Here is a 144,179-nt window from a genome sequence, read left to right on the forward strand (position 1 = left end):
GATTATCTTTTGAAACGACGCACGGTGAATAGATGAAGTCGCTTCCATCAGAAAATATCCATCCACTCTCTCACTACAGGGAGGATGAGAGGCAGATAAATAAATATTTCTTAGTTTTACTACTTTCTTTTATGGTTTATTTAACCTTTGAGATGAATGATATCTTCTTGGAGGGAGTCTTGGCCAAGGAGGCTACAACTCCCTCTTGTTGCTCTCTCCACGAATGTCCACCTTTTTTTTGCTTCTGATTGGCCATAATGTCTTTTTACCCTTGGTGGAGACATGCTTCCTGGATATAGCACTGACAGTCTGCTTTTAAAAAAAAATCAATAAAAAAAATATTTTATTCCGGAATGGACAATCTTAACAGCTTAAGAGGTCAGTGCTGGTGCTGAGAGAGGAAACTATCGCTGAGCCATTGAATTAGATCCTTCTTAGTCGTGGACCTGGGTCCAGGATGGCACACAGAGGAAAGTCGTTCAAACTGACACCATTCAACCGGTCAAAGTCCCACACGAAGAGAAAACAAGCAAAAGTTCCCTTAAACATGTGAGCACTGCCCAGCCAGTTGTTGTGGGTCTGAGGCAGTCTGGGCTGCATTTTTTTTCCAGAACCGCCTATGAAGATCCAAAAATCCCCGTCCTTTGTTCAAATAAATTCCCTCAGGCACCAGTGACGGGTGGGTTTGTTAGAGTGTCAAGTGCCGCGGTTTTATTTGCATTTCTCCACAAGTGAATCCGATGGAAATTGGAGCTGGGTGTTCGTATTCTGTGAAAATAAGTTCCACGTGCAAATTGTCAGCTGACCACCCTTCCCATCACAAGCCCGGACTGTGATGTGCATATGTCTTCGCTACCGCTACTCTCTCCTGCATTCCTGTGTACAAAGCCACGATTGGGTCCAAACACAAAACACCTTTTCTTCCTGGAATTCTGCTGCCTTTTGGCAGGTTAATCATTTTTGGTGGGTGAGAGGCCATGGGAACAGCGGGGCTCTCAGAGTGCTACCTGTGGAATCGTCACATGTAAATGGTGAAGGTATAATTGCACAGCGGGTTAAATAAACCTGCAAAAGTGGATCAGGTTGCGCTGCCTGACTTATTAATGCTGTTTTAACAGATACAGGAGACTGTATAAGTGTTTCATAATTACCTGGAGTGGAATGTTTCACACTACTGTTTGACCAAAGTTCTTCCCCGTACAAAAACCTGTCGGCTGAGAAAGACGGAGGGACGAGTGTGCAAGTTGGTGCACTGTGACTGGAGTGTTACTGCCTTTATAGTCTGCCTTACACTGCTGAATAATCAAGGTTGGACTTTGTCATTTTTGAGGGGCCCCTGCCTCTTTTAAAAGTCACTGTTAATGACAGCTGCACCACATTGTTGAATTTTGGAAAGGTGCGTTTCCTCACCTAAATCTACCAAGTGACCAAGTGACCTGAGCCCAAAACATTTTTCTCCAACTAAAGTCATATGAACAAGGGCTCAACCAGCATACATCTTACATCAATGTCAACCAATGTGCTGTCCATTGGTTCACACTCAGACCAGCCAAGCCAAAATAATATAATATGTGGCTGCCATGTGTGACCACAGATTGGTTGTGTTCGTGCGAATCAAATGGGCTGGAGTCTCGGATAAAAGGCTCTCAGTTCTGGTCCAAGTGTGAAAAACACCTGAAGAGCTCACGTGGCAGAGTGAGGCGCTTGTCTCAGCGTACAGCCGTCATTAAAAGAATGCCGCGTGTGCACGCCGTTCAAAAAACAATAAATGTAATGGCCGACTGCTTCGCCTTTTTGAAAGATCTACAGCCGCGCTCAATCACAACAAGATGGCTAATGCATCGGAAGTGCAAAAAGAAATAGGCAAACAGCCGCAAGCAGCGAATAGCAGACACATTAAAGCCTGGAGCGGTTCCAGGAGGGAAAAAATCTTTCAATTACGCAGAGTGAGTGTTCGGCGTGAAGGGCGAGGCGGATACCTCGGAGAGGGAACGCTGTCAAAGAAGTAAACTACACTATAGATTTAATTAAAAGTACAGGGACCTTATATTTGCTTGAGCGGGGGGGCTGCGCAGTAATGGGCAGGTGGATGGCAAATCAATGCTCTCGGCCGTAAGGACGAGACGGTTCATATAAAAGTGCTGAGACGTACGGCGCAGCGAGATGAAGGCGCTACAAGAGACAGAGGAAATGGGCTTTATTGAAAACGGTTCGTTTAAAAAGAAGTGAAGCTGACATTCCATACGCTGCCGTTCCAATGACTCACTCTTGCCCTTTGGAGATTTCTTGGCAACTTCTTCTTCTGTGTTTGATAGCAAACTTTGGCTCCCTGTACTTAAGTAGCCTGGCGCAGACAAACTGGTTCACGGCACAGAAATGGGAATTAAGTCTGGAGCCTTGATGTTTGCCTTTTACTTCAGGGGTCAAAGAGACGGAGAGAGAGAGAAGAAAAACCTCTCTGATTGGATAAACATTTAACCAATCAGAAGAACGAAGGCCCTCTGATTGTCTCTCCCTCTTTCTCTTTTTTAATGAATCGTGGGTTTTGTGGATTAAGCTAATTTTAAAACAGACCCGTCCTCATTTTTTTCCTTTCCTCTTTTGGATTTCATGTAAAATGACTGAGGGCAGAATTCAGACGGGTATTGAAGGGAAAACAGTGTCTTCAGGCCAGCATGGCTCCAGGTGGAAGACGACGGCGACACTCCGTGGCTTCTAAGACAAGGGCTTTGATGTCGTCAAGGTTACTGCTCCACTTAAATTAGCTTGCTTGATATCAGGTTTATTACAAAAAAAAAGAGAAAAAAGAAAGAACCACATCTATCAGCATCTTGAAAGATCCCTCTGAGTGTCCTCGCTCGCCTCTCGGTCAAAGTGAAGGTGTCCCCGCTGCCGTCCGCTCCATCAAAGGCCCCGTCTGTCTGCGGCACTCTTAGCCACTTTATGCCAGACATGTGGTTCTTATTTTCCAGCCAGAGCAGCAGATTAACATAAAAGAGGGTGTGCAACAGTTCCCGCATTCAAACCTCCGCCCGAGGCGAGGAGGAGGCGAGGCCACGTTTGGATTACCTCATTTGGGATGCTTTGCTCCGCTGTTTACCTTGCAAAGTGGGCATCTCAGAGGAGAGGGGCAGCGACCGCACCGGGGTCAGTCAGTCAGTCAGTCAGTCAGTCAGTCGTACAGCTGAGAGGTCCTCAGCAGGTCTCTGCATACCGCTGAAGAACATGGACGGGGAAAACTCAGGGACTGCTCATAATCTTTGGTTTAGAAGTAGGAAAAAAAATGAAGTCTGGACTTGATTTCAACAAGCAGTTTGCTGGATTTGCTGTGCAGTTTGTATTTGCATCTCACACTAGATGGTGGCACTAGATTGAAAAGCAACAGAACAAATGCATGTCTTGCTTTAATCTCAACATCGCTGGGGGAAAATGATGGAGGTTATGAATTTATGAGCTTCAAGGCAGATGTTTCTTAGGACACATTTGGATCACAGCCAGTTCATCTCCTATAACTCTTGAACTTTTGTAAATTGAATGTAAGTGTTTCACGATGAATGGAAGCAAAGTTACAAATAAAGTAAAGATTATTACACATGCATTAAACGTCTCATCAAATTTAGGATAATAAAGTCAAATTCTTGGTTATTTTTAAAATGCGGAATGAATCAAAAGTCAAAGACTCCCCCCTCCACCACTCCAAATGTTTCTGTCTGTGGTCATGGCGCAGCTGCTCCCTCTTCTCCTGGAGGCATGTCTAAACAATTTGTCAGTCAGATTGTCAGGTTAATCCTTCTTTCTTGTACGACTATGTGGTGTTTTTTCTTCTTTTTCTCAAAATAAGTGCTTAGAGCTGCAGAAACTGCGCTGGGAGTAAAAATAAAACATTCTCAGGTGACAACCATTTTCCAGCTATTTCCATGCAGCTGCCCCCCGGTGACCTGTGCGAGGAGCTACTGGCTAGCTTGGTTGCATGCGCCCCTAATTTATGCATGTCTGTACGGATGATTTAAAGTAAAGCAGACGTGCAAGCTCGACTCGTTCGGCACGGCCTGAGAAAATGCAGATCTCCGAGAGGGCGCGGACGGTTTGTCGCTCCGAGATCCGCATCTGCGCGCAAACAGCATCCTGAAACCAGGAGTGGAAGGAGGTGAAAGCGGAGGCTGTTGGACTTTCAGGAGGAGACAGAAAAAGAGCCTCTGTTATAGTGAGCGCTTGGCTTAAGAATAAAGGTTTCTTGGTTTCCTGTTGACGTCAGACTGGAAAGGCCCGAGTCGCCACAAGATGCCACCCTCCTTATTCAACCACTTGTCGGGTGGGTTGGTGCTACGCGGCTAAAAGGGAATGTCAGCGAGGCAGAGACGGCTCAACCCAACCTTTTAAAAGACCGTTTTAATCACAATTTAAAAGCTTTACTGCATTTTTTTTTTTTTTTTGCTAGCATAACCCCACGTCGTCCTCCCAGTGTCGCCCCCTATCTTTCACCGTCACACCCTCTTAAACAGCCTCTCCTCGTCGCGCTACAGAGCCTCGGCTATCGCGACAAGAGTTTCTCTCTGCGCCGCCGCTGACCTCCCGCCAGCTCAAGGGGAAGAGGCCAGATAAGGAGGAGGCCTTTTGTTGGAAGGAAATTAATATCGTTTTGCGCCCTTTGATTAAATCATAAAGCGGAGCGTAATGAATCTCCACCTTCGCTATTTCATTACTCACCGCGGCGCCGCTATCGAGCCCTAAATATAGCCTCATTACGTATTCCATTTTACCAGATTAAAAAAAAAAGGTATTTTCTGAACGTCAGGTGTATATTATGCGATACCAGGGGCTGATGTCTGTCTCCTTTCCCTTTTCCTGTCGCTTTCACTCTGTCTCCTTGACTTATGGGCCACTTCCTCCACCTTCCAACTCCAAATGAGGAAAGGCCTTTTTGCGACTTTGAACTGGAAATAGATAAGCGCGGCTCTTTGATGAAAGGTTCAATTATTTAGATGATCGGTCATTGGGTGGAAATGTCTCTCCATGACCTTTTAGTCCTGGTTGAGGCTCCGTGAAGACTTATTGTAAGATGAAATATCAGTCTCACACAGCTTCTAAAAAAAAGGGAAAAGAAAAATCCATGTGGCGGTGACCAGGCGGTGTCTTTTTCAGTGAATTTCCCTCCAATCTCAATATTTCATTTGGCTCCTTCAACGCGCAATCAGAGCCCATTGTGGAATCAACCAATCGTATCCAATTAAACAGGATAAATCCTGCAATCAGGACGGCGCATAATGAACTTGACCCTCGAGGTGGTGCCAGATGATGTCCTAATCAGAGTCCGTGAGCTAATCTATCCTGACAGAAGGGTCAAAGGTCACAGATAAAGCTGTGATAAGAGCTGGGCCCTAATGAATAACAATGGGTGGATTAGGTGGAAGCCGATCCCTGAATAGCGGATTTGGTCAAAAAAAAGAAAAAGAAAGAAAATGTCCTCCAGACTTTCACGGTGAGAACGGAAGACGTCGTTTTGTCCTACTGAAAAAGGGAAAGTCAGATTTTGATGTGAAATTTTGTCAGTGATGATCGGTCCAAAGCTTTTAGTTCAACCACATTTCAGCAGCTATACGAATGCTTATCATTATTAGTAATTACATGTTATTACTTGTGAGCACTATAATCTTTGAATGTCTACCAGGCTTAGACACTTAAAAAAAGCTACATTTAAAAATAACAATAAAAATTCATGACAAAAGTGAAACAAGCTGTTGAAGCCTCTGCTGCAAACAAAAAATTAAGACGGAATTCCATGTGTCATTACCACCAAGGAGCTGCTTGAGGACTTGAATCTGTGACTTTGTAAGAATGTTAATGCCACAATTTCTCTCTCTAAATCTTTACCATATAAAAGAGGAAATCCTAGTTTGTTAGAGCATTCTTGGCTCCAGCAAGTCGGCTTTTATTTGGTTGTGAGTTATGAGTCTGGTCGTCATTTCACTATAACTGCATCCAACCACATTAAAAAATTAAAGTTAGAAAAAAGCAAAACAAACATCCTCACAGAAAGTTTTCATGCACAAAAGAAGATTCAGCATGTAGCTTGTTCCAAATCACATGACCTAACACCTTCCTAGCTTACTAAATGCTGTGTGCATTTGCTCTGGTGACGGTCCAAACGTTGAGCTCGGTGTGGCAAACACACCCTCAAAGAAAAGCCATATTGAGGACACAGCAGGAGCTACATGGCAAACCAGAGAGCTAATTTTGAGAACCACGGCAGGGGATAATAGCAGCCGGGCGACGGCGAGTGGAAGCCAGAGATGGAAGTCGTACACGTTTTTGCATTCAGAGCCACTGGAATCGTATAGAGAGTCTGGAGAGGGTCTTTATTGTCACTGCACAGTGGGACAGCGCAGCGAGGCTCAGAAGCTCAGTCTTCGAGGTGCCAAACATAATGGAAGCATGCAAATATCCACCGCAAATGATGATGTGGAATTTCAAGTGTTGCCACAAAAAAACTGCCACGGTCAGTGAGGCATGTTGGGTCTGATGTGGCTCGCTGGAGTGAGCATGCTGGCTCACATTAGCACGCGCTAGCTTCAGAGTGACTAGCTAAAACCATTGTCACCTCTGGTGAAACATTTTAGCGCACACTCTGACAGGAGAGTCGTAAGATGAAAAGATAAGTTTGAACAGTTTGGCAATGGATGAATGTGTTTTATGTGTTTGTCTGCATAAATCAATGTAAATACATGCATGCACATAAACGCTTTTTCAAGCGTTTTTTTTTTTTTTTTTTTTTTTTTTCTCTCATGTCAGTACATTTCCAGCGGAGGTTAATCAGGCTGTTCATTTGTGTGGTGTGTCTATTCTGTGTGTGGCTCCATGGGTGGGGTCCTCTGTGCTAACCCCAAAACAAAGGTCACATGGGGAGGGTCTGACCCCTGGGGGTCACAGGAGGCCTGCATGATGGAGATAGCTGGCGAGAATGAGATAATAGAAGAGCAATTTACGTGCTGTGCGCATGTTTCCGTGCGCTTGGCCTGTGCGTGTGCATGAATGCCCCTCCCCCCCTCCTCCCCATTGCCCCCACCCGTTCAGTGGACTCGGCCTGTCTGCAGCTTCCACCGGCCCCCTTATGGGCAGCAGTCAATCCAGCGTCAGAAAGATGAGCAGTTAGCCTCCGGCGGCGGCTGATAAGTGTGTTTGCGCCTCCGTCTACGCACGTTAAAGAGGAAATCCTTGTGCACACCGTCCTAATATTAGGTTGTGTTTACCGGTCGGATTATACACTGCAGATAAATTGGAGATAACATGGGGCTGGTCAGAAGGCCTGTCAGTGTTGCTTTCACCGCGGCTCCATTCCATTATCCATCCCATTTCAAATGTCAACATTTATTTATTTATTTTCACAGTAGAGAAAATATTTTTTTAAACCAGGGATCTAAAATTGAAAGATTAAAAGATTATTTTTTTTCAATACTGTGTCTGACTCAAATCTTAGTGTGTATATATATATATATACATATATATATATACATACATATATGTACATATGTGTGTGTGTATTATTAAGTGGAGACAATATAATAAAAAATAGGAGGGTCGATTTCTTAGGTTCAAGTCCACCCATGAATATGAATTGGTGAATAAATAAAAAGATGGGCGGGGCTGGACAGTTTAATTCACCAAAATGATGATACACTTATTCATTCAAATGATGAGCCTCAGTCCTTTCCACCCAGATACATTCTATTTTGAATCCATGGAGATCCATCATAAAATATCCATATTCAACATATGCATGCAAACTGAACCTGAATTATTCTCTCAGCATCACTGAGGTCAAAGTTCAGGTGTGGGAGTGGATTTTTTTTTTGGCCCCACCCCCACTCAACTGGGACAAAAAAAAAAACCCTGAAAACCTGAGTCCTGAGGCTGCGTGCAGCGAAAATTATACATCGATTGTGCCTCACCTTTACTGCGACATCTTTCCCGGTTGTGTACGACTCCAAAACGCTGGCCGGCATTTTTTTTTCCTCCTCCGGCTTCTCAAAGCGCTGCCGCACCAACGACCTGGCACAAACGCCGTACTAATGTCGCTCTAATTGCAGCGCAGAGAGAAGCTGAATCGCCACTCAGAAAACCTAATCGTGTGGACGGGGCCAGAGTGAACTAATTATCCGCACGCTGTTTTTCCCAGCCAAAGCTGTGTAATTTAGGAGCAATTGACCTCCCGCAGTTTGCCCGGCGAATGAAAACACGACGGCGAGCCGGCTAACGAGGGGCCTCGCCGAGCCCGGGGTCGATCCGGTCCAAGCGCCCTTCGCGTTGGACGCCGACTCTCCCACATCACCTCCAATTTACCAAGCTGACCACCTCCAGGGGGAGCTGTCACCGTCCTGGCAACGTGCGATGACTGACGCTGCAGGAAAGAAAGGACTCGGTGCCAGCGTCGTCTGGAACAAACAGCACTTTGCGTCCGAGGTGGTTAGCGGCCTCAACAACTCCAGCCTGACTCCGTCGGACTCCGACCCCGCTGCGGAATAGCTAAACAGAAATCGCTTTTATGTGCATATTTTGTTTGTATATTGACTCGTACAAATATGGATTAGCTTAGGAATTGTTTTTTTTCCACTTTCGTAGCGTTTAAGTTCCCCGACGAGCCGAGCCTCTGGCAGCGTTTAGAACATCACAACAGAGACACAAGCCCCGGACAGATGTTTCCAGTTTTGCAGGTCAGCAAGTGTACTTTGAAATTCTTTTTGCGTGCACGTCAAAAAAAAAGTTTATGTTTTGGAGTGCAGGAGAACCAAAAAGCCGGACTGCTTGCGAATTTACAATTTTATTTTCTTCCTGGAGTTTTTTTTTTTTTTTTTTTTTCAAATGTAATGCGGAAGATTATGCAACATTCAAATCAATCTTTTTTTTTTTGCCTTCCTCTATTTGCAGCTGTCTGAAACAATTACATCCTGGCAGACGCGCAGTAATGAAGACAAGAAGCTGAACACCCTCGGCGATTCAAGTACGGCATGCTATTCACATTACTGTCTCTTATGTCCGTCAACTTTGAGCACACACACACGCAGATGTGCACAGAGGAGAACGCCTCTGCAAATTACGGCCCTTTCTCACTGCTCCATATTTTTGGAGTTCATCTCTTAAGTCCGTGCATGATGTCACTTCTGGCGTGCTACTGTAATACCTGCAGGAGTGATGCAGGGAACGGCGATTGTATGTCTGCTACGCCGCTGTCAAGGCCTCTGTTTTTGTGACAGAATGCCCAGAAGTAGAACACCAGCTCAACATCCGTCCACAAAGCGTCAGTTATCACTTCAGTTGTCTGTACGTGGTTAAAAAAAAATAAAAATAAATGAAAGAGCACTAATTCATGTAATGATGAGTTATTCAACATTTTCCCCTCAGCTACATAATTTAATAGATCTTGTTCATATATGTGATGTCTTCAGTATGTTTCTACAAGCCGGACGGTATTGATGAAGAAAAAACATTGTGTTAGAAGGTGTGTCTAAACCTTTGACTGGTAGTGTGTGTGTGTGTGTGTGTGTGTGTGTGTGTGCGTTTTGTAGTAGAGCGACTCATTAGGGGCCACCAACACGCTAACAAAAAAGAAAACAAAAAAAGTGAATTTCCTCTTGTGTGGTTGCTTGAGCAAACACTGCTGCTTTATGATGAGTGAGAGAGTGCTTCGCCATGGAGTGCTAATGGGGCTTCCTCTGGCGTGTCTTGCGTGCGGGGTGAGCCGGTTCACCGCAGAGATGTGGCGAGTGCCATAGTTACTGCCATTTTACATTTATATATATATATATATATATTTTTACTGCAAGCCGTTTGTGCTGCCAGTAACCATCGGCGTCAGAAGGCACATCTGCCGTCAACATGTTTGGCTCGCACTGACGACAACAATGAATGGCCTCCGGAACGGAGAACTTGTGCAATTCACCGACTCTGCTTCAGTCAAGAGTCCGAGGCCTCCGTCTTCGCGTGTTCCCAGCCGGAAGAAGGTCACGATTCAAACAATCAATCAAAGTTTATTTGCATAGCACCTTTCATACATAAAAGGCAACCCAAAGAAGAGTGCTGCAACCTGATAAGACTTACCTCAAATAGCACTGCTACTTTTAAATCATCAATAAATCTACATCCGATTTTTAGCTGCTGTGTTGAAACCAGAGGGGGGAAAAAAACCCACATTAAATACTAAAATGTGGATAAAATTAGGTTTGTACTATTAATTGAACATTAAATGCTAACTTGTATGCAGACGATTGATATTTTCACTCAAATTATTATAAAACACAATAAGATACTGTTGCCAACTTACCATGAATTTGAAGCAAGTCAATATAGCACGTCCTTAAAATGCAGATTACATCTTGCATCTCACTAATGTAAATGAAGACATGTTTTCCTTCTTTAATGGGGAAAATAAATAGCTTCATGAATGTGAGGTTGGACGACACGTTTTCACTTTTTGGGAAACAAAAGGGCCTTTGTTTCAACTGGGCACAAACAGTTACCTTTCAACACACTTCACACCCACATCACACCGTTGGCAACAAGTCGGATGCACCATTTTCATGCTGTTTTTTGTGGGAACAGACGGGAGATGAGCGCACGCAGCGCCCACAACCAAAACCGGCACACCGGCATTTCCATGGAAAAGAAAAAAGAAAAACATGGACAACAGCAACACTAACTTGGTGAACTCATCCCGAAAGTGCGCTGAGGCCAACCGTGCATCAACACAATGTCTCATGGAGCTCCCATCCCTGATTCCCCACTTAGCCCTGACTGGTTCCAGTGTGTTCAGGCATCTGGCAGAGCTCCGGCCATCCAGGATCTCCACTGTCGGTCAGCTGGGTCGAGTCCTGTTCACAGTTGGCTTTGGTCTTTTGCAGGTGGCCCCGCTGTAAATCTATAGATGACGACCAGAGAGAAACTGGTGGAGCTTGAGCACTTTGAGATGTGAAGGTGGAACTTTTTGGATGGGAGCTACGTAAGGCTTGGCTCGCGGTTGCAGCAACCTGCCTGCCATCCTGCCTGTCTGTGATGAATCGCCCAACATGTCGCTTTGCCAGTAAATCAGATCAACTAGCTCAAGTCCCGAAGCAGAACTGCCGGTGAGTCTGTGCATGTCGTGCTGAAAGCTTTTAAGTCGAAAAGCAACAAAGCAACATAAATGTTTCAAGAATCATGTGTTATGGGTATTGGATTGAGTGTTATGTCTGGAGTTGATGCACTGACTCCAAAATGTTGAGACCAACGATCAGGAATCCATTGGCGACTTTTGAAAGTGGTTTGAAATTTGACAACCAAATTGACTTTGTGGTTTGGACAACACCAGAAAAACATTTTTTAGCCGTCCCAACATTAAGATAGCCATTCTTTCCTTCAATTGGCCAGAACATGATTACTGTAATGCACTTTTTTGTTGCCATTTCCGAGTCTTCTCTTGAATTATCAACCCTGCACTTCTCACACTTCACTGGCTCCCATTTGGCCAACTTTTGCAGAAAGTTTCGAGACCAAGGTGTAGAATGTTGGAATTATATACAGTAAATGGCTTTTGATACTCCTATCTGGTATGTACATTCTTACCAGATTTTCATGTATGTATTGCACTAAAGGTAGTTCCTAGTTTTTATTGTAAAGTCCCTGTTGGCTTGTCTAAAAGCTCAAAATAAGTAAATGTTGCACTGGCCCTGTGATAACCGGGCAACTTGTCAATGGCATAACCACACCTTCTCTGCAAGACGGCTCAGATTGGATCCAGTAGAGCTGTAACCTGAATGCAGGATATGACAGAAAATAGATGGATGTTACAATGAAAAATTTTCTTCTGCGCGTTTGTTTGTGCAAAGACATGCAAGTAATTACTCACATCACTTGCTCACAGCTGATTGTCCCAGTGTTTGTTTGAGTCGAGTGGATTTGGAGACGGATTGAAAGTCAACCGCTGAGTGGCTGTCGGGCCACATTTCCTGCCTCTACACCAAAATAGTTTTAAAATTTTCTGGATGGTTCGACAATTCTCGCATTTTCCCCCCTCTTTGTTTTAGGAAGGAGTTAAAAGGAATCCATCTTCCAGACCCCTGCTACCTCTGTTTGGCATGAGTGGGACAGAGGGAGGAGGGATGGACGAGCGCTTGGATGCAGCTTCTGGCACAACAAAAGCAGGCAACTGTCCATGAAAAGCCTGCGGGAGGATGAGGTGGAAGACTTGGCGGTGGGGAGAGGGGAAATACTGTGTCAGAGTGAGACGTCTGACATGAGGCTGAGTTCTCTGACCTGGCACGGCCACGCGATGGCTTTGGCTCTCTGAGTTGAGAAAGTGAAAAGAAGGGGGTGGAAAGAATGGAAGCGGAGGTTAGTGAGCAGAGAAAATGAAAGGCGGGCAGGGTTGCCCCCTCTGCCTCCAAACCGCACAGGTCAACTGTGCACTTCCTCCAGTAGGAGCACTCGCCCGTGTGGTTTCACCCTCGACGGGAAGCTGCTACGGACGGAGAGACGGACCAGCGAGGAGGAGGAGAAGGAGAAGGAAAGATGGGAGATGAGAGTGTTGTGAGCGCAGGGTGTCTTGGAAAAGTGAGGAGGTTTTAAGTGGAAGCGGAGTGGCCTGGCAGACACGATGGCACCTCCAAACACACTCAATCAATCCCCTACAGAAAGCCTGAGACAAGGTCAGTACCTCGCCCAGCCATACTCTCACTTTACGTCAACTTCTCTTACCCTGATTGAATCTTTTCTTTCTCGCTTGATTTATTTCCGCCCCCCCCCTCTTCCCCATCCCCTGCGCTCTCTCTTGCGCAACCTGCCGAGCTTTACACCAACTCTATGTGTTTCTGCCACGTTGTCATTTGTGCCAGTTGTTCAAGGTTCTGGCAGAGCCCAGTTGTAGCACACAGGAAAAGGTTTCCAAGAGGCGTTTTTAAGAAAAAAAAAAATCACTCCGTCAAATCACACGTAGACCTCAGCCTGCCAACGGCGTCCAAACCTCTTGCCAAACAACTTATTACGGACTCGCTCCACAAACCACTCAACACAATGCAAACTCTTTGCATGAGTTCTGGCCCCTGCGAACCCCCCAATTGATATCATTACAACGAAAACAGCAGACTGAAAACTTATCCGACCAGGCCGGCCTCACGAAAAAACAAAAAAAAACGCAGAGGAAATCTTTAGCCCATAAATCTTGCGCTGGAAGTGGTTAGGCCTAATTCGTCGAGATGATGGACTCGCGCGATAAAATCTTTTTAAGTCACACTGATAGATGTAGTGTGAAAATAGGTTTAAACTAAACAGTGTACCTCGCTGCATTTGCCCAAAAGTTAGGCTTAGTTGGTTTTTAGCGGGATTCCCTCCCGCTGAAGCATTCAGTGGAAATCTGCAACCAATCTCCTGGTTTACACACATAGTTTTTCATTGCGAACAAATCGTGGGATAGATCTCCCCAGCGGCGTGGTCTGTCCTGGTGAGGGGAGTTGCATATCAGAATATTGTGGTAATTACACAATTATAAGGCGGGCGGGGGGGGGGGGGGGGGGGGGTTGTGTGATCTGAGAAGGAAAAAATTGTGTGGCAACACCCACAAACTTAATTACTCAGACATGATCTGTCAAAAAGATATTTAGCTTCAGACCCGTCAGATCTCTCGTCTTCAGTGGAGTCTTAATGGTTTTGTTTGAGCGCTCGTAAAATGCTTCTTTTTTTAATAAGGAAACTCTGCCTGGTCTCTACATCTTGAGTGCTTGAATCGCTTGGTCCGTGAGACGTGTTTGAATAAAAGCTTTGGGAAATCAGTTTTTTTTTCCCACCCCTGCTGGAAGCAACGATGATGAGCTCTTCCGCTCTGACAGCTGAGCAAAACAGAAACCAAGAGCTTCGTAACGTGCGAACACCATCCTCTACTTCGACACTCCGCTGACCTGTGATAATCACTTGAGAAACACGCTTTTGTCGTCCTGATTGTGAGAGAGGAGGAGCACTCTGGGCTCGAGGCGTGGGGAGCTCCTGTTGGTGGCAACGGAAAAGAAAATCTGCTCACGTCTGCGTTGCAAATCACGTAGCAGCTTAAAGCGTTTTTTTTTGTTTTGTTTTTTACCACGCACAGCAATCATGCGATGGTTAAGGTTGGGTTCACACATTTGAAGGTTGGCGTGATGCTGCATGAGGTGTGTGCGTGCCTGAAACTGTGCCACTGGGCCTCGTCGAAGCCCTTCTGACCGTCAAACAATCACTCGTGAGAGCGGCGGCCGGATTCCCGCACGCAAGCTCGACGGCCTCAGGACTAATGTGTGTGTGTGTGCGTGTGTGTGTGCGGTGCTTACATATGCACAGTGATTATTATTAGAGGGGGTAGTGGGAGATGATGTGTTTTCCCTCTCCGTGTCGGTCTTTGTTAGTGGTGACACAGAATGGACATACATTTAAATGCACGCTAACGCTATGCTAGAATTTGACATATGATTGTATTCTTTAGCAGCGTATTTCCAAAATCAGGGCTCTTTATTTTAAATTCAGCATTTTCTCAGCATTTTCTTTCTTACGGTATGCAGAATGTGGCAGTGTTACTGAATATTGGTTTGTCCGGCTTGTCCGGCATCACTGCTGCCTCCGTTTCCCTCTAGAGTTTATCTTGAATTATTTCATCTCATTAGGTGGACTTTGGAGGAATCTTAATTGTGAACAGTTGTTGTTGTTATTGTTAGACGCAAAAGGCAAATGTCACAGGCGTCTCCACGGGCACGAAGGTCGGTGAAGCCTGTTTGGAAAAAATTTAAAAAGCTTTTCCTTGAATTTTTCCATCGCACGCGCTGTTTTCAGGACACATCAAAATCTGCTCTGCACCGGCATCCAAAAAACCTTTGTGTGGTCTGTGGCAGCATTAACGGAGCTGCTGGCTTCTCATGCAGGGCCACAAACAGAAGGAACAAATGGTTAGAAGAGTGTTCTCATGCAAAAGTTGCAAGAGAGCTGCAAGTAGGGTCCACAACAAAGAGGGCAACTCCACTGGAGAATTACTGAGGTACAAGAGAAAAGCAGCAAATTGCCTGAAGTGCACTGATGTCATTACGTTACCTCCGAGGTGTATATTCTAGTTTTTAAGAGAGCTGTTAAAGGATAACACCTGAAATGCTCCAAGTGGCTGTGCACTGTAAGCACAGACTTTATATGATAAACTGTTTTTGTGTTAATATTTATGCAGCATAAAAAAGCGACACTCCTGGACTGAACCCGTCAGATGTTTCAAATAGCAGCGGCTTTACCTGAACAGGCAGCTAATCAGCCGTAGAGGCACACAGAGCTGTTGCGAGAGGAAAAAAATCCTCTAATTGGGTGCAGTTGCTGTAATCTTTGTTTTTGTTTGCGACTCGCAATTAGGAGCCTTTCAGCTTTGCTGTGTGGTTAAAAGGGGGCGTCTGTGAGGACGGGTGTGTGCTGGGTAATTTAAATCCCGGCGTTGCGCGCTCGTCTGTACGTCGGAGCGCATCAAACAAGCTTCCTGCGTTCATCCCGATGAGCCGCAGACCTCAAAATATCGCCTTCAGAAGAGCTCGCGAGTCTCGCAAGTAGGCAAGTAGGAAAATGTGGAATGTTGCTGTCAGAATGACGCATGTTGATGAATCTTTGTGCTGGGATTAGCAGTCAGCCAGCCGAATCTAGGAATGGTGGGTTTTCCTGTTTGCTGCTCTCGCACTAAAACACCAAAGAGAGAAGTGAAAACAGGCTCAGCGGCGGGAGTCAAGGTGAAGTTCATCGGTGAAATCCCTCCGTGACAGCGACACGGGCGCGAGCCTCGGCCTCGACGCCGTTTTAGTCCGCGGCTATCTTAGCAATTACAGCACTTTCCCACGGGCTCCACCAAAAGGGCCCGTTGGCTAATATGCTAATGAAGACAAATGGCGGTAATCTCTCCTCGGCTTCTTGGGATGAGCCTCACTTACGGGAGGGAAGAGAGTCGCAGTGACAGTGGAAAAAGAAAAAAAAACGAATAGAGAGAGAGAGCTGACATTTAAGGAAGGACGAAGGGAATAAAGGGGAGTTCATCCAAATGTCTCAAACATCAGCACCACATTTACTCCAGTCTGACACACATTAAAAAAAAAAAATCTATATATTTTGCGCCACCCAGCAGAACATGAGTCTGAAACTAGGCGGGAAGGTGGTCAGACGCTCCTCACACGGAACACAGCTGCTCGCGACAACCGACGAGACGCTCCGGGTTCCAGAGCCGCCGCTCTTGGATGTGGTAACGAGTCACATTCGCTGCTGCTGCTGCTGCTCCGTTTTTTCCCCCCTTCTTCTTCCTTTCGTCCGAGGACCGCGTGTGTCATAAAGCGAAACAACATAATTACACAGGGCCCATTACACACAGTATTTAGAGATTAGACTAACACTGCGGTTTCGCGGTAACAGACATTTTCTGATGGCAACCATGTGCGCCGGAGGATATACATCCTCAGTCTGCACGGCAGAGGGACGGCGATAATGGGTGCCAACATACCTGATCCGTGATCAAGTGGCGCTGCCGCCCCTTCACAGGAAGTGATGGGAGTGATGAGTCAACGCCTCGTCCTGAGCTGTGCAGCACTTTTTATTCATTCATAAGCTGTGGTTTGAAAAGCCCCTTTTTTTGCACGTCAAAAGGCAGGAAACTTACAACAAATTAAGACCTGGGTCCCTCACTCCGGCCTGATTTTTATCAAGTCCGCCCACATCTGATGACAACTTAAAAGTTAAATTACATGAAGTTTATGGAGGCCCCTAAACAAAGGAGACATGCAGGACCTCCCTGATTTCTCAGAGCCTGTTTTGAAAATTAAAAAAGGCCCCATGTAGAATGTATACACTTCGGTCAGTCAGAATTATTATGTCATGCCTTTGGGCGTAACATATATGCACATGGTCAAAACCATAACAGTCCTGCCAGAGAGCGGCTCTCTGTCACGGCAGCCCCTCCCGTCTCATCGGGATGCAAAGGAAAAAAAGAAGCCTGAAGGGAAATAAAACATCAGGTTCTGCTCAGGAAAGGACAAGTGGCATTTATGTTTTTTTTCCCCTGCGGACATTGACTCGGCCGGCCTGGATGTCACGCGCTCGGCGCCAGAATTGAAGCTAACCTCACGTCTCTCGGGCCTTTTTTCTTAAAATGTAAACTGCCCTGTCCAGACTGCGATGAAAATACTCGCATACCTCAGTGTATGCAGCGGTGGAATCTATATGTTTATGAAACTCCTTTGTTGCCACGTTGATGTAATTTAAGAAAAAAAAAAAAAAGTTTGTCTCGCAAGATGACAACTAAAGTCACCCACTGTCAACAATGACGTCCCGACAACACACTTTCCCACGGAGTCGCTCCGCTCCAGCTGAGTTTTGTAGCAGACCCGGCGAGAATGGAAATCATGCATAAATTAAAAGGGTCAAAGGTCTCTGACAGAGTACAATTGAAAAACAGCACCTCATATAATATCCTGTGCTCAACTAAAACAAGTCAGGAATAATTATAATCATACAAACTATTTACTGAGAATCATCAATTCTTATATATTTCTCTTCATATATATATGTATATAATAGGTGTGTCTTAGACAAGCATTCACGACATACTCCTAGACTGCAGAGCAGTGGGAACTGCAGCAAAGATTGATGCTGCGTTGATTAGACATTTTTTATGACCCATTTTTATTGGACTTAATATGCAGAGTGTTGCTGAACTAAACCAACTTGGACTTTCAGCAGCTGTTGACTCTCTTAGTGCGGTTGGGCAGGATTGTGTGACATGAGTCCAGCTGAACGTCCCGTCATCATCATGGTGTCATATAAATGTATCGTTACCAACCGATGCAATGGCCTTTTACTCTATGAACGACTGAGCAGAGACACCAGTGGCCGAAAGAAGGAGAACGTGACCGATTATTGATCGGCCGCCAGCAGCTCCAACTTTTCTTCTTCTGTCGTTTTTTTTAACAGACTTCGCTTCACTCTGTGTGGCGCGGCGTCGACATTTAACTGTTTCATAAAGCCTTTTAATGCTCAGTAAACTTCTTGTAAATACACACAATGCCACGTGAATTCAAAGCAGCACCCAGCATGTAAAAACAATATTTATATATACATACATTGGAACCAGAGCCAATAAATGTAACTGCACTGCCGTTACAAGAAGTTCAGTGTTTGCCTTCAGTCGCCATTATAGATTTGATGACGCCGCTTTTAGTCCTCTGAAAAAATACTCTATTGGTGGAAGATTTCCAAGAAATAGAGATATTGCAAGAAAATTTTCTGGACCAAATTTCCGTGTGTGCAGTCATTCCCACAAACAAAAGACGACATTCCAGCGGGGATTTGGGCCAAGGCGCTAAGACGTTTCAACACAGCGTCTCAGCGTCAGTTGCTTTTGGGCTTAAACGAGTAGAAAATGCGCCACACCCATGGGCCCTCGGTGCTCGCCGCGCTTGCCAAATGTTAATACGTCCGCAGGCAGGAGACCTGGAGGGAGAAGCACACTAAAGAAAAATGAAAAAATAGAAGGACAACGAAGGGAGCTTTACAACGGTAGACAGAGAAATAACCATTATTGAGTTTACATTAAAGCCAGTCCTGTTTTGACTGCAAACTCACAGTACGGAGTCTCATAGTAACCTTTGTTTTTCGCGCTTCGTCAACACGGCACATTAATCCTCGCGCTTTGTATCTGTGCTGTTGCGGCTCTGCGCTGAAGCCCCACGCGTATTCCTCGGCAAATAAATCAATTATGCGCGGCGGCGGGAAAAAAAAAGGTTCGGCGTGTAGGCCGAAAGTGCGATTTAATGACAAGGTGTGGAAGAGAACACCGAAAATATGAGATAATTAGTACCCTTGCGCGCAGCTGCTCATTCTCACTCGCTGCTCCGACTGCGACTCGCTTGGAGGCGCTGAACTGTATTTTGCTCAGGTGACCAGACCCGACAGCCGTGATTAATGGAAAAGGAACCTTCCATTTAGTAGCTAGGGCAGGAAGCAGGCAACAGGTTTGTTTGTGTGTGTGAGTGTGCGAACGTGTGTGTGTGTGTGTGTGTACGCACTCGCTTCCTGACTCCACGGTGCCTCTTGTTTTGTCTCGCCTTCCTGTTCCTGCTGCTGCAGGGGCGAACGCACAAGTCTGTCTCAGTTCGGCAGCACACTTCCCTGCGAACGTGCCGCGGCTTGCAAACACCGGTCCGCGTGCTCATGGTGTTTGCGTGCATGCGACTTCCATGTCTGCAAAAAAATAAAATAAATTCAGACTCTGACCCTGTGCACGTCTCCAGGAAAAGTGTAGCAACAGTCAGTCTAGACAAAACAGAGGCGCCCAATGAGAGTGAGAGAGTTGCAAAGCCATGGGCCAATTAGATGCTGTTAGAGAAGCTGTGTGATACTGACACCCTCTCTGTTGCACGCACACTCACACATACACACTAGCGTACACTACCTCAGGGCCCGTCCTCCATCATCTGTATAATTAAGGTGCTTTACTCCTCTGAATATTTTAGAAAACGACTCTGCAACCGTGTGGCAACAGCCCGACTGACGAAAATACAAATCGGCTGCAACAAGCTCAGCCGAGCACGGCAGAGCCCGCAGGTACGTACGTGCACGCACACAAACCTGCATCTGCAGCAGGTGAACTAACACTCACCGGGCCACCTCCAGTACCTTCAATAGGTAAAATGTTCCTCCGCTGGTTAACACAAGCTGCTAATCAGCCCAACCCGTGGCATTTCTACTATGTTGACTTGGTGAAGACGACTCGCTGAAGTTCACAGCACGCATCAGAAGAGGGGGGTAAGGAGGATTTAAGTGACCGTGAACTTGAATCAGAGGCACTTTTTTTTTGCAATTGTTAAATTTGCTCTCTCCATAAATTTTCTAACGCACTACTCATACGCATTAAAAGGCTTCGGTGGAAAGCAGCAAATTCTTACTTACCCCATCTCAAATGTACCCTGCTGTGTGTGTGGAGGCCTTGTCGACTTCAGAACCATCGCAGCGCCGCTCCCTTGTTGTTGTGAAACATATGTGCAGTGCAGCCAGGGTCTTTTTTTTGGCACGCACTGTGCAAAAACCTGAGTGTTGTGTGAATCTAATCCTACAGCAGATGGAGGAGGAACAGTATCCAGGACAATACTGGCAGGGCCGACAGCAGAGGGAGCAAAATGGGGCAGGGTGGTGGGGGTCTCTCAAAGATTGATGAGAGCAGATCCTGTGATGGACGTCTCTGAAAGGAGACGACGTCCTCGTTCACTGCGGACCATTATCTCTGCCAGCACGATGTGCCAGTGATGAGCTGGTGAGATGGTAAACCATGAAATGCAGTCCTCCATTCTGCTGGTATTTAGAAGTAAAGTTTCATTTATTTTTTAACAGCTCCACACATGGTGACAAACCACAAGTGGAAGTGAGAGAACAATTATCACAAGCTTCAAACTTTAAATGGCGCAGACTGTCATATCCGGTATCAAGCAGCGGAAACTATACATAAAAAAAACAGGAAAACACTACCACAGGATTTTTTTCCTCCTAAATCTCTGGCTAAATGTGTCGTCGTGTGTGTTATCGCCCGTCGAAAACCAAATCTTCTGAAACGGGTTCTGTGCTTTCAGACCGTGTGTGACAGACAGAGCCAGAAACCCGGGGGGGGGGGGGCGAAGGGAGGACTGGTTTGCCGTCCTCCGCCGACTCTTTGGCTTCTTTGTCTCTTGTCTCTCTTGCGACGAAACCTCAACGCCATCAAGGAGACCCAATGTTGTTTCCTCTCCCCCTCTAATTACCAGCTGCTACGGTTTAGCCTTGTTTAGCTGTCTTCAAGTAAATAAACCGTCATGTCTGCCTGTTTTGATTCGTGGGGAATTTCTCCACCAACCACCACCGACCGAACCCCCCCCCCCATCCCAGCCATCCTGGCCCTCCCCGGCCCCCCGGCACGCAGGCGGAACGCCGTTGTGTTGCGTTTCTGTTTCAAGGAATAACCAGCAGCATTCACGTCAGGTCGAGCCGCTGCGCCAGTCAAAGCTCTGTGTAAACCTATGAGCAGTTCTCCTGCTCAGGTCAGCCTTTCCCAGGGAGAGAAAGTCTTGTTCGGAAAGTGCGTCTTCCATCTGGATGACTCCGCACTGACTGGTTGCAGTGACTCACATCCGCCACAGACAGACAGAAGGACAGACAAAGAACAAATGCAGCGTCACCGTCACAAGTTCCAGCTACTGTCGGTGTTTCATTTCTTCCCCTTGTTGTGGTCACTGTCATTTGTGAAACAAGGAACACTTTAGCAATTACCCACCAACGCCACAAGATAACGCGATGAAAGCAACGTTTTCTGTAAACAAAACCTTCCGTTTCATGTCTTTGCTGTGCAAAACGCTGTTGGGTCATGTGATCCTGTCAGTTGCTTACCAATGTGGCATTCCTGCAATTTTACTCTCTGTCTTTTTGGTTTCCCGAGCTGCTAAACGTCGCCTTATTATTCCCTTCACTCCACTGTTTTCTGCTAGACAGACAGAAAGAGGTTTTTAAAAAGCAGCGATCCAGCTTTTGTCATAATTCAGTTTTGGCACCACAAGAGTCACATACTTGCTTTGGATTTTGGAATGGATGCGGTTTGGACGCGTTTGGCTGCAGCGCTCTGGTTAAAATGTAACCTACACCTTGGCGAGGCCAGCGCAAGATTCCTAGTGAGCGGAAAAACTTTCCTAACTACTTTGCACACAGCGCTTGCGACGCTGTCTCACACAGTCTCAACATCTTGATCCCCCCTAAATACCCTGAGCACTGGATTCGACTCAGTTTCTGTTCCGACACGTCGCTTCTTCTCTGGGAGAGCAGCACGGCTAACTGCTTAGACGAGTGTCACTCACACGGATGGCGAGTGTGAACAGATTTGACCAATGTTTCTGCCATAACAGAAACAAGCCTGCGAGAAAACAATGTAAACCACAAGTCATGGGAAATGGCGGCGCAACGAAGGGCGCGCTGACGGGGGCGGCGACTTTTATTTTCCAGCTCTTTTCACGGGTTGACAGTTTGGAGGGGGAGCTCTCCTTGACAATGGGCAATAATCCCGGCTGCCTGTTTAGCAAAATGAATCTACTTCTGTCATTCTTACCCCTTGATGGGACATGACTGTGGCTGAAAGTGGAATTAGAGAGTGGGAAAGAGATTTAGTTCTGTCCCGGGGGAGCTGCTCAGGGCAGGATCGTCAGTCCGACCGGAGCTGCCTCGCCGAGGGTGAGAAGGAGAGTTCACCACATTGGCTGTGACCCAGTTAATCATGGGTTAGGAAGCTGAGAAACACTCCTTCTTCTCCTTCTTCAGTTTTTGAGATAAAGCCTCCAAGGACGCATATTTTTGAAATGACATTAAAAAGCTGTGAGTAGGGCACAAGCTTTCAAAGTGAAACTGGATCTGACTTAGTGCAAAGTACAGAAATCGGAATTCTTTCTTCTCTTTACACAAGAATACATGGGAGGAAATTGGAAGTAGATGAGTCTGGATGTGAAGGTACCGCTGACTTGTGTTACTATGGGAGAAGCGTGTCAGTGTTGTTTGTGTCGTGCAGTGAAGCAGTGCGGGGGGGGGACTACAGCCACGATTGGCCCATGTGTTCCCATCATCCTTTGCACTCATATAAATCTAGTGTGGCAGGTGGGGGCTGAGTGGCTACGTGAACTTGCAGAATATTTATCTTTTTTTGTTTAGTTCTTCAATGTGATGACAATAAACACTGCACTGTGGACTGTTTTGACAACGCTGTTGTTGTTAAGTGCTTTTCATTTATTTATTTATTTTTTTCATTTTGTAGTTATGTTCCTTATGTGTAGTAAACGGTACAAAGCACAGGCTGTGTAGGACTGCCTCGTTTAAGTGTATGGTCCCAGGGCAAAATAAAACACACTTTTATTTCCAGAACGTAGCCATAAAACATGTTGCAGACACAATTTTAAACCAGGCACATGAGTACGACAAAGGCGGGGTGAAGGTAAAAAAACAAAAAAAACAACACTTTCTCCACACTTTTAGGAGAACATTAAGTGGGCTGTTGAAATTGTCAACAGATTTAGAGTCCCATGTTGCTCTGCAACAAAACAATAAAAAGGCAGAGGGACTGAGAGTGAGGAGTAGTGGTGGTGGTTCTGGCACGGCCCAGTAAACGTCCCCGGCATGATGTTTGGTGTGCGGGGATTGTGTTACATGCCAGCAGCCTGCTGCTTTCTCGTCCCGCTGCACACAGCGAGCACGGAGGAATGTGCCGTCCGAGCGAGCGAGCGAGGGAGAGAAAGAAAAAGACGACGGTAAAAGCGGCAGGCAAAGCAAAGTCAGGTGACGGCTTTATTTGTTTGTGTGTCAGCGTGTTGCAGGGCCAGGACACTGGCGGCTACACACGATGCTCCCCATTCACATCTGGCCCCTGTGAGTTTGCAGCGCGGTGGCATGCGGGACACATCACGGCTCACAGTTGTGGCTGTGAATCAATATTTTCCTCCATCCCATGCCGGATTGTTCCGCTGGCAGGAGTTCAAGAATGGACAAACGCTCGCTCGATGGGCTGGAGCCGCGGACGGGAGGGACCCGCAGCATTTTTTCCGATCGGCCGCAATCAGAAACAGATTCCCAACAATTAGTCTCCGGGCTTTATTGACCGAAAGCAACAGCGATGGCGATAAAAACTGCGGCAATGACAATGTTGTTGCCTGTGATTGTGTTTGTTTGCGTGATACTCGACGATATCTTTCACTTCAGCACTATCGAGCGCCGAGTCTTTCCTTCACTTGACCGACTTTCATTCACTACAGTATTGAGGGGAGAAAAAAAAAGTTTTTAAAGGCCTAATGTGTAAAATTTAGTGGCATCTAATGGTCAGAGAGCGCACTGCAATCAGTGTTAACCTGTTTTCTGATCTCCCGCTTGATCGCATGCATTTCATGTTTGAGCCGTGATGTTAAGAATCACAATACCAAGAGTCAGTTCACGTTCTGGCAGTACGGCCTTTTGGACTCACTGTTAATGTCAATATAAATGCTGATTACGAGCAAAGGAAAACTAAACAATTATTTCTTTTTGATGACTTTGCCGAACTCAAAACACACAAATGTAATTTTATTTATTGCCTTTTATGTTCATGTTCCGCACCGGGCCTTTAAGTAATATATTATTCAAATAGTGTTCGTAATTTAAAATGCTTTCCTTTGCTTTTACAACATTAAATTTAACTGTTTAAAATTTCCCACATATTAAGCTCTTAAAAATAACAATTAAATTGGAAATAAATGTGGCTGTTTTGCTCACAGGGCTCTCTGCTTAAACCACACCCTTGCATATTTCAACTATGAGCCCGGAACTAGCAGTCATTGAATTGATTGTTAGTCACGGAGTCTCTCATATTAATCTCTCCCACTGTGTAATAAGTGAATTAGTGGGATGTAGAAGATGTATGACGAAGGCTGGCGCGCCTAAACCCTGCTGTAAATCCACATGCCAGCGCCACTTAATAATGTGGACGAATTCCTCTGGGCATCACTCTTTTTGCTGTGGCAATAGACAATATAAATGGTGTAAATCACTAAGAGTCGGAACTCTGTTCTGAGTTGGCGATTGAGTCATTCGCAATAAAGCATTTGCAGTGAAGGGCTTGTAAAAATGCTGCAGCTTGTTTTTGAATAGCATTAAACAAATAGAAAGTGAGAGAATTTACAGGAAACAAGAGGAAGAAAAAGTCACTTGTAATTGTTGCAGTAGGTGAATTGACATCCCACATTTTTCACCTGCTGTGTATCACCAACATTTTTTTAATTCTGCATTTTTTGAATACAAGATAGTTAATTAAGAAGTTAATTAGATTCTTGCAAAGGGGCTGCAACATTATTCTTTTTTATATGTATAAAAATAAGGTGCCACTCAGTGTCTGTTTAGCATCTACTATTCATACATTGGACAGAAAAAAAAAAAAAAATCCAAATTTTCCCACGGAGAAAATTCAGCATCATGTAATAAAGGTGCAATTCATTTAATATTTTTCAGTGACACATTCTGTTACAGTACGTCTGTGTTCAGTTACACTCTCGGAATGTGCACAGGAAAGGATTTTTTTTTTTTTTTTTTTGCAATGTATCTATAAATCTATGGCTGTTGGCTTGTGCCGCGCACCGTGGCCTTTAACTCTTCCCATACGTCTGACCCTTTCCCCGAACACTCGTCTCCCCGACCCTCGACCACAACAGCTGGTGTCTCAGCGAGCTGCCAGCCTTTCAGTGCAGATCAAGCACTGTTGAGCAGGGGGGAGGCAGGGAGGCCCTGCGACCCCCTGCCGTAAAATGCACCGACGGTAGAGCCGGTGGACAAGATCCCTCATAAGAATTTGGAATAAAAAGCTCACCTTTAGAACTCTGTCAAGGGTCTGAGCGACACAGTTGTTTCATCTTGTTTTGATTAAGGTTAATATAACATTACTTGACACAATTGTTTTTTGGACAAAAAATAAATGAATAAAATATTTTGCATTGTCCCTGATCTTTCTTTCTACTTAACTGCCTTCCTTTTCTTTGATTTCATTGTTAGTCTCAAAATAAGATTAAAACATACGTTCGGACTGACCATTCCAAACTCCTCCTTAGAAATGACAGCACCCATAAGTCTCCCAGCTCTTTTGTCGTAAACCAAGAAACTGCTCCAACGATACATCCCTAAATAAAATCTGACTGCCTGCCGCATCCAGAACGCCAGGTCCTCTCGAGGACTTTCCCACAGGCTCCCCAGTATAACAGACTAACACTCTGCCCACAGTGCTGCGTTTGCAATTTAGATCAAAGTGATCTGAGGAAATGTTCTTGATGTCAAGTATATGTGTTTCTCTAATTAACGTTGAATCGACTTGGAGTTTCAAGACAGAAGGAGACCTGAAAAAAAAAATGGATGGATGAATTATTGTGTTATAATTGTGGGTCAAAGGATTTTGTCAACTCTTATGTATCTTTTATTTATTTATTTTCAATGGGGGAAAAAAAAAAAAAATCTCCTCCTTCGACGACGTCTCCCACCACGCCGAGAAGTTGTTACGATCTGACCTGTGGTGAACTTTAGCGTGTCGCCCCTGTCAGACGAAGAGTGGGACTCTGTAGGACCCTGCGGAAAACGGCTCCATCCGGAGAGTGGGGGGGAAGAGGGGAGGGGTAGGGGGAGCGAGAGACGGAGCACTAGGGGGAGAGAGAGAGAGAGGTGGGGGGAAACGCTGAGTGGCGAGGAGACGCTCTCAGATCAGTCAGTGGCTTCATGGAGTTATGTACCTCTGATCCGCCGCCATGGATTGCAATGCGCGATCACTGCGAACACTCATCTCGTCCCGTTTCTTCTTCTTCGTCTTCTTCTTCTTCTTCTTGTTGCTGCTGTCCTGCCTCATTCCCGCCTCCGCCATCGTCTACCCCCCCAATGAAGGTAGGCGAACTCTCTCTCTCTCTCTCTCTCACACACACACACACACACACACACACACACACACACACACACACACACACACACACAGCGGGGGCATGTATTATGTGCGCTTCAGTTCACTGTGTGTGTACGTGCGTGTGCGTGTGCCCGGCGCTGGATGCTCGTCCCGGACTGTCACATTTTCCATTCATGTCATTTTAATTTAAACACGGCGCGCGCCCGTGGCTCGTGGAGCGCCGTTGCCGCCACTGACAAGAGCACGCGCCGTCAAAGTTGAAGGTGCAAGGCGCCCCAGACGGACGAGGCGAGGTGTAGCTCGCGGGGCTAGAAACCTCGCGAACCTCGCGCGGCTGTTAACAGTTGAGTCTAATGATGTAAGTCGCCACGAGCTCCCCCCAAAAACAGCCCGCCGCTGAGTTTGACAGTAAAAGAAGAAGAAGAAGAAGAAGAAGAAGACTGGACTTCATGAGACTCATCCCCGGGAATCCGATTTTATTTAAGGGGGGTGGGGGGGTGTGTAGACGCCCCGGTTTGGCATCACGGTTGCTGCCTGTTCAAAGCGGAGCACAGTAAAGAGAGGATGAGCGCGATGGCGTGGCGTGTCTCCTGTTGTGTGCTCCTGACCTGGTTCCGTCCGCGCCACACAGCTGACTGACTGACTGCAGCCAGCGAGTCGATAGAGGCTCTCTGTGTTCAGCTGACACACGATTCTGACCTTCCACACAGCGCAGGGGAAGAAGGGAAGAAGGGAAGAAGGGAAGGTTGTTTTGTGATGGCCGTACACGCACCGCTCACTTTTTTTTTTGTTTTTTGTTTTAAATCTCCCTCCTCCCTCGTCTTTCTCCCCATCCGAAAACTCATGAAACATGTCTGGCACCCCGCGTCTAATTTCATTATTATTCATTCATTCAACACCCGCAAGAAAGACCCGGAAAGGTGCCACCTCGCCCCCTCGTGCCACTGACGTGTCGCCCGTCTGAGTTGGTTTAGCAGCGGGGGGAGAGAGCGCGAGAGAGAGAGAGAAATAGGCTCTCCGCGCGCTGGAAGAGCTGCGTGAAGGTTAAAACTGCCCACAGGGCTGCTGAAATACATTTGGTGGAGGAGGATCTGGGTCACACTGTCTAACGGGACACGGATCAGCATTAACTGCCCCCCCACCCCCCTCACCCCCCTCCCTCCACCACCTCCACCACCAGCACCAACTCCCTCATCACCGAGCAGTCAGTCACGGTCCGGATGAATAAACTTATGGTTGTCTGACGCTCTTAGTTAGTCAGTGAGTTGGTTAGTTAGTGTATGGGCATCGTGTCAAAGATCGATCGGAGTGGGTTTAAACTTTTAAGCTTCTTGCCATTCAGCTCATTAAAAGGAGGGAGCAGCAGCAGCAGCAGGAGATCCATCTGAGCTTCTGCTGCTGGTGGTACGATGCCCAAAGATGGGCACAATAAAAGTGTGAAAAGTGCGTCTCCCCAGTCCCCCCCAGTCAGTGCTGCGATAAACAGTGGACTGTAGGCCTGCTGGTGTTGGGAAACTGTTGGCTGCGGTGTTATTTAATAGAAACAACCGTCACCCGGAAAGTAGCACCAAATTATCTATCGATCGCCTCGTTTCCGTTTTTAATCCAGATCGACATTTGTGGGGCTGTTGTGTAATCACTCCTTCAACAAGTTTTGTGACTGGACATACGTGTATTTACTTGTATATATATATATTTAGTAACGCTGTAGATTATTTTTTTCTGCGTGTGGAATTGAATGGCGGTTATTTATCTTAGGGTTTTTCTAAAGTTTCGCCTCGTTTTACGCCAGGCAGCTGCTCCCATGTGAGGATTTAACTTGGCCTCGGCTGAGCCGAGTAACATGTTCAGTGTTTTAAAAAAAAAAAAAAAAAATAGAGACAAAAATAATAAATTGAAGTTCACATGAAAATAATTAAAGGGGAAATAAAATATTGTTGACGCCAAGTGAAGAATTGCTGCTATTTCTAGGGGCATGATTGTGATTTTTTGTTTGTTACAAAATAATGACACAGTGCCGTGCAAAACGTGTGTGTGTGTGTGTGTGTGTGTGTGTGTGTGTGTGTGTGTGTGTGTGTGTGTGTTCGTTGAGGGGATGCTACTTGGTGTAAGCGTGTTTGCTTGGTGAGCAAAAGACGAAAGGAGAAGAGAAATGCAAGCGGAAGGAATTTACAGAAATGGCCAAAATTGCAGTTTATTATCAAATAATGTAAACATAAGATAAAAGAGAAAAAAAATGTGGTCAATTAAATCCACTTCCCAGAGACATAAATCTGCCAGAGTGTGTCAGTATCGAGCTGCCTGCGCATGTAAAGAACTCACACACGAGTTCAGGTCGCTGTGGCGCAAAACACGACGGCGAAACTCGTCAAAGCGCACATCTGTGCGTCAAAGCGCACATCCATCCAGTCATCAGTGAAGGGGCTTCAAGTTGAGATCCGGAGAGAATTTGAAATTGTAGACTTTCAACTGATGAGTGGCCGAGCCCTGTTTTCACAATGTGTTATAAAGTGAATATAACAGTGGCAGCTGCAATTTTAGCTGTCCGGGAGAGAGAGAAAAAGAAGAAGAAGAAGAAGAAAAAAAAAAAAAATCAAACAAGAACAGACTCGTAGCTAACGCCACTCCAGACGGTTTTAGCCCCAAACCTGGCCAACCACAAAATTAGACGTAATTTATTCGATTTTCTTTTTTTTTTTTTTTTTAACCCGAGCACCGGGACCTGTTCTGCTCACACTATCCTAGGATAAATATTTATCCCGGCTTTGGTTTTGGGCAGCGTCAGGCTGCAGTTCAGCTCTAGATCCGGTGTTTAAACCCCTTCTAAAATTGCTCGTCGGTAACGTTTAGACCTGGTTGGTGTTGTGCTCCGTCACAGAGCTCACTCACATCGTGGCGTTTGGGAAATGAACGGGAGGCCCCGCTGAAAGTGAGCACTCACGGAGCCTCCTCGGCACGGGCAGGAAAATAAAACCCTGTCGAACTTCGGATGGGACGATGAAAAACTTTAGTGATTTTTTTTGTTTGTTTGTTTGTTTTTGTTTTTGGCCGTTTTATTATTCACACAAATCTCGTATATCGTATTCTTAAACCCAGTCACTAACCCGGAAAAGTGCCGCACTAAATTTATGTATATTTATTTTATATTTATTTTTATAAGTATATGTTAACTTATTTTTTAAAATATATGAAAAAAATAAAATAAAATATGAAGTTGTAAACAGCAACTTGAAAAAAAAGAAATGCTCAAAACTTTCGGGTAAAGTTTTAAAAAAATGTAGATCGGAAAATATAGCCCATATATTAATATCTTATAAGTCGTCGCTTCATTATTTATTTCACTAAAAAGTTGCGACTTTGTTTTCGCGGTGTTATTTTTATATTTTAATTATTTTGTGATTATTTTTTTTTTTTGTTTTGCCCCTTTCGCCCCACGGTGTCATCCCGGTCCGCTGCGAGGCGTCGCGGGGACCTCGGGTATTTTTAGCCGGCTGTTGGGAGCCTTTGGCCCGCAGAGCCCGTCGCGGAAGCCCCGCTGGGACGCAGGGGCGTGTTGTGAGCGATGGCACCTCTCAGAGGCGCTGCTGGAAAAAAGTGCTTACACATGCCCGTCCTCGAAACAACAAAAACCAAGGCTTCCAAACCTGCCCTCACATATACACTGTGGACTGCATATGTATATTTATATGGATATAGAATTGTGTGTTTGTGTGTGTGTGTGTGTTATTGGGCTGACATGGAGCCGAGCAGGCCGGTGGCATCTTCACTCTCTCAGACTATACTGCTGAGGAGTTGCTGCTTGGCTTTACGTGAGAGTGAGTCTGAGGTATACCAACGCCAGGCGTTCGGTGGCACCGAGCGATGAAGAGGGGAGGAAGGGAACGGGAAAGAAATAAAAGGGAAGACAGGAGGAATGGGGGCAGAAAGGGTTGGGCGAGCGGCAGCAGCAGCAGCAGCAGCAGCAGCAGCAGCAACATCAGACAGAGCGACTCTGCGCTTAAATTATTCATAATGGGAGGTGAACACTTCACCCTTTAACACAGACACAAGTCGCCTTACTTTGCCTGCACTGCGGCCTGCCAGCCCCCCTCGCCTTGCACACGAGCCGGGCTGCAGAGTCGGAGCCGCCCGTGCTTCCACAGTTTAGACACTTAACACAGCATGTAGCTGCTGCTGCTGCTGCTCCTCTCTAATATCTTTCAGCTTGGAGACGCTGTGAGTCCGTCCAGCTGGGATGCACTCTGACCCCCTCACCCCCCCACCCCCCCACGTCACCCCCAACATTGAAACAGAGAAAAACTGTTTTCCTCATTCTCGACTCATTTCACATTTTTAATGGAGATCCCAGCACGTCTGCTGAGAATCAGGGTTTCCTTCACCATGTTACTGGAAAGTCGGAGAAGATCGGTAACCTTATGCTTGAATCGTGACAATAAAATACATGCACGTACGCTATGGATTATTATGTTGTGTTCACATTTTATCGCCGCTCATCTCCTGAAGGCGCTAGTTGGGTTTATTGTATAATGATAACAGTCAAATGGGTTGCCTACCCTCCTCTTCACACTTCCCTGAATGGAACAGGAAAAAAAGAAAAAAGCAGCAGCAGCAGCAGCAGCAGCAACGTCTCCTGTTCAGGGCGGCTCCCCGTGTTTGGGTGCTAGCCGGTGGTCTCCTCTCTATGTGTTATATATTGATTCACCTGTTTCCTACCTCTGTGATGTTTTGCTCCCTCCCAGACAGCCTGGCTGTGCTTTGCTATTAATACTCCCAGTTCCCGTTTAGAGGCACTCCCTGATGGGGCAGGAACTATATGCTTGGCTGACGCTAGCTGACTCTGCGTGTGTGTGTGTGTGTGTGTGTGTGTGTGTGTGTGTGTGTGTGTGAGGAAGAAAGACTGTCAGCAAATGTTTTGTATGCCTATTTCATTCCCGCGTGGTGCAGGAATGCATGCGTGTATTTGCACATTGTGCGTCCAAAGACTGGCACTCTTACTTGGATGTGTCTTTCTCTGCATAATTCCTGTGTGCCTTCAAGTTGCATGCATTGCGTGCTTGCATGCACGTGTGAGTGCAGATTTTTATTTTTTTCTCGCCAACTGTGCGACTGGAGGGCTTTCTCTCTCTCTCTCTCTCTCTCTCTCTTTCTCCCCCCCCCCTCCTGCGATATGAGAGCCGTCTAATTTTCTGCTCTCAAATTCCCCGGCTGGGCTCAATTGGAGTGGTGGGCTCGGCTCGTTGAGAAATGTAAATTGGAAGCAATGGCCCTGGATGCTGAGCTGCTATTATCTGACATGAACAGATAGCTTCATTAGACCCTAATAGGAATGTGCCCGCTGCCACTCAACCGGCTGAGTGGCTTTGCGGGGCTGCAAGCTCAGGTGAGCAATTTGCTCTCCTTTTCTGCCTGGAATTTGATAATAAGTCTCCCCCTGTGCCAGTCTTCCCTTTTTCCCCACCTTCATTTTTCGAGAATTTTTTTTTCTCGCTCTTGCCACACGGACTGATAGTCATCTGACGGCGCGCTCCAAGAAAATTATTCTAGTGTGAAACAACAATTAGCTCACGGGGCGACAAAATCAACCCTCTTTTCAAATTCTATTCAGACTCCTGACGAGGGGTAAATTTTGCTTGACTAAAATAGTTTTTTCCCGCAGCGCTTCACTCTGACCCACAGATCCCCTCCACTCCCCCTCCTCCCCTCTTTAACGGTGTTTGGAGCTGTGTGTACATTCTTGCCCTCGCGGAGCTCTGAATGGAGGATACAGGGAGATTGCGTTGCTCATATTTTCGCAGTGAATAGAGTTACAGCTGCAGGGCCTGACTGCACTGCTGCTCTGCTTTGCTCTGGTGTGTCTGCGTGCGCTCGCTTGGCCGAGTGTGCGTGTGTGTGTCTTGAGCTGTGTGCTGATGTGTTCTCAGCAGGATGAGAAGGAGGCTTCACGCTCGAGCTTTACAGGAAGAGACCCTTGGAGCGCCGGGCCTTTATCGCTCTATCAGACGACATTATTTGATCTGTCTTCTGTGAATTTACATTCTGGCCCCTATTTATAATCTGTGCATGCATGTGATGACTCAAGCTATTGAATGCACACATGGTTTCAAGCACTAAAATGTACCTTACAGCAAAGGAACTAGCAAAAAATTGGGCGTAGTTGCGAATTTTTCAGGAGAACGTTTTTTCCATTTTTTCCATCTGATCACAGAAGATTTTTGTCGTTGTGTTGTTGTTCGTTTGGCTGCCGAGGTGCGGTCATCCGCGCAGAATAGGGCAGCCACCGCATTCCACACGCCGTGAGTCACGGCGGCGGGTACTGACAGTTGCATTTGATGACAGTCGGTCGGTCACACTGCGATGCGTAAGTACAAAGGAACTAGTAATGAATGTAGCCATCTCCTTTTTTTAAACGCATGAATCAGTCCGGCCCCCATGCTTGTTTATAGTTAAGCAACCAGCGCCATGAAATGCTTTTGGGGCCCACGTAGAGAAGGGTTTTAGGATTTAAAGTGTTTCAGAAACTCAGATAAGGACAGATTTGGCAGATTTTTGGTCTTAACTTACAAAATACTGCCAATCAAATGCAGCTTCAGAGTCTCGGCAGGCAGGTCTCCTGCTTGCTGTGCGTCCGCCCTCGGTCAGCCTGCGTCCTGATTGGCCATTGTTCCATTGTGCTCTGCCAATTCACGGAACTGTAATCACGTCGCATGTTTACTACTTGCAATTTTTTTCAATTTGGGCTTCCCTCACTGACGGGAGAGGGTGAAATTCATGCCGTGCTCACCTCAGGCAGCATTGAAGTCGGCTGGGATAATCTTCAGAACAATCAGCTGATCAGGACGTTGGCGCCTTGCGGTGGGGGAGGTGAGTCATATCTCTCCAAAATACAAAACTCCTCTGGCCCAGGCAGAGCCTGGTGGCACCTTCACGCCAATGCAGCCCTTTGTCTCGTTTGTCCTTTGTCACGTTTCATCTATGAAACGCCGAGTCTCTCTGGTTCCCCTTTGACGCAAATACATTCATGGCGTGAAACATCCTGATGAAATTGTCTTTCCGGTCCAGATCTTTTTTATTTTATTGTATTATTATTATTAATTCGGCTCCCACTGCGGCCAATCGCAGCCTATAAATCATGCCAGGTGATATGAATTTCAATTCCGCTTCCTGCTGAAGGTTCAATCCCTATGGGATCTGGAAAAAATGAGGGTCAACATGGGGTCAAACCCATTTTACTTTGAAAACAAACATTACTATTCAATGTCGCTTCCACCTTAGTTTAATATCTCAGCCAGCGCCGCCACGCTCGCCCCTCGCAGTCGGGTGGCATCGATATGTGAGCACACGTGTGTGTGTGTGTGTGTGTGTGTGGCAGCTGAGTAAATAGAGTCATGATCATCAGCGCTTGAGGTTAGCCATTCTGCCCCTTCTGGGGATTAGCTGATGGCTAATTGGGGCTAACAAGGACTAGACACTCACATGTCCCCTTTTGTACCCCCCAATCCACCCCCCCCCTTCCCCAACCCCCCTCTCTTTGTCTTCCTCGCCGCAGTCAACCTGTTAGACTCCAAGGCCAGCCAAGGGGAGCTGGGATGGATTTCCTACCCGTCGCACGGGGTGAGTATCCTCTCGCACTCTGTTTACTACGCATCACACTCACAACGGGCGATTTGAGGGTTTGGATTCAGAATCGGGGATTTTCAACACTCCTGCCGTTCTCACTGCGTGACGTCGACCCAATGAGCCAAATGCAGATTAACCCACATTTCTTTTTTTTTTTTTTTTCCTGGACATTCTATTCTATTCCGTTGCTCAGGTTATAGGTCAAGCATTCAGAGCTGGCCATATGGTGGAGATGCTTAAGAGAAAATGTAGTGCGTGTGTGTCCCGGTGTTTACAGGAAGATTAAGGCATTAAACAGGGTTTTGGGTCGGGGGGCCACGAAAGGATCCACACACACACTAATTCTGACAGGCTTAGCCCTTTTCAGTGAGTATCGCGTCAACAAGGGGTGGATGTTTTACCACTGTTGCATGCAAGCATTGTAATTCCATTGTTTGATGGGCTCGCTCATTAATCCATCGCTTGTGGTTCCCGATTGCAAACTATGCATCACCTCATTCAGTCTGCGCCCGCATGCACTCATACAGTGACGCATTTTTTGGGAGTTTTGCAGCACTCTGCGGCTTAGTTCTCATGGACAGACACTTTTTTCAAAGTAAAAATTAAAAAAAAAAAAAATTAGAGAACTGTTCAGCTTTCACCCCAGAAATGTTGTTGAGGCAACACACAAACACACAGAAAATGTCTGAAGCCTCCTCATCCATCAGCATCTATCCCACTGCCACCGAAGCCCCTCCAGTAGGCTCAGGCCAAGTGTTTATTTGTCTGACTAGTTAGGCTACTGTGCCTCAGGGCTGGTCCGCTCTCTCTCTCTCTCTCTCTCTCTCTGTCTCTCTGTCTCTCTCTCTCTCTCTCTCTCACACACACACACACACACACACACACACACACACACACACACACACACTCATAGACACATATGTAGACACACCCACAAGCCTCCTATTTTTTGCCTTTTTATGAAGTGCTGGAGTTGCTCCTTGGCACCGTGGCGAAAGGTGATTCAGTCATTTGTTCCTTGGAGCTGCCAAATCTGGTTTCCCTCCACCATATACTGTACATCGCTGGCACAGCCAGAAGGCCCAGAAGTGAGTTTTTCCTTGAAAGAAAAATACACCAAAAAAATCAACCCAGAGGAAAACATTGCAGTTTTGGCAAGTGAAGGGTTTGAATCATTCAAGAGATGTTGTAGGTACGACAGGCTCTGTTTTGTGGAAACGCACTGAGCATTTGGATACATTAACATCATTAATAGTGACTGCAAATGCATTGACTAGAAATGTGACCGTGCACTTAGCGAAAGCGCTTGAGGAACAGAGGCCAGCGTCACTCTAAAACGAGGCTAACACCAGAGAGCGAGCGAGCCAGACGGAGCTGAGGGAGAGAGAGAGAGAGAGAGAGAGAGAGGAGGGAGGAACACAGGGGAGCGCAGGAGGGCGGCGGGCGAGTGAGAGATGAGGGGATGACGGAGAGATATTGCTGATGATCAAGTCCTCAAGGTGAATCATCTGTAATTACTCACGTCATCCACTGACTGCGCTCCGATAAGCAGCCTGCCCTGGGAGGCTGCCGCTCACAAATGATTTCTCATAATGTGGCAGTGGCACTGAGCCCTGCCTCGCTCTCTCTCTCCCTCTCTCCCCCACCCCACACACACACACACACACACACACACACACACGCACACACACACAAGCACGCACGCACAAACACCAACTCCTTCGCATTGTGGCTATCGGCTCTACAGAGACACAACGTGCTCCGGTCACAACAAATTAAGAGCTTAGGCTCCCCAAGACGTTCACTATAGGAGCCAACAACCACACTGTCAAGTGAGGGAGTGTGTGTGTGTGTGTGTGTGTGTGTGTGTGTGTGTGTGTGTGTGTGTGTGTGTGTGCGCGCGCCTGCCGTTCAGATATACGGCTATCTGTCTAGGAGGCCGGCTGATTGCCCGGCAGTGTCCAGGGGGCTTAGCCCATCACAAGACTAAAGAGTGTTAAAGATTACATTCTCGCACACTTTGAAAGCATTCTTGAACAACAAACCAACACCCCAGATGCTGGCTGCGCCTACAAAACAGAATTAATGGGGACATACTGTACAAAGTGAAGTCACTCGGACCAGCGGGGAGAGCAGCCACCCGCGTGCTTTGGCCAGAAGTGCGCGTGTGGAGTTTGGTCTTTTGGAAAACATTGAAATATTACATTTACTAGACAAATAGAGCCATGAGTTGTTTAGTTCATGATAAAATATTACATCTCTAGCCCCGGTGCCAGGTGGCTTATGGTATTTGAAGACTGATGCCTTGACTGCTGCAGACCCCCGATGGCTCCCAAAGCCTGCAGTGCCCCAACTGCTGCTGCTGACACCCCGTCTGAGAAACCAGCCTGGTCAGCACATAGGAACACACACACACATACACGCACACGCGCATCTTTCTGCTTTCGTGAGGACTTCAGTTCGCTGTATTGATTTCTATTCATTTTTTATTTTTTTGGCAAAGCGTTTAATTGGACCTTTGTGCCGACCTCAACCTGACCTCAATTTATAGCCTGCCTGTAAATTTATGACCTCAACCTTAAAATGTAATGATGAGGTTGTCACTCCTCATTAATGTCCTCACTCTGGCGTTTAAAGACTTGGTCCTGACAATGCTATATTTACAAGAACACACACACACACTTGGACACACACACACACGAGGAAAGGAAAGAAATGTCACTGAAACTCGAGAATTAATGTGGCAACAGGAGAAACCAGGGTAAGGAGAGGAGGGGAGGATGTTTTGTAGTTCTGTCTATTTTGCTGGGGTCAGCTGAAATATTATATCTCCCTAATACAAATAGTAAAACCACTCTATCATACTAATATGTACAATTTCCAAACCAAAAAACCCAGAGTTAAAAAGCCACAAAGAACGTCTCAAATGATACCCTGCCAAACATACAATTTATAACACGCACAGTTTTAAACATACTGTAGCTGTTGTTTGTGTTTTTCTTTTCAAAGTTTCCTTTATTTTCCTGTGGCTTTAGTTTCATTGCTTGTTTTTGAGCCAAAAGTGAAAACAAAAGAACAACAAAAAAACAAAGTCAAGGATTAGCAAGGCGAGGCTTCCAGGGCGGCTGGAAAACAGGAGGCCTGAAGAGGGTGTTGAGGAGGGGAGGGGCCTCCTTTTGGTTCCGAGCGGCTGATGAAATGTCCTCTGACTGATATGCTGCAGTTGTTGTTGTGTGACTCCGGAGAACAAACCCCCCCCCCCGCTCCCCTCGCTCCTAGCAGGCTCCGCACTTGTTGTGGAGGCTGCAGACGCTGCAGCAGACTGACCCTCTCCAGCTGTAGACGCGGCTCAGCCATTTGGAAATGCACTATATATAAACTTTGTCGCACAAGGGCCACTTGAGAATCCTGTTGGTGGAAAAATAATTCAATTTAGTTCACAAATAAATAGAATATAATAAGAAAAGTGTGCAAAAACATAAAACAAAAGTACTTAATATAATAAGTAATTACTGCCATTTTTATATAAAATAATTAGAAAATAAAAGAAAGAAAAAAAAGAAAATTTAATTTAAGTAACACTTCCATTATTTCTATTTTCAACGCTTATTCTTTGAGGTTCCTGACCCGTAATCTCGCCTCCTGAAAAAGACTAAATAAAAGTGCATTGTCACCCTACACTGGCCTATATACCGGTCCGTTAACTCCTGTTGACCTGCGGCCCTTTGAAGTGGTTGAACTGGTGCGCTGACTCGGTGACTCCGACCCTGCGCCTGTTACCGTATAGTTGTAATGTCGCGGGCGGCTCGGGTTACCGCGCTCCATTTTACTGTCCCCCCTCGGCTGCCAGGCCTACCTACAGCACAGATCAGAGGAGCCAGCAGGGGTCGGGATCGCACCCCAGACTGCTGTCCCCCCATCTGTGGCCGTCAGGGGTCGGGGTCAGAGGTCAAGAGGAGTCGTAGTGTTGTTATATATCAATTAGAGGGCAGGGAGAGAAAAGTTAGCGAGCGCCGGGGCCCGAGCTGTATTTATCCGTGCTGCTGACGTGCACTTTCAGACAATAATAGTTACCTTGGATGGCTGAGGAGCCTGCTGTCAGGAAGCAAATGTTTTCAGTAAAAATATTGCCTCCCTAAAAAGTCCAATCAGATTGTTTGATGATAAGTTTTAAACTTGAACAGAAGTGCTTCTTTCTATTGGGTGGCATATATATATATATATATATGTATATATATATTTATATATGTATATATATAATCTATAATCTATAATCTATTAAAAACAATGTAGTCATTGTACCAGTAACAGTACACAAAGGATGGGTACTTTGCATCCGCATATTGAGTCTATATGAATTCATACCGACTGAAATTCCAAGGAATTTAGCACATGAAAGGAGGTTGGAGGAGATCATTCCTGGCCGTGATGTCATGTTTGAGCGCCGGGATAAGGAGCGAGCTAACTCCGTGTAATCGAGGCCATCCTCCAGAGGGAGATCCTCACATCTGCACGGCTCTGGTTTACCCTGACGGGGACTCGATCGGGTCAGGTCACTTTCCCTGGAACAGGATATAGCAAGCAATACATGCGTACATACGGAAAAAAAACCAAAACATATGCACACCTGGGTTTGATTTTAGACTGAGTGCGTGTTTGGTAACATTTAGACCCTTTCCAAAGGGCAAAAAAATCAAAACAGTTGCTTCGGATTTAGTTGGCTTGCATCATATTGGTGGACATAAAAGGAGGCTATTTAATGGGATAAGACATAATGCTTGAAGCTCACACAGACATCAGCTTACATAGTCTGCATACGCAAAAATACGCTCAACCACAAACACATCTGCAAGTGTAACACACATACATACCTATGAGAACACACACGCTTGTGCTCTCCCTCAGGCCTCTTGTTCCATCATCCAGAGTAGTTGTACTGTAGAGAATTTAAATCGCGCACATCCATCTTGAAACGCTTCATTCTGAGGTTGTTTTCAGCCTTTCGTCTGCGTTGCGTAACCACTCGTGAGTCCTGATGGAGTCAGCGAGCAGCAGCAAGGGAGGTTCAGGTGTGATGGGCGAGAAGCAGGCTGCCATTAAACAAACCACAAGAAGAAGACCCATAAGATGAAGCGGCTGCTAGTTTATAAATGATGGCCTCTGCTGAAGAGATTAGCGTGGACGCAGCAGTAGCAGCGGTTCTACCGCAAGTGGATTTTGCACGAAAAGTACAAAGCACGACAGCGAGGGCTCTTCTCGTGGAAAAGATGTTTTTCGCTCTTCTCCAGACTGACTTTGGCAGTTGACTTTGTGAGTAAACACAGTTCGGAAGTCTTGAACTGTTGATAACTTTTTCAACTGGCAGTAAAGAAAAAATAAATCTGATTGGTCGCCTGTAATTTTAGTAGCCAGTTGTCTCTTGTTTGAACGTACCCCCCCTGCTTGATGCTGTCCGTGGATACATATACATCATAATGGTTCCATTTTGTCTTTCAGGTATTACTTTTTCAAAGGTGAGAACAGAAATATAAAGACACGGTGGTGAACGCAGCTCAGGTGCAACTTGAGAAAGTGCATAACAAACACTAGCAGAAGTCCTTTCCTCTAATGCGTCACATTTATTTGCCGAGTGTTAGCATTTCTTTTGCAAGTGTTTTCTCCTACATTGCAGTCTGCTAAGCTTTCTTGGCCACCGGAGGGGGAAAAAAAGCTTTATATGCTGTATAAAATATACTAATAAATGTTGCTGGGGGGGTGGGGGAGTGTTCAGCGCTACCGTACGGGCGCCAGAGGCTAAATTTGCACCCCAAATCCCACCATAAATTAGGTTTTCGACTCGTGAAACACTCTGGGTCGAGGTTAGAAAAACACTGCAACAGAAAAGGGGCAAAATTGAATAAGCCCCTCATCATAGCAACATTAATCTTGTCTGTAGATGAAGTGAGTTGCAGAATGAAAACAGAGACGTATATGAGGGGACTTTTTCTTTCTGAAATAGAAACCCTCCCCGTGCTCCTCCTTGGCAGGGAGTTATCTCTTTCCACGTATTCTTGGATGGATCGCTCTCACCACATATTTTCGCTCCTGCACACTTTTGGCCGGTGATATTTCCAGCGAGCATTTCCAAGGAGCGCCGGCTACGGATTTGCTACGTCTGCGCAGAAACGAATCAGATCTGCACGCATAAACATATAGCGACCGAGCGGATTACTACGCCCTGATGTCTTTGCGCTCAAAGCGCGGCGTCACTCGACTCTTGATCGCAGCGACAGATCGTGTCTCTCCGCTGCGATGGCGTCCAATGTTCGGACGTGTTTGCACGTCATTATTCCATTGTGCATTGGGAGGGTGGTGTGGTAAAACTCTGGAGTGAAATGAGGTGAAGCTGTACAGTAAGCCCTGTTTTTGTTGGACGGCGCTCTGATGAATGAGGTGACGCCAGGGAAGCCATGGCCGCGGGAGAAGGTGACGGGGGAGGGTGGGGGTGGGGGATCCCCTTTTCAATTTTACTCTCACTTAACCCCCCCACTCCCACCCCGGTTGCCTTTCCGACCGCCATTTTTCACTTCTATCACTTCGACTCCCTCTGGTTTTCTTCCGCCGCTGCCGCTTTGCTCTTGTTCTCGCCGTCCCTCTCCGTCTTCCGTCGGTGGGGTGTTTCATTAACTTTGCTCCGGGATGAAAAGCAAGTGGCCATCCTTCAGCCTAAGTGCTCCTCCAAACACCGGAGCTGGCTTTTATTTAAAACTCTCCGAGCACTCACACACACACACACACACACACACACACACACACACACACACACACACACACACACACACACACACACACACACGCACACACACACACAAACATGTAATGGAGAGCCTCGAATTTCTGAGCCCGTCATTAGTTTCTGTGTTCGAGGCTGAAAGCACCTGCTGTGTCCGCACCGCTTCAGGACTTTAAACACTTCACTTGAGACTTATGTGCGCGCGGGTTTATGTTTCCATTAATGTCTGTGCGAAGAGAAGAAGAAGAAAAAAAAGGGCGATAATTCAGTCTCCGCTTGCCCCGGAAAGAGTCTCTCATTTCTCCCTTTTCTCTGAAGTATAAGTGACGCTTTATTCATCCGTACATCCGCCTCTGAGTTTTCACAATAAAAACGAGCGGATGAAATAAAAGAACGGCTAAAAAGCGTCCGTTGACTCATTTAGGCCCCATCCATCCCAGTGACTGTCATTTTAACCACAATGCACCCAGTGTTTTCAGGTGTTTTGTCCATTCATCATCGCTCTGATTCAGTGCTGATTTGCCCGGACAGCGAAGCCAAAGCAAATGATCAATGAGTCTTCCCGCTGTGTTGAATTTCAAAAGCAATGACCCCGGCTTTCTTTTCTCTCCTCTCCTCCTCATTGCTTTCTCCCAGTGGAGGGAAAATGTAAGATAGACACGAACGTTCCTGGTATACTCTTACATCTGTCTTTTACATCGTAGCTTCTCTCTGTTTTTCTTTTTTTTTTGTTCCATAGTGGATTCAGCACGTTTCCTCTAGTAGCCGTAGTAACTGTGATGCAAATAACCAAGACTGCAGCTTGAAAGTCCTCACTTGTAGAATTAAAAAAGAGAATGTTTAGTAGAAGGATGGAAAAGAAAAACACTGCCAGATCTCTGCCTATATTTATTTTGCTTTATAAGCACAAATTCACTGGGATTAGAACTTCAAATTTCTCAGAGATATTTTTCCAGCCCTCCAATCTGGGCGAAGGCGGCAAGTTTGCTTTTAATTAATGCGAGTCATTTACACGAGGATCTGGTTGTGCGATTTTTCACCCTTAAGTGTTTATTAGATGCTTAGTATTCAGCACGAGTGAATCTGAGTCTAAATAATTCATGTGTGAATGCTCACAGGACGGAGATAACGCTGTTTCTTTTCTTCTCCTTGCTGTATTTCCCTCCTCTCCTCCTCTTCCTGTCCTAACTTCCAACTCTACATTTCCTGTCCTTTTCCTCAACCTCAACCAATCTGCTCATTCTCCACGTCTTAACTCCTGCACCTCTCTTCCGTTGCTTCTATCCGTACATTCTCTGCCGCTCTCCTTCTTCCTGTGTTTGCTGATGATTGCTCTTCTTCTCTTCTTCCCCAATCTTTTGGTTCTTCCTCTTGTTTTTTTCCACACATAAAATTTGTCCCTCCATCCCACTGGCATCCACCTTCTTCATCTCTCTCCATCTCTGTCCTCCACCTGCCCCCCCACCCCTCTCTATCTCTCCATCTCTTTCAGTGGGAGGAGATCAGCGGGGTGGATGAGCACTACACCCCCATCAGGACCTTCCAGGTCTGCAATGTGATGGAGTACAGCCAGAACAACTGGCTCCGCACCAACTGGATCCCTCGCCAGTCGGCCCAGAAGGTCTACGTGGAGCTGAAGTTCACCCTGAGGGACTGCAACTCCATCCCGTTGGTGCTGGGCACCTGCAAGGAGACCTTCAACCTGCTCTACCTGGAGACGGACGAGGACCAGGGCAGCCACTTCCGAGAGCACCAGTTCTCAAAGATCGACACCATTGCCGCCGACGAGAGCTTCACCCAGATGGACCTCGGCGACCGCATCCTCAAGCTCAACACTGAGGTGCGCGAGGTGGGTCCCATGACCAAGAAGGGCTTCTACCTGGCGTTCCAGGACGTGGGCGCCTGCGTGGCTTTGGTCTCAGTGAGGGTTTACTTCAAGAAGTGTCCCTACACTGTGAGGAATCTGGCCTCCTTCCCGGACACGGTGCCCATGGACTCCCAGTCGCTGGTGGAGGTCAAAGGCTTGTGTGTCAATCACTCCAAAGAGGAGGAGCCTCCGAGAATGTACTGCAGCACAGAAGGGGAGTGGCTCGTACCAATTGGGAAGTGCCTGTGTAACCCGGGCTACGAGGAAAGAAGCAACACCTGCCAAAGTAAGTGCAGTTATAATTGGAAAAGTCCTTTCTTCCCTCGATGGTGTTTCGATCTAACAATTATGGTTATTTCTTCACCTGTTACACCCTCTGTCAGTTTTTGTTTGTTTTTTTCAAATCCGCCAGTGCGCCTGCTCCAAGCAGTCAGAGTTGATAGTCCCTTGAATTATAATTTAATGTTAACCACAAAAAAAAAAAACATGTTTACTTGGGTTCTTCGGCTCTGTTTTATGTACTTTTCAAACTTAAAGGTCAAATGTTACAGGGGTTGTTCGAAGTCAAACTTTAAGCAGGTGGAAGTGCCACTTTTAAAAGTAGTCATAGTAGAATTGGGCATCTGGCGCTGACGTGTAAATCCTGTGTGTTAAAAGCCACATGACATGATGCCGAGTCTGCCAAGACTGCAGCGTCTGTCGCACTTCATATCAGTCTGCAAAATACCTTTTCATGTCTGTTGCCGAAACCTTTCCGCCTTCATATAGATATATATAGAATAGTTTCACCGCCATGCAGTGGGGCGCGGTGGCGTGTCGGTGGAAAGCTGATGCGGTGTAACTTTCCGGGCCTTGCGTCTGATCCGTTCTGCAGGTCTTTTGAGTGCGGAGGCGAAGTGTGCGCTGGTGCAATAGCTAAACTTATACGCTGCAACACCTCATTAGGCCTGGGAAGACCTTTACCAGAGCAGCGAGGATGGGTCTGATAACGCAAGAAGAAAGGGAATGCTGCTGCAGAGTGGATTGTGAATAATGGAATATTGCGGCGGTGGCTGCGGGTGTCGCTGGAGTCATGAGCGGATAGACACTCGCGTGGCGTCTGGAGCCGCTCAGTCTCAGCCAGCGGCTCTTTTGAAGAGCCCAAACGGATCTGCTGCCTGTCTGAGACTTCAATTTTCAGATGTCGTGGTGGTACTAGTCATGCCAGAACTGATTGAAAGTTGGTATTTCTATTGAATTGGTTGCAAACGGCAAGGATGCTGTTCAGTGAATCACTACAAACAAGCCACAATCGATTTGCAAACAGATGGGACAGCTCTCCCTCTCACACACAGCCTGCTTTATACTTTGTCTCATCCAATTGTGTGAACGTCTTTTCTCACAATGTCATCGAATCTCACTCTGACTCCGAGCCAGTTTGCCCAAAGAAAAGGACACGAGCAGATACAATTATCCCGTCGGTTCGAACACAAACACGCTTGATGTGGTGCAACACAAAGCAAGGTTATGTTCCAAGTTCCTGTTCTTTTTGTGGAAGGAAGTGACTGACGCTGCAAATCTTGACATAAGCAGTTTGACTCTATCAAGCCTGCTGTTGTGATGTGCTCTTACACTCAGTGCACTGTGCACGAGCCAGAAGCAGTATCAAGAAAACTGCCCTGGGGGACATTTTCAGCTTTGCCTTTAGTGTCTCTCTCTCTTTCTCTCTCTCTCTCTCTCTCTCTCTCTCTCTCTCTCTCTTCCTCCCTCACACACACTCTGGCTCTTGGTTTGCCTCGCTCGTCCTGTGCGGTAAACGATCCCATGTTCATCAGGTCTCCCCTCACCAGAGGCGAGCCCGGTGTTAATTAAAGATCAAAGGCTGGTTTCCAGGTTAAGCCCCTGCTGCCGGGCCAGAGGGGAGCTCTTCCTCTCGAGCCCTGCGCTCACCAAGCGGCCCGCCTGACCGTCCAGATGGGAACTTTGCCACAGCTGTTACCAAAAAAAAAGAAAAAAAAAGAAGAGCTAAACAGGAACTAGGGTAGATGTACAACAAGAAATTCATCAGTATGTTTCTGAGTTGAATATGTTCAATTAGATTGACCACACAAATTCTGTGACTTTAAGTGAGATTTTGGTTTCGTTGTCGTAGAAAAAGGTCTGGCATTTGACGCCTGAATGGCAGTTTTTTCAGAAAGACGACGTTGCACTGACAAATTGCAGACCCCCTGTCCTCACCCCCCTGCCCCCACTTCCTGCCTCTCTGAGAGTAGTGCGAATGTTTGGATGTATTCGACAATCTCTTATTGGTTTCCGAGAGCTCTAATGGACTCTAATAAGGTCTTATGTTACCATGGAGTGGGACAGCTGCACCAACAGGGGCCTCGCTCTGGGGGGCCCCTGCCTCCAGGACCCTCGCTGTTAACAGACAGACGAGCGCATGGGCCCGCGGACGGCCAACACACAACATACAAAAACAGACGGTGAGGTGGCAAAGATGGTTTTGTCCTGGTTCAACATGTTGCAGAGCTGCACAGCGACTTGAACCTGGACTCCAAAAGTCCTTTCATTACACCAATCCAGCTTTTGCCAAACTGGTGTGATGCTGAATTTACCCATCTGGTGGTTTGGTAGTCTAGTAGCTGATCTGGTGCGCTGCAGTAGTTGGCCAGATGAAACTTGGAGGCTTGTTGTGTCGAGTGTTGCTGCCTCGCAGTCACACGTGGACCGACTACCTTCGCTGAATATTTCATGCTTTGTTTTACTGCAGCTACTGCCATGAAGCAGCAGCATCGTCGCACAGTTGCTGTTCTGAGGTGGCCTCTGTGTGTGTGTGTGTGTGTGTGTGTGTGTGTGTGTGTGTGAGAATGTGTGAGGGAGGGAGGGGGTGAGGGAGCGAGCAGTTGCCTTTGTTTATACAGACTCCACGGTGTGTTTAGGGGCTTTAATAAAGTACATTGTGGTATTACTGTCATTATCTTTCCGGGCTGTGCGTGTGAGCCGCTGCCTGTTTGTGTGTTTAGCCAGAGATGTTTGTGCAAGCGAGGATGTTGTTTCAGTGGCGCCTCCAAATGAGCGGGCGAAGAAAAAAACCCGTCTGGCCTTGGCCGAGCGGCGCGCGATCCGCCGCCGCTGCTGCAAAGTGCACGTGAATGTCTGCGTGCGTGCGTGCCTGTGTGTGTGTGGTCAATGGCTGCGATGTGTCATGACACATATTTCACGGCACACAAGCACGCGGTGCACGTTACGAGGAGCTTGTTTTGATGTTTCTTCATCCATACGAGAGCAGGAGATGTTATCGGACGACACTGTGTGTGTGTGGGGGGGTGAGGTCTCTGTCGGCTGTACGAGGTGAATGGACGTGTCAGTCATCGTCGGGATTACTGTATGTTCTGCGAGGCAGACTCTGGCCTTGCGACAAAGAATGCGAGGCGAGATTTAATCTGGCTAAGTCGGTCTTTCATCTGTCATTAGAACAGACCGGAGCAGGTGAACGAAAGCCCTATCAACCATCAGTGTGAAATTCCTGCACCCCTAATTTGATCTTAAAACAGCAAATGGGTGTGTGTGTGTGTGTGTGTGTGTGTGTGTGTGAGAGAGAGAGAGAGAGAGAGAGAGTGAGAGAGAGAGAGAGAGAGAGAGAGAGAGAGAGAGAGAGAGAGAGAGAGAGAGTGTGTGTGTGTGCGTTGTGCCGCAAACACGAGCAGCTGTTCGCAGGCCCACATTCTCACTGGATACATCCAGACACACAATACTCAAACTTGCGCCGGCAGCATGATGCTAATTTGTAATTGTACGCATACGGCAAATCCACAGGCATCGCCAGTTTTTGGCTCCGCTCATTTTCCGACATGCTCGTCCGATCCGACATCGCTTGGCTCAAGGGAGCAAAGTCATTAAGCCCTGCAAACATAGTACGTACATACAAAAGACCCAGGACTGGTAACATGAGCGCTGGTACTTTTATTAGTACTAGTAGTCTTTAGCTGTGTTTCCACTACCCCTAGAATTGCGCAAAACCTAAATATTGCAATAATAAACTGGCCATGGAAACACCTAAACTTGGAAAAACCTCTCAAATATCACTCAAGGTTTTGACGCTGTCGCGTGGTGGTTTTTCAGACGCAGCGAAATAGAGGTATATCGCCAAAGTGTCACAGAAACACTTTTTTTCATTTGCACGTCACCAGACGTGACGTACGGGGTAACATGACCAGTTCCCTTCAGTTCACACCCATTAGAATTTTAGCTGCTACTTTAGCCAGTTTGCTGGGCTCTATTTAGCGCAAGAGGCAAGGTCAGCCGCTAGCTAGCTGCAATTCGAAGCTATGTTTATGAGAACTCTTGTCAAATCCAGCGGGGTGTAGAGCAGAAACACGTTGGTCCGTCAGAGCAAAATTCTGTTGCTTCAGCTGTATATCCACACTGGTTTAGCTCGGTAGCTTCTTCCTCCTGGTTCTTCCTCTACGTCATCTTCTCACTTGTCGCTTTGCTCGTAGCTTCACTTCTCTTCTGCATCTTTACACAGAGTAGGTTGATGACTTAATGAAAAAAAAAAAAATGTATGGTTTGGAGGACTTCAGGATGTTTGAACGGGATTTTAGCATTGAAACCTAAGCAATCGATTATTTTAAGAAAAAAAAAAAGTGTTTCTCCAGTGATGTCAGTGTTTCCCTGTTTACCCCAGCTCCTCCTCCTCCTCCTCCTCCTCCTCCTCCCCCTCCTCTCTGCAACCCTCGCCCACCCTGTGGCCGACCGTCTTGGCCGCCCTTTCAAAGCGGGCGCCGCTCCCGTCTCACGTCGAATGTTTCCCATCACTCTCCACTTGCTCGCTTAAGCGACTCGGCCGCTGCCCTCATGCGCTGACACGCTCGAGCAAGACGCACAAGGCTTCATTTGCCGACTGGGTCACGCACAGCGCCGGCGTCGAGCCGGGCCTCGATGAAACAGGAGCGCCAGCTTGTGTGATTCAGCGTCGGGTTTTCTTATTATCCTGGAGGCTGGCGGGCGGTGATGCTCGTCCTGCTGCCTCTCAGTCTCTGTATCCTCTGATTGTTGTGCTTTGTCGGTCTTTGTGGCCGAGACACAATGGTGGCTGCTAAATTTTCAGTTAGTCTGGTACCTGCATGACTGGAGCCAATCCAGAGTTACATAGTTAAAGGGTTTCTTTAATCATGAAAAAAAAAAACAAAAAAAAAAAACAAGTCTAATTGGAGGTTTTGCGTTTCCTTCTTTCTTTCTTTTCCTTCTTTCTTGCATTTGAACGCTCTGCAGTGTCGCGGCCCAGAGACATCAGGCATCAATCTCTCTCTGCTTTCCATTAAAAAAAAGCACAAATGGTAGCCAATTAAACCTTTCATTTTTTGAAAACATTTGCTTTATTTTTATGTTGTTATTATATTTTATGGGATTCGAGAAGGCTTTCAATTAATGTGTGCCATATGCTCTTTGGATTTTCCTTTATTCATCATTTATGGATGCGGGCGTGCTTGCGTGTGAGCTCTCGTTGTCTTTTTACCTCTCTCTCCTCTCCCCCCCCCGCTCTCTCTCTCCTCTCTCTGTCTCTCTCTCTGTCTCTCTCTCTCTCTCTCTCTCTCTCCCCTCTCTCTCTCTCTCTTCCAGACTCTTGAAACTGAGTGCTGTGAATTCGTGGAGCTCTTGGCTCTCGTCTGGTCCCTTGGAAGGACCCTGTGTGTTTGCGTTGGCCATTATATCCCTGCCAGGCTTTCCACTCTCAATCACACACACACACACACACACACACACACACACACACACACACTCTTCTCTTTACACCGAAGCTCATAAATTACAATGACAATATTGTTCTTTATCCGGCTACAATCTAATACATAAATCAAATTCTAACTTTAATATTATAATCAACTCTTTCATGTCCCCTGCTTGTGCCCGGCCTCCGTCGTCGTTGCCTTGGTTTAGTCGTCGGTGCCGTCATTGTGTCTCGTGGCGTTGCTGCCCTGCTATGCACACACTCACACACACACACACACACACACACACACACACACACACACAGTGGAAGTGTCACAGGCTGGGGGGGGCTGGACGGCGAGCTGTAAGCCTGAGGGTCGTCTCCTTGGAGAGCAGGTGTTCCTCACACACTTCAGTCGGCCACTCACGTCCCTCCATCCTGTGTGTGTGTGTGTGTGTGTGTGTGTGTGTGTGTGTGTGTGAGTGCGCTGCTTTGTGTTTGTTTGGGTGAATGTGAAGTGCTACACTGTACTGCGGCGGCTGTGCTCGAGCGCCGCCGTGTTCCATTGCATCAGCCTCCTCCTCTTCTCCTCTTGTCAGTTCAGCTTAGCGCCAAGGCTCTCTCTCTCTCTCTCTCTCTTTCTCTCTCTCTCTCTTTCTCTCTCTCTCTCCCTCTGCTCGCCGCTGCAGCCCTTTTGGCTGTGGCCTGGCTGGCACTCTGCCTCTTCAGTGCGAGGGGAGCGAGGGGAGGAGAGGCCGAAGCGGGGAGCAGGGCTCCGACCCACCGGATCGGGTGTTTCAGCGCGGACGCTCTTTAATCATGTTGTTATCGCCCAACTGTTAAAGTTGTGCTCAATGTGAAAATATATATGTTGCGGACGTCTGTGGCCGAGGCTTATGAATTCAGTTTTTTTTTCTCGGGCACATTTTGAGATGACGGTACATCTGCGTAAAGTTGTTTTGGATCTCACTCCACTTGGCTCTTGATTTTTTTTCTTTCGCTAACTTGTAGCACATTGTGCTGGACCCTGCATCACCGCCGTGGCTGAGCCAGTGTCTCCACACAGACCCACATTTCCTTGTCTTCACTTTAAGAGACCCCCTGTTGTCAATGGCTCTCTTAGTTGTGTGTCAGCGCTGTGTCAGGTCATTTTGGACTAACCCAATGAGACATATACACTACCAGTCAGTTTGGACACAGCCTATGAATTTAATGTCTTTTCTTTCATTCTCATGACTTTTGGCATCGCAGTTTCTTACTGAAGGAACACACATGGAATTATGTGGGAAACAATGAAAGTGTAAAATAACTGAAAACACATTTTATATTTAAATTCTTCAAAATAGCCACCTTTCATAAGAAGCGTCTTGAGAGTTATTTAACATGTTTTTCTTCTGCATAATTACATATATATTGCTCATATATTTCATGTCTTCAGTGTCTATCTGCATTGATTTCTTCTGATTGTCCCCATGTGTATTGGTCGGAATTTCTTTGGCTGTTTGGAAGTGTGTTGTCAGTCTTACTGTTGTTCTTACAATCAATTACATCAACACTGATTTTCCTTCAGGTGCTCTTCCAATTTCCAACAAACTGTTGACTGCCTGCTAGATGCCTGTAGCAGCGTTTTTTTCTTTCCTCTTTGTACCTTCTTACTGGACGTCGTCACCTTTAACTTTCCGTCGACCCGCATTGACGCTGTGTGTGTCTGTGTACTTTGTGCAAGCTTGTGTGTGTGTGTGTGTGTGTGTGTGTGTGTGTGTGTGTGTGTGTGTGTGTGTGCCTTTCTGCTGTTGGCCAAGGAGGAGGCCTGGGCTGAAGATGGAGGAACGTTTCGCTCCTTCAAGCTCTTCAGGGCTGTTTGCTTTTCTCTTTATGAGCCTCCCAGCGCCGACTGGGGGTGACGGGCGAGCTCGTCACCCCCAGTCGGTGCTGGCGCTTCAAAGCAGGTTGGTAACCACAGGCTCAGGAATTCTACTAAACACACACGCACACACACACACACACACACAGTTATACACGCACGCATAAGCAGGCCAGGCTGCCACAGACACACAGGGACTGATAGAAAGATGAGGTGTTTATTTGTTGGAGAGGCTCCTCCCCCGCTGGTTGACATCACGGTGGTCAGTCAGTTTGCAGTTCAGACTGTGTGGGAGACGATTGTTTTTTGTGCAGTATGCTGAGGCATGATATGCACACAGTGTGCTTGATCTTGCACCAAATAATCCATGGAAAGCAAAATAAAGCAGAGTGAACATGGCTTTACTCTGTCAAGCGTTATTCTCTACTGTGTCAGGGAAATGTTCATCCTGATGCATTTCCTCTTCATGTGAAGGACTCTTGATTCGTTGTTCACTGTTAAATTGCAAATGCAAGTTTTTACCCTTAACCTCAGCGTTCGGTTATCTAATTTCTATCAAACTTTAACAGAGAAAAATAGTTCAAACATCATTTTGCAGACATCTGAGCTTGTTTCTGTTTTGGTCGCACTAAAGCATCTTACTGTTGTATAAAATTATCTCGCCTGTCCACAACCGATGTGCGTTCTTCTGAGTTTGGCAAGTATGACAAAAAGACGCCAGTGCCCATTGTTTACAGTCCAATTTGTTTTTTGGAGCAAAGCTTGTAGATGCCCTTATCACCAGTTCCAGCCCTCTAACATATATTCATAATTGAAAAAAAACCCAAACAAAATCAATTTGAATTAGAATGTCAGCATTTCTAAACCTGAGCCTGTGAAAACGCTGACAAGGCAGCATATTTCTTTCCCCTATTTTTAGGATTATTTGCATGTGTGCAGCGTGTCTTTGCAACCTAAGCAGCCGAGCGTCGCTCAAAGGATGAATTAGAATAATTTGCTGGTTTGCACATTCGTGCATGTGCGTGCGTGCATGTGCATGTGCGTGCGTGCGGCATGTGCTTGCGTGCGTGCCTGTGTTTGCGTTGGCAAGGACAAAGTGGTGTCACTCTGCGTCAGGGTCCACTTTGACAGACACTCTGGATGTTTGGCTACACATGTAATGCAAGACGGGGAAGGGAGGGGTGGATGAGGAGGAAGGGAAGGGAAAGGGGCGGGGGGGTGTCACTCCATCACGTGTGATGGATGAGAGGGAGCAGGCTGGAGAGGAAGGAGGGAGAGAGAGAGAGAGAGAGAGAGAGAGAGAGAGAGAGAGAGAGAGAGAGAGAGAGAGAGAGAGAGAGGCTGGCTGTCACCCCTGCTGAGCCCTGAGACTCCGGAGAGGAGCGCTTGTTTTCGTGATTTGTGACATTACAGCTGTCAATTCCTCCTCCACAGAGATCTATCTATCTATCTATCTATCTATCTATCTATCTATCTATCTATCTGTCTGTCTTGCACTTTCTCCACTCCAATGCAGTGGGTTAAAATGGCTTAAAAAGCTGAATTTAAAAGCGTCAACATTGAAAGGCTGTTAAAAAGCATAATTGCACAATAGTGCTTTCCTTTGTACAAAATCAATGCATAAACCGCCACGGCAAGCAAGAGATATTCAATCAAGCAACATCCCATCGTCAGCGTGAGTCTTTGTTATTAAATTGCGGGACCTGTCATCCGTCACGCTTAAAGACGCCCTCGGCTGTAACCCTACAACATCCGGAGGCCTTGGCTGTCATAGGCCTCACACACCGAAGCGGCGGCGAAACTGGCGAGCTGGCGGCTGTCAGCAGCGTCAACCCCGCTCGGCCTTGCGAGTGTCATTCCGCTGAAAAGAAAACGACGCAAAAAAAAAAAAAAAAAGATTCTCCACATAAACGTCCGTCTTTTCCGGCAGCTGTCTCATCTGGCTGCTTCGCAGATGCCGGCGCAAACAGCCTTTTTTTTTTTTTTTTTTGCGTTTCAACAGGCGCGGCGCCGCTCGACTGGCAGCGAGGAGGCCGGGACGTCTGTTTCAACGCTTCCGGGAGGCTCCGGCACAGCGTGAAAACCTGCCGGAGTTTCTGCGGTTGGGCCGGACGCAGGAACTTCTTTTTTTAATCCTAAATAATGTGACACACGTCGCCTCAAAAAGCCATTTTTCTGTGCTGTCGCTTTTGTTTTGAGATTTTTTTTTCACTTCAACGTCAAGACTTGCAAAGACGTTCCCCACTTTTTGAATCCGTTTAGATCCGAAACAGAGCGCGCTTCAGTCCTCGGGAGGCGGAGCTTCTGTTGGAGGGAAAACAGCCCTGTGCAATGTGAATGTGCGGCTGTTATTCTTTACAGTGTGCACTCTAACTTAATGGTCCTCGTGATTGTTTCCGATCAGCCGACTTTTTACTGCAGCAACTCGCCACAAAGCTATGATGCTGCGAGCTGCACAAGCTGACATCACCAGTACTACCAGTAGCTGAGAGGAGACCTGGAGGAGACCTGGAATAATCATGAACACTATCAATACACTCCAGGTCTTCCCTGACTCATAGAAATGAATATAAAGGAGAAAAACAAAACTTTAATAATTCGACTTCATTGATCAGTTTCTTGCTCTTTTTGAATACGTGTGTGTTTCTTCACGCCTGTCGGCCTCGCGTGTGTGTTTTATTTCGCCCTTGTTGCGGTAACCTTGGTTTTTCCATGGCTTTGCGTATTCCATCTTAATCGGGTCTGCAGTCTTCAGAGCTCCCCAGGGGGGACTCGGTGTTTGTGTGCGTGCGCGTAAGTGCGTTTGTGTGCGAGTGAGCGAGCGAGAAGGAAACTGAGAAAAATAAGTGTGCAACTACAACAACAACAAGTGTGTCTGTCGAGAAAAAGAAAAGCAAGGAAGGCAGGTCATTAGTTTAGCAGGCGCGAGTGGCAGCGAGGGAAGAAGACAAAGTGGCCACAGCAGCAGAATCCACCTCTGGCTGACGTGCGCCAGCCTGTGCACGAGCTCAGCGTAGCTGGACGATAGTTCAGTTTTCTGAACTCGTCCTTCGTCAACCAACCGCACGTTTCAAGAGCTTCTCTGTCGCCACGTGTCCATTAAGACATCCGCTCCGTCCCGGGAGGCTGACGGAGACGTTCCTCCTCCTCTTCTTCTGCACCCGGAGCAGGATGTGCATCAAAGGAGCGCGGTCGGGAAGTCAAGACGTGAAATGAAAGGCAGGAGGGAAAATGCTGCGCTGGGGAGTTTTCCGGAGCCGGTTACGGGTCCGAAGGCTGTAAAATGTCCATTGCACCCTATTTTCGCGCTTAATGTTTTTTTCTGGCTGCGCCCGTTCCGATCTGCCCACATGTGACACTGATTGAAATATTCCACAGCTACGACGTGGACGGCGAGGATCTGGATGTAGGAGGTGCAGATGAACGCATGGGGAGCTATTTTAGGGGGAGAGGAGAGACTATTAATTCCCCGGAAAATCATCTGTTACCTTTTTTTTATTATCCACGAGTGGACGTTTAAAAGGTCCCGCATGCAGAATCACATTACCCATGTTTTCTAACAGTCGGTTAGGTTTTTTTAGCCTGAGAGGTCTCTGCTTTTAAAGGGGGAGAGTGTAGAAAATCAGCTCTTCGTGATGTCACAAAGGGCACCTATCACTCCCATTGAAACCCTCCATTGAATCCGCCACACAGCCTTTACTTCCAAACGTGTGGAAGGTCCAGTGAAGCTTCAGTCTCTGGCTGACTGTTTTCACTGTTTTCTGTGGGAGGCTGTCAACAGATGGCTAATCTGGAAAGTTTCCCGGACAGTTGATCATGTGAGGAGGCTTCATTGGAGTCCGGAAAGAAAATGAAAACTGGGACCTTTAACCAGAAGCCAGATTTATCTTCCAGGTGGCTGCATGCGGAGTGGATCTCAGGTGACCTTTGCCTGGCTCGCGACCCCGTGAAAGAGCCGCTAAGATTCCCCAAATCGAACTACGTGCTCGGCCCAGCACGCATCCTTGACTCCGCCCTCGCGGAAGAAGCGTCCGATCTTTCCCCCATCGTCCCGCTCAGAGCAGAGCGCTGACATTTTCCTCTCATCCGCGGCGGTTGACTTGGAAATGGTGTCAGATGGGATGACATGCCCTGTGGTGTGTGTGTGCGTGTGTGTGTGTGTCTGCCTGCCTGCTCGCATGCAGGTTTGTCACCCTGCGTGCATGTGTGTGTGTGTGTGTGTGTGTGTGTGTGTGTGTGTGTCACTTTGCATGCCGCTGATTAAAAGACGGTCAGGCCTCAGCGATCACGCCTCCGGCTCTCCCTGCTCCATGAATGCCAAACACAACTGAGCATGCCCAGAGCAGCCGAGCATGGCGGCAGTAGGAGGAGAGCAGCAGCAAACCCACCTGGAGCTCCACCACTGTCAGTGTGTCAGTAGTGTGTCCCCACCTCCTCCTCGGTCCCTGTGCATAATGTGCCTAATGTTCACGCACTTTTCGAGTTATACTTTCCCACAAGATGTTCAAGTTTATTCTCTTGCTGTGAACTGAAATTATTGAAGTCATTCGTGCGGATCAACAGTGAAAATAAAAATACAAAATGTTTGAAAATCCAGTTATGGAATGTAGGATTTGGTTGGATTAATTGTAAGAGGAAATGTCTATGGCAATGATGGACAACACATTTAGCATTTTTGTCACTCCATAGGCAATATTGTGGAATATTTATTAAGATGCTTGAACTCATGCGATGCGGCATTATACCGGATTGAAAAAAAAAAAAAAAAAAAATCCATATTTGCTGCTATTTCCAATTATTTCTAATAGACATATTTCAGACCCTTTCAGATTTCGTTGTATGACAATTAGCCGTATTCACATTCAGATTCAGACTTGTCTCATGTGTCTGAGTGCTTTAGAGTGTTTTTGACAATGGCTAAGAGTTGTAATAGCGGCATCATTGAGCTCCTGTTGCCGTCGTTGTCTCCTCGGGAGGCTTTGGAGGTTTGCATCACCTGCACCTGAACAATAAGAACCACCAACCTTTAAAGGTTGCCGGGATCCTCCTTCCTCTCTTGCACACAAAGCAGTGTGACGAAGAGCGGCGGAGCGAGGGGAAAAAAAAAAAGTGTCAGACAGTAGTGTCCGACAAGATTACTGTACTCATCATGCACACGCCGCCCACCTCCTCCACCTCCACCACTCCACCTGTTCAGACGGATGGCACCAGGCATTTGTCAAGGTGAAGAGAGAGCTGGCCCGACCGATGCAACCCACCAATTTTTCCATTTCTTCCGCCTGGCTGCTCTCCCTCCTATCAGGTGTTCAATTTGAGCAGCCCGGGGGGGATGACGCCAGAGTGCAAAAAACCTCAGCGGAACGTTTGAGGAATCCTCCTGATTAATGCGAGTTCTCTGCCTCCCAGGCGTGATTGCTTGTTTTTTTGGCCGTCTTTGCTGAAGTTCTGGCCCTGGTGTGCTGGTTCTGGCTGGTGTGTTGCATATTATTGCTTTATTTTTGTATTATTATTATTTTTTTTCGTTAATGGCATACCCAAGGAACCAAACGGTGCTTCATATGGGACCAAAATCAGATTATTATTTTTTAAAATTTCTTTTTAATTTTGAAAATACAGGAACTGATTTGATCTCTATGGAAGAGGATTAGGGCCACAAGAAGAGAAAAAAAAGAGACTTTTTTTTTCAAGTTTCCAATTTGAGAAGAAAGTTGAAATTTCGTGATTAAAGTTGAAATTTAAAAAATAATGTTGACATAAAAAGGACAACGTTTTGTGAATAAAATTGAAATTTTGCAATTTTTCGTAGATCTCACATGTCAGTTTCAAGGGAGCACAGTTAAAATTCTTCAATGGAAAATGTTTGGTGTTTTTTCAAATAGAAATGGTGCAGCTGCAAGAGTCAAACCAATAATAATCACCGATTTATGAAACAAAACATCTCCCCCAGATTGTGCACATTGAAAAACAACAGTTTGCCGATGGCTGTGTGTGTGTGTGTGTGTGTGTGTGTGTGTGTCTGTCATCGCCCCCCAGTGGGTGATGACAGCTCAATACAAGGGCTAATTGAGGTGTGTGGTATTGATGAGACCCCGAACTCTAATGAGCTTTAGCCAATTAATCCATCGATTTACATGTAAATGACTGCTGAAAGGTGACTGGCTGTGACTGCCATCTGCATGCACTTACCATGCTAATGTCATGCTGAGTGACACATACAAGCCCCGACACACACAGGCAGAAAATCCCGGAGTTGAGGAACAGGAAGGCCATTAAATTAAAAAAAGAAGAAAAAAATCCTGAGCTTGCTCACTGACAGATTTCCGCTGCTCCCGCCTCTTTCCTGCTATCAGCAAAATACGACGTGAATTAATGACACTGCTCTCCTCGCTCTTTTTTTTGCACACCTTTTAATTATGAGGCAAAACTCTTTCATCCAGCATGTGGATCTCCTCCCAGCAACCTACCGTTTCTCTTTAAGGTCCCACCTTTGCACTACGGCGGTGAACACAAACTTTTATTTTGAAGTCAAGTCAAGAGGCCATTGAAGTCTGATACAACACCAGCAGGAGAGTTGTCCGTCACTCTTTGGTAAAAAATGAAAAGTAATTTTTTTTTGTTTGCGTGTGCGTCTCTTAGCTGCCGCAGTCAATAGTGGCTTGTTCTGGTTCTGCTGAGAAGTTGAGCCCTGAAAAAGTCTCTCACCACTCAAACAATGGGATAATGTGGAGGCACTGGGCTGCGCTATCAGCCAGCTAACTGACTGGGTTCAGTGTTAATTACCAGTGTGTTCAGCTGAACTGAGATTCGCACTAAATTGTCCCCAGGTGGGGAAAGAATGAGCTAGCTTCATTTCTCATGGCTGCAGTAGAGCTAATTATGGCTGTGTGTGTGTGCGTGTGTGTGTGCGTGTGTGTGTGTGTGTGTGTGTGTGTGTGTGTGTGTGTGTGTGTTGTGCTTAAGATTTTTGATGCATACTTCCCCACCAGCTCTCTTCTCAAGCTTCTATGTTGCATGTTTGTGTGTTTATCTAGGAGTGTGTGTAAGTGTGCATCAATGTGTGTGTGTGTGTGTGTTTGTGTGTGCGTGTGTGTGTGTGTGTGTAAGCGAGAGAGAGCGTTTGAGAATCCCCAGCTTCAAAGAGCCTTGTTAGCTGTGTGTACTCTGTATGTGTGCGTGTGTTTGTACGTTCACGCAAGACCGGAGAAGAATTGGCTGAAACACGGAACTTCCCAAAGCCAACAGCTCTGTTAAGTGAGATGTGCTCCATCCTAATGATCCCATCTATCACTCCCTTCATCTTTCCATCCCTCTATCCCATAACTCCTCCATCACCGTCTCCGCGGGCTCATTAATTTAGCCCCCGGACTATTTATGGGCCTGTAAAAACAATAAGGAAAGAGAAGAAGGGGTTTGTTGGCACGACAGACACTTGCAGCGCCTGGGAAAGACCAGTGGAAGCCTGCTGAGGTGGACGGGGCCGACCACATCACTCTTGGTTAATTATCCAAGATTCTTAACATATGGTTAGCATTGGAAGATATTTTCATAATATGGAGTGCAACCGCGCCGCACACAGATTGAAATTGGGAGCGAGAGCAACAATTTCTCCCCTGATCTACCTGCTGCCAGTGGAGGGTCCAGTCAGAAAGAGAAATGATTCAAATTAGCTTCTTTCTTTCTTTCTTTCTTTCTTTCTTTCTTTCTTTCTTTCTTTCTCTCTTTCGAAAAAGGAAACTCAAAAGACTTTACGAAAAAATTCACTGAAAAGCGTTGTAAAAACTTTATGTTCTCTCGAAGCTAAGCTAACTCAAAGCTATGCCTTTGTTTCAAGTGACTAACATTGAGTACAATGCTTTGATTCATTTTGAGTTTATTTTTATTTAAAAGAAGTGACCCGAGAATTTTACTTTAATTATGTTGAATTTGTTTCCCCAATTGAAAATAAATTAGTATCAGTATATTAGAATGGAGGCATTGTATCCAATTAAAATTATGTTACATTGTGGTATTTAACTCAAAAAGTTTGAGTTGCAACAGAAAAAACAGCAGTGAGATAACTCGGCGGGACGTTCGCTTCCTGGCTGTCGTTAACGACGGCGCGAGTGTCGGCGCGGCCTTGGAAGTCCATCGCACGGCGAACGCGTCAACACGACATGATCTGCCCGGGCACCCAGCTAGGCGCCCTTCAGCAGGAGCCTTTTTTAATGACGGGCTGTTGTAGGTAGCTGTTGCCGGCGAGTGAAATACCATGTGTGCACCCAGCGGGAGGACATTCCTGGCGGCCCCGCTGCTTCCTGAGGTCATCAGCGGAGTCCTCGTCCCCGCCGCTGCTGCTGCTGCTGCTGCTGCTGCTGCTGCTGCTGCTCCGGCGGCGGCGGCGCAGCAGCAGCAGCAGCAGCAGCAGCATCCCAGGGCCTCTGCCTGAAGGGCCTCCCTGACAGCGGGCCCTTCAGCTTCCTGTCAGCCACGCCATGTGTGAGGTGGTGGTGGTGGTGGTGGGGGGTGGAGGGGTCCTGGACCCGGTGGTTCAGTCAGTCAGGCTGCTTGTAACCTTTGCAAGCAGCCGGACGGCTCGGATTTCAAAATGCCCCAAAAAATCCACCATTCATCCGCGTTGCCGGCTGCCGATAGCAGGTGTTTTTAATTGGCCCCGACCCTCTTCGGGCCTATCAGCTTCCTGCGCAGATAAAGAGGTGTGAGGGCAAGGAGTGACTCCTCCAAACTGCTCTGAATAAGCCCGGATTACAGCCGGGAAGTAAAAGCTACGGCCCCCCCGATAAAAAGATTAACGTCGCTGCTGCTGTAGCGGCGCTTTTATCAGAACCCGGTGAACCTGACGTGTTTTTTTTTTTTTCTTTACTCCCATCTCACTTTGTTGGCCAGCGACTTGATAAAGATGTTGCCAATTGCGTACCGGTAGGAAGCCCTTAGCTGCCAGCAAGCAATCTGATTGGTCCGCTCGGATGGGAAAACGTTTCATTCCAGTTTTACATTTTCTACCAGTTGGATTTTTATCAGATGGTTGCGTTTGATAAAGCTGAAAGGATTCTGGAAATGTGCAAGAAAAAAAAAAAAAAATGATGGAAATGCAGGTTTTTGTGCGCTGCACTGCGCCGTCGTCATTATTATCTGATGGAGTTTAATTGACGAGAAAACTCTCACAATACATTCAGGGAGGGGAAGAAAAACAGACTGTAGCGTGGGGCTGTGTTTTCATATCCACGGGTTCTTCTTTTTCTTCTGTAGGACGCCGGCCACACTTTTCACACCTGCGAACGCCGTCAGCAGGTTTCTTTTTTTGGCTGGCGTGGTGAGATGTGCGGCATTGTTCGGCAAAGCGGCAGTCGCCAAAACGAGGCAACCTCCTCCTGCTAGCGCCCGACGAGCTAAATGAGCTAAAAACACGCCGCCTCTTTGTTACTCGATGAAGATTCAGTCGTGAGCTGCTGTGCGTGCCAAGGAGAAGTGGGGGGGAGGAGCGAAGGCATCTGCCTCTACTTATGAATTCAACAGAGTGCAACCTAGAGCATCCCTCCCTCTCTCTCCCTCTCTCTCCCTCTCTCTCTCTCTCTCTCTCTCCCTCTCTCTCTCTCTCTCTCTCTCTCTCTCTCCCTCTTCGTCTTTCCTTTTTCTGCCCACATTCTGTGCATGTAAAAGGCGCTGTTCATCATTATTCAAGGACAGAGCTGATTAAAGGTGATTAAGCTCTGCCCATCCATCACTCTCGCCTTTCAGCCCGTCACCGGCCCCACTAATAAGAGGGACACCAGTGCCTTCACCATGTGTGTGTGTGTGTGAGTTCGCCTGAAAGAAAGAAAGACTGTTGTGTTTCCAACTTTATTTTTCCTTGCCTCTAAATAATCACCATTAAACTAATTGAAAATAATTTCCCGAAGAAGAAAAAAAAGAGAAGACAAACACACTCCCGCACAAACCCTCCCACGGCTGCCGCTTTCATGTTTTTCCGCCGCGCACGAATAACAAAGCAGCCTTCCAACGGCGGCGCGGACCGAAATGGGCCGTGGCGGTTCCCACTCCTCTGCAGAGCTCTCCGGCAGCACCGCCACTGCCGCCGTGATGAACGTCCTCCTCGCGCATGATAAATGGCTGCAGTCACAATATTAACCTACCCTAATGCCGTAATGATGCTAAAACCAAAGGATCATTTCCTTGAATAAGAGTTAATGGATGACTTTGGCTGCCGGCCCGTCCCTCGCTCCTCCGCACATGGACCTGCTGCCCGCACCCCTATTTTTTTTATTTTCTCTGCCGTGGGCACGGACAAGGTTGGAGCGACACGTTTATTATTCATTTTCATAAATCAGTCGTAATTGAAGAGGGGGAAATTTAATGTTTATGCTCAACGTTTACAAAATTATATGTTTGGCAACGGGACACGCCCAGTTGCGTAAAGTGTTCCGCAGGGCAGAGAGCAGTCAATTGATTAATTACCGTGAAAAAAAAGAAGGGAAAATCTCACCAAGTCCAAACTAAAATAAATCTTATGTATTTTCTCGACCAAAGAATGTGTGACTTGTGTCTGCAGCCAAACTTCTGATGCAGAACTAAACCATGTGGCTCCTCTAAAGTTTGAAAGTAAAGCCAGACAAAAAGAAAGTTCAGGTTATCACGAAGATGAAGTGCAGAAGTTTTAATGCTTAAAAAAAAATCCATCACCTCGTCTTTTCCACATCTTCCAAAAATAAAAGTAATAAAAACTCAGTCATAAAACTTTGATCCGGGGCCCAGAACAGCGGCAGGCATCTTCTCAGAGCTCATCTTCGGCCTTGAGATTTCACACAGCCGAGTTTTCTTTTTTTTTTTTTTTTGTATCCCCATTCTGGCTCCTCGCTGGATGGAGAGCTCGTCTGAAACGGCAGCCAGACGATCAGAAGCCACAAAAAAAAAAAAACACCCTCTTTCAACGGGGGTCAAACTGGTTTCACTGCACATTTTACAGAGTGTTGACTTCAGTTTCATGAGCCGCGCTGCTGGAGGAAGCTGGGCGACGACCCGCACTGGCCAGTGTCCGATTCCTATTAAAAAGGCTGGTTTCAGGAGCGGCAGATGAGTCCAGCTCTCTGTCCAAAGAGGCTCGTTTGATTGATAGTCCGTGTCCGACGAGATGTTCCGTGGCTGCTCCGCACCTCGAAACAGTCTCTCTACCGCCGACGGCGACTCCCTGCACCAAAGCTGCTTCGCAGGATCCAAATAATAATAGTCATAATAATAATGATAATAACAACGATAGAACTGATACCGTTGGTGCCGCTTGAGCGCGAACCTGTCATTTCTGGCGCAGTGGATAAACAAGGTTTTGGAGCGGGACGCCTCCAGTACGGTGATTTAATTTTAGTTCTTCCACTTGGCTCTTTGGAATAGCGGCAGGAGAAGCAGCAGCACTCAGCGGGGCGTCACGCTGAAGCCGCCGCTGTTTCCGTCGCCAGCAAACCACACGAGCGAGGAAAGTGAAAACTTAGAAAGTCGTTCCTGAATTAAGACGGTGCAAGTTTCTCTTTCGGTTCACCGTCGTTGGCAAATTCACCTCGTGAAGAGCAAAAATTGCCATCGCGCGGAACGTTTTGGGGAACAAGTCGGCAAAGTTTTAAAATGTTTTTTATAGATTATTTATTTTTCTATGTTGCAGTTTCGTCTTTATAAAAGACTTTTTGCAGTTCCTTCTTCTTTTCAGGGCTGCTGCACCACACTGCTTCTTTGTGTCTCGTCTATGATTAGCACAGGAAGTTTTAACCCAACTGACTCATGTGTTGTTTCACTTATTTATGTATGTGTCATCACCCCACACACACACACACACACACACACACACACGGCCAGCTGGGCCGATCCCTGTATGAGAAGAATGTGCACGTACACATCAATACACACAAGCATAAGGAGTAAAAATGACTAATGGAGCCCGTAAACTCCTGTTTATGCGTTTGCAAGCCTGCGCATATGCGTACGTGTGTGTGTCCGCACCGATTATCGTGCCTGCTCCGGTCCGGGTGGCTGCTGCCGAGCATGATGGGAAGGATGGGTGTGGAGGAGGGGGGAGGGGGGGGGGGGGGTGAGAGGGCCTTGATGTGTCTGGACGTGTCTGTCGCTCATCTGCGCTGCTCTGTCACGCACACTGAAAACACGACATTCAAGAGTCTGAGCGGACACACACACACACACAACACCAAAGGGCGTCACACTGTCACACATGCATGCAGCCGTCTCCTTCTTTGTCTCTCTCGCACACAAAAACACCCAAACACACACAGACACACTCATGCGAGGAGGCGGAACTTGCACCCAGATCACTTCTGATTGGTTTATCGCTTGCTCGTTCTAGTCGCTCTCTCTCGCTCTCACCCACTAACTGCCACCCCGGGGGTCTCCATCCCTCCTGCTCCCTTTCTTCCCCCTCTCAAGCGGTAACACATGGCGGGACGCCCCGTGGTGAGGTGTGTCAGTTGAGCGGTGATTTAGAGCTGCGGTGCCCCGACCACTGCTGAGACACCTGCCCCAGGAATCCACACACACACACACACACACACACACACACGCAAACAAAAACACTTTTTCACACTTGAAGGCGGTCACTCACACACATGACGGCCCAGCGCCACCCGGCAGATCATGTTTTGCCGTTGCAAAGCTTTGAGCGCCGGCCGCTGGTGCAAAGTGTCGTGACTTCCCTGCTGCTGCTGATGGTTTTCACACCGGGAGTCATATATCCGTCATACGCCAAGATCATGGGTCTAACTGGTCCCTGGCAAAGACGCCATCTCTGTATTAATGTATACACTTCAAACCTTCTTTCTGGCAACTATTTTCATGCTGTTTCCATCCTACAAGACCAGTAAAATACCTCAGTGTTGCACTTTTAAAATATATTTGCATTCACTTCACATGTGATGGTCGGATGTGTATTTCTACAAGCTAGTGTTTTTTGTGATTGTTCACTTTTCAGGCGGAATGTTTTTGACTTTCAAACTCCATTTATAAACCACAATGACAGGCTCGCCAAAACTAAGTTCTAATTGTGACTTTCTGCGTCTCACCAGCACAAACGGGTGTCAGGTCAGAGGTTTCCATGTTAGCGGGATATCAAATGAGACGAGGGCCTGATTTAAATTCGCAACGCCGCGGGTCGCCAGCGCCGAGCCGCGGTTGTAATTATTTAGTTATAGAGACCTTGATCAAATTGCCTCTCATTTTACCCGCCCACCCACCCCCGGCATGCAGGAGAATCCTATTATCCACCTCAGGCAAGGGCTGAACACAGGAATTCTCTGACCTTTACAAATAGATTCTGACCTTGCTGTTCCTGTCAGAGATCCAGTAGGGGGGTTTTGAAGGGGGCGATGTTGGCTTTCAAGGTTATAACTAATGAGACGGTCATGAAATACTTAGTCTGGTTTGATGTAATGATGAGCCACCCGATATGATTTTGAAATGTTATTTGTCTTTTTTAAAAGCTAAGGGAACGATCTGTCGGCTTTCTTCTATGAAGAGTGATCATTCCCATCCTGCGTAAATCTACCGTGACCTCCTGATCAGCGCAGCTCCTCGCAGGTCCTGCTGAACCTGACACTTATCGCTAATGTCCTTCACAATTAAAAATAAAAAATAAAAAGGCAAATGGCCTTCCGAAGGAGAAAAGAGAAATAAATATCGATTAGCCGCCTTTCTGAAATCAGTTTGAGCAGCTCCGAGTGGAAACTCAACGCGGTTATGGATCACATCCCTGTTTTTGTAATAGCCGGCCGTTGTTTTCCGTGGCAACGGCTGCAAAACCAGATGTTGGAAATTCAGACGGCAGAACGCAAATGTTTGGGTTTGTGTTTGTTTTAGAACCGAGCCATCAGCGGTCCACAACAGCACGCCTCGTAAAAAAACAGGGCCTCGCCAAATCCGCCAATGTGGAACAATGGAGGCGGAAGAGGACGGTCGTTTATGAATGAATGAGACCTTTTTCTGCAGATCCTCCACCATCCACAAACAGCAGCCCGCAGGCTGCAGGCGGGGAAGCAGACGTCTCTATTTTTCTGGCGGAGTTTTCTTCAGAGAATCCCGCCATCCGCCCGAGTTCAGATCCCAGCGAGAGCGACGCGAACGGTGGAACGTCATGTGTCTGAAGCGGAGAGGAGCCTCGGGCCTCTTTACCATATGGCAGCGGCAGCAGCGGCAGCAGTGGCGAGGCTCGTGTGCAGGCGCCTGTCAGCAGGTTTCACAGCCGTGCGTGCGTCCGCGTCCTTCACGCGTCCCCAGGTGCTCCCGCGGTGAAAGTGGTCTTCCCCCCAGTGGGCTCCTCCGCGCCGCCCGGGCCGGCCGAGCAGCTTCTCCCCCGGCTGCGGATCAATGTCAGCAGCCATATGGGCGTCGACGCCTCGGAATTACAATAAGCGCCGCAGGAATCTATGCTCGGGAGCCACAGCTCCTCTATATTTTTCCTCCGCTCCTCTCGCTCCACTTGCTTCCTCACTTTTCGGTTTTTCTTGCGTGGCATCATATCATTTGGTGATGCTGTTGAAAATGCTGGTAAATTCACAAATGCACATCAACCTCAAGAACAATACTGTGATTTAAGATTTTGACCCTTGGGAATAGCAAGAGAAGACGCTGAAAACCGTTTTTGCGTCTCGCTTTTCTCTCAGCATTTTGGCTTTTTCTCGAGCATTCTTGGGAACACTGAACGCCTCAGTTCTCCGACATCCCGTAGAACGACGTGAAACGAAAGACAAATCAATCTCCACCTTCAGTTTCACTTTGGCACTCGCTCACCTCGCCCAGACGTCTCTCGCTTTGTTGCCGGCCAACATTTGCGATTGCGAGGCAGGAAGTGCAAAAAAATCTTCATCTCTGCGATCAATTCTTTTCACAATCTGAGAGCTGATTTGTGAAATGAACCTATTACTTTGCTCTGAGATCAGATCACTTTTTTCAATCTTAGCACATAAGTGCCCTATTACCCGGCAGAAAGCTTCCATCCATTTTCCCAGGTCCGCGTGGAGACGGTGAGGTTCGTTGCCATCAGTTACCATTGTCGGGTCCCCCCCGAGGGCTTAGCCCCCCACAATGGCCCGTCGGCCTTTAAATCACCGAGCCGACGACGGCCAGCGTGTTTGTGTGACTGGCCGCCGTGTAAATGCCTGGTTATCAGTTTGTATTCAGCGGCCGCACAATGGCGCTGTAAAGGATGAGCGGAGGCAAATGGGGTTTTAAGGCTGTTTGGCTTGTGCGTCACATGTTTCCATGGCTTGTAAGCACGGAATGTACATGCATGTGTATCGTGTGTGTGTGTGTGTGTGTGTGTGTGTGTGTGTGTGTGTGTGTGCGCGTGCGCGCGCCAAGTGAGAGGTCATGAGGAGGTCAGCGTCATCTTCAGGCCAAAACACAAAAGGATGCGTGAACGCCAAGTGTTGGCCACACACACACACACACACACACACACACACACACACACACATGGAGGGACTACTGTAGTGTAAAAACAAAACAGTGCTGCGTTGCGTGACAGATTAGCGCGGATGGGTTTAGCGTTTGTTAGCGCCCAGGATGAGGCCGTGTTGTGTGGTTTATGCTAATTGGTTCCTCTGTGAGAAAACACCACAGAGGAAGGTGGCGACCCCGGTCTGTCTCCCCCTCCCTGAGCTGGGCTGTGCGATGAGTCGATTTTACTCCATTTGAACTCCATCTTTGATGAAGAACCTGCTCATTTTCAAGTGAACTTCTTCTTCTGCACTTCATTCCCAATTGGGAAATTTGTTTGCTCTTTTGATTTAAAAAATAAAATATTTGAAATAATTTATTACATTGGCTTTTATAGTTTTAGCAAAAAAAAAAAACAGTTTTTCAGAGGAAAAAAAATCTGGATTTTATTTCTGTCCAAAATGGCCCAGCCCTACCCTGAGCCCTGCACTCTGTTGCTTTTCCACGGCGTCACTCTGCGTCGGCAGGTCCGGTCAATTTGCGGCGGTTGTCCCGGATTTTCAGGCTGACCTGGCTAACTCCTGGAGTGTTGCAGGAGCAGGAAGCAGTCATTCCACCCTTGACGGAGGCGGCGTGGGGAGCTGATCCGTGGCCAGCTGCATGCGCAGGCGATCCCAGGCTGCCCGCCCCCTCGATTCACCCCACTTTACTGCCCTTCACGCAAGCGCACATGATGTGCGACGAGAACGAGAAACCCGCGTCAAACACTCTGTGTAGAAATGAGATTCAGGTTCCTCCTGGGGAGGGAAAGTCAAGCGTCCTAGCAGCCACGTGCACTGCGACAAGGTGTGCCAAAGATGCAAATAGAAAGAAAATGCAAAATATTAAAGTAACAAAAGGGAGTAAAGGCCTTGTATATACACAGACATGTATTCCAGTCGTGTGCGTAGACATATTTTTTTTTCTCATTTAATAATATTTTCCTAACCTTGAACGTTGACCACACAGTGCAGCGATGCCACATTAATCAGGTTTGCATCATCACTGGACGTGCGTGTTGTTGAGGGTCAAACACTTAGCAGGCTGTTTGTGCACTTTATACTGGACGTGGGGAGATTCATCACCTCATCTCTATCTATATCTACACACACACACACACGTTCACATACACACACAGCGCAGCCCCTTTTGTGTGTTGTTAATGCGGTGCTACTTGTGCAGCTCGCCGTGTTTCTCCCCCCTCGCACAAACACGTTTCCTTCCTTTCCGCCTTTCATGTCGCCGACAATGCGTTTATTGCGGACCTTCCTCACCTTGTCTCCCCCGCTCTCCTTCCCCTGCCGCCCCCCCCTGCTTCCTCCACCTCCTCCCTTCATCCTCCTTTGCTTCCTCTCGCCCTCCTCTTATCCTCCTCCTCATCAGGACGCTTTATTATGCAAATGCGGCGTTGGATCGGATCGCTTAATTAAGCTTTAGTGTGGCGGTTTGTGTGCGCGGGCAGACACACACACACACACACACACACACACACACACACACACACACACACACACACATACAAGAAAAAGAAAAAAAAAAAACACCGACCCGAAACCCACTGCTGCCTGTGTGGCGCCGTGATTAGTATTCAGCGGCGGCGTAGCGCAAACAACACACACAGCGCTGCATCTAAGCAGCAGAAGAGTCTCCTTGAGTGCGGAGGGATAAACAGACTTGAATAGCCGGAGGTCTCTCCAGGCCACGAGCACCAGCAAAACCCTCAATCTGGCCACTTATGTGCTGCCGCTGCCGAGAGCGCGGCCTGCCGGGTCGGCAGATAAAAGGCGCACCTGAAAAGCAAAATAATCAGGGTGAGAAGTGAGTGCGGCAGCCATGGTAACTGATATCACCGACTCAGAATGCGCCAATGGTCTCTTTGGTGAGCTGAAGAAGTGGATGCTGTAGAACAGGGTTATCTTGGGTTTTGCACTGACAAAGTTCTTTGATACGACCATGTCATCAAGTGCATGACTGTCTGTTTCAAATGAAGCTAATTCACAGCAAAAAAAAAGTTGAACTCATATTGTTTTTATGTTTTTTTGTGAGCCACTGTAAAGCAACAGGCGAGGCTGGCAAGAGGACAACTGCGGTTGTCATCAGCCAGTGTGTTCCCAGCATCCTTTGCAGCACTCACGCAAATGTAGTTCTGCGACGATTGCGAGTAATTGCGAGTGGCCGGCAAGTTTCAAAGACGGACGTTTTAACTACGGACGAAATGAATATGCAAATCCACCATGTATCCATCAATGTAGCGTGGTTGTTAACCTTTCTTGTCTAGTCCTCCCAAAACCCAAAACCAATTACTCACTCTCTGCTGTCGCCCTTGTTTGTCTATTCTATAACTCGTGTTGCTGCTGCCCCGGACTGAAGCGACCGTGGTGTAAAACTCACAGCCGTAACGATGTTCAAGAGTGACAGTTTATTTCTGGCCCGTGTCACATCCTGATTATGTTTGTCAGACTTCATCACCGTCAAAAACATAGAGACAAGGGGAATCTCTCTCAGCGAGCGGTTCAGGGGTATTTCCCTGCGTGCCGACGTACAGGCAGACAGACTCACTGCGCTGTCATGTGAACAAACTCCAATCTGATTACCACGGCAAATGACACAATAATTTAGCTTAAGTGAGATGGAACGCACAGCAATTTGGCCCCAGACGCAAGTCGTCCATGTCGATGATTACTCTCATTTGTATGTCTGACAAAGAAAATGACTGCATTTTGTCTCTTCGGCGACATGTTAGCTTTAACAAATCGCAGTTCAACATAATGGATGTCTGTCAGTTGTCTTTTTCTTTTTTCTTTTTTTAATTTGCTGAGCGATAAACTTCAGCCTGTGACGTAATCACTTTTGCACAACGCTATTCGGGTGAAGCACGGTCGCACAGACAGTCATTAGTCAGAGTTTGATATTTTAAAACCATGGCAAAATGACCTTTTTCAGATTCCTGGTGCTTGTTAGTGAGGTTGTGATGGGGTTTGTGGCCAAGAATGCGGTGGAAAGATGTTTATTGTTGCTTTGTTTCCAGTAACGTTACAAGTGGCTCCGGATCAGAACCGCCGGCCAAATGCCTCCGCTGTCAATGTAAATAACTTTTCCATTTCAAAGAGAACTATTTCAATTAGGCCCAACAAAACGGCAGCTAGTAGAAATAAAGGGAAGGGGGGAGGGGTGGGAGGAAGGGAGTGAGGGAGGAAGCCACTGCAAAGAACTGGAGGAGACTATGGCAGGATGGGGGCGGAGCGGCGGGGACGGAGGAGAGAGATGGAGTGAAAGTCGTTAGGATGTTGTCGGATTGAAAGAGGAAAAGAGGCGGAGGTCAGTGTCGAAACAGGAAATCGATTGTCGCGCCAATGTTGTTTGTTTTGTTGTTTCTTTTTTTTTTTTTTCTACTGCTGTGTTTGCAGCCTGGCTCAACACTGGAGGGCACAAACTCACCCAAAAGGTTGTGATTGGTCTAAGTTGAAAGTCGTGGGCGGGGCCACGACAGTCAGTTAGCCAAGAAGTTCAAATAATTACCACTTCCATTAAAATACTCATCATTCCATTTTTTTTTTTTTACTGTAATTGTGTTTCCATTACAGTTTTTCACAAAATAAAAGCGATAGTTCTAAAATTTCGACAAACTTTGGGTACCTAACAAAGCCGCCACTTCCACTTCCATTCCCCTTTTCAGAAGCTCAACGCTGAACTCCAGCAGGTCGTCTACATGCCTAAACACTTTGAGCTGCTGCCGCGTGATTGGCTGATTGGCTTTTCGTGTCGCCCATTAGTTGAACACTGTACCTAATAAAGCTGCCGCTGAGTGGACAAAGATCCTCAGTTGCCAATTTTGCGGCCCAGTTAAAACTAAAACAGTTCCAAAATGTTCAAGGCTTGCATGGTAATTTGTCACCGCCGTCTCGAAATGACTCATTTAAAAGGTGCACGGTAACTAAATCCAGCGTGCGCTGAGGTCGGATCGGGTTCTCAGCCAACATGAAGTGAAAAGTGGGAGTGCATGTGACCGAGCAGTCGTGTTAATTATTGATGCGGGTGTCCTGTGACCTGCACTATTGATTGAGCAAATTGCAGGCCCCCGTTATGTTGCCCGCCGCCGTATCATGTGACTTCCACGGCTGCATTAAGCGTGTGTCACACACACTTTTTCTTTCCCTTCTCTTTTTTTTCCATGTCTATCTGTCACCGAGCGCTGCGGCTCCTGAAAAGTAAAAGAAGATATTTAGTTTCTGCTTTCACTGTGTCGTGAAAAGACATCAATTATACACTTGTGGCCGCATGAGCGCTCGCAAGACTTTTAACTTTATTGTGTGTGTGTGTGTGCGTGTGTGTGTGCGTGCGCGTGTGATGGATGTCACAGAATCCCCCGTTCTGTTTCTGCTGCTGATAATTTGAAGGGAAAAAAAATGGAAACTGGAGCAGACGAGAAAAATGACCTCTTCTGTGCAATTTGTCTCAGTGCTCTTGTGAAACATGTCTTTGTCTGCGTTTGCGCTGCTTTTACACACACACACACACGCACAAACGCTGCACTTTTTGATTAATAGAACATACTGTGTGCTCGCCCCAGGAGAGGAAACGCACGCTGGCTACCGCTCCGGCGATCATCCCGTCCACTCAGGCTGGTTAATGTCGCTGAAAGACGCCGCCGTCGTCCTCTCGATGAGTAGTTAACCTCCTGCGGCTTCGATCTGATTTTACCATCAGCCTTCGTCAGGGCGGCTCTTTATCCTGGCAGCCAACGCAGAGTGAAGAGAGGGGGAGGAAAAAACCTTTATTATGCCTTTCCAACTGTTATAAAAATATTTTTAGAGTTGCGGTCGAGAAAATACAACATATCACTATACTGTCACATGAAAACCTGGTAGTGGAAGTGCAGGCCTGGTTATTAATTTTTCCTTTTTTTTTACACTGGAAGTTTATAGGAGCCTCTCAGTGCCTAATAAGTTTCACGGCTGTTTTACTCACTGAAAAGCCCTCGTATATTTTTTTTACTTTCAAGTGGAAAAGTGTCGACTTGCCAGAGTCATTTGTACGAGTCGGGTCCAGTCGAGTGGACTGAGCTGTTCCCGGTTCCCGAGCTGGATTTCCCTTTGCTTCACTTTCTGACTTTCTTCCCTCCGTCTTTCCTACCCTTCCCTCTTTCTTTCTTCACTTTTCAATTTACTGATGACGTCTAGGATCTGCGATAGGCAGCGAAAACATGAATGCAAGGCCTGGAAATCAAAATGGAGAATAACTTTTATTTATTTAGAAGAGAAGACAATTAATACTTAATTAATTATTTATGCTATTATTAGTATTATTAGTGTAGGGTACTATAATATATGGTATAAGCAGCCAAAATACAATAAACCACTTGCTGCTTGTTGCTTATTATGGGGCAAATCAATGAGGTACCAGTACAGCAGCTCATCCAATATTTATGCCGGAAGATGATCTAAAAATTCCAAGACTTTCAGTTCCTGATTTATTCAACTTTGTAAAAATATACTAAAAAATAATCCAATCAAAACAAAAAAAAAATATGTTTCTGTGTTCTGTGTGTGGAGGTGGTTGCCGGTTGAACTCCAGCTCCAGTCTGTATCACAGCGTCTCGCCGCCACTCTCGAACACGCAAACACACATGTGCGGGCGCAGTCAGCGTAACAGGAAGCAGGAGGAGTATTTAGTGGCGGCCGGGGACGCCGGGGTGTCAGTGATGGATACGGCAGCAGTATCAGCAGCGTTGGCTCGGATGGTGGAGCGTCGTCCACTGGTTTTGCTGAGCACACACGTTCTGTTGGCTCGGTGCCGGCGCTGCTAACCATTTAAAAACATGTTTGTGTGTGTGTGTTGGAGAAGGACAGAGTCAACATGTCTGCACTCCACTGTAGTGGAGGAGTGTGGGGTCACTGTGAGCCGTGAATCTTTTTTTTCACTTTTTTCCCCATTTAAAAAATAAAAAATAAAATGTTATTTTGGTCTGTAAAAAAGTACTTTTAAAGGGGCAATTATCTCAAAATTAGATTTTCTACCCAACTACTTTTGTGGACGCAGGCGTCCGTGCTGATCTCAGAGGTTACAGTGGATACTTCAGCTTTAGGGCTGGAATTTCTACACACCCCCATCAGCGAAACCTCGAAACGGCTGCGCGGATTTGAAAATGTCACCAGAGCCTGAACCCGCAAAGCGGTGAGACCTTTGACCAGCGGGTGGTAGATGAACGACTGCTTCTCCAGAAGAGCGAGATCAGAGCAGTTTCAACGTACAGCTCTCTCGGTGGGGTGAAGGTTAGAAAATGAGGGAGGAAAGGCGAGAAAAAAAATGTCCCCCGGCCGGCAGGAACCTTTAGATTTACTGTCTCTGACACACACCCACACACACGTGCGCCAACAAAACACACACATCATGTAAGCTGGTTGAATATCACTCTGCTTGTATAAAAATCTTTGGATTTGTCTCTGCGTTCCACCAATAGGTAGCTGTCGACGTGTCTCTTTTCATTGCTCCTGTTGTCTGAATTCAAATCCAACTCCCTATTTTTGGTGAAAACAGAAGATTTCAGTGGCTCGCCAGCCTCTGCTAGTCGACCCTGCCACTGACCCTTTTTCTGCCTTCCTGGAAGCAATAAACCCTGGTGGACAGCAGTGATGCTTGAGAGACGGAGAAATAAAACAAAGCCATCGCAGGGATCATTGTTTTTACCAGCAACCAGCCGTCTCCTCAATTAGCATAAGACTTGCAGCCAATCTTCTAGATCGCTGTGTGTTTTTGTGTGTCTTTCATCTGCTCTTTGCTTGGCTGCGCCGACGGAGCCTCGGTGGCTCTTCCTCAACATGACGCTCACGTCGCCTCTCCCTCTGTCTCCAGTGTGCAGGGCGGGCTTCTACAAGTCGGCGCTGGGAAACATGGAGTGCCCAAAGTGTCCGCCTCACAGCGTCTCCCACCACGAGGGCTCCCTGCACTGCGGCTGCGAGAAAAACTACTTCCGCGCCGACGGCGACCCCGTCTCCATGGCCTGCACTCGTAAGTGTGTGTTTATATCTCACTTAGCCCCGATACCTGATCCAGATAACTGGTGAGAGGGCCGGCGCTGGGTGGGAGGATTTTTTTCTTATATTTTTTTTCTCAGTAGCCCATAAAACATGCAGTAAAACCAGTCTTAACCTCGGCTTGGAGGAATGCTGAGAGCCATTACCTTGGTGTGCTTTAGTGTCCTCCGATGGTTTAAAGGCTCCGGGCGCTTGACACTTCATCATTCTTGCAGGATGATATCTCTGCCCATTTTTGGGCCCACGGCTGCATGCATCGCAAATAAAAGCAGGAAAAACGGGATGATTCATCAAGCGAACGTGGGCCAGAAGAAGCTCCGTAAAATGCGTCTGTAATGGTTCCAACACAGGCAGCCATGAAACGTCTAAGTATCTTGTAAATATTTAGATAAAGTCAGCACTCCAAGACTAACAATAGCACAGCGGCGCAAAACACTGTAAAATCACATATTTATTTCCAGGTTGCCAAAAAGGTATCACTGCCAGTAACCCCAGTCACCTTTCTGCTCCCTTTGTTATTCTCCTTTGTTTCCCCCTCTGATGTAAATGGATTGCAGATGCTGCCTTGCAAAGCTTCTCGAAAAAAGCATTCCTCATAAAAGCATAAATCATTGTATTCCCTCACGTCAGGTTATGGATACATCCGCTCCTAAATGGACGCGGGAGAGGAATAGGAAAAAAGAAAAATCTTTTTACCGTGAGCACAACACAGTAGAAGATGGACGCGCCCGCAGTATTCTAATCAGAAAGGTCCCCATTGTGATTATCTCAACACCATCTTGTCAAATAGGCAAATCTCACATCAGAGGGACAGGTTGAGCGACATGGCGGCTTGCAAATGAATAGATACGTTGTTAGGAGATAATGATCGTCATTATCACAGAAGGGGGGTTTTGCTGTCAGCGGAGTGATCGAGGTTGTTGAGGAGCTGTTCTGGAAAAATGTGAAAATGTTTTGAGGCGGAGCTCCAGAGAGCAGTAAAAAATGACAATGACATGATTCAAGGAAAAAAAGACATTTAGAATTAAAGGAGGTGGGAGTTAGAAAAAGAGGTGTTTTTTTCAGAGTGAGTCATTTCTGTAGCAGCTGTCCAAACACTGTATAAAGTGGAGATGGTTCGCTACCGAGAATGTAAGTTCCGCTGATTGGAATCACATCAATGCGTATCCTGCAGCACCGCCTCCAGATTTGCATAAAAATGAAAGCCTGGTCGACTTGGCTTTTCAGTCCTGCTTTTTTTTCTCTTCTGTCTTGATGAAAAACTCAAAAAACTTTTTGTGGTAATGTGCGATATTGTCGATTTCCATTCTGATCCAATGACATAGACCATAGATGGCGGTAGGCTGTCGATGGTAGACCATAGATGGCGTTACAGATACCACTACCAAAACTTTTTACAAACATTTGAATCGTTGAGAGAACATATCACCAAGAAAACCAAACATTACATGACAAAAAGTTCTCGCACTCTTACACAATTTGAAATGTATCATCTTACACTTATACATCTTTTTTTTTTGTATTGATACATATCCTAAAATGGACATATCTGGCCTTGTAAGTATCAATCATTGAGAATCGAGCCGTGCAAAATACTCAACACAAAATTTTAGCTGCATTTTGTCTGGTGTATGAATAAGAAAGAAAGAAAGAACATTTGATTAGCTACAATAGCGAGGACCCAAAGTCCATTTCAGGGGGATGTAGGGTTACCCTAAGGTTGCCATAATTCATGTCACATGTTAATCTCACAATCAGTCTATTTGCTCTGATATTTGAGATGATTTGGCGATTGGCTTGTGCGTACGTGTGCAGGTAAAACTCACACAGGGTGGATTTGTCGCGGTCTCTTGGGGGTTCAGTGCGTCAAGCAGCCAGAGAACTGTCACGATCACGTTAGTATCTAATAGTAACATCGTGCCTCGGAAGAATGCACAGACTCCTGCAGTGCATACATTTTTTAAAAGAACAATGAAGCCGATTGGCAAAGGCGCCAGCAAACCTTGGCAGAGACGGTTGTTGTTCCTGAAGTGAAGAGCCGCTTGAGTTTGTCCGTCGATTGCAGCGGCTGGGAAGGATTCCACAATCTGAGAGTGAGATGCATCGAACCAGTCCAATTCAATTTACGATTTGGACGATAACGACAAGCTGCCACACACTCTGAATGAGATTTAGGCTGAGGTTGCCATGGAGACGGAGGTGTCGGTCGGATTATATTACACTCTATTATGTATTGTATATGTATTAGTGCTACAAGTTCTATGTTTTCGAAACTAAAATGACACAAATTCTGTCTTCACATGCTCATAGTGAAAAATTACGCACACTGCAACGGTTTGTTTTGGTCAAGATGAAGTGCTACTATTCTTATATTCTATAATGATTTTGCTTGTTGCTCCTTTTAAAGCGTACTTTTTTTCCACCACGCTCCTTAAACTGCTCAACTGCAACAAATCTAACCGTGAACATAAATCTGATTAAGTTTAAAGGCCATGGCAGTAATTCTGTATATTGTGGGTCTTTTCTTTTCTTGACATTTGGAGTGAATTAGAGTGGAAAAAGAAATACTTAATACAAAAGTCTGACATAAGTTATTTGACCTACGCTTGCTTTTGTAAACTTATTGTATCCAAATGAGGTAATTGCTCCCCAAATAGCGGGATAAGAGTCTGTTTTTCAAACTCGTTCCCAGAAGGCGTAATACGCCTGGGAATAAAATTTGCGATGGTTTCTCCGGCGGCGTTTACCCCACCTTTAAATCTACCACGTTTCCTTTTGTTCGGTCTTCTAACAGGAATCTGGTTGACACACGTCACTTTGGGTAGGAGCTGGAAAAACGCTTTTTAAACCTCCGTCGTGTCAGATTCCTCCCGGCAGGAAAAGGAGGCCCGGGTGTCGTTTTGAAATCTAAACTTCGCCGCAACATTCGGTACATCTCCCGCTTTGATGTCGCTCTCTTCAGCTCTTTGATTACCGCAGTCAGGTGCCGCCATCCGTTTGGCAGCAAAGTATTTTCTTCTCACAAGAAATGAACCAAACAAGGCATTTCATCTGCAGACTGTCTTCCCCTCTGCTCCCCTCCCCCTCCCCCGCCCACCGCTGTCATCTTCACAGATATTTGCCACATTTGTTTTTCTCCCCCGTGTGATTACAGACATAGCGATGATAAAAAAGAAAATAATAACATGATGTACGTAATCAAAGAAATCCGTTTTTAACGAGGCATTTGCACTTGTATGTGTCAGCTGGACTTTTTTGGGTCAGAGTCAACAGTTGCTTTTCTGTAACTGAAGATAATAACATATATATTTCTGTATTGCAGGGATGACTGCACACTCACAGGGGTGTTGCATATTAATGCAACCCTGACAATACACTCTATCACGGTTTTCGCTTCTAAATTTAGATGTAAACTGCTTATATAATAAGAAAACTCTGCAGTTAAACCCAAATCCCGATAAAGCTGCACTACTTTTAAACTCTAAAGACCCAAAGAATACAAAGATTCTATAACCGGCCTCTACAAGGCTCCAGTGTCACTGCACTTTTATTTTTTTACTGAGTCTGTTCTAAAAGACAGTTCTGCTTTATATAACATGGCACGAGAAATAATCTCTGTTGCTATTTAGCGAAGCAAGTGTCTCGGTCCAACAAAGCATCAGTTTCATTCCGGTGGCAGTAAACAGAGGGTTAAATATGCTGTTTTTTGCTAAGATCCTGATCTCTTAACTTTGACATCAGCCTGCAGGAGGAACGCTCAAGATCTCTTACAGGGTATAAAACGGTGCCGTAAAGCAGAACAGAATTTCACTGGCTGTTCCATGTTCATGTGAACCCTAATTTCTTCTCCATCTTTCGAGCTGTTAGTTCGAAGACGACTCTGCTGCTGAGTCCGATTTGTCAAACGTCAACCGCCTGTTTGAAGTTCACGTCGTTCTTTCTTCTCTCCGTCTCCTCCCACCTGCTCTCCGTCTTCTGTCCTCTCCCACCCCTGAAATCTCACCTCGTGCCCCTCCCCCACTTCCTTCCGTCCGCTTTCATCTCCGCCGCCTCCTCCAGGTCCTCCGTCGGCACCGCGGAACGTCATCTCCTCCATCAACGAGACCTCGGTCATCCTGGACTGGAGCTGGCCGGAGGATAGCGGCGGCCGCCGGGACATCACCTTCACAGTGTTGTGCAAGCGTTGCCGTGGCGGCGCCGTCAACAGCAGCAGCAGCAGTGGTGGCGGCGGTGGGACTCAGCGCTGCGAGCCCTGCCGAGGCAACGTGCGCTTCCTGCCCAGAGCCGCCGGCCTCCACAACACCACGGTGACGGTGGCCGACCTGCTGGCGCACACCAACTACACCTTCGAGATCGAGGCGCAGAACGGTGTGTCGCCGCTGGCGCCCAAGATGAGGCAGTACGCCGCCGTCACCATCACCACCAACCAAGCCGGTGAGAGAGAGAAACTAAAAACCAAAACTAAAACAGCAGATTGTTTCACGGATGAAAGCAAAGCACTACTGCCGTCACTTTAAATTAGAACCTTTTAAAACAGCGGCGAGTAGCTCGTAAAGTTGATGTCCGACGAGATGATGTCACACTAACATTCTGGCTGCTTCTCCTCTTTTTGGTGGAGAACTAATTACCCCGGAAGCAAATATTTTGAAAGGTGTTTTTGGAGGAAAAAGGTTCCAATTACAGATGTGCTCTGGTTCACTCATGTTTTGTGTGTCAGCATCTGTTTATTTGGGTTCCCCATGTCAATCACTCGACCGAAGCGGCTGACATCAGTGTTTATTTGAGACAAACCAATTTGTCGTGAAAATTAAAAGGCATTTTTAAAAACAAGACAACTTAAATTGGTACAAAGTTTAGATGAAGTTTGCGAAACTTAATCTAACTATTAATTACCTTTTTTCAAAAACATTTGCTTGATCTCTGCACCATGTTACACACACACTTATGTCATTCCGAAATAAAAGTCTAAATAGCTGCGATTTCTCCAACTGAGACACTATAAATGAGAGAAAAAAGGATTAAAAGAAGCTCCTCCGGTCTGGGAAATGTGTCGTTTTGCGTCGGCTGCGTCCCAGTTTGACAGCTGTTTTAGCGGCACGTCGGTCAAAGTGCTTCCTTCTCCCCTCTGATCCTGGGAGTTTTGGCCGGAACAGCAGAGACTCGGTGGAGGGTTGACATCACCAGACAGTCGACATCCCATCATCGTCCTATCTAAACTGGTAGCTTTCAGGCTCTCTGTTGCATAACGTAAACCTTTGGATACCAAGAACAATCCCTCTTTGATAGCACTGCAACTCCTCCCACTATGTATCACAGCGATGCGCTCCCATATAATCGACTCACCTCAGGTTTATGCGCTCTGGACACATGTTCTCCAATCATCGTCCCTGACATTTACAAGACCATCCCACACTGTTATTGTTTGGCTCCAGCGCCGGGATTGAATATCTCTCTGCCTTAGAAATGAAAAATGTGTGTGTAATGTATATGTACACACGCTAATCAAAGGGCTTCCCGGACGATGAAACGTTGCGCCCCACGCTGCTGTACGCTCGAGGTCCGCTTGGGCAAAAACACACAAACACACCGCGGTGCAAGGATAAACACACTCATTTGCACGTAAACACCGCAAGAGGGGCCGGGCGGCGTGATGAATAGTCTCGTTTTGTCAGTGTGTGCACACTGGGAGCGACCGCCTGACGTTTGTCGGTTTGTTGTGTTTGCTGTGCTCTTCCTCGTCTTTGTCATTCAGGTGGCTTTTAACAGAGGGCTAAATATGATTTTTTTTTTGTGTGTGTGTTTTTGTGTTTGCTCGTACTTTTCCACGTACTATGACACCGGAGTTCAGGAGAAAAGCTCAAGATCTGTAAATGGCTATAAGATGGTGCCTTAAACCAGACTTGAACTTAACGTGAACTCTAATTTCTTCTGCATCTTTCAAACTGTTAGTGTTTTTGATGCGCTTGCGTCGCTGTTCCTTGTTAAAAATGAGCGATAACACGCTCGCACAGACTTGCACAGCCGGTCAGCGATGAGTAGGCCGATGGAGCGCCGCGGTGCTTCCTCAGCCACAGGCTTCACTTTGCTGGCCGAAGAGCAGGTGTTTTTAACTTGAAGAGGTTAAAGGACAGCAGGAAGATTTGAAGAAAGACAACGCAAATGGAAAAGATTAAAACAAGAGAGAAAAAAACGATTTTGGCGTCTCCTGTTAGCCAGCCAGCTCGCTAATCTTTATCCGCGGCGACACGGTCGAAGGATTCTCACCGGGATCGGAATGCGTATTAGATCCAAGAAGGTTTTGTTGCTCGCGCGTCTAAGAATACCGGCGTTCACCATCTTTGATGTTTGAGTGACCGTCCAGATACCCGCGAGCGCCGCCCGCAGCTGCACCGCCTCCATCAGCCCTCAGAGTTTACAAGGATTAGGTATGTCAGCGGACTCGCCTCGCCCCGTCTCCACACTTTTCCCTCTCACGTAAACACACACACCCGTACAGATGCCAAAGCTGTTAAAAGCCGGATTAAGCGTTTCCCTGGGAAGGAGGAAGGGCGTCCTGGCGGCGCTGCGGAGGTGCTGTCAGACCCACCTATTTTTTCTTTAAAAAAAAAAAAAAAAGTGAACAATTCTTCCCCACCTCCTCTCTGTTTGTCGTCATAGCTGCACTTGCAGCAAAGTATCTGAGATCCGCATTCGGAAGAGGTGCCGCATCAACAGCGAAGCCTTCTGGCCCGAGCTTTGTTTGACATAATAAAAGGTGGCAAACGAATGAGCAGAGAGTCGCTGGTGGGACGAAGCAGTCACTGGTCGCCGCGGTGAAAATGAAGAAGCACTTTAGCGGCTGAACAAATTGTGACGGTTTGTTTTCATCTGCGTTCCAACGCAGTGCTGCTGAGAGTCAGCAGCTGTGCGCTGAAGCCGACCAGACAGGGCAGTTGGAATTGGAACGATGCAGGAAGAGAGACGACGTGGAAATCAAATAAAATTAAGCCAGAACATATTTTTTGGCAAAGGCTGTTTTTTTTTTTTAGTTTTTTTTTTTGGCCTGTCCGGGTTTGCTTGATATTTAGCTTAACATTGCTTTCAAGTGATTTTATTTTTATAATCAAATTTCCCCAAACTAATCTCTCCTGATGGGAGCGAGTACAAAGAGCCGGCCTGAAATCGAATATTCATGCTAATTTTATTCTTCCCCAAGTGCTTTACTCTTGAGTTGCTTTATGTCTCCAACCCAGCTTTGCTGTCGTAACCTTTTAAGTTTTCAGATCGATATTTCACATTAAAGAAAAAGTTCAGTCAAAGTTGAATTTTCACCCACCGGCTTCTCACCTTAATCTCGATGTAAGTTCTGGTCGACGTAGAGATTCTGATCTCTATGTTGACCAGAATTTCTGGGTTTGGAGGCTGCAGTGAATATTTTTGGTGAAAACCAGTCAAGACAAACTGGACTGCCAAGTCTTCCTGAGACTTGAACAACATCACCGGGGACTAGGAATAGACTTTCATTGGGTGGAATTATTTTCCATTCCATGAAACGTACAGATAATTTGACCAGACCCTCAAAACACACGGAGGTGAGCAGTAAATCAGTGACATTCCAAAACCACTGATTATCGACCTCGCGGAATAAATTTTCTGCTGGACTTTCCAAAGTTTTTTTTCTCCAACATCCTGTAGTTTGTGAAAAGACACTGCTACCAGTGAACTGCTGGGAGTAGGAGGAGATTCTGAAAAGCACAATTCCACCCTGATAAACGAAGGGATTGAACTAACTGGCCTGCACCCGAAAACTAACAGATGTTCTTTCTGCATCTTTACTTTGGCCACTTTGCCTTGTGACTGTCTCGCAGACTTTTTTTTTTTTCCAACAAACTCCTTCCATTGTTCACTCTACTAAATCAAGACAAAGTAGAAGAGGAACAAAGCAAAAAAAGTCAAGATTAATTTACATTTTTTCTGAGTCATGGTCTTTGTTTTGTCCGTCCTTCCCCGTTAATCTTCCCCTGACCTCCCCGGTTTTCTCCACTCTCATTCCAATCGCGTACTTGTCATAATAATAGATGTGTCCCGGCAGCTGCGTCAAGCCCTTGCATCTCAGGAAGGTGAATGACAACGGAGGCCGCTTTTTGGGGGCATTTCTGGGTGCGCTGCGTCACTTTTACGGCCGGGCAGAATCAAGCCTGGCACGCTGGGTGAGAGGGAGGAGGAGGAGGAGGAACTTGAAGCTGCCTCTGAGCGGCCCCGACACACTAAATCATTACCCCCATAAACCACAGAGCCAATAAAAAAAATAAAAAGCACAGCCTCGCCCCGCTCTGCTCTCAGAACCAGAGGCAGGGTCGGGCCAAGCGATGGGAGAGCAGGGGGGAGGAAGGCAGAAAGGGAGGAAGGGAGGGTATCGCAACAGATTCTCTCCATCTGGATTCATTACCGAAGGAAAAAATAACTTCCCTGCGAGTTGCACGCACGGAGAGACATAAACACGGGCCGCGCCGGCGCACGCCGCAGATACATAATCAAGGGAGGCTCGAACATTTCAAAGACAAACATGTTTTTTCCTGCGGTCTAATAAAATTAAAAGTCGATGCATCAGACGCCGGGGCCCGGCCCCCGGAGCTGCCTGGCAATTAGAGAGCAGCAACGGAGGGGAAATGAGAAGAGGGATTGAAGGAGTGGATGGAGGGTGGGGGGGTTTCGGGGTGGGTTTCAGGGATGGGAGGCTGGGGAGAGGAAGGAGGGATCTGGTGAAATTACAAGATTGGGACCATGTGAAATCCTCCAGGCGAGGCACGGCGGGGCTGAGGTAGCAGCGACCGCACCAAAAGGCAGCGCCGGGGAGAAAAGAGACTTTTATGGTCCTCTGAATCGACGGATGCTGCGAGGAGAAAACTCGTCAAGACGTCGGTTCCCACGCGACATACGCTAGCACTTTGTTTGATTGGTTTTTGGGTTACGTGAAAAAAAAGAAAGCTCGTTTGAAAGGCGTTCGGCGCTCTCACCGTCTTCACCGATGGCGTGATGGAGCGCGGCCTCGTTGTTGTTCTTTACGTGGATGAAATCAGCCGGCGCTTCCTCCCAGAGATTAGCTCTTCATTTGGAGTTGGCAGCCTCCAGTGAGTCCTGCTCTGTTTTCCTGCATTCATCCCAGAGTCATTATCCAAAGAGTGCACCTTTGTGTAATCCTATCCCAGAGCTCCCATTGCCTCAATTTTCCATGCTTTACCTAATCCTAGCAAAGTACGTGTTTTTGTTCATATGAAGTCATATAAACCAGAAATGGTTTGTACTATTTAGATTTTTTGTTTTCCAAGTTGTTTCCCAACAATATGCACCTTGAGGCGTTTTCTCAGTCAATTTCTACTTGTCTTGCTCCGGTTTTAAGATTTTGTGGACTCAAACACATCACTCACGTGATGTCACAATATGACATCAGTGGTATCTCTCCCAGAGTATAGTAACAGCACACCCAGCCAGGTGTTCCATTGTTTTTTCTGAGACTACATTGTCTGCACGTCCTGCAAGACACGTGGGCAGTGGAACAAAGTGTCTGTGGCTGAAAACAGAGGGCTAAATACTCTGTTTACTGGAGATTTGTGGGGGATTTGGGGTAATTACCAGCTCTGGTCTAACAGGAGACCTTTACCATTCACTTTAACATTTACTTTTGATGTCATGTGAGAGGAAGAGGGGAGAAATGTGGGAGAACGCAAATAGTAGAACAGTGACAGAAGCTACAAACAAACACTTTGCCGCAGCCGCAACCACGTAAACTCTATCTTTCCACAATAAAACTGCTGAATTATCTCAGCGTCACACAACAGAATAAATCATTTCTTGTCCGTCTCCTTCGAACTCAGCAAAGTGTATTTGGGCGGGGGAAAAAAATACCCAAAAACGTAAAACCACAAGACAATCAACAGGAAGCTGCAGCAGGGGGCTGAACTTCCACTGAACCTCACTCTTCCCTTGGTCACTGTGTCTCCCAACAGCCCCCTCACCAGTCACAGTCATCAGGAAGGCGAAGACGTCCCGGAACAGTGTTTCCCTCTCCTGGCAGCAGCCCGAGAGACCCAACGGCATCATCCTCGACTACGAGATCAAATACTACGAAAAGGTTGGTGTCGCTTTTGCCATGTGTGATATTAGTAACATTGTGGAACGCTCATGGATGTATTACAAGAACTGGATACCGGACTGGCAATATGGTGGCGTCACTAACCCGTATGATACAGTGTCAAGAAATATTTTTTTTAGGGGATGTTTCTCACTTCTTCTCATTACCTGAAACCAAAATGCTTCCTCGCAACAGTTTTTATACTCACACTTCAATCCAATCTTGCTCACTTTCAGTCTTTTATCGGATCTGCACCAAAAGGCAAAACGCAAAGGATGTTTCCGCACGGGCCAATGATAACTGTACTTTCAAGACCCCAAACACCCTTACTGTGTTCGATGTCCACAAACAACACTGAGATGCTGCTGTGAGGCTGTAAAAACTGGAAAAAAACACCACAACTCCCCCGCGCGAACTCTTCATTCTGTCGTCGGTTTGACCCAACCACCCTTCTCGTACGATCCCTCCATCTCCAAAAGGCCACGTGACCCTCTGTTTTTGTGCCCCGTTGTTACATCTGTGTTCGCCGGAGAGGCCGGCGCTAAGACAAATAAACATAAATTTCGGATGCCGTAGCTAATATACTGCCGGCCCGGCAACGAGGACGGACTGCGATCTTTTCATCTCTCGTTCAGTTTCACACGATGCTCCCTCGCTCTTCTCCTCTCCTCTGCCCTGCCTCCCTCCCTCTGCTCTCCTTAATGGAGACAAGTTTTACGGTGGACAGTAAACGCGTCTGAGGGGTCGCCGGTTCCTCTGCGAGGGGGTTCGAAAATTAGTGCGGAACAAATCGCGCTGGCTTGCAGCGGCCAGCGCCGCGCCACGGCTGACATTTGATGGCGAAATTAGCCCTCGATGCTGGTTTAATCACTCTGGCAGGTTCAGTGTGTGTGTGTGTGTGCGCGTGTGACCATGAGTGAGTGTGTGTGTGTGTCCCAGATCGCAGTGGATCGCCTGAATGCCAACGGTGGCCCCTAATCTCTTGATTAGTAGGCCGACAGAAGCTGTTTCCTCTCTAAACTGAACTGGGCTCCATGCTCAGCCATCCTTGCCTAAGATGTGAAAGCAAAGGGGCTCGAAAAACAGCCGGAGGAAATGCTAACGACTGATCCCGGGGTCGGTGCGCGTCACAAACGCACGTTTCTCATTAAGAGGAGAGTTTCCACGACCCCGGTCCCTCGGCATGGCGTCACCAAGTCCCCGTCTCCCCCCACCACCACCACCACCCCCACCCCACTCCGGAGGATTCTCTGGGATTTCAGACCCCAGACAAGTGGCTTGCCGATGCAGAACAAAGCGCAGGATTCCCGGCCATGACAACCCAGGATGGAGGCCTCACCATGTGGCAGGCAGAGGGACGCTACGAGGCCTCCAGCCCGCCGACAAAAGAAGTCATAGGAGGATAAAAGTTGGCCCCAGGCCATGAATGACTGTGAGACCCTTAAAAAAAAACAAAAAAAACCCGATGAAATTGCCTCGACAAATAAACAAGGGTGGCAAAACTAAACTGTGCAGACCCGCTTTATATATGCCATCCTGTTTTTCTTGTTTAAAGCAGCAGAAATGATCTCAGAATTTGCTGCCAATTCCACTCTTCAAAAGCAGGCAGACAACTTTTACCTTCAACTCACAACACAAATGCAGACAAAGGATAAAATGATTGTTATCATCGTTCTGAAATGACCATCATTGCGTCAGATTTTTCGCCCGCTTCTGCTGCATTAGCTTGATGTAACAGTATTGACAGTGCAGGTCTTTCTTTTGCACAAGTGTCCTCCAGTTAGCTTTGGCCCAGGCCTTCCCCGTCACACTTGGCACTCGGCTCACTAGATACATATCTCGTGGTGGAACAAATGCGATGGATGCAGCAGTCGGTGATAGCGATAAACTTGGTGAACTCGTGTTTTATGTCTGACGTCTGGAAGCGTTTTGAGTTCCCCCGCGGAAAGAAATAAGATAACGTGGCAACAAACAACGGGCAAACTCTGCCAGAAAAACGTATTCTGCAAAAACTTGAACAGTAAAAAAAAAAAAAAAGATATATGTATAAAAACTTATACTGACTGCTTTTTTGAAGTTTTGTGGATTTTTTACTGAGATATGACAATATAGTGAGATTTTTCTCTTGTTCCAGCTCTGATGTCAACTATTAAATGTGCAACAGCCTGCAAAGTAATGGGCCAGCCAAACAAATATATACTCCAATGTGTTGCCCAACTGATCTTCCCAGGCCTGCAACCAGGGCGCATAAATTACGTGGAGGCATTTGGAGGCTTCATGATAACTTTAAGTGAGGCATTAGCAGGTCAGCGGCATAAATAACCTCTGATGCGTTTCGCAGATGTTGTTTCCAAAACCGTTAAGAGGAAAAAAAGAGGAGAGATAAATGACCCACGTGACTGTATAATTTACTGGAGCCTTAGCGCAGGTTGCATCAGATCAATAACGGTCAGGAAAATGAATAATGGCACCAGTTATTGGGAAGTACGAGCCTTTGGGATTGTCTTCTGGAGTTGGCTGAGACTTTTTTTGGCCAACAATTAAATTCACGTAAAAACTTGTGAGACTCTTATCTAAGTAAAAAAAAACAAAAAAACATGAAAGTTTTCCAGTGGAACGAATTAGATTTATTGCTGAGAATTAAATGCACCTGCAGGAGGTTTACCGATACTGTTACACAGATGAGATACTTACTTGTTTAACTTGGGTACGACTGTTAAATATTTTCCTTACTCATGTCTAAGCTCATCTGTCATCCAAATACATTTTGCATGTAATTGAAGTACCCAAAATCCCTATAATTTGTTCAATGTGGGTTATTGTACCTTTAAAACACTAAAATCACATTATTTGTTACATTGACTCACAATGTTTTTAAACCGTCAGCTCTCTCAATAGCATGGAAATATATTGCTGATTAATCATTTTGTTCTTTCAAAAAATGAAGAATTAAAATTTCCTTTAAAAGTACCCAACTTTAACTATACACATATATTGTTTTACCTATTTCATTTTTCTCCTGGTTTAGCTCAACTCAAACTGAAGTTAATTTAATCCGCTCACTCACTCGCTGATCCCACCCACTGCTGCCACTCACACCGAGAGAATCCTCGCAGCTCCTGATTTTTAATCAGGCACATCTTTCTCTTGGCTCTCTCCACGGGCTGCGCCGCGCACTCTGCCAACACACACTGCTGCATCGCACGGCCTTGAAACCAGAGGCCCCGATCTCCAACCCGGACTCGCGTACGTGAGAATTCCTCGGGAATGTTTGGTGATATTCTTGGGAATTCCCAAGCAGAAGGTTTCCCAGAAGTAGCGAGGTGTCACGTCTTGCTTCCCTTCGTGATCTTCCTGTCGCCTTCGTGCGCGGCTGCGGGGCAGCGAGCCTCCGACGGGACACAGCAAAGCGCACTTTTGTGAAAATAGATTTTGTGGGAATACTCCTCTCTGATTATTTTTCCACATTTTATCAGCCTGATCTGGAGGAGCAAAAGAAACAGCTTCAAATTCACTTTAATTTGGGTTGTTTATTTAGTCCCTCCGATGGAAGGAATGTTAGCGCTGTATTTACACGACTTCTGTTGTACATCTCCTGTTTTTTTGTGGGGGCCTGTGTGAGTTTTGCATCTGTGTGCCTGTGTGTGTGTGTGTGTCGCACAGGCTGTAATTTGCCACAGCTTTGTTTGGATGGTCGGAGCTGAATGCAGCGTGGAGGCTGCATTAAATTTGAGCGCTGCTCTGGTGGAGCGATCACAATCACACAGCTTGTCTGGCTGCAGTATGCATGAAAAAGAGTCGCACACACACACACACGTATGGTGCAGGGACACAAACAGAGTGGGATCACACATCAGCCCCGAACGCGGATCAGTGAGACGCCAGCAGTCGATTTACGAGTGCGATGAAACCGGTCCAGGTCGGTGCAGGTCTGCTGCAGCAGTTAGCCTCTCGCACATCAGACGGCTCTGTGCGCCATAAAACTCTGATCCACTTGCAGTCATGCTTGTGACTTTTCTTTCAGCAACTACACATTCTATTTATTTATTTATTTTTTTAACCAACCAGTGTTTAAAAATTGGGCCGGGCTGCCTGGTTTTGCAGAGATGGAGATTTGACTGTGACAGGACACAATTCTGCATTGAGTGCTTTTTACGAGGCGGGCTAATAGGTTGTCTTTTCGATTTAAGATCGGCTTTGTCCTATTTTACCCCCCATTTAGCAGTTTGTGTCATAGCGCCCGATTGGGTCCCTAATGTGATTGCGAGCCTCTATGAAGCGTGAATTCGGCTCAGCAATATTCACTGCAGACAATTTGAATGCAGTGCCTGCGATGTGCTGTGACAGGAAGAACTTGAAAGAAGAAACAGCTGCCGCAATGTCGTTCAGAATGAGTTTTCTTATGATTTTTTTTTTTTTTAAATCCGTTCCAACTCACAAAAGTATGTTACGCTCTTAAAACATCCTGCTTCTTTACCAAAGAAATTCCAATAATCATAAATATTATTTTACTGTATATCATTAAATATATTAGTAATGTATTATTAGTAACATGCATAGGCTATTAAACTTACTCAGATTATACAGAGAATTTAGCTGCTTTACTACTTATTTACAACACTGATGGGAACCATGAATGTAGCCTTCAAACTGGCACATTGTTCTCGTCTTTGAATAATAATTTCTATCCAAATTAATATGCTGCATTGTAATTTTTTTTTGTAATCATTTTTTCTCTCTCTGATGGGCACAGTTACAGTATTTTTATTTAGTTATTTTTTTAAAGCCTTTTACATCTCTTCTCGGTGCACTAAACACCAGGTCAAATTCCTTTTTATGTGACGTGCTTGGCAACAAACACGCTTCTTAAAAAATGGGAGAATATAACTATTTATTTCAGCTACACGGGTCAATTTATTTTTCCTATTATCTTAGCTGTGGTAATAGTGCCGCGCATTGCCAAAATAAAGGCGCTACTTTGAGTATTTTTTTTTCCTCCTTTACCTCATCCAGCTCCTGGCCTAATCTTTTCCCCACCCTTCCTCCTTCCTTTCTCCCACATCTGGAAACAATGTGCCTCACGCAGACGTGGTGTGTAAATCCTGCTGTTGTTTTATCAGTGGGGATCGTTGGGACAGGAGTCGTAAAATATGAAAGGCGTAATTTATCAGACTTGTGGGGTGTTGAGGGGGGGTGTTTGCGCCTGTATACATGTTTGAAAACTAAAGAGCCAAATGTTCCTCTTGGACTTGTCACCGCCTCTTGGCAGGAGGAGCAGGAGACCAGCTACACCATCCTCCGAGCCCGCGGCTGCAACGTGACCCTGAACGGCCTGAAGGCCAACACGGCGTACCTGCTGCAGATCAGAGCTCGCACCGCCGCCGGCTACGGAGCCAGCAGCCCCAGTTTCCAGTTTGAGACCAGCCCCGACTGTGAGTCTCTCCTGTCTGACGTCGTCCTTTGTACATTCACTCACCATCAGCACGACAGCTCGAGACGTGCGTTCATATCCCCCCATAAAAGGCTCGCAGATAGCTGCGACATGCTAAGAGGCTAGCCATCCATCTGCTTCTTGTTACCACGTCATGCCTGCAGAGTCGATCGTCCGATTGCCCCTATAATCATTCAGCTCCAAATAGGAGACGCAGCCGCCGAAGGCTGTGCCAAGTTCTTCAGAGGCACTTTTAAGTTTTAGCGCAATAAGCAACGAAAACTGTGTCGCTGAACATAAACTTCACTCCCACGCCCTCTTCGAAACGCATTTGTAAAATTGGCCAGTTTCGCATTTGACCAAACAAGAAAATCTGAAAGTCTGATTTGCCTTTTAAACATGCCAAAAGTACTCAGTTAAAATGGAACATGTACAAACGTAGTATAAAAAAAATATTGTTTCCATGTGAAATTGTGTCCTGCTGTTATCTATTTTTTACTTACTTAGCGCTGCATATGAAGAGAAAGCATTTTTAATTAGCTATGTAGCTGTTACAGGAGCTTAATTCAATAATATATTTCCCACACATGTGGATAGCAGTCATTAGCCTGTTGCCATTTTATTTGTGCCTCGCTTTGACGTGAAATTCATTAAAAAGCTATCAGAGTGATTTGCTGCAGCTAGCGCACTGTGCTAAGGTTTTACGTCGCCTATTAGGTGACCTTATTAAAGACACAAACAAAAACAGAGTACAAACACAAACTAACTAACTAACTCTGCTCGCCACCCATCTGTCTGGGCCCTCCAGCAGCCTTCTCCATCTCCAGCGAGAGCAGCCAGGTGGTCCTGATCGCCATCTCCTCCGCCGTGGCCATCATCCTCCTCACCGTGCTGCTCTACGTCCTCATCGGAAGGTCCGTCCATGTTTTTCTCGTATAAACTTAAACTTTTAAGGCTGCACACACAAAAAGGGGTGAGACTGTGCACCGTATGTGCGTGCGTGTGCGTGCATGTGTGTGTGTGTGTGTGTGTGTGTGTATGTGTGTGCGCGCGCGTGCGCACGCGCGGTGAGAGTTGGCAGTCGATGGCGTTCAGAGACAGAATAAATCCACAGCTCATTATAAGAATTAGTGATCCTCTCTTGGCTTATAAAGCCTGGGATTACACACACAGACACTTGCAGATACACACTGACTTTGCGTAGCGAGACTCCGGCCAGCCTGTAGGTGACGCCGCTTGGGACCTTGTCACTGTTTGATTGTTGATTTTTGTTTTATTTTTAAGGTTCTGTTGCCACAGCAAGTCCAAACATCCCGACGAGAAGCGGCTGCACTTTGGCAACGGGCACCGTAAGTACTGGATCCAGCGCCGACCCACTCGGGGTCAGAGACGGGTGGTTAAGCTGAAGTCTGATATCTGCAGCGGGAGGGGAGGGGTGGGGGTAGGGGGCTCGTACTTTTGTACTTTCATGCATCTTTACCAGCGGCGGATTGTGCCAGAGCGTCTTTATCCTCAGGTTTTAGAGGTTTCCTCACTCGGCCATTTGAGAAGCCAAGCGTTCGGGCCCTGGCCGTGTTGAGACTGAGGTTTCTCGGTCTATTTGCAAACAAATCCTGGAGGCTTCGTCTGTAAGGCAGCAGATCAGCGGGTTCCACCAGCCAGTCAGCCAGCCAGCCAGCCACCCAGCCGCTGACGGGAAACGTGGCCCAAAATAATATGGGAATAAAGGAATTTTCTCCGGCCTTTTGAAGTGTTTGACAGGAAAGACTCGCTAATGGGCCTTTATTGAAACTCTTCTAACGTGAAGTCATCCGGAAGAGCAGGGTCGGGTCTGAAACAGTGTAAATTGATACCTCGAAATGCAATAAAGGCTCCAGCCCAACAGATTTCACATGCAACCAGCGTCTCTCCCAGCTTCCCTCCTCCAAAACATAAACAAAGTCTTATTTATGAGCCGCACTCCTTCCCTTTCTTCTTACCTCTAACCTTCGCCCACCCACTGCCCCACTAAACTCCCCAGGCACTGACAACTTGGCTGTCCGGACCTTCATGAATTATAAAGATGGTCGAGATGAGGAAGATAAATCAGCCCACAGGGGCCAGCAAAGTACAACTTTATTACCTACAGCGAGTTCGAAATAACAAAACACAACAAAAGGTTGGTGTTGAAGCTGCGTTGCGTGGCCACAGGTTCAATAAACACTGAGCGGAGAAACTTTGAACTCAGCCGCAAAATGATATTTTGAAAGCAAAAGCTCATGTTCAATTCAGTTTAAATTTTTAACCATCTTAAAAATGAAAATGAAGGCCACCAAAAATCTCCAACCTTCAGGATCTTTGGGGCTGAATCACGTCTGCATCCTGATTCGTATTTGCTCCTAATGTTCTTGACTCATCTGCACTCGTTTGCACTTTTTTCCAGTTATTTCTTGTGACTGAGGTTTTTGTGCGTTTTTCACTCGGTTAATGAAAGATTTTCTGGCTGACTGACCTCTGACCTCTGTGAACAGCGTCTGGCATAGAAGCAATCGTAATTTTTTACACAACGCGCTCACTGAGCGGCTTGTTGGAACAGTGTTCAAGTACTAATTGGCTCTTCTCCGCTGCAGTTCGCCTGCCGGGCATCAGGACCTACGTGGACCCGCACACATACGAGGACCCGAGCCAGGCCGTGCACGAGTTTGCCAAGGAGCTGGACGCCTCCTGCATCGCCATCGATAAAGTGGTGGGAGCAGGTGAGGATGGAGAAGCACTCAGACACACACACACTCAAACACACACTCAAACACACACACAGCTGGTAGACGGAGGTGGGCTTCTTCTTCCGTCTCCCACTTTGAAAATTGCAGACCAGGGTGGACGGCTAGAGTGGTAGGTTCATAGAAGTCATCCTCAGTGTTCCCCTTCGTCCTCTCTCAGTCTTAAAAAGCCTCTTCAAGCGGAGAAGGAAAACAAAGGCGTTTGCATACGTAGCCGCTGTGGGTCGGTCTGACGCTGTGTCAGAGCCTGCACAGCTGGGACTGAGAAGCACTTAATGCCCGCGGCTCAAGGGCTCTTCCTCTGGCAAGAAGAAAGTCAAATCAAATGTTGCCTTCATTTGATTTTTTTTTCCCCCTCGTCCCCGTTCCTTCGCCTCTCCTCGAGCGCTCGCCCATAGCCGGAGCAGGAGTGCAGATGGGAGGGTAATAGATTGTGATTTGTGTTGAGTGCAGCCGGGATGGATGGAGACCGAAGCCCACGGAACTCAGCTTCAGGCTTCCACTCCAGAGACCCGGCGGCTCTCCACACTGTAAAGCTGTCAGGAGCGGCCTCAGGGTCTTAATACCTGACTCCTCTGGACCGGCCTGCGTTTTTGTAGGGTGCATATACACAGACACAGCCCATTAATCTGCATGGGGCATTTTAAATCACAACTCTGCGTCCCCCACTTCAGTTGCCTTTGGTTTTCCCCGATGGAAAAGCCTCTGATTCGGTTTCAGCGCGGATTTCCTGCTGGGTGTTGCAGAAGCGGAATAAAGTGAGATTTGGGGAAGAACTTTGGTTAAACTCTACCTTTGATCTGACACTTTCAAGTCAGTTTTTATAGAAGAAACAGCTTATGGGAGGTGACTGCACTTTTTTAACGTTTACTTTTGCTTTTACTTACTTTTTATAGCCTATATTTTTATAATGTGTTGAATGAAGAAACAGTTGTGCAATTTAACCAAAAGTGATACCAAAGCGACCATTTGTTGAGAAAAATTGGAGACTTTTACAAAAGTGACAGCGTTAGTGTCTGAATTGGAACTATCTAACTACAATTTAATCAAAGAAATTGACTGTTTTTGTTTTTTAGTTCTCTTTCATTTTGTTGTGAAACACATTTATAAACACATATGCCAGAATATGTCAAAGCTGTGTCCTTACCGTTAGCAGTGGCCAAACCTTTTCCTGTCGTTTCATTCCAAAGTCAACAAACTGACAACTTGATTAAACACAATAGTGTAATACCTAAAGTCATGATAAATAACAATAACATTCGGCTGGCTACGATAATCTTTTTCTGTGCCAGTCAGTAGCTGTTTCATGCCTGTTAAATGTCTGAGATTTATTTCGGTTTCATTAACAAGAAGCGGGCATGGATTGTGATCCTGCAATGCTTTTGGTAAACCTGAACTCGCATTTATTTTCATTTTTCTCCTGTCACCGACACGTTTAAAGAAAAGCAACGAGACGAATTTCAGAACAAAGCGGCGAGTTCAGTTTGGTTTCTAAACGACGGGTGAAGAACAACTTTTCTGTGCGGTTAACTCCTAACAGCGAGGCTAATGTGGAGGTTTGATTGGCCTCCAAGGCCATTTGTTGAACAAAAGGCCGTTGAAAACCACTTTGTCTCTGTGGGCGGACGCGGACATTCCATTCTAAAACAAAAAGGAAAAAATAAGTTCTCTGCATTATGGAAGAGTTAAGAAGATAAAACAGTTCCTTCCCTTTCATTTCTTTGAATTGAGTTTCTTGATATCTCAAACCTACAATACAAACACTTTGAATTGTACTTCAACCTTCATGTAGGGGAAATATTTTGCACCCCTCTAAGTACTGACCACAGACGTGCACAGCATTACCTTTTTGTTTTGGTACATCAAATAGACAAGATTGGGAACTTCAATAAGCAAATGAAAGAGCTGCCTGGAAAACATATCAGAGGACTCTCCTCTAAACCCCGAAAAGGCAAAGCTGTGGAGTGAAAAGCAGAGTTGAGCATTAGAGCAGTGACGTAGAAACATTTCTGTCGGCTGCAGACGGTCTCTAACGGTAACGGGCCGCCCTCACTCCCCATCTGTCTTTGTTAAGCACTTTGATCCCGGTGCCAATACGTGATTGCGCGCTAAAAGACGCAACGCAGGCACCTGACGGGTCTGGCCGGAGACATCAAAAGAGGGACGGAGGTGCGTCCGCCCAATCAGGATGTAACAGACGGTGGGATCTTCTCCTGCAGGATGACCACCTGAAAGAAAAAGACTCCTCTGTCTGCCTGCCTGCCTGCCTGCCTGTCTGCCTGTGAGCCGGGGGGCAGGAAAGCAGAGCAGGCAGCCATGATTCCTGCTATTTAGACAGGTTGTAATTATTCCGGCTTAAGTTCTTCCAGACCGGACGACTTCCAGCCCAGAGTGTTGACCAGTCCAGAGCTGCTGCTGCTGCTGCTGCTGCTGCACGAGGGCTGATCGTACTGTATGTAACAGCAGCAACCACCGCATGTCTTCGCTCTGACATCATCGCCGCGTTCTCAGAGCAGGTCGGGAGTGTCCGCTGCCCGCTCAGGCGTATACAGACACATATCTCCCACTCCTGCAACCAAATATCCAGCCTTTGCTGGGCAGCTGCACAGTAGCCGCGATATAGCACCTTCGAAATCCCGCTAATCCAAGCTCAACTGAAAACTATCTTCCAGTGACTCTTATACGATTATCTTGCGCTGAGGTAACCAGTCAGACAGTTTTTTTTTTTATGTTGTAGTTGTGCCAAAAGCAGGAAGCAGCTCCATTAGACACCTTTTAAAACTGAAGAAGAAGAAGAAGAAGAAGAAGAAGAAGAAGAAGAAGAAAAGGCCACTGCTGTACTCAGGGTGACCATGTTTTGATCACAGAAGGCCAGGACGCAAGTTTACTTGAAGATTTCAACATATTTAGAGTTTACCTCCTCTGTACGTTGTATGTTTGTTTTTTTTTCATGATTTTATTACTTTGGAAAAAAAAAAAAGCAAACCAGAACGATGCTACGTGGTTAGATTCTACTTGAACTCTTACACCTGTCCTTTAGCCGGATGGATGGATGAATAGATGGATGTGGCAAACACAAAGGTCTTCAGTCACCTTCCAAACACTTCCAAACACTTTCTGTGGAGTCATTAGCAGATGACCATGCCAGATTAATCCAGAATATTCATCTCAGATGTTCATTAAGATTATTGGGCTCTCCGTCAGCAGCTTTAACGCTCGGCTCCCTCATCTACGAACAGCATACTGAGTGAAACACACATTTATACACACTCACGGGCACTGGATGAGGTGAGGTAATCCCCATCCCGTCGCCAAGAAGAAATTCCAATCGCACTCACTCAGAGTGGATTTGAACCTCTCTCTGATTTCACTGCAGCAATAAAAGGTGAAAGGTCACTGTGGAGCCTGCTCAGTGTTGTTTTGCAGACTGCGGATTTGGGCGGCTCACACTCCAAGCACACACACACTCATTGCATCCTCACTGCCGACAGTGGCCAGGCTTCGTGCCGCGACTGCGCTCCAACATCAATAAACGGTTAAGATGATTGATGAGATTTGTGTAATGACAAAAGTGATTATCAACCGACTCTGATCTTTATCTCTGCCAGCGGACGGGCCATCTGCTCAAATGAACGGAAACATACTTTGGTTTGGTTTCACAAGGGCTGGACGCGCAACCCTAATCCTGTAATGCTTTAGTGAAACTCAGCTTGGATTTCTTTTTTGGCTTTCTCGGGAGACTGCAGCGTTCTCTGAATTGTAATAACAAGGAGGTTTTCAGAGCAAGACGGGAAGTTCAGTTCCCTAAACGAACAAGTTTTCTGTGCGGTTGACTTCTAACGCAGCGTAGCGCAGAGCGTTCGATGAGAGTGAAGACGCTGTTCCAATAAGTTGTAGCATGAAATATTAATAATTGCGTCTTTGTTTTGTAATATTTATGTTTCAGAATGAACAAGCAATCCTTGATTGTCTTTTGCCACATTTTTCTTCTCCGCCAGGTGAGTTTGGGGAGGTGTGCAGCGGGCGCCTGAAGCTGCCCAGCAAGAAGGAGATCTGCGTGGCCATCAAGACCCTGAAGGGAGGATACACCGACAAGCAGAGGCGGGACTTCCTCGCCGAGGCGTCCATCATGGGCCAGTTTGACCATCCCAACATCATCAGGCTGGAAGGAGTGGTAACACGCAGTAAGTCCGCTAATGACTCGGGACGGAAACGGCCGATTTAGACAAGTTTGCTCTGCGACAGTGACTTTAATGAGTGGCTAAATATAGCTTTCTTGGTTAAAAATGTATTGCTGTTTCATGTCGTTAAAAAAAACGAATCGCCTTTGAAATGAAAGACAATAAAACTTGAGAATGTTACCTGTAATTAAAAGAATATGATAACAAAGGGGAATTAATGCTGCAAAAAGGAGAATTTTTATCACATACATCCATATTTCATTTATATCCAATGCTTTCTGTTACACGGTAGGCGGGCTTATTATTGTTTTGTTTGAATTAATTTTATTCAATTGCATTTCTTTCCTACTATTTCCAGATTTGGCAATAAAGTGGCCGACACCTCTGCAAAAGAGTGCCTGAGTTCTATTGAGCTACCGTGGTGTAAATCTCTGCAGAGATCAATGCGCTCTGATCAAAGCCTGTGTCCAAAGCGGGCATAAATCCATAAATCCATATCTGTGACTCACTCCCCTCTGGGTCTCTTTAGAAGACTATCATTAGCACACAGAAGGGCTCTTTAAAAAAAAAAAGGAATGACTGCGGAAAAGGGAAATAATGAGTCTGAACTTTGTCGCCGGGAAACAGGCCTGGCCTCGAACCCTCCCTGCGGCACAGGGCTTGTTAAGCAGCTCCGCTCACTTATTCTGAAAAGTGGAATAAAGATACACGGCGGACTTCCTTTAAACTCACCGTCATCACTTTTTTTCACTTTTCAGTCGTGTTTTTTTATTTCAATTTTAATTGTCGTTGAAGTTCTTGCAGTCACAAATTATGATTTATAGTATGAATGTAGTATAAACGTTTATATGAATATACACACATATATACACACAAGGATAATTTATTTGTTACCTTTGATTTTAAAAGGAGATATTACTCACCAACTCTTTTAACGTCAGTACCTGACGCTGTTTATCGACTAAAACTTTCTCTTTAACGGGCACGTTTAAAAAACGACGGCGTGAATAAAATAGCTCTTACTGTGATTTACAAATTCTGCTCTGCTCCCTGAGCTGCTCCTTATTCAGCCTGACACAGCAGGACCTGGGAGTGAAAGAGCTTTTATCTGGGTAATTTCTCAACGCTGAGACTGTTTGTCTAATACATCTCAGCTCGCTCTTCCTCTAAGTGTCCGGCCGATGAGGAATGTTGCAGCCTAATGTTGAGCTTGAATTTATGGTTCTTCTATTCAAATGAGGAAGCCACAATTTCCGAGCATTTGTGTGTGTGTGTGTGTGTGTGTGTGTGTGTGTGTGTGTGTGTGTGTGTGTGGGTGGGTGGGTGTATGTGTGTTACATGACTTTTGGAGGGGAAACCCCGAACATGTGCATGAGCCTGGACCAGCACGAGTGCCGAGCATAGTTTAGGAGGTCCATTTGATATGCTCTCAGACACACCTAGACTCACACACACACACACACACACACACACACACACACATGTGCACACACCGCACGCATGCATGCACCCACAAACACACACACACACACACACACACACACACACACACACGTGGCTGCAGGGTGATTTATTAAGCTGGTCCTGTTAATTCTTAATAATCCTGGGACTTTCACACCCCATTTACCTTGCCGCTGCTTTTGGCTGATCCACAGGCTGCATATTTGAAGGGGCACACACACACACACACACACACACGCACATACATGTACTGTTTTCTCTCACGCCCATACACACCGACACTTGTGCTCCAAGAATAAAAGGGGAGCTGGGGGGTGGGGACGGGGACGGGGGCTTTATCTCCGCTGCCAATGTCCAGAATAGAGAAGACAGAAGGAGAGGGAAGAGAGGGAGGAGAGGGAGGAGGGCGAACGACACCGGGGCGGGTGACTCTTGTGTGTGTGTGCCCGGCTGCGACTATAAAAGCCGGCCTCTGATAAATGGAGCGATCCATCACGGCCTTGTAGGGACGGCGCTGGCTGGCTGGATGGGAGGCGTTTGATTGCATCCCTTGTTTTGTGTCGTTTTCTTTTCTTCTTTTTTTTCACACTATTGTAGGAACAAGCGTTTTGAGACAATCCGCATTATTGGCCGACAAAGTGCCCTTTGTCCTGCTGGATTTGCCTCTGTCCTATCAAAGCATAAAACATTTATACCATGCAGTTAAAGTACATCAGAGAAATTCACATATAATAATTTATAACTTATAATAATACATGACTTTCTAAGACTACAATGACCTGGACGGCTGAGAGCCTACACAGACATACAGTACATATAAAAATATATTTACTTTAAAGTACATTTTCACATGTGTTTTGCCAGACGCAGGATCGATGCGTCCAGGGGTTGCAGGATGTGGTGCTGGTGAAGGATGGAGGGATGGATAATAGAATATAAAGGGGATGCAGGACGCTGACCGGACACATTAATCAGAATCAGGAGAAGCATGTAACTGGTGGCGAGTCCAGAGTGAAGCGGGGGAGCGAGACGCCACCTGGGACGGCGGTCCGGCCGCGCCGCATTCCCTTCAATAACAGCAGATTTAAGGGTTTCTTGAAGTGACCCCACACTTCCCCGGCAATAAACGGCGTGCTGGCTGTACAGTCTGATCAGGCGCAGATGATAGCAGGCAGCGCTGGATTTACGGCCCCATCCTCCACGGAAATAAAGATGTCACTTCGTGACAGCTGACCTGTCGGGACCCTTGAACTATGACTGGGATCGCCGGTGTGCGTGCGTGCACGTGTGTATGTGTATGTGTGTGTGTGTGTGTGTGTACGTGTACGTGCGCGCATGTGTGTGTGTGTAAGAAAGAAAGTTCAACCTCCTCCCTCAGAACCCGTGCAGGCCTGCTTTCAGTCATCTCGCAGCCCCCTTCCTCCCTCAATCGACTCCCCGAACTTCCACTTCTAAAAATAAATCTCAACAAAAATTTAAGCTTCTGTTGTACGGCGGAGACGAAGCGTCGTTCCGCCGCAAGCCGAATGACGTGAGAGTGAAATCCTTCCTCTTCCTCCTCCTCTGCCACAGGTAAACCCGTCATGATCGTCACAGAGTACATGGAGAACGGATCCCTGGACAGCTTCCTCAGGGTGAGTCCAAACTCGCACACAAACACAAACACACACGTTCAACCCGTACAACCAACTTGGAGTTTAAATGAAAGCATACTGGGGGATGTGGTGTTTTTTCAGCAAAGTCTGAAAGGAATTTCACCTGTTTTGTTATGACTAGATTATGGCTATTGACCAGAAATAAAAAGACTTCTCTTGTCATTCACTTCTTTACGGAAATCACCTCTTTGTGATGTCATGAAGGGCTCTGATGCCTCTTCTCTGGGGGTGCGACACCCTGGCCAGGTGTGGGTTCCATGAGTTATCCCCTTCCAAACATGCAGATGCCTTCGTGTTAGCAGGATGCAATGTATGGTTCCTTTTTGTGAGCAGCTGAATTGAATTGAATTGAATTGAATTGAATTGAATTGAATTGAATTGAATTGAATTGATTTGAATTGAATTGAATTGAATTGAATTGAATTGAATAGCCTTTAGTGTCATTGTATAAAAGCATACACAACAAAATTGACTGTCTCTCATGCAAGGAGCCTAAAAACATACATACTATAAAACATTCAAGTCCAGATGGAGACATGTAGAGCATTTAACTGGGATTGCACGTAACAGAGGGCTAAATAAACGCTGCTATTCTGAGTCATTTGGATAATGTGTTGCGTGAGCTACCGCTGCAGGAGGCTGTGAAAGGTGTAAAAACTCCACATTGTTGCAGACGTTCATATTTGGGACCTGCTGGCCAGCAGCAGGTAATTCCAGCGGACGCTGCCGCACTTCAGGGCCAGTTGATTTGAAACCGCCGGCCGAGTGTTTCTGCTAAACCGGCCACGCGGGACTCCTCCAACGGCAGCCTCTCGCTGAGCGGTCTCCCCGCCGCTTTTTGAACAAGGAGTTAATTTGATTATTGCCATGAGACTCGTTCTCTCAAAGAGGAACTGACCTGCCTTCACTGAAAATAGACAGAGCCCCAGAGCGGCCGAGCCGCAAAACGCTGGCATGAAAAGCAAGTGCAGCGACGCCTGTTTTAGCTCTTTTCCACGTGCTGCGTCTGCTCAGTGTCCAGACGCTTGTAGGAGGGAGTCGCTGCTGTTTCCCGACGTTTTCCCACAGTCCTGCACTTCCTCATCCAATATGTGTCATACGCATGCACACATGCACGCACACAGACACACACACACACGTGAGGAAAACACATCTCACGCGTGGCAGCATTTAAATCCAAGTTAGCCGAGTTAGATCCCTGATGGTGCTCGTTTCATTACGGGTGTGAAAATCAGTGTGAATTTTGACTCTAAAAAAAAAAACCCACAGCGATGCAAAACCTCCACGAAGAATATGAACTTGGCCACTCCAAGATAGAGGGCTCCGATTGGTCAGATGAATTCTTCACAATGGAGAATCGGTTCATTGAGCATGGACACGCTGGATCACGGAAGGCTTTCTTCTGATATATGCAGGGGCCTGATTTTGATTTCCATACATTAGTTAAGCGGCAGATTTGATATGTCACAGCCGAGCAGCAGACGAGGAGCTGAATGTCAAAGATGCTTTTCAAAGGTCGATGAAAACGCCGTCAATCCAAATTGTGGTGAAAGGTCAAACTCCTTCATATATCATTGGAATGTAACTTAACATTGCGTCGCCATGTTTTTTTTTGTTTTTTTTTGTCCTCCTCTCCCTCGACAGAAGCACGACGCCCAGTTCACCGGCATCCAGCTGGTGGGGATGCTGCGCGGCATCGCCTCGGGCATGAAGTATCTGTCCGACATGGGCTACGTCCACCGAGACCTGGCCGCCCGAAACATCCTGGTCAACAGCAACCTGGTGTGCAAAGTGTCCGACTTCGGCCTGTCACGGGTGCTGGAGGACGACCCCGAGGCTGCCTACACCACCAGGGTGAGCTGCCACAAAAACACAATGATGATCATCTAGACCAGCGGTTCTCAACTGGTGGAGTCTAAAGAATCACTTTTTTTTTCCTTGTACTTGAGAAACGCTTATCTAGACAGGACGCTCAGCTCTTCGACGATTTCAGTAGATGATCTTGGCTGCAATGCAGCCCCGATATCTCACTAACTTTCCTTCAATAGGCCTGAAATTAGCATCATTTTGCAGCTTTTTATTCAGCAACAGAACTCGACAATGTATCACAGAACAGAGATCTGCGTCCGTCGAACTTCTGGCCTCGCTGTTCTCGTACAGGCTCTTTTGTAAAACAGACTGCGCCTCTTCACCTTCACTTCACTTCATCCTCTCCCCCGCTTTGGCTCCCCGTGCACGGAATGCACGGGCACTCCTATAGCAAGGAGACTCGCACCGCATCCATCTTTAATTCTCACAGCATAGCAAGGTGGAGGAACACATAAATAAGAGCAAGAGTCCTGATAAAGGCGGGTATAAATCCTGGCCGCTTCCTCTGCCGCACTAAAGCGCTCACCCTCGGGGGAGGTCACCGCCGGAGCCCAGCAACTGTGCAACTGAGAAAAGTTCTCTGCACGTCTTTTACTCTGTCAGTGGTATTTGGCCGGGCTGGAGATTTCTGTGAGGTAATTTCTCATGTGCATTTCCAAATAATAAAAAAAATATTCAGGACTCAGACTTTTATGATTCATAGTCTCCATGTATTGGGAGACTATATTTAGAATAAAAATTTAAAATGAAAATATTTTGTTGACGTGCATTAATTGGAAAATTCTGAATATTCCTCCTAAAAATATCAGAATTTCAGTGCTTGTTTACGTTTAGAAGGACTTTTATTAAGAGACAGAAACTCACCATGACAGGGGAAAATCTCCTGTTCATTAGCATGTGTGTGTGTGTGTGTGTGTGTGTGTGTGTGTGTGTGTGTGTGTGTGTGGTCATTTGCATCGTGGTATCCTGTGGGCCAGAAAGTGCGAGCGTGCGTGCGGTCCAGTGAAACCCGGCATAATTTTCAGGTCGAGAGCTGCAAAACTCAAATAAACAGTCGGCGCGCCTTCAGCTTTTCTCACAGAAATGCATAATTTGAAATAATGAGGCAGAATAATAAACTCTGACACGACGTTACAGTAAGTAACTACACAGACACGCTGGCAGATTTCCATCCCGCAACTGTGTTTTTTTTATTTCAACTTCTATTTCAACTCAGCTTCAGGGCTAATGTCTGGTTCTGTTTGACTGATTGTGTCTTTGCTTGCCGAGTTCTTCGACTGACTGCACTGACTGGCCAACTCCTGCTGCTCTCCTCCAGGGCGGGAAGATCCCGATCCGGTGGACGGCTCCCGAAGCCATCGCTTACAGGAAGTTCACATCAGCCAGCGACGCCTGGAGCTACGGCATCGTCCTCTGGGAAGTGATGTCATACGGGGAGCGGCCTTACTGGGAGATGTCCAATCAGGACGTGAGTGTCGCTCACAGCCGTGGCCAGGTTTACTTTCAGGTGCTGCTGCGCCTCTGTGCGTATCCGGCGGACGTCTGAGTCTCGGTTCTTTCCCGTGTCCAGGTCATAAAGGCGGTGGATGAAGGTTACCGCCTCCCCCCGCCCATGGACTGCCCGGCCACCCTCTACCAGCTGATGTTGGACTGCTGGCAGAAAGAGAGGAACAACAGGCCCAAGTTCGAGCAGATCGTCAGTATCTTGGATAAACTCATCCGCAACCCCGGCAGCCTCAAAATCACAGCCAACACGACGTCCAGGTATTGAAATAAACCGCCCTTCACCCCCATCTGTGTTATCTGTGAACGCCAAGACTTCCACGCAAAAAGTCCAGGAGGACCAATCAGTGTCTTTCAAGGAGAGGAGGAGGAGGAGGAGGCAGGAGCTGAGAGTTTAGTTGTGACCAAAACAGGAAGCGGCTGCAAAGTCAACAGTGGTGGCTGCAGCGCTGATGTTGGATTAGCAGCTGTTCAACATTTCCGCACGGCACGATGAGCAGGAAACAGACCCACAACACCCCAGACAGCTGTGTGAGGTGTCACCGTGTGGCTCCACCGCTTCCAAGGAAATTTAGATACAACTGGGCAAACACAAAGTCTTTCCAATCGCCAATCATCATAATCACAATCATCATCAAGTTTTGAAAGATTTCAGAGCAACTTACGAGGCGGAAATGGAAAGAAAAATTGAAATGAGTCCACATTTAAACAACCGCAACGGTCCAAATAGAGGAAAACCTCACACACATTAGTTAATCAGTTTGCACGCTGCTCAAAGTGAATTAATGAAAGACTGAGGTGATTAAAACTGGACTCTAGATTGTTTTCCATCACTAAATCCTACAAAGTTGACATAGTTTCCTGCCTACCCACCCGAGCGTCCACTGGTTCCCACTTTGCTGCCCACACACCATTGACTTTGCGATCAAAAGGTGCTTACTTTATTTTTTCCGTGAACACAGTTTCACTGGCGTACAGGACAATGTTAAACACTGTAACTGAGTGTTACAGTTGGGTGGGATGGGGCTGAAAGTGGGTGTGTGTTGGAATTTTATGTCCATGTCCCTCAGTGCGCTCCAGTTTGTTTTTTGAACCAGGCACTGGAGGAGCTTTGCATAAATATTGCCTTCCTGCTTCCCGTCCTTGGTGGGCCCTACGTGGATATCAGCATGAATCATCGCATCCTTTCCACTTTTTACAAACACAATTTCATTTTATTCATTATATCAAATATCACATCTTCTTTTCCTCCCTTTGTCATTTTTCAATCCTTCTATATCTCCAAGTCGGGGCCACCGACTCGCACAGGGAGGGGGGTTGGGAAGGGGACACCAGTACGGAACTGGGGCAGCTCACTTGTCAATACTTGCCTGGGCAGGGAGGGGGCGGCGGTGGGTCCTCGGCAGACGGCCTTGGCATTATGGAGCCGTCAAAGCTCATAACGGTGACTAATGATTTCTTAAGAAAGTGAAAATAGGTCCCCTCGGAGTTTGCATGTAATTTTCCTGATTGGCTTTTAACACCAGGTGAGCGCCGGCCGGCCCGGCAGAGGCGCCTCGGCTGATTTATGGCGACTGTGTGCGAGTGTGTGACTGTGTGAATGTGCGCTCGGCGGTGGCGGTTTCGCACAGCAGGAGCAGCTGCACTCGGCTCCACACACCTCATTTGTCTCAGGGCTGTCCTGGCTGGCTAATGGAACACCTCCCCGCTCCCCCTCGCCCACCCCTCCCCCACAGAGCTCGGAGCAATGGTCAGAGGACCGGGATACTGAGGCAGGAAACCTAAATGACAAAAATGTTGGCAAACTTTTACTGGCACGACTCCCAGTCAACCGTAACGTGTACCTTTTAAGGCTTTGTGTTCTAAAGTAACTCGAAGCAGAAGTTCAACGTCTTTTCACGGTGTTTTTTAGCGAGCTCCTGCCTCTTTAAACACGACGTGCTTCAGGTATTCTTCTTCTTCCGCCTTCAGGGAGTTAACTTGCGGCGCCACACCAGGCCTCGCATAGGTACTACATCAGGAACTTTTTTTTACAAGATGGCTTCGTTTAAACACGTTTTTTGGGGGGTTTTTTTCAAGAGCGTTTTTGAAAATGTGCGGTTTCAAAAAAAATCAGTCTCCGTGTAAACGGCTCCTCAGCCTGGTGGGGGAGCATCTTTTGGGGGCTTAAAAGGTTGGAAGCGGTCAGAGTTGACGGTCCCTGCGTGTGGACGGCGACAGTCTGGAGTCAGCGGGTCAAGGTTGACAGTCGGGGGTCCACAGTCTCGGTTATGTGTCTGATTGACATGCATAGTCAGCACAACCTCCTCTTTTTTCCCTTCTGTTTTCTACTGTTGTTTTCAAAAGACATCATAGGCAAGGTTGTATTACATGTAAGCCATACATACAGACAGTTTGTGTAAAATGTGCCACGTTAGCTCCCGGATACTAATGTTAGCGGGCACATTAACGCCATTGCGATGTGTGAAACGTCGTTCTATATTGAGTTTCTGTCTGCAAACACGTCCACTCTTGTCTTGTACTCAAAGTGTTGGGTATTTATGACAGGAGTTGCCAACGCAACTCGCATACCATACCGGGTCCTGAACATATTAGATTGCACGTTTGCTCACTTTATGTTTTGCAATGTTGGATATAACAATCATAAAAAAAAGCAAATGATACTCGACAGGTTCAACCTTGAACAGAAACGTCACAAATAATCTCATGAATATCTCTTGAATACTCATTTTCTTTGGTCCAAAACATTCATTTCGAAGGCAAATTTACTTTTTTGTCAGGCAGAGCAAAAACAAATTATAAGAATATATATTAAAAAAAAAAAAAAAAAAAAAAAAAAAGCTTCAAATGTGGAGCATTAATGCATTGATTCATTTGAGCGGTATTATTCAACTGCCAAATCTCTTCGCCTTGAAACGCTGACTAGCGAGATAAATTAAGAGTAAGAGCCGTGCATGCTTCAGCAGAATCAAATCAAAACGTCACACTTGAATCAGCCTGAGTTAATAGGCTCCCTCAGACCACCTGAGTGCTATTGATTAGCTATGCAACGTATCCGTCACATCCAAGCGCAGGGAGGCAAAATGGCCCAGTGTCAGAATCAAAGTCAAACGCCTGCTAACAATCGTGAAAAAGGGCCCGATGAGACTGGAATTCAGTGATCACGTATCTGCGCAAGCTGCACACCCCCTCCTCCCATTGCATCTGCTGCTGCCTTAGAAGCCCTCAACACATGAGACTAAGCAGTCCTGGCGATCAAGAGGTCAAACGGCTTGAAGATGCACTGACAAAGAGGGAGGGAATCTATGGGAGAGCCAGACTTTCTTCTGCAGTCACTGTATTTATACTTTGTTCTGCTGGAGCATGTGTTTCCTGCACTGCAAAAAGTCCACCAGGGGCTTTCAAACCTTCTCCTTCTCCTCCTCCACCCCCCGCCTTCAGACAGACGCTTTACTTTTCTCCTCAATGCTCCCTCCCCCGCCTCCACCCCCGCCTCCCGCATCCTTCTGTTTCCCTGTTTTCTCTCCTATCATCGAGCCTCCCGAGTTTGGCAGCGTTGGAGGTGTTGCTAAAAACGCAACAACAAAGGGGAAGGGAGGAAGAAGAAACGAGGAGCGGAGGCAAGGTCATTCCCAGTTTACCTCTCAGGAGGAAACAGGAGGGGTGGGGGGTAGGAAGAGGGAAGAGGAGCAGATGAGATCAGAAGAGGGGGAAAAGAAGGAAATGGGTACAGGGGAAGGAGAGAGGGGATCAATAATGCTGCCAAAAAACAACAACAACTGAAATCTCACCTCGACAGACCCAAAAGTTACACCCCAAGACATTCCAAATATGGATTTTTTTAAATTATTTTTTTGCTCCAGTTCTTTCTTCCAGCGATAAAGAAAGTCATAAACATCGCCCTTATTCTGCTATGCTGCATTAAAAACAAAACACAAAAATGTTGAATTGTTTTTTCCTCCTTTTGGGGAGATTCACACTTTATCTCCCAATTTCACACCAGCCGTCTTCCCACTCAGCTCCCAGCTTGCTCCTTTTCCGACAAAACTAGTCTCTCCAGGGGGTCCCGCTGATGGTGGTGGTGGTGGTGGTGGTGGGAGGGGCTCCAACAGTTTTGACAGGGCTCTGATCTGGTAGGAAACGACTCAATCACTGGAGCAGCACCTCCTCCACAGCCTCTCTCGGCTGCTCTTGTTTGGCACGTCTTCCCATTCTTGCTCCCTCCTCCTCGTCTTCCAGGCTACTGGCATTCAGAACGTGATGTCCTTTCTCAGATGGAATAAGGCGGAGTGGTCTGAAGCAGGAATGACAACCGTCTGCTCAAACATACCCATCAGCCCTTGTACCTCCTAAATTTATACCCTCGTACCGACCTTTGTACTCGCTGATAGAAGTAGCAGAGCAAAAGTGGACCTGGCACTTGGAGGCAAGTGGAAACAAGGACAGAAATAGCAAAACTGCAGGTGCTCTTAGTGCATTATTATGAAGTATGTATCAAATAAAATGAGGGAGAACCAGGTGACAGACATACAAAAATAGGATACAGACACCAACAAGTCTTTATTTGCCACATTCTGCTTGCACGATATGCGCCCAGCTGTTATCGCACTGTTGGATGACTGAGATTGGACATCTTTTATCACGAACATCTACCACCAGTTTATCACAAATTGATTTTCAGTACAAAGGAAATTTGGGCTTTTTCAAATCCTGAGCCGATGCTTTGTGTTCTAAAAACAAAATCATTGAAAGGTCTGACACACACTTAAGAAAAAAAAATCTTCCTCATGCTAATCACTTTGATTCGAGGGAGAACTTTAATTGCACCGTCTCAGTCCAAAGACAACCATCAGGCTAATTAGATCACCTGCAGGCCAACAGTGTGCAATGGTATTTTTTGTTTTTTAGTTCTCGAGTACAAAGACTTACTTTGTCAGAGACATTTTTCTCCCCTGACGCACAATATCTGTTTTACTTTGGCAGGAAATAGAAGATATATTTGATTACATTTCGGTTCAGAATCCATCGTCGTGAGATGAAGGAAACGAGTGGCGACACTTGATTTGTAAGGGGATGGGGTGGGCCGTCTGCTGGATGAGACTCCGACCCTGCACTCAACCTCGGCCACGCGGCCCATTCAGCTCCGCCCGGTTGCGGAAAGTATGTTGCTCTACCAAAACATTTAACCTGCGCGCGGCGCCGCGTGACGCCCGGAGGCACCGACCGTGTAGGAAAAACATCAGATCTGACATGCCGGGGGATGAATAGACCCTGAAGAAGAGAAGACGATCGAGCCAAAAGCACTGCACGTCGTGCGGAACACCCAAGGTGAGCCGCGAGCAGCAGTAACTCCGCTGTGCGAGCGGGACAGTAGATGAGGGATTACCGCGTCGCTCCCCGGAGATGTTGTAACGACTTTAACATCCGCTGCCCCGCTGCACAACGAACATCTATAATATTTATTTACAAGAGCTGCCTTTCGGAGTTACACTTTTCATTTATTCCCAGCGGGTAACCCAAACCCTCGGTAACATTTCCCAGATTTTAAAACATATAAACAAACGTTGCCTGTGAACGTCTCCGCCACTCTAAATCAGCCGGCCCGAGGTGCACTTCCTGGTTTTTCTAATGAGTGTATTTGTGTGGCTATGAGTAGTTTTCCCACTGGGACATTGACCCGTTTTCCTGTTTTGACCTGCTTCGCTCGCTACCGCCGTCTTCCCCTTGTGCGCCTGCAGGTACACAACTGCCACTGCAACTCTATTTAAAAGTACCACTCAGAATAGCAGCAGTGTGTACACAAAACGGTCATAGCGACCACTTTTGTTGACATGGTCATTTTATTTCGAGTCTTGCTGCTGCTTGAAACCAGAGTCATTTTTTTCTGTTTCTCGTTTTTTATTCACAATAGCAAACATGACTCACATTGGTAAAAAAGCAAGGAAAATACGTTTAGGTACTTCTAGCGCAGTTGTCTTCCCTATGTTAGTCTTTTGATCGTTTGATCTGATCTGTCCACGTGTTCATCGCCATCAGTCAGCGCCGAGGTCTGCAGCCTTTCAGTCAACCTCTCCTGTTGACGGAGTGCCGGAGAGCCCGACGCAGTAGATTCAATTCAGTTTGATCCACTTGAAACCAATCGAGACTGATGAAATCTTTGTTGCACTTTGGCTCTAGAAAGGAATGTCAGATTCTGCTCTAGTGGCCCATCCAGTTGTTGAACAAATTGAATAGATTAAGATATTTTGCTCTGTTAATTTCCCCAAATGCACCAAAACACTGTTTATGACTGTTGCCTGTACACGTAAATGGTACATTTACTGAACTTTTACACCGAGCAATTCTGTTGTCCAACCACACTTTTCAAAGATTCTTCCAACATTTTGCATCTTGAAATTCCATGCAGTTCATTTTGCATTTGATGCCTTAAAAAATACATCACAACCCTCATCGATTTGTTCTAACGGTGCTTCTACCCGCTTCCACCTGTGTCCCCGTCAGGCCGGCCAACTTGCTGCTGGACCGCAGCAGCTCGGAGGTCCCCTCGGTGGGAACGGTGGGCGACTGGATGGATGGAATGAGAACTCTGCCCTGCAAAGAGGCCTTCTCCGGGGTCAGCTACAGCTCCTGCGACACCCTGGCCAAGACCTCCACTGAGTAAGACAACCACAGACGCACACACAGTAAGCTAGCCTGCCTATTCACGTTAGCAGTGTTTACAGGTTCCCAGCAGCCGTGGCAGGGCCCAGGAATCCTGAAGAGACGCTCGGTGGTGTAGAGCAGACATACAGAGAGAGAGACACACACACACACACTCACTTTTGTTCGCAGCGGAGTAAAAGAAGCCATAGAGTTCTAACTAGAGGTGTCCGGATCAGAGTTGGGGTAATTCATAATGACAGACCTTTAGCCACGGTCTCAGCGAGGCAAACTAGAAGATGAGAGCATTAAGGAAAAGACAAATAAATAAAGGAAACGGAGGGGGAAAGAAAAAGGAGGGCAGAATAGCGCCGGAGCGCCAACGGGGGAAGAGGAATGAGAGAAACTATTGAGGCAGGCAGTGAAAGGGGAGGTTTGACGAGATAAAAGCGCAGGGTTGGGCCTTTGAGAGGGCAAAATAAAGGCATCGCTGTCAGCCAGGTATGCAGCGTCCCGCCGTCTATACCGTGAAGTCTTCAGCTACAAAGGGGCCGATCAAACAAAGACTGTCAGGGAAAAATTTTAGACACAAATCTTTAAGAATTCATATTTCAGGCACTCTGCACAGCAGGAGCGCACTGCGCCGTGAGCCGGAGCGAATTCTGATCACGCACTCGAGGCAACAGCCGGTTTTTGGTGCCAATCACCCTCGTCATTGTGAAGGAAACGCCAGATGTGTTTCTGCGCACAAGAACAACCATATTTCAGGAGGATGAACAACTCAGACGTCACTGTGAGACACTGAGTGTTTTTGACTATGTTGACTCGGAATGCTGCGAAGAAAACAAACTACAGGATAAAATTAGCACCAGTGTTTTCGACTCTGATTGGCACCAGCCGACTGACTTCCTGTAAGTCATCTGCAAAAAATAGTCCAATAGAATGCAACAACAAAAACCTCAGTCAGACTTTGTGTAAACCAGAGAGTCGCAGCGACTCCTGTTTTCTGTCGTCTTTGCTCTCATCTCTCCCCCTGCAGTCCTCTGCACACGCACACCTCCCACCTCCACCCACCCACCAACCCGTTCGCACGCCGCCGCTTTAACCGATGTGGAATGTGACCCAGTAAATAATTGGACATTTCTAATCACCGTGATCAAAGCGGCCGTTCACTGGCCGTGATGGCTGCCGTCGGAGCCGCTTAGGTGGCGCCCGCCGCTGCCGCCGCCGCTGCAGTCAGCTGAGGGCTGAGTCGGCACACAGCAGTGGCAGGCTGAGAGTGTCAGCAGGAGAAGTGCTGAAGCCAAATAGGTCTCTTGAGTTGTCATGAATTTGGGCTCTTTCACGGGTAACACGAGTTTTGCAGATGACATACGTTGTGGAGACACAAACTATGTTGGCTTGCATCTGTAATAAGCTGTGGAAAAGTAAGAGGCACTGAAGATATCAGTGACTCACCTTGGGAAAAGAAAAAAACACTGAGGGTCCAAAATTATGCAAATTTCACTTTATTACTGCGAAATAACGATGTTATGCATCTGTAGCCTGCAGTGAAGTCCCCAGTGGCTAAAAACAGAGGGCTAAGTGAAATAACTTTTTGCATAGCCTACTGTCGGAGGCTGCCCCATTGAATCGAACCTGACTCGAACTAACCCTAGCCCAGTCCAATGTCATGATAATTCACACTGAAAAGCAACAGAGTGGAAACGGCAGCAGATGGAGAGCGTCGCATTAACCTTGTGTTGCTGCTCCGCGGTTGCTTTTTTGTTTTGTTTTTTCTCCTCCGTCCTTCGCCGTAGATGCTAAATTAGATCACTCCGCTATTAATCCAGTGAGGGCCGGAGCCGAGGCAGCCGAGGTTAGCTCCGCTACAAGACCAGCGCAGCGCGTCCTGCTCGCTATGGATTGAACTATCGATCGCCACAGTCTTAATCCAGTCCTTGATATTCAGCACGAGAGCTCGGCGGCGCTCTGACCTCCCAGGGACAGTAATCATACTTGGCCGCGGCGTGCTGACTCATCAGCTCCAGTCATTCAGCTCCTTTTTTTTTAACTCGCGATGGGGTGAAAGACGGATCGACGACGGTGGTGGTGGTGGCGGAGGGGAACCACATCAATTTCTTCATCTGATTAGTGTGTGAGCAGGCGCCCGCTTTTGAGGCATTCAAGCGTTTGGACTGATGAACTTACTTTTATCCAGCAGGAAAAAAAGCAATCAAGCCGGGCGCGAGTAGTTAGAAGTGACGTTTTACCGTACATAGTGTTGTAGTCGAGACCGCACCAACTGAGACCAAGACATTATCAAGACGAGAGAGTATCGAGATCAAGACTAAGACATTTAGGGTTTGAGACCAAGACAAGACCAAGACTTTACATATCAAACTATGATGCCAACTATTTTGAACCATTTTCAAAAAAGCTTTGCTTCATAAAATTAAAAAAAATAAATTAACCTGGAATAAAGGGGCAGGGTGTCACTCTGGGTGTCACCAACAGAGCGTAAAACGGCAGCAGCTGGATTATTTTCCGTTATTGTGGTGTCATTGTGGTGTTGGCTGAGTCTCGACTGGTATTGATCAAAAATCCCCAGTGCGCCCAGTCCGAGACATGACCAGACGAGACTGAGACCCTTAAAAAGTGGTCTCGGGACCAAGACCGATCTCGAGTACTACAACACTAACCGTACAGTCGCACATTAAAACGAGCGCTACTGGAGAATTTGTCTTGGAATTATGTCCTTTCTCCGTTTTTTTAGGTCATTTTTGTTTTGTTCCTCTTTTTGGACAATGAATACAGGAGTCACTGTATATTTCGCCGTGAAAGAAATATTTAGTTATAATGTTCACAGTGGGGTCGGAATCTGGGCCGTTGGCACCCTCAGTAAAGCCCGTCTCACCCTGAAATGTCTTTTGGGATGACCAATTTGCACAGAGGCGAACCCCTGCTTGGCGAAGCTAATGGCTACCTGGGCAGCATTCAGACATAACACTCATTAGACTAAATCAGAGGCTGTGTTTTTTTGACGTGCAACGCCCCGACTCACATGGAGCCTGTTTTTGTGGACGAGGGGGAAAACAGTGTGCAGGCTCTGACACACAGGGTTGCTGTTTAACTTCAGGCTCCAGGCTGCGGTTTGGGTGAGGCAGCGAGAAGAGAAAAACAGGAAAAAATGTTGAAAAATAAAAAAAAATGTAAAAAGAAATCTGCCTCAACTACCTGATTATATCTGCTAAACATTAAAAAAAATGACAGTGGGATCGATCAATTCTCAGAGTGGCCAACACATAAGTGTGTCCTTTGACAAAATGTTTTTTTTTTGGCCTTACAGTTTTTTAAAATGCACCACAGCTGTATTTCTGGCTTTGTCTGAGTAAAAACACGTACACACACACACACACACACACACACACACAAATATCTCCCACCTATAATTTCAAATTCACTTGTGGACCTCTGGTTCCAGTTATTCCACAATTGAATTGTCCAAATAAATCATTTTTTTTATTTAAGAAAAATAACTCTGGCCAGAAAAATGAATATCAAGCAACAATGGTCCTGCTCTGGTTTATTTAACGCAATATTACAAAAGTCCAACTCGTCCAGAAACACTTATTTGTGAAAGATGAAGACGTCACCACCTGGAGCTTTAGACTGACTAATAATGAGCGAATCCCCTGGTTCATTTAACTCACGATATTCACTGACAAGTCAGTCCAAGGCCTGACGAGTCTTGCGTAAAGTTTCTGAATCCTTTTCCTTCTCTTTTCTCAGTTTTCCATCAGCTGCTGACTGTTTTAAATTCACACTTCCACGACGCTTCCGAGATTGTGCAAACCTCGCCTCAACCTTACCACTGCGCCATTCTAGAAAGTGACTGAAAGCAAAATGTACTGCAGTGCCTTCATCAGGAATTTGATTTTCTTGGTCATTTGACCAGTTCCCATTATTTAAAACAATGAAAGGTCAAATACAGACTTTTCAAAAAGAGACCTCCCCAAGGGAAGCATAATAGTGTTTTTCCTTGTCGATTATTCCAATCAATCAATGAATCAATTGAAACGGCCACTGAACGATCGTCTCTCTGACAGTGATTCTGAACAAACCCTGGACATGTATTCTAAGACTAATATCTCTGGGTTGTGTGTGGGGGGGCTTGGCTGTGTCTCAGTAGAGTGGTTCTGACCGAGGTCCACGTCACGCCGGCCACTTGCCCTGAATGGGAGCCTTCCATGGGAATCACCACTCTCTAATGCCCAGCTCTCCTCCACCTCCTCGGCCTCCGGATGGTGGGTGAAGGAATCCAGACCGCCGTTTAAGCCGAGCGCACTAACCCGCCCGCCGAGTCTCTGTCGCGCTCGGGCGGCTCTCGCCAACAGTGTCTGAGAGGCTGAGTGTGTTTTGTGACGTTGCCTCCTGAACTCTTGCTGCTTTTTTTCCCACTAATAAGACGCTGCTGTTATTGCAAAAACAAGTCAGATTTGATGATCATTCGCTGCTTCTTGCACTCTTTAGGATGCTTGCCTGGGCTGTTGTTGCAGTGCTCAGAGCCGACTAACTGCAGTGTGCATTTGATGTGACACCGAGTTCTAATAGCTGCTCTGAACAAATCTCCTCGTTATCTCCCACTTGATTGCATGTAACTAATCCTTTAATAGCTTCTAATTAAGACGTTTACGACGACACGTGTGAATCTGAGCTAAACGTCCTACGCATTGTAGTACAAGTGCTGGTCTCACACACACACACACACACACACACACACACACACACACACACACACACACAGGGGATGTAGCCCAGGCTAGACAGCCTCGTTACAGCGGCTGTCAGTGGTCTGCTTGTCTGCTCCTCTCTGATGGTGGGGGGTTGAAGCGCCTCCTGCTGAGTGTCCTTGTGGGAAATGCAGTTCCTGTGTGACTGACTGACACGGCGCCCGGGGGAAGCTCGTATCCGTCGACGCTAACGCCTCTGTCTTCCTCCCTCCTCCCGTCATGTCTCCCTTCCCTTCATTTGACCCCTCCCCCACCTCCCCCCTCAACCCCTCGACAAACCAGGGACCTGAAGAAGGTCGGAGTGACCATCGTCGGGCCGCAGAAGAAGATCGTGAGCAGCCTCAAAGCCCTGGATTCCCACGCCAAGAACGGACCGGTACCCGTTTAAAGAAAGACACGCCGACTGGAGAAGAAAACGGAACAAAGCAAACGGAGTCCTCACTCCGTCTGTCTGTCTGTCTGTCCGGTGTGGTTGCTAATCACATTCTAACAAGACGGCATCGCGTTCAAAACTGTTCAACCCAGCGGGGGGGGTGGAGGGGGGAGGGGTGTGGGTGGGGGTGGGGGGGTGGGGGGGGGCGGAGCAGTACTAAAAAACTAAGAGGGTCGAGATTGAAGAGAGGACGACCATCGTCTGCCGGACGCACGCCGCCGACTCTTCGGCCCTCCGTCCCTTTGGGCCCAAGTCGAGATGCCTTACAGACAAATAACGGTGGTGGTGGGGGATGGGGTTGTGGGATGGGGGGAGGGTGGTGGAGACCAGGCCAGGGAGACGCGGTGGGACAGCTGGACTGACACCAACCTGGAGGCGTCCGCCGCTTCCCGTCGCCTTTTGCATGCGAAGGCGAAAGCAGGCGAGTTTTGCCCGGCTGCGGACCCCCTACTGGACTAATGTTGTTTCTGCATACATTTAGCGTCTCTTCGTCCGGGAGAGAACTCAGCTGGTATGGACGCATCTAAGACGATAACCAAGCCATCTGTTGCTTTTTTTTGGTTTTGTTTGGGTTTTTTTTGTCCTCCGTAGCTCTAACCAATAGCATTTGCTTTTTTGTTAATCATGTCACATAAAGCAATAATTTCAATAATATTTCTTTTTTTAAAAAAAAGCATCATCATCATCATATGGTAACCATAACTTTGTCACATGTGCATCAAACGGGAGTGAAAAAAGGCCATAACACACCTCACTCACGCCGAAGTTTCTGTCTGCGTTCCCTGTGTTCCTCCTCCTGAGCGGACATTGTACAGTTGTCGTGTTGTTTCCTCAACCCCTCGACGCCCCACGTGTGAAATCTCAGGATGTTATTCTCTAACAAGGGGATTGGAGCAGAGCCAGGGACCCGGAGCGGACCTTGAAGAGAAGAAAAGACTGTCAGAGAGGTTCAGAGCTGGAAGAACTTCAGTCATTCAGGCCTTGGATCTTCTTCCTGTTTGTGTTTTTTGTTGTTATTTTCTTTTGTTTTTATTGGGGGGGAGAAGTGTTTTAAACTGCAACTAAGTTTTTACCGTCAGACACAGGTCAGCAATATCAGCGCCACTCAATATCAGGTACAGCGCTGCTGCTGATCTGGGGTCAGTTTCTCACTCTGACCTTCTGTTTTCGGAGTCAGTAAATCATCGAAATATCGGAACAAGAGGACGCCCGTCCTCGTAGAAGTAGCAGTTTTCAAGTTCTGCCGCGTGAAGTGCAAAAACATAGAGTGCCTCCTCCAGTTGGGTCGGTCCTGATGATGATCACCAAGGCTCCACGTTTGAGTTTTTTCTTGTTTTTTCTTGTTTTTCACTTTGTTTTTGTGTCCTGTGTGTTCTAACGCGGGCCTCACCGCCCTTCCGAACTAACACGGTCGCTGAACGTTGCCCCTGAAGAGATGCAAACGCTCCCAACACATCATTGCTTTTTGAGATGGTATCCTAGAACCTCGTATGTCGGGCGGGACGGGATTTTCCCGAAGGCACCTTGGAAGGAGGATCGTTGTTGTACCGCAGAGGCTTCAAGGCGCCGCCTCCTAAAAATCCCTCAGCACATTGATGAAGTGGTGCTGAGGCGTCGTCCTGAAGCTTCCTCCAAGCACTTAGTCGAGTACAAAACATTCAAGCACTTTGAAGGGAGATGGCCTCGGCTCCCGGCGTAGCGTCAGTGCTGGCCGAGGCTGTTTTGTCGTCGTCGTTCTTCTTCTTCTTCTTCTTCTGCGTGCTTCTGGGAAACCTCCCTCCCGCCGAGTGTGTCCGTCGGTCCTCCGTTAACTTGGTCTACCTGTGGATGCTGCTGTTGCTGCTATGTGTTATAATTAGCATGTACATAATGTAAACCATCGCGGAAAAAAATATAACGATAGCAACGATGGCGCTACAGTCCGCCCCCCTCCCCCCCACACTATATGTACATGGCCATCCTTCTTTGTACAAATGCTTGTATGTATAAAAGGATAAATAAAAAAAATTTAAAAAGTGCAACATTTTTAAAGAAAAAGGGACAAAAATCATCTGTATTATATTTTATCTTATTTTGAATTATATTTGTCTGCTCTGTTGTTTTTTTTTTCTACGGCAAAAGAAGACAACTTTGATTACGTTATTATTTATTTGTTAACATTATACGGCGCAATGTTGATGTTTCCCTTTGTTTTTGTAGCATACGGTAAATTATGTGTCAGTGTTCTGTTTCAGTTTCGACTTACTTTATAAAAACCTGGGATTTCTGAGAGAGCAATACTGTTTATGCACCCCGTATCCAGATCCCTCATCTTCTGTCTTAAGACTGACCCGCGTGTCTGTGTGAGAGTTTACGTGTGCAAATGTAGATGGCCTTGTCTACTAATGTAAAACGATTTGTAGTGGAAACATTTATATTTTTATAATAAATCTTGGCAAAATATTTTCCAAAAAACCGACGACGATAGACGCGCCTTCTGTGTCTTTATTCCGCGGTTGCGACGGCGTCGCCGGGGCAACAAATAAATCCGGCTCTTGCGTTTCGCCCTCAGCGACTTCCATCTGGTTAAAAGATCACAAGTGAAAGTCTGCCACTCATAAATCACATGTCATATTTTTTTTTTCTCTTTTTTTTTATTTCTATATACTCTCAGGCTTTTGGCATGCAACAGGATGAAAGTCAGCAATCATTTGACTGACGTATATAGTGTTCGGGACAGATGTTTCAGATCACCGAGTTCACAGGACAATTAACATAAACAGAGGAGTCCATGGAAAGGTCATTTACTGCGGGATGAGCAGTTTGCCAGAGAACGTGCGCAAAATACCGCGCAGCAAACACCGGCAAAGGTGGATATTCAAGACACGTAAAAACTTAGAAACGCATTTATTACATTTTGCAAAAATGACTGAAATTGTACCCGGTTGGCCTTCCTCCTCCTGTCTGTCTGGTATTTGAAATAAAAGGGGTGTTGTGGGGGGGGGGGTTGATTACTGTCAGGCATTTGCTTTATTCTCCAGGAGTTTCCTTGCAAATAACTGTATTTGATGAATGTATTTGACCCAGTTGAATATGTTTAAAAAAGATTGAAATGGGGGAAAAACATAATGAGAAATAATCTGAGCTTGATTGTATTTGGCAGAGGAACGTTTCTCCCGAGTGAACGGCCACTTCAATTTCACTTTGAGCCTTCGCTGCAAGTAGTCATTATACCCAATCCCAAACTGTTTTTGTCATTGTGAAACTTTTGGTTGCACTTCTGCTTAAATCCGGGCCTTTTTCTTCCCGAAAGATGCAACGTGACCTCGGTCTTTCCTCAATGTCAGGAGCCAACTTGTAAGTCAATATGTGCGTCAACACGTTGTATGGAATATTGTTTCTTATAAGTGAAGCTTTGTCTGGCTTTACAGTATTGACAGGATGTGTTCACGCCACAAAAAACAAGTTTTACATCAGCCTCTCCAACTGTCAGTGGAAGTGGATGTAGAATTTCTAACTGAAGATCTGATTTTTTTTTTCCTCTTCCCCTTTTTTCTTCCCCCTATAGCTGAGGAAAGATTAGATGGTTGTTCTGCTCAGTGTTGAAGGGGCGACACTGTCCAGATGTTCGCAGGCAGATGTGCACGGGGGAGAGGACTCTCTCTCTCTCTCTCTCTCTCTCTCTCTCTCTCTCTCTCTCTCTCTCTCTCTGCCTCTCTCTCTTTCCCTCCAGCCGAGGAAACAATGAATTCCGTATTCCACAGCATCCTGTCCTTAAAACATCCAGGCGGGACCCACGGACAGGAGGAAGGTCGGAGGAGGAGGCTCCCGTCAAAAGATGCAAAAATGTTGTGCGGAGTAGAAGAGAGCTTTTCAAGTTTCTGTGGTGAGAGCAGAAGAAGCACAGTTTGTCATCCCGCCTGGCAACATGCTGATGAAACTCCCTCGCTGAGCTGCAACCCACAAAGACAGCGTGGTTCCACTTGGAGGGTGATGATAATGAGAAAACAAAAGTTGTGATGTGTAACATTCATTTTCTGTTTTTCAGACGGGTAATAAATATGCTGTCACCCAGAATGCAGCTCCGGCTTTTTGCGGATTATTCCGACAGTTGGACTGTGTGTAACTGGCCTTGAATGTCAATGAAGCGCCTTCGGCAGAATTCAGACTCGAGAGTGTGTGTGTGTGTGTGTGTGTGTGTGTGTGTGTGTGTGTGTGTGTGTGTGTGTGGTGCACTTATCTACCTATCCAACAGGGGACATGCATGCGCTTACACATTCACCAAGAAGGGACATTTTTCAGGAGATGCTTTAAATGAGTATTTCTGCCAACTCTGCAAGCTGTCTGTCTGAATGTTAGTGCCACAAATTGTCCTACATTGTGGGCATCAAGTTACAGACTTAATTTTCATGGAAAATCAAGAAATAAGTTTGTAGTGGAGAGAAAAGTGACTTTCATGTCATGTTTCCTCTTTCAGTGGATGTGGAGAGAGCGAGAGTGGACAGAGAGACGGTCTTCAGCTCTCCAGGCTTCTGACTGAGTCTTAAGTGAGTCATTCAATCATTCATTCATTCATTCATTGTTTCACCTGGCAAATATTTTGGATAAATAAAAATCAATTTATAGATTCTCTTCTCTAAAACACAAAACAAAAAACAAACAAGGTAGATAGATCGATAGATAGATTGATACTTTATTTAACCCAATGGAAAATCACAGATTAAATAAAGTACAACTCAGAGTAAAAAAACAAGTAAAAGTGCATAACAATAAAATAATAATAAATAGCAGGCGTCCACTGTGTTGCAAAAACTCTTGCTTCTGTATTTTCATCTACCAAAGAAATAACTCCCAACGCGCTTCACAATCACCAATTCCCATCATATAATTTTCTCTAACCGAGTTCAACAAAGAGTCAAATTTTCTCGTCTTGACTACTAAAACCTCACAGTATATTTTAAATTTCTCAAACAAAACCAGCTCTAAAGTGCAGCTCTTTGGTGGCTCCCGCCCCCTCCCGATGCTCCCGTGCGTCGCTGCTCCTTCCCTTCAAGGGCGGCTCTGCAGGACGATTCGTCCTCCTCAGTCCCTTTGCCTCCCTCGTGCTTCCGGCCCGGTGAACGGCGGCCTCCAGCTGTGTGCAGCTGCTTTCTCGCGCTGCCTTGCAAAACTCACAGTCGAGCGGATGTCGTCCTTGTAAGATCACTTCCTGCGGCTGAGTCCGGAGAGACAAAGGGGAGTCGTGGTGGTGGGGGCGGTGGGGGGGTGGCATGCATTGATTATTTTTGCTGCAAACTGTAGCCCTCATTCAGGCGAGCAGGCTCCAAAAAAGAAAGAAAAGAAATGTTGGCGGGGGGAATTTTTTTTCCCTTCAGTGCCGTAGAGAACACACACAAAGCTCAGGGAGTGCTGACACCACGCAAAAAGAGGGTCTAATATGTACACATGCACACCACGGGGAGCACCAAGCTGTCACAACAGCATCTCGGCCACACACACAAACAGAGAGAGGAAGATAGATGTTAGCTGCTGAACCTAATGTCTGCTCTCTCCGCGGAAGCCGAGCGCAAACTGACTCCTCCGTCATTTCATTACCAGCACAGCGTCGTATCACCGCCGCACTCGCAACGGCAAAACGACTCGTCTCTGTTTCCAGGACAAATGCTGTCGTGTCTGAAGTGAAGGTGGAGTCATGATCATCGCCGCCACCTCGGCGGCGGAGGAGAGAGTGTTTCAGTGAAAAGTAGCCGGCAAATTCTGGCCCAAGCCGCTCCTCCGTCGGCAAACTTGTAGCATCTTTAAACTGCACTTCTGCAGCTTCCAGAAGATGTTTCTGCTACAGCAGAAAGTGTGAAAGAATGTGAATGTGCTGCAAGCAAATGACTAAAGTGTTCCTGTTCCATTTCCTAACGTTTCGAAGCTGCTTAGGAAATGGCAAACCCATCACCTTTTGCTAATTTTGGACTGTGATGTCATCGGGTGTCCCATTTGTTCCCTTTTTCCAGTTATTACAATGGCGCAGCCCTTAACTTGATATATTTATAGAAACAAAGATGCAGTTGCAAAATAGCAAGCTATCCCATCACTTAGCTTGCTAGCTAGCTAGCTAGCTACTGGCAGCATGGATGAGCCAGTGAGTGATGAATCCTCGCTGTCCTGCTTCCTCTCCAGGCTCAGATGCCTCTTCACTTTCTTGTCATTATTACCTAGAAACAGGAACCATAGACAGTGAAAGTCTTCCACTCCGCGGAGAGGCCGGCGCCCCCTAGATTGTTTCTGTCACAGCCGTGAGACGAATGATGCCGTGATTTGAAAGGACAAAAAATAAAAAATAATAATGTAATGACATCGTTAGAGAGGACGACCCCGGCCCACTCTGGCCGTGCTCGGGGTGGGCCGGGCTAATTCCGATGCTAATGGATGGAAGGAGGTTTTTCGGAGCTGGCCGCCCTGCCCGCTGTTGACACCATTGTCCGGAGCGCAGAGAATTGATTTTCCATGAGAGCTGAGTGATGTGAAGAGACTGCCGGCCCTCTGATGTCAGCACTCTGTCATCCCTCGCTCCGTCTTTCTCTCCATCGTTCCTGGCACTCGCCATTCACCTTTCTGGCCCGGCTTTTTTTTTCTCACTCCTTTTTCCTTTACTTTCTTTTTTTTTTTGTCATTTTTTCCTCCCTCGCTTTACTTTGCTCTCCGTCTTTTGAGCTCTTCTTCTGCTTCTCTCTCACGTCCTGCCGAGATTCTCCACTGCTGGTGGACATTCCCGATCCTGCCGCATCACGGAGGGACAATAATACGGAATGCCTTTAAGTCTAATTATGGAAAATTGAATAACTTGTTTGCTTGAGGTAAATTAGCGAGTGTTGAACTCCGTCATCCTTTTCCCCTCCTCTTGGCGGAAGGGAGGGCAACAGCAGCGGCGGATGACGACGCTGTCAAATGAGAGCAGGATTTCCACGGGTGTCACACACTTTGCGTCATTCCCGCCAATGAATTTCACTCCGTTGAGAGTGACAGCCCGTTCCGCAGTGAACACAATTGCTCTTTGTTTACTTCTAATTGCCGCTTTTCAACTCTTTGTTTTTTTCTAACTATTATTTTTGCATAAATAGGATTTGAACATGAATGAATTTGAACGCGTAAAACGCCTCACAGCGTTTTTCTGTCTCTGTCCGGAAGTCCTTGATGAGTGAGGAGGAGGAGTTGCGGGACAAAACTTTTTTGTTGGACTCATTAAGGACAAAATGAAAAGAGATTATAGGCAAAATTCCTCAGCGGCTTTGGCTCATGGTTCAGCTTTATTTCTTCCTCATTGTCACTGAATTCATTTCAATTCACATTTCCTTGACTTGAATATTGAGTGGATGAAACTTATTAAAACGTATTATTAACTTGTTGCTCCCAGTTTTCTTTTTAGCCGCTCTCATTCCACCACAAGTTATGACATAAAATGGTAAAATAATAAGATTTCAGAAGAGAGACTCTACGAGAAGTTTATGTTTTATTGGAAGCCATCGTCGACTGGAACACCGTACAGATGAATGTGCAAAGTCCAGCGTCGTCGTGTTTTGGCATCAGACAAAACCGCCATCAAACGGCCGCCTGTACGAACTTCACAACGTGGATTGTGGAATCTCAGGCATGAAAATCCGTCCCTGTTTTCCACACTTTCTCCCTCGGCGGCTCGCACTCTTTTCTTCGCCCCGTCTTTTCCGTCCACATATTAAAGACATACATCACCGCCTTCGAAGGCGGCGCGTCAGCCGGCTGATTTACTGGCGGGTTTCTTCTGTGTGTCTGAGTTTTATGATTGGGGTCGAGGTCCAGGGACACGCAGATACATTTCTGACAAGGTCTCCCTTTGACTACTGCCGTTTCCAGCACTTTCCGTGGCAGGATGTGTGTGTGTGTGTGTGTGTGTGTGTGTGTGTGTGTGTGTGTGTGTGTGTGTGTGTGTGTGTGTGTGTGTGTGTGTGTGCGTGTGTGTCGCACACCGTGACCCGGGCCAATTGCAAGGCCACATGTTAATGCAACTTCAGACTTAGACAGCCGACTTCCAGGAGGTGTCACAGCCAACCCTGACCAGCTGCCGTTGTGATTCAGTGAGCGTGCGACTGAGCGTGTTGAAAAGTTTTAAAGTCGTCTCACACACAAAATCGGCCTTCTCTAAAAAATTGTTTTATTACTTATTTTTAAGTTAGATATTTTTTCTAAAAACTGATTTTTTTTATGTCAAACTCCTTAAATTATGAGTAAAGATACTAAATTATTATTATTATTATTATTATTATTATTATTATTATTATTATTATTATTATTATTATTATAACAAAAGCATAACAAATTCATTTAAATTGGTTTTAATTTTTTTTGTCATTAAATTAAACATCAAGGTCCATGAAGTCAGTTTCTCTCAACACAAAAAATAGTATTAAGATAATTGACTACATTTTTTTCCCTGTGTGTGTGTGTGTGTGTGTGTGTGTGTGTGTGTGTCTAATTTTTACTTATCATGGAGGGACTGCAGGCCAGGAACCGTGAGCCAACACAGGCAAATTCAACAACTGCTCTTTGCCGCTCACACACAAACAGCGAGGCTCGAACTTCTGAGATGCAGCGCGGTGACAACTGAGAGAGACACATGCAGACACACTGGCGGGACCGTGTGGAAATCATGCATGAAGGCTTCCACATCGTGCACAAAGTGAGATTTTATATCCCGTTCACGTTCTCTTCGGTCTGTGTCTCGTTTTTTCTTCTTCTTCTCCCTCTGGTGTGTTTCCATGTCAGCGGAGAAGACATGACAAGTTCTTCAACCCACTTTTCCCCAAAGTCAGCCAGTCCGGTTCTGACCACAGTGTGTCTGTCAGCCAGCGAACCACTCCTGCCCGCCTGCCTGCCTGCCCGCCTGCCTGCCTGTCTGTCTGACAGTCGGTCGCACCGCCGAGCCAATCCTGCTAAAACACGGGACTCCAAGTCCCGTCCCTTCGTCAAAGGGTCATTTCTCCTGCATCACGAGCCAGTGTGGAAATCCCTGCGGCGTCACGGCGAGATTGCACATTCAGAATTTGCACCGGAAAACAACACAAAGTGCAGTCTGCATGTAACTTCCTCCTGAACATGCATTTTTCACCAGTTTCCACGTGAAAAAAGTCTTCAGATGACACACGACGGCCAATCCACAGCTGATGACCCACTTTGCGACCCCCCCCACCAACCCCCGCCCTCCAAAACCAAAGCCGGAAGCTGCAAAGTGCTGTGAAATTTCCTCACAGCTCAACGCAACGTTAGCAAGGCGCTGCTATTTATTTCCGCGATGATTACGCCTGACGTTTACAATTACGGCCCGAGCTCGGCTGCAGCCCGGCCTGCTTCAATAAGGCTGTTGACTGTCAAACTTGGTTAAGTCCCCTCAGATCTGCCGTCAGCGGGGACCTCTTTGTTTGTGTGCGGGCGGAGGAGGGGAGCCTGCGGGGTGGAGGGGGGCGCCGGAGCAGCGCTGGCACGCACCGCCCTCTCCTCCCGGCTTTCTTTTCATGTCTTAACACCTGTAGACGGACTCGTGCGTGGGTTCCAGTCGAGTCAGGGGCCCCGTTTTTTTCTTTCGGAAACCGGACGAGGCTCGTTCCATCCAACCAGACATGATAAAAAAAAAAAACCCTGCTCCACTTCCGACGACTGTCACGGGAGGAAAACGCTGACATTAACAAGCCCGGCCGCTCCGCTCCGCTCTCGGTCCCGGGTTCTCGCGCTCCACTTCTGACTTCCTCTCCGGTTACAGCCGCATCCAAGCAGTTCAGGGAAGTGCTTGCGGTAATGCGCTAACGACGTGGGGAGTTAGCAGGGGACAGATAGACAGGCAGAGGGACTCAGGGGGACTGTCAGATATGTCACTATTGATTTGGTAACATGACACTTTGGCCTAATGGAGGCATTATGTCGTTAATATATCATCATCGCTGGGCTGGCAGAGGAACTCGGCTAACTTTTAAGGGCTAATAGGCTTTTTGCCTCATCGATTCCAAAGATCTGACTACACGTGTCCTTCAATATGAAGCGTGTTGTGTTTGACACAGTTGTTCTCAGTGCGAACCATCATGTACATAAAAACTAAAAAAAAAAAGTTGCAGCTGAAAAAAAAATGAAAGTGGTTGGCATTTGACTCGAGTCACTGCCAGCTCGGGTTCATTAAAACTGCAAGTGTAACAAAATGGCAGCAGTAGAGATAATGAACTTGCAGCTGACTGCTTTGTGTCTGGACTGCACACACTGCACACCAGTCAAATCACTGCCGACCTCTGGCCACTGGCCTTGGCTTCCTCTCAGCTGCTTCTGAAGACCAGACGAGGACTCGACCAGGCCGCGATGTTTTCCTATTTTAGCCAGTGAGCAGATTCTGTTCCGACCAAAACCAGACAGAACATACTGAGATGGTTTTAGAGGATTTTTAATTTGCTTCTTTTATTTTGGTTTCAAATCTTTTTTTATGTATATTCCTTCTCTGCTCAGTTCTTAGACTCAGCCATTTAGGCTAAGATAATTATTATAATTACCAATATTAATAATTATCCTTCTTTTAATTTGTCTATTATTTTTCTAATTTCTAATCCTTCACAACAAACAACAGCACAGCGTGAAAGTCAAAACTGTGATGCCGCACAACATAAATCAACTCTCAATCTAATATCAAAGTTTGTGAGGAAAATGTGTGACGACTCAAAATTAGGTGCAGCACAAAGAAAAATGACAAAACTAAAAAAAAAATAGATTAAAGGTTTAATCAAGCATGTCGTCAGCGCTGTGTTACACTCGTGACGCAGAACAACAAGTGACGGTGGCTGAGGGAGGGATGGAGGCAGTTTGAACAGAGGATGATGGATGAGTGAAATGAGAGCAACGTGTCGGCTGCTGATGGGATCCGATGTTTCATTGCGGGTCACTGTGGCAAACTCAAGTCCGCCTGGCGGATGAGACGCAGAGCAAGCTCGCAGTCAGTCGGGCAGCGCGCCTGCTTTCCACCAGAGGTCTGGCTATCAAAGACCTCGTAATGATGTGATGGTCCGCTAGTGCCCCAGCCGCTTTCTTTTCTTCTTTCCCTTTTAATTTTTTCGGATGGAAAATGTGAGGTAGGATCTGAGCAAAAGTCCAGTCTGATCACATACAAACCCAATCCCTCCTTCCCCCTCCTTCTTGCCCTCCTTCTCCTCCTCCACCCAGTCAAGGCCCCGGTTAGGAATATTATCATTGTCCTGATATTCTGGAGCTCATCGCCTCCCCGTCCCGCATGGAAAGTCCTTCTTCCTGCCCTCGTCGGGTTCGTGTGGGAACTTACGTTGTCTTCAAACTGACATCACCACATGGAAGAACACAGTCAGTGGACCAGGAATGTGAATGGAAAGGGACAGTGTGAGGAAAACTCACAGAAGTTTTGGGGACATTCACGGAAAACGTTTTTTTTTTTTTTTATTTTATTTGGAATACATTGAATATTGTTTTTTTTCTCTGCAGTATTTATCTATATATCTATCTATGTGCATTTCCATTAAAAGTCAAGCAAAGACAACTTGAAAAAATTTGCGACTGATGAAATTTTGGTCATGTTTCCTAGCTCGTTAGGGAAACATCTGGGAAGATGGGAACAGCTCAGGTCACGTGATCTGAAAGTTTAGCCGTCAAAACCGTTCTCCATTAAAATACTTTAGCTGTGATTCAAAAAAGACTAAATCTGTCTCAGGCGGCCACACAAACTTAATTTCGAATTAGAGAAAGTTGTTTCAGATTTTGCTGTTTCTGCAAAAAAAACAATTATTTTCTATTTGACTGAAAAGATTTGATGGGAATGTACTGAACCTATTTGTGCAAACATCCGCAGTTGTAAACAGTTTCCGAGAAATGGGAAAATAAATGTGACTAAAATCCACAAACACTTTTCATTCTGCTGCATTCAAAAGTCGAGCCAAAGTGACTTTTTAATTCCTTTTGTCAGGGCCGTGGCGGGAGACACGCAGCAGACAGTGCAGCGCAATGCAAGCCGTCTCCCTCTCACACAAGCCACAGTCACGATTATCCAAACACAGTTTCTTCTTCTTCCCACCGCCGAAAATTCGACCCGGCTCCTTGTTTACGTTCCGCATATTTCAAACCATTTTCGTCATCTCACCTTTGCCGAAGTTTGGCGGTCTCAGCTGGCAGCCGCGAGCCCCGACGGCAGAAACCAGTGGCTCCAGTCGGAGTGGAGACCATCTGTTTGCAGCAGGACGAGCCTCGGAGCTCTGACTCAGAGCCTCTCAGCGCCGCCTGCCGAGGCTCTCTGGGAAAGAAACACCCCACGGTGCTTTTTATTCCCTTATTTATGTTATTCAATAATGAGACTGACATATGAAGTGGAGCTCTTGTATTTAGTCGTCGGTGCAGCTTGGTTGCAAGTATTTACAGTCAGTTTTACACCTCTCTTAAATACATTGTAGACTGGACTGGTGCTCTGTGTGAAGGCCTGCTGTTGGTTTGGAGGCGCCTGCTAGAATTTCTGCGCACCGCTTCTATTTTATGTCGTGTTAAACTCAGCGGGAAATATTGTCACTTTCAAACTTTCCTATCTTGTGCGATGAGTTCTTGTCGTGTCTGCGATGTTATCCCACTAGAGGTCCTGGAAAGCAACTTCAACCATATGAGTTGTCGTCCGACTGGGTTTTCTCACCTAAAGTCGGTCACTCTTCATTTTTCAGAGACACTGCGGTGCAAATCCTTCTCTGGAGTTTCACAGTGTGATTACAGCCACCTTGAAGTCTCTGACCTCTAAAGTTCCCACACTAGTCTTGAGGCCGGAGAGCCGCCGAGGGCAAATCCTGAATTCCAGCAACTGGATCTGGGAGATTCAAAAATGGGCCAAGACTTTTGATTGAAAGACAAATATATTTGCTTGTTTTTTCGTGCTTGAGATGATGCAACGATGGTAAACACACTCATTCCTAATACTCACATATTATACTTGCACAAATGCACGTCAAAAAAATGTCAGATTGAAATTGACAGTTAAAACTAAAAGTGACCTCAAAATAAGATGTTTCTCCATCAGGACGTGACTTTATTCAATGCTGTCGAATAACAAGCAGTTCCACTTTGACCTTGTACACATTACAAAACAATGCAATACTATGTAATACAATAGATTTGTCTACCATAAAAATACAATGTAACTAAAAAGTAGTCCAACTGAATTCCTACTTATTCTGATTGACGAGGCGAAGGAACCAACAATGTGCTGAAATCTGAACAAAAGAACTCTCGAATTTCACTGCCTTCTTTTTTTGTTTTGTTTTTTGCATCTCTTGAGTTCTGTGCTGACCCAACAACAAACCAGTTCACAAACCCTCATCACTTCTCGCCTCGTTTCAATCAATCGGCTGCTGACCCTGAAGACGCCAGCAGTGAGAGTGCAGGGATGGGAAACTGGGATTAATTAAATAAAACAAAGGGGTTTTTTTTTCTTCTTTTTTTTCTCGCCAGCGTTCCTCATATCATTTACTGCAGACGCTGCCTGTCTGACTGAAAAACCTTATGATAAGTACATTTCCACTGCGGCCGCCAAAACATAGCAGACAATAGCCGGCGCTGGTCTGCATTCTTCCCATATAGCGGATCCTTCTCTCCCCCCTCGGCATAATTGCATGCAGAAGCCATTATCATACGGGTCTATGCTAATCATATTTTGAGGCCGAGCCTTTGAGGTAATTGTTGAACTTTCTGACAACGTGTGGAGACAGAAATGCAATCCTCTCACCGCCGCCGCTGCAGCTGCTTCCCCTCTTTAGTCTCCAGCCCTAAACGGCCGCAGATTGGTTTACAACCTCCTCAGCGCTGAAGGACGACGCTGCAGTTATTTATTTATATAATCGCTCGTGGATGAATGTGTGTTTCGCTCTCGCCGTTTTGCGCCTTGAAATTCGGCCCCTTCAGTTGTTCCGAGTGACGGCTGGACCCCCTGCCGCAGCGGAGACACAGGAGTAACACAACAGCTCCGGCTGCCTTGTCCTGATTTGTTGCACCTCGCAGAGATTTTTCTTGCATGTACGTTTCAAAATCGTCCCAAATGTGGTATCGACTTTTACACCCCGACTTATCCTTTGCTCATGCCCGACACACCACGCATACGCAGACATGATATGGATCCGCTCGAAAGGAAACTGAAGCTGGCGCCAAACAACTGAAGCCAGCAAGGTTTTCTTTTTTCAGCAGCAGCAGCAGCAACAGCAGCAGCAGCAGCAACAGCAGCAGCAGCAGAAGAAGCAGAGCAGCACCAGCATCCGGCTGCAGGCCCCTGGAGCAGCGACGCTGGTGTGACGGCTGGACGGTTGTCGGTGGATGTAAGACGAGAACAAAATGACGATTAAAGGTCCAGCGTGTAACACGTGGCTTGATTTATGATTTTTATAGTCGTAAAAGCTTAACATACTGCCCATAAATACATTATTAACAGCTTATACTCGTAGTACAATAAAAGACATTTGGTTTTTCTACCCTTAGAACGCCTCATATGTATAAGAATATAGACAGAGCAGTAATGGTCTTGCTCCTAGTTAGCTGCCATCTTGTGCCGCCATTTTTAAGCCTGCCTGACGGTGACCTAACTATGAATCGACACAGGCCGAGCTGTGCAGGTTTGCCGTTCAGGTGCGGTGGTATGGACAAAAAAACGCAAAATATCTCTTCGTCGGGCGTGAGAAGAGTAGAACAGAACTAAACAATTTGCATTTTGAGGTTTTCAGTTTCAACGACGTGATTCGCAGTGACAAACTGTCTGTGTTCAATCTATTTGTTTAGACAGGACTCGCTGGTCGATACCCGAGCCGTTACAACTGGGTCAGTGGAACCACGTCATGTAAAATCCATCCAGAGGAACCTGAACCAGGAGAGGAACAAAAGATGGAGAGAGAGAGAGAGAGAGAGAGAGAGAGAGAGAGAGAGAGAGAGAGAGAGAGAGAGAGAGAGGAAGCACGACGAAGGAAACTTTTATTTTCCGCGGCATGTGTACAGACAGCTGTCACCGAGCAGCTCAGGGTCTCTGGGAAACACCCAGCGGCTCATCAGTCAAACACAGCTGCACCTGCACCACAGCACACAGAGAGAGAGAGAGAGAGAGAGAAACACACACAAGGCACATGTCACCGTTTGAGCGCGCAATGAAAGAGAAAAAAAAAGGAAAAACGCCCGCGAGATGAGTTACACTTTCGGAAACGCGCAGTGCTCTGTATTTACATTTCTTTATGCTCAGTTTACAGCCGCTGTGCCGGGATTATTGTACTTTAAATCCCCCCCACCCCCCCACTCCAACTTGGCCTCGACTGCCGTGTTTCCACAGCGCTCGCCCTGATCCTGATCCTGATCCTGATCGTGATCCTGATCCGGAGGCCCGATGCTTACTGACGTTTTGAACGTTCTGGAATGTCTGTAGGGTCGCTGCCAACCGCCGCCGCCGCCGCCGCGTGCCAACGTTTACTGAGACGGAGAAGAAGAAAAAAATCCCTCCATTTATTGACTCCCGACGTAACTGAGCGAGGGCCGAAAGTGATCCTCAGGATGATGAATGGCATAATAGGAACCACATTGTGACGTTGACCTTTTGTTTTAGCTCTTTAATGGCGTGTTGACTTGTTTGCCTTGGCGACCAGGCGGCAGCTCCGACGTCTGCAGACGGCCTCCCACTGGCTTTTTCTACATTTGAATATATCAAGAAGAAGAAGATGGAGGAAAAAAACGCCAACATATAGATTCACGACCGCCGAGGCTCATGAAAAATTCATCCGGGCGACTGGCCGCAGCTTCAAATATATGTCTGCCTTTTAATCACGGCACATCACATCCAGCATGTTTGGTCTCCCGGCGCCGGAGCCAACGTCACGTCACGCCTGCAGCCAGACACGTGTGTTTATATCAGCAGATTTTTACAGAGATTTCCACGAGATGTTCTTACCGTGTGACCAGATTGGAAGGCGTCTTGTTCACTTTGGCGCGCGGCGCGAACCGCGCTGCCGTTGTTTGGTTTTTCACGTCAGGGAACTTTGATGTTGTAGCCCGAAGCTGTTGTAAAAAAAACTAAAAAAAAAAAAAAAAATTGCGTCCGTCCAGCGAGCACGACGTGGAATTCTTTGGATGACAAACTAAAACAAAAGATTTTTTTTAATTTTTGTTTTAAATATTTATATGTGCAATTAATGGTGAACATGTCCATGTTTTGGAACGTGTTGGAAAGTACATGTTCAATATGTTACTGCTCAGTGTATTATGTCAGTGATAAATCAAAATGATGCTTATAATATTAATCTTCCTGCTCCTGACGTCCGAGGAGCCTATCAGGGTGAGAGAATTATGGATGCAGACTTTTACTCGCAATGAACCGGGATATATCACTTTGATTGATAACATTTTTGAAAGTTTTAATGTTTAGTTCGATTAATCAGATGATCTTCTTTTAAACGTACAACTGAATGATCATGATTTGTGATTGTTGCAATTTTTCCCAGCTGTTTGTTTGTTTGTTTTTTGCTGTCTTGACTATTTCCAACTGTCAAATTACTATTCTAGTACATATTTTTTGATTTTAATTCAAGTGTTCAACATTACAATTTTTAGTATTTTTAAATCACATTATTATTATTATTATTATTATTATTATTATTATTATTATTATTATTAGTATTATTATAAATCCCACTCTTACTGCTCTTTGCGTATCTCACAACTGCTTCACAAAGCTAAAGCCCTGGAAAAGTTTCTCTTTTCTCCTTCAGGTTGTGCGACTGGAAGTGAAGGAAGCGCCAAGCAGCTGCTGCAGCCCGTCTGGTTCCCCTCACAGCGGCCGTCTGAAGTTTGAATCTGGCCTGCGGGACCCACCGTGTAAGTAAGCACTCACAGCGTTCACACACTCTCACAAGAAGCGAATTGAAAGCATAACACAGTTTTTTTTTTTTTTGTACGTTTCAAAATTGGAAATCAAAAAGCAGATGCATGGTTTGGCCCCAAGTGGGATCAGTTATATTTTATACACTTGAGGAATAAGACGAGAGATGAACATATTTTGAGGGAACAAGAATTGTACAATAAATCAGTTTTGCACAGAATAAAATACAACACAAACGCAGAGAAAGCTGTTGGTGTTGAACGATGCCTTCACCGTTGTTAATTGAACACTCTGAAGGCAAACCTTGTTTCCATGTGCCGAACTCAACGACTTGGGACTTGCATGTTTTTCATGATGATTAATTTGAAAAATATGAAATAACATCCTGCCATTCCTAAACATTATAAACCCTGACAGAACTCCTTGACATCTGATTTAAGGTGGGTGAAAAAAACCAAGAGAATCGCTTTGATAGCTGTCTCAAAAAAAAAGTTGTATCAACATCCTGTGGTTGTTTTCACAGAATCTTACAAAGGCAAATTTGGACGTGTATAAAAGAAAGTTTACATCACATAAACTTCTCAATCTGCTCCTGATGAAGCAGATTATCCAATTTTCAATTAATACCAGAGTCGATCGAGAAAACCGCTCAGCGCTGCAGCCTTAATTCCTCCTCCTGCTTTAAACAGAACCAGGCCTTAAGACTGCGTGTGTGCCGGCCGGACGCTGGGGCCACTTTCGCTGAAAGGTCCTCCTCCATGTTTTGTTCTGAAACTCTGTCAACAGTGTTAAAGTGCAAAGTCAAAGCCATATGCCGACATCGGCAGCGACGATCAACGCGCAAAATCAAAGAGCAGTCGTGGTGGAATCACATCAAGATTCACTCGGAGGCTCTTCACCTTTAACTTTCCAGTCTGAAGAAATAAAATGCTTGCTAAACTTCCTAGATTGCATAAGAACCTGAACTTGTGTTAACAGAACAAACAAACAGTGACTCTCCTAATTGCAACATATCACTCTTGTGTTTTTTTCTTGTCTGTTTTCCATTTTGAGTGAAGGACCAGAGCAGCCGTGTGTTGGATGGGCTCATTCTTCTCTGATATTCAGATGCAGGGTTGTGCTTCAGTTGAAAAAGGTGTTGAAGCATCTATTAACAATGCATATCGCTGTCGCCATATGCTCATCCATATGTCCCATATGTCACGCACGTATACATTAAAGACATTCTGCTTCCACCGACACTTCAGAAAGTAGTGCCGAGCCGACAGTCGGAGCTGCTCTCGTTTGAACTTCCACTCCGTCCGTCCATCTGCACAAAGGCGGCCAACACCGTCTCGTCGCGGCCCTGCATCATCTGCACGGCACGGAACCGAAGACAAGTGTGTGTTCAGTCGTCAGATAAAGTCTATTCTGTGAAGTGGTTGAGGTGAAAGCGACGTGCTCCTTGGAGGAACTGTCCTCCCGGTTCACATGAAGTGAGTGCTTGGATCACAGGCCTTCATCGGGCCGGTGTTAATGTTTAATGCATGCCTGTGGCCCCAGTATGCCTATTAAAGAATTGGCCAAAGCAACTGCTGCATTTCTGGCCGTCTGGCGCAGCGGGGACGGGGTGGGTTGTTTATACGACACGTCTTAATATAAGCCGTCTAACTGTTACAGAGTGCGGCGGCCGGCCCGGCCCGGCTGCCACGCTGTGGGCTGCAGTAATGTGCGAAGAGCCGGCCTGCTGGAGTTCCTTACGGGGGGATTTGCTGATCTCCTCTTGATGTTATGCGGCAGGCCGCGCTCGCTCGGTCGTGAGTTGTGTTTTTGGGTATTTCTTTTCCGGCGGGTGCGAGCAGCAGTTGCTGGGTTGCGCTCCATCTCGGACCAACGGGAATGGATACGCTAGGCTTGATTAGTTTGCTCTCTTTTACAAACTTGTTGAAAGTGACACTGAAATGTTGGAGCAGGTTTGCTTTTGTAGTGGCCAAATGAGCGAGATCCCCAAGCACATCGTTATGTGTATTGTATTTGTTGTCTGAAGTCACAGGGCCTCTCTACAGGAGCCCAGAACTTGGCAGGACATCAGTAAAGATTGTTTGCACTAAACTTTCTCACCATCAGGTGTGAGTCTCATCAGGTGTTGCACACACTTGTTAAAAGCAGCTAATCATTAATCAAACACAACAGAAATACATTTTGTTATCATTGTATTGATTGTTATTTATTTATTTATTTTACCTTTTCCTAACTCACCGACTTTTCTCTTAACATCCCAGTTCCCTGCAGCCACAACTCGAGGTTTGCACATACTGTACTGCTGTCATCAGCACAGAGCTCATGATGGAGTGTGATACAAAACTATCCCCTTGCTGTTCGTATGAACTAAAATGAAACCATCTGCTTCAGACTGCCAACACTTCCACTGGCATGCAAGGGTGTAATTTCCACCAGGGTTGGGGGGAGGGGTCCCCCCTCTTTTTTGCCCATATTGTTTCCTGTCTTTAATGCTGAGACTGAAATAGGTTTCAACTCTCTAATCATCAGGCTTGTGCCGGTGAGCCACCACCCCATGATCAGGGTTGATGAACGAACCCAACTCTGCTCTATGTTGCGCCCGACTCTCCCGGCTAACCTGTTCTCATCCTTTTATCGAGGCACTGATTGCTTTCTCCTGCCGCTGTCCAGTGAACACAACTGCTTGGTTTTTGGCAAGGTGTGTCTTACCTCGAGTTCGGTTGAGGCTCAAGTCTCTTGTTTGATAAGGGACTTCATCATCTGTTTATTTATCTGACGCAGCTTCAATGGACAGGGATTAGTGTTTAACTCTTTGACACGCAAGAGTCGCAAGTATTTGGAACCAAAGTGTTAGTTGAGGTTTGAATTGGGTTTATTTCCCCACCAGTTTGCATAAAATCTTACCTTAATAGATTACGTAGGTTCAAAGCTGTGGCTCAGATTTAAGACAATGTCATCCAGCACATCAACATTTCACATTGTTCAAACATGTTCAGAATTAAAATCAGCTTATTTTTAATTTTCATTCACTCAGCAACAATCCTTCAAGGTAAGATGATTGTATTCATACCTTTGCCTTTGTTTTAAAGCAGTGATGATGAATGAGTAAATGACCAGCTTTGGTATTTGATTTCACTTCAGCGTCAGTTCACGTAAACACACCGTGGCTCAAAAGCCCGAAGGCAACATCTATATGAGAAAGGTTGTTTTAAACAAACCTTATATGAGGTGAAAAAAAGAGAAAAAAAAACTTGGGTTGAGCAAAATTGATGATGTTTGTTTGAATAAAAACCCAAACATGTACGAGACTGAAAACAAGGCACGTACTCCGCTGTCTGTTTAGCTCCGGCTGTCATTGGGTGACCTGACATTGTTTCCAAACACATCAGCGCGACTCGGCTTCGCTATTGGACGGAACCTGTGTAATCCTCGGGCCCCGCTGAATCAACCGTCGCCGCGTGATTAATAGAAGCAATAAGTGAAGGACCACCGTGCGGAAGGGGCCCCGAGGCTGTGTGGAAGCTGTATTAATATTTATACACTGCTTCATACGTGTTGTTGACAGTTGGATCCTCCCGCGGGCTAAAAGCGTTACGTCAGGAGAAGTTTGAAAAGCCTCTTTGCTAATTTCCTGTAAACTGTCGAGGATTTACAGAATTACAACAAACCTCATTGGCTCTTTCTATTTGTTTTATCCATTAAAAACAAGTAAATAGGCTAATTGTGTTGAATATCACCCCGAGACTTTTCCACTTTATTAAACATCTTTTGCACTCAGAATGTATAACCCAGTTCTCTGTGTGCAAGCAATGTACAAAGCCCTGTATGTGTGAAGTCATTTGCGAATAAAACCAATGCAACAACGGCGCTGAAGGGACGAATCATGTCAATCGGAAGCCGGGCCGCTGAAAAGAGCCATTAGGCTTTGGAGCTTTGTCCGTCCTTATGTCTCTGTTTGGTGATGTCACTAGCAAAGAAGTGGGATACTCAGAGTGTTTGTTGTGCTGCGCTCTGCATATTTTATTGTCGTATGACGGCAGATGGAAGATGCTAATTGGGCCATTCAAAGTCTCGGTGGATCACTGATGGCGTAGGATACATGGCTCCACTGGCACAGCGTTTGCGGCATTCCTCTGCCAAGTAAAAGAACATCCATATGGCTGCAAGTGCACGCTGACCGTGTTCACACAAAGTTTTTAAGCCGTCAAAGTCTGTTTCATCTGAATCTGCGTCAGACGCGTTTATACCCGCGGGATGTTCCTCCATATGCATTTATAAATCAGAAATTTTGAACATGTGGATGGAAGTGAGATGTATCCTTTGTGCCTTTTAACACACTGATAACTATCATTTTAGTAAAAGGTTAACTGAAGTGATCAGGAAACAGTTTTAAGCAGAAAAAAAAATCCACAAACCATCCATCCATTAACACATGGATGTGTGCTCTTAGGCCACACCATGTCTTGCACAACATGATCATTGCTGAGACAGACACAAACATTTTCCACTTCCACCTCAGTGGCTCAGAACCGCTGGTGTGGTCAGAATTTCTCTTGAGGGACTAACAAAATATCAGGTTGATGCTATTCTTTACTTTCAATCCCTGATGTTGGAGGAAGCAGATAGAGTCTTCAATTTTGGAGAAGCTTGAAAAAAACTGAAATTTTCTGTCCCTTAAACCCATTCTCATGTTTATTTGTCATCCTGGACTCTAGCGGAGCAGCCTTATACAATATAAATGTATATAAAACACGTCAACTGTCATTTTCCCTTAGTATAATAATAGTGACATGTGGCATTTTTTCAATGACACACACCGAAATGCAACTGACCTCCCCTGTTAAACAATCCCTGTCGAAGATGATTGAGCCGTAACAGGACTCGTAACTCCTCTGCAACACACTTCTCACGTTTCCACGCCGACTCCCACGTGTCCTTTAAAATTGTTGCTCCAGACCTACAGCGAAACCGTCGCTAAATCATCCACTGACGCCGAATACAGGCCAAATAGCTGCTGGTGCGAGAGTAAAGCCACTCCAGCCCCCGCTAACCTCCCTTGCATCTCTAAATCAGCCTGCCAACACTCTCCCAAGGCTGCTCTCACTCTGAAGGTCAGCGATGGGGAGGATGTGACCTGAGAGGTTACAGGCCAAAGGGAAAGTAGTTCAGGGGGTCTGAATCCCACTGAGGGAGATTAGAAGATGGGGGTCTGATAAAGACTGAAAGCCGAGAGTGGAGTGTCTTCAGAGTGAGGGATGAGCTTGTTAAAAAAGAAATGGGGGGAAGGGCCCTCCTACTGATCCATCACTATACAGGGAAGAGAAAGAGACACTTTCTCCAACATCCAGCTGAAAATTGACAAAAGTCAAAAATTCAATCCGCAGCTGGAGATGAGATTATAAATTATTCTGCAGAAAGTTGAAGATTAAAACCTCCATTGGCGGCGTGTGTGCCTCAGCTGTCACTCAAAGTGGTGATAGCGCCCACTGAGCTCTGAGATCTCTGCAAGTGAAGTTCAACCGCTCATAATGCATTGTGTAAAACCATTCATTCATTGATTCATTCATTCATTATTCATATGTTGAGCTCGCTGAGATAAAGGAAATGCTGAAAGTGTGATTCGTGGAGGAGCTGTTGCACCGTTGATATTTTCCTGTTCTTTAAATAACGACACAAGAATAATGACGGCGAAAGCAAAACTCTTCTCTGACAACACTGACACTTCACCTTTGTTCAACAAGTTTATTTTTGTTTCGTTTTTACCTGTCACAATTTTTTTTTTGTACATTGAAAGCACAGTAGGTGTATGGTGGCCTCTAAGCAGTGTGGTAATAATGCTGCTTGTGCTTCGCTCGCTAACACGCTCCAGTCCTCAGCATGAATTATTGTCACCGTGCATATAAATTGGGAGCAAAATAGCAACAACGGCTCAGTTTTTTGTCCTTTTTTTTTGTTGTTGTTGATTTTATTGTTGGGATCATAAAATGAAGAAATTACAGCGCTAATAAACTTCTTATTTATTCCAGTAGTGTAAATATTGAGGCTTAACTGCAGCAGTGACGTGCCAGTTTATCTCTTGGACATTACTGTCAAGTTGAGACTTTACTGAGTCTGTTTGCATGCATCCCACATAGACCTGTCCCAATGATTATTATTAATAATGTTATCGCTGTATAAGGATTTTGATGAATAGAAGAGAATGTGTTATTGAATTGTAATGAAATGATAACAATGGCATGGAAAGAGTGTTTTTTATTTTATTTTTTTTTTTAAAAAAAAGAGAGACAAAAGAGAAATAACACTGGGTTGCAGTGCAGACAAAGATGGAAGGTGAGTCTAGTTCTTCTGAAAGCAATCACTGACTGAGGGAGAACACACACACACACACATGCAGACAGAGAGAGACAGGATTCATATCGAATCCCAGGAGTGAGGTGAAAATAGCATTTTCTTCTCATCTGAGGCTTCATTCAAGGTTAGCCAAGTGAGAAAGAGTTCCTTGGAAATGTGCTCTAGTTGCACTCGTCTCGCTGAAAAGGAATATCGACTCCTCTGCCTCTCTTTGTTTGCTGCTTTGAGTTTGAATAATGTACTGTACCTTTAAGTGTACCTTTCTTGTCGGAGACACTGTGAATTTAGCTCGCATTTGTCGCACTGGGTTTGGAGTGATAATTATTAAATCAAACAGCAATTTGCACACAGCCCCCAGACTGGCAGTGTTTTCGACAACTTCCCAGTGGAACGATCACTTGATTCTCTCTGGCAAACACACATTTAATGATCAAATAAACGCTCCCAGATGGGCAAATCCAAAAGTGATTCATGAATCCAAATGATTATTTTTCTCTTCAGAGAAACTGGTGTCAAAGTGAGATGTTGCGCCTGCACACCAAAACAAACCAGTAACCAGTAAACCAGGAACAGCCGCTTTAAAAAAGAGGATCCTAACTGGACCGCTGCTGCTTTGTGGACAGTGTGACGCAACCGAGTTGGTACAGAAGAGATCCCTCCACCCTGGGCTACCATTTCAGCAGGGGCTGCATTTCCACATAGACACCTCACATGACTGGTCCCATTAATATCGCTCCCTGATCTACAACCTTTAGGTGGCTGCGTGTGTGTGGTGTGTGTCCTCCATAACAGATGGACCTCTGGAGGGAGCAAGGTGCGTGTGTGTGTGCCTGTCCTCCGTCAGACCCCAAGGGTCCCATAAAGCATGCTAAACAAATAGGCCCTAATTAGCCACATATACCAACACGCGCACACACACACACACTCAAAGACATACAACCTTGCTCTTCTAATGGCTCCTATTCATAAAAATCAGCGAAAATTGCAGATATGTATATTTTTTTCATAAGCCTGATCCATTTTTTTTTTTTTTGCTTCTCCCTTTTGTTGTGACCCTTGTCGCACCAGCTGATACAATCCATCAGATGGATGTAGGACAGATAGGAGCTGTGCTTATTCAGGCACACCGGGGATTATTCAAACATGTCGGACTCAGACACCAAGGCCGAACCAATGACAGATAAAGGGGAACAGGGCGACACAGGCGTTGTGTTGTGTGTGTGTGTGTGTGTGTGTCTGCATCTGTGCCAGATTTTAAGTACGTCCCTGTTCCAGTATTTTTGCGTGGATGGATCCTGCTAAAATCCGTCCAGGTAAACAAGAGTAAGTACGCAGATGTCGACGTAAAAACGGCAGGATTTGCATTGCACTCACTGTAAACCGCTGTTTTCAGAACTTAAGACCCTGAGATGCTGGTTTGTGTGGGATGGGGGCGGGGGGGGGGGGGTAATTTTTGCATGCCTTCTTTTTTCCGTGGATCAACACAAGGTCATGGAACGACAATGTGTGCTTTCTGTGGTCGTACGTATGTGTTTAACTCGCCCCTCGGGGGGCTCTTACGCTAAGCCAATGTCTTACGCCTATACCAAGTCACCGCATGGAGGCTAATCCCTGCATCCCTGCTGGCTTTGTCATGTTTGTGGGTGTTTGCACACCCAGGGGGAGGTTGTGGGGGTGGTCACTGCAGGTTTTTGCGACAACTCTTTATTTGTCATTGATGAATCTCCTAAATCTGAGAAACGTCGTCTGTCCTTGAACTCCAAGGTCCCTATATGATGTGTGGGACAGTGCCGAGGGAAATGCATGTGTTTGTGTTTGTGCGTGTGTGTGTGCGTGTGTGTGTGTGTGTGCAGTGCTCGCGGACTGTGCGTGACGTCTGCTGCTGGACTCAGACTGCTCGTCGGAGGTTGTGGAGTCATCGCAGGAAGTCTCTGATGTCGCCGCTCGATCGATGGGGTTGATTTATTGCCGTATTTAGAGAAACGTCCGTCACGACCAGCGGCCCCGTTGTTAATATTACCTCGCCCTGAAAGAAGCTTGCTGGGGCTTCTTAGCGCTGTGTTTGTTTTCCCTTTTTTTCTTCCTCTTCAACTTCTTCTGCTTCTTTATTTTATTTCAGCTGAAAGACAAGTGGGACATAGAAATCGTGTTTGTTTTTAGAGGATATCAAAGGCCGTGGTCTGAAGAAGCTGACATGGTATTTCTGGAGAGAGAGATATACATGTGTATCTGATAGAATTCATGTAAAAAAAAAATACTTTACCCAGGACGACCACATGAAGGGAAGGAGCTATGGCTGACCGAGCGCCGCTGCTTGTCTCCTTGGCTTAGCTCGAGAAAAAACTTTGAGATCAAACATCACGTGGTCGTTGCAAAACGTTTGAAAAGGTTCTATTGCAAGGGCTTTTATTTTGAAAGTATGTCCCCAGGAGCAGTCTAGGTTGTTTTCTGCCATTTTTACTGCAAGGCTGCACACTTGTGTTTTTGTCTATGACTTCCTTCTTGCGACTCTCAACTGTTTTTACCTCCTGTGGTGAACACGCATGGCGTGAAGAAGAAGAAGAAGAAGAAGAAGAAGAAGAAGAAGAAGAAGAAGAAGGGCAAGAAATCGCACCATCATCATCATCATCATCATCATCATCATCATCATCATCACTCTTCCAGCCAGAACAGCCTCAAAGTCTGTCAAACTGCAAAGAAAAATTTGTCCTGCCTGCTTGAACAGCAAAATCAATACAAGGTTTTTGTTTGCTGCAACGGACCCGACTATTAGAAAATAATTTCATACACCCACGTCAGCCTCGTGTGGGTGTGCGTGTGTGTGCACACAAACGCTCCCGGCCGGCCGCTCGCCAGCAGCCTGGAGGTAAAGAAACGGACGGTTTATTTCTCCTGAGTTTATTGTTTATAAGGGAACATAATTCAATTACCTGCCGTCTCCTGTTTCAAGTCATGAATAATTGCTTTGTTCACATCGGTGAGTGTGTGTGTGTGTGTGTGTATTACCAGCATTCTATTTGAGTTAATGGACTCCAGCCAGCAGACACAATGTCTAAGACGTCCACAAGCGGTGTCCATGTGCTTCATAAAAAAGATGAATATGTGTGTGTGTGTGTTTGTTGTTGTTTTTTTTGGTAGTTCTTTATCTGCTACACTGCTCTCCTGCCACTAACAGCCTCTTTTACTCTTGCAAAGACGGCGTTAACTCTGCCAAGTGGGTTCCCCTGAGCTCGCTCTGCGCCCGCAGGATAATTATTGAGCTTTCTTTCGAAAGACAAAGTCAGAGCCACGGAGAGTGTGAGTGAAAGTGCACCCATGTGTGCGTGTGTGTGTGTGGCTAGCTGTGGGGAAGCTAACTGAGGGCAGAGCGTCTCGCCGTGTGTTGCTGCATCGATGCATCTGAGTGTTAGCAGAGCTGAAACGTTCAGAAACTCCATCTTCCCCCCCAGAATCATCAGGATGATGCTGATGATTCTGTGGGTTATCACCATTGTTTTTATTATGTTGAGAATTATATTTTTCTGTAAATGGTGCTTTGAAATAAGTAGGTGAGATTATTTTTGCGAACTCCACCTTCTTTTCAGATCTCACCAGCACAACAAGCTTCTTTTGAGTGTCGTCAATTTCATGAGTTTGTTCTGTTGTGCAAATGAATAAAATTAAAAAATAATCCATGAAAAATCAATGGTGCAGTTACACCTCAGTCCGCGGTTGACCTCCAGATTTGGTCTTCACAGATATAGACTCACAATTTACGTCTCTTTGTTTTTAGCACGTGTTCTCTTATTTGCATTTGTCACCAGGCGTCATCTTTTACTCCCAAAACAACATTTCCGTCAGAGGAAAGCATCATTAATGTCTGTTTGCGACGGTATGAAACCAGTAAATGGCAGCCGCGTCTTCACGGCCGTCGTCCCGCTTTAAAGACGCATCAGAATAAATCACAGCGCTGCCGCATTAATGGCGGCGGCGGCGCCAAACCACTGATGGAAGAATTGTCGTTGAATGGGGGTTTGGGTAATTAAACAGTGGCATTGTAATTGGTTCTGCAGCTCTCTCTCTCTCACACACACACACACACATAATGGCATGGTGCCGTGTGTGTGTGTGTGTCTGCGTGTGCGTGTGTGTAGCGGAGCAGGAGGTCTCGGAGGCCTAATCTCCGTGCGAGCAAGGTACAGCCATAAAAGTGACAAGCCGACTAATTATCCCAAAAATTACAACATCTTAATGTCCGCGCTCACCAGGAGCCCTGTCACTGTGTGTGTGTGTGTGTGTGTGTGTGTGTGTTTCCGTGAGTGTGAGAGAGAGAGAACGCACATACAGGCTGGAATATTTTGTTGTTCTCCGTGTGTGTGTCCCCGCTGTGTGTGTGTGGAGTGTTTATTATGCAGGCAGCTGGAGGTGCGCGGCCTCCTGCATGCAGAGCAGCGAGGACAGATGTGTGTCGTGCTTCTTTGTTCTACTTCGACACTCCCCTCCTCTCGCACAGTTGTGGAGGAATCACAAAGCGAAGGAGTCGACGCAGGTCCACTGGCCAAGAAATAAAAGAAAACACAGTTGCATTCTTTTCTTTTTTTTTTTTCACTTTCCTGCTCTTTAAATGTGACTTTTCTCCTGCTCTTCTTTGTCCTGACCACATCTTTTCTCCTCCCCTCTGCTTTGTGTTTGGGTCTTTGTTGCGTGTCGTCAAAACCCCGTGTAATCCCCGCCGCTCGGCTCCCCGTCTGATGTTCACATCGGCGATCTTCCGCGCTCTTGTAATCAGCTGACTGAACCCCCGAAACCTTTGCGTCTGTTTATCCTGTCAGGACGCATTTTAGATGAGACAAAGAAGGCTCGCCACCGTGGATGTATTTGTCATAGTGGCGGCGAGCGGCGGAAAACAAATCAGCGCCGACTCCCCTTTCCTCGCCCCATCGCCCCCCTCCCCCGTTCCTTCGCCGCTGTCAGCTGTGAGCCTGCGGGAGGGAGTGGGGGGGAGTTTAATCCCTGGGTTTGGGTGACAGTGGATAGGCAGCGCGATAACAGCGGCGCAAATACCATCATCGATTCACATCTCTGCCCGCCGTCGGAAATCAGGTGGGATTACAAAAGGAACAAGAAGGGATTTAGCCCAATCTCATTTTGTCGCTGAAATAAAAAAAAAGAGAAAAAACGCGACACGGTGACATGACGAGTGCGGTTGTATCCTGGCATGCGGCTGTAATCACGGTTGGGAAGCGTCGACATAAAAGTCACGGCCGTCCGCCGAGGCTGGAACAACATGAAAGGCTCGCCTGTGCTTTTCAGATCAGTCAGGGATTTAGTTTTTTCTCTAGACTAATATCAAAACATCTCTCCTTACTTTTGTCTGTGATACAATTCTTTTCTTTATTTTTTAGATGTGAGCCACATCAGTTGGCCTTGTTAATTATTCAGTCTGATCTTTTAAATGGCTGAACGCTTTTGATCAACCAACAAAACAGGAACTTTATCTTTAAACCTTTCTGCTGAACGCCTCCACGTGCTCCGATGTGAAACCGCCTCTGAGACACAAAAAAAATCACCTCTGTGACGTCTCTACCCTGCCCTCAGCCCTGCACACCCTTTTGACCTTTGACCCTGTGGTCGAGGTGAAGCGTGAGCTTCCCCGCCCGCCGATCCCTGGTGGTGAACGGCGGCCAGGAAGGTGAAGAAAAGCATGTGTTGTTAATTGTGCCGCTCATGACGGCGGGAGTCAGCACGTCCGTCACGCGGCTTTCGGCTCAAATGTCTCCGCGGTAATTCAAGTCACATCGCAACTTGGGTCTTGGGTTGTGGTGGCCCCATATGCATCTGTTACAAATGACAATTCCATCATTAGGGGAAAAAAAGTCCAAAAAATCTGGGAAGTATATTTTTTGACCCATCAACAAAGCAACGACTTCAATGGATGTTTAAAAATACTTCCTATAGCAGCGAGTTTGGCCATCTGTCAGTTTGTTCTTTTGCAAGTATATTTAAGCGTGTTCCCTGTGCTCTGCTCATCTTATTTCTTTAAAAAAAACAAAAACATTTTGCGTATGCAGATGACGTGTTGCTTTTTCTTTTCCACCAAGCAATCAAAACTGGATCCAATTTCCACCTCAACCTCACTTTTTCTTTTCTCTTCCCTCGTATCTAATCAACCCAATCTGGGGTCTTGTGTTTATTTTGTACTTGCGTTTGGATGTGTGTTGCGTTTGCTCTGAACACACGTAGAAGGTCCAGCGAGAGCGACTTGGCCATCGGTGCATTAGTCTAACACAATCAAAAGATGGCAAAGAAAAAATCCACGTCAAAGCTTTGAAGCGTAGGAAATACTTTTTGTTCCTTTGATTGTAACTTTTGGAAAGATGCGCTTGGCTCATGTATCCGCCCTAATTGAGGCTTTATTAGGTTTTATAATCCGCTGGAACTAAGAAACGGGAAGTAGGTGAACGTCGCATCGGGCCAACACACACCAACAGATGCACTCGGCAACGAGCCGCAGGTGTGAGTCACGCCGCTTCAGCGCTGCCTCCAGGTCATTAAGTCTGTTCCTGATTAGTGGGGAAAAGAGCCAGAGAGAGTTCATCTCCATCATGAATAGTGCATGAGAGCAACGGCAGGAAGAAAAGAGGTTCGGGGGCAAACTTCTTTCTGAAAGTCCAATTTGTTCTCCTGTATTCTTCTTCTTCTTCTTCTTCTTCTTCTTCTTCTTCTTCTTCTTCTTCTTCTTCTTCTTCTTCTTCCTCTCTCAAGTGCCGCGGCTCAAAGACAAACTTCTGCACGCCGCCCAGAAAGTCCAACTCCAGTCGCCCTGGAAGAGGGGAGACTAGGGGAAGGAATGGAGATGGAAGGGCTGATGAATGGAGATTGGCAAGAGATGGAGGGCGGGAGCGAACGGAGCGGCGGGAATGAGGGATGGACGGCTGGGCCGCGGCGATCGAGCGGCAGATTGATTTGGAACGAGTCGGAGGAGCCGGCGCAGGTCAAAGCCACCATCTATATTACTGGCTACAGACTATTCATCTCCTCTCATAAACTCCTTCGTTCCCTGGAGGGAAGACGGGACCAGAGAAGAAAACCAGATGAAAGAAAAAGAATGCTGGGGGGAGGGCGGTGGGGTGGTGGACAGGGGTTCATATAAATGGACGGCAGTCCGTTAGAATAGAAAAAAAAAAATCACAGAAAACCAAATGTTTTAATCAAGTACTGTGTTGTTGGGGAAAAAATATCATTTATTTACTCGATGGGAGAGAGAGAGCAGCAACTTGACCAACTGATCTGTGACAGTTTGGCTCATCATGTCTTTAGATCATTGCTAAGAGATTTGAGTCATGTAAACAATATTTTTTTCTTATATTACATTAATAATGTTTCTGATGTGATGTAG

At 46.4% G+C, this 144,179-nt stretch overlaps 1 protein-coding gene across 6 annotated transcripts; it reads left to right on the forward strand.

Annotated features, from left to right (window-relative positions):
• The first annotated feature begins 26,229 nt into the window (after nt 1–26,229).
• On the forward strand, nt 26,230–116,040 carry epha3 (eph receptor A3). 6 transcript variants are annotated; one of them, XM_076039854.1, is made up of 19 exons: nt 26,230–26,436; nt 33,999–34,084; nt 42,343–42,994; nt 72,579–72,734; nt 76,820–77,194; nt 82,747–82,871; nt 88,141–88,303; nt 89,111–89,216; nt 89,587–89,651; nt 90,912–91,037; nt 95,060–95,245; nt 98,276–98,337; nt 100,003–100,212; nt 101,546–101,695; nt 101,798–101,991; nt 108,232–108,387; nt 112,538–112,655; nt 113,424–113,695; nt 113,729–116,040. In XM_076039854.1, exons 1-17 carry the CDS (start codon nt 26,304–26,306, stop codon nt 112,617–112,619), a joined length of 3,027 nt encoding a protein of 1,008 aa, XP_075895969.1. In that variant the 5' UTR covers nt 26,230–26,303; the 3' UTR covers nt 112,620–112,655; nt 113,424–113,695; nt 113,729–116,040. The 6 variants fall into 6 exon arrangements, with proteins under 6 accessions (XP_075895969.1, XP_075895971.1, XP_075895965.1 ...); XM_076039856.1 differs by having other exon boundaries at nt 112,541–112,655; XM_076039850.1 differs by lacking the exon at nt 112,538–112,655.
• The last annotated feature ends 28,139 nt before the right edge of the window (nt 116,041–144,179 follow it).

The sequence above is a fragment of the Nelusetta ayraudi genome, unplaced genomic scaffold (assembly GCF_046127955.1).
Source record: "Nelusetta ayraudi isolate G7.1 ecotype Tasmania unplaced genomic scaffold, CSIRO-AGI_Nayr_v1 ptg000060l, whole genome shotgun sequence".
Lineage (NCBI taxonomy): Eukaryota > Metazoa > Chordata > Actinopteri > Tetraodontiformes > Monacanthidae > Nelusetta > Nelusetta ayraudi.

Bases quoted from the DNA above. Each gene is read 5' to 3' on its own strand.
- epha3 (XM_076039850.1), top strand. From the start codon at position 26,304: ATGGATTGCAATGCGCGATCACTGCGAACACTCATCTCGTCCCGTTTC. The intron at 72,735-76,819 runs GTAAGTGTGTGT...CGCCTCCTCCAG, and splicing joins CGTCTCCATGGCCTGCACTC to GTCCTCCGTCGGCACCGCGG. The intron at 101,992-108,231 runs GTATTGAAATAA...TGTCCCCGTCAG, and splicing joins ACAGCCAACACGACGTCCAG to GCCGGCCAACTTGCTGCTGG.